This window comes from Malus sylvestris, chromosome 14, assembly GCF_916048215.2.
Source record: "Malus sylvestris chromosome 14, drMalSylv7.2, whole genome shotgun sequence".
Lineage (NCBI taxonomy): Eukaryota > Viridiplantae > Streptophyta > Magnoliopsida > Rosales > Rosaceae > Malus > Malus sylvestris.
In genome coordinates, this window is record NC_062273.1 from 24,080,864 (window position 1) to 24,202,066 (window position 121,203).

The 121,203-nt window shown below is 40.0% G+C and overlaps 1 protein-coding gene, 8 long non-coding RNA genes and 3 pseudogenes across 16 annotated transcripts; 8 read left to right on the forward strand and 4 right to left on the reverse strand.

Annotated features, from left to right (window-relative positions):
- Nucleotides 1-18,119: 18,119 nt before the first annotated feature.
- On the forward strand, nt 18,120-19,850 carry LOC126600957 (uncharacterized). Of its 6 annotated transcripts, XR_007615641.1 has the most exons (7): nt 18,120-18,205; nt 18,314-18,412; nt 18,604-18,661; nt 18,782-18,849; nt 18,968-19,052; nt 19,150-19,364; nt 19,784-19,850. It is a non-coding gene; the product is annotated as an uncharacterized LOC126600957 (long non-coding RNA). The 6 variants fall into 6 exon arrangements; XR_007615639.1 differs by having other exon boundaries at nt 18,120-18,412; nt 18,757-18,849; XR_007615640.1 differs by having other exon boundaries at nt 18,120-18,412; nt 18,939-19,052.
- Nucleotides 19,814-21,706, reverse strand: LOC126600943 (cytochrome P450 71AP13-like). Its single transcript, XM_050267645.1, has 2 exons — nt 20,758-21,706; nt 19,814-20,632 (listed from the first exon to the last, which is right to left on the reverse strand). Exons 1-2 carry the CDS (start codon nt 21,658-21,660, stop codon nt 20,021-20,023), a joined length of 1,515 nt encoding a protein of 504 aa, XP_050123602.1. The 5' UTR covers nt 21,661-21,706; the 3' UTR covers nt 19,814-20,020.
- On the forward strand, nt 21,559-22,286 carry LOC126600958 (uncharacterized). Its single transcript, XR_007615643.1, has 3 exons — nt 21,559-21,704; nt 21,887-21,923; nt 22,028-22,286. It is a non-coding gene; the product is annotated as an uncharacterized LOC126600958 (long non-coding RNA).
- Nucleotides 22,287-24,658: 2,372 nt separating this feature from the next.
- Nucleotides 24,659-90,864, forward strand: LOC126600960 (uncharacterized). The gene is made up of 2 exons (XR_007615645.1): nt 24,659-24,956; nt 90,344-90,864. It is a non-coding gene; the product is annotated as an uncharacterized LOC126600960 (long non-coding RNA).
- Nucleotides 38,458-38,793, reverse strand: LOC126600952 (uncharacterized). The gene is made up of 2 exons (XR_007615631.1): nt 38,656-38,793; nt 38,458-38,576 (listed from the first exon to the last, which is right to left on the reverse strand). It is a non-coding gene; the product is annotated as an uncharacterized LOC126600952 (long non-coding RNA).
- LOC126600949 (uncharacterized) lies at nt 38,801-48,257 on the forward strand (annotated as a pseudogene).
- LOC126600941 (cytochrome P450 736A117-like) lies at nt 49,132-51,084 on the reverse strand (annotated as a pseudogene).
- On the forward strand, nt 79,676-82,308 carry LOC126600955 (uncharacterized). Of its 3 annotated transcripts, none has more exons than XR_007615633.1 (4): nt 79,676-80,200; nt 80,583-80,834; nt 81,810-81,909; nt 82,209-82,308. It is a non-coding gene; the product is annotated as an uncharacterized LOC126600955 (long non-coding RNA). The 3 variants fall into 3 exon arrangements; XR_007615634.1 differs by lacking the exon at nt 82,209-82,308 and adding an exon at nt 81,954-82,091; XR_007615635.1 differs by lacking the exon at nt 81,810-81,909 and having other exon boundaries at nt 79,677-80,200.
- LOC126600950 (cytochrome P450 736A117-like) lies at nt 81,251-83,129 on the reverse strand (annotated as a pseudogene).
- LOC126600956 (uncharacterized) lies at nt 86,369-89,731 on the forward strand. The gene is made up of 3 exons (XR_007615636.1): nt 86,369-86,780; nt 87,435-87,498; nt 88,210-89,731. It is a non-coding gene; the product is annotated as an uncharacterized LOC126600956 (long non-coding RNA).
- Nucleotides 90,865-91,576: 712 nt separating the features above from the next.
- LOC126600959 (uncharacterized) lies at nt 91,577-93,538 on the forward strand. Its single transcript, XR_007615644.1, has 2 exons — nt 91,577-92,696; nt 92,807-93,538. It is a non-coding gene; the product is annotated as an uncharacterized LOC126600959 (long non-coding RNA).
- A 472-nt stretch (nt 93,539-94,010) lies between these two features.
- Nucleotides 94,011-95,075, forward strand: LOC126600953 (uncharacterized). Its single transcript, XR_007615632.1, has 3 exons — nt 94,011-94,511; nt 94,634-94,748; nt 94,934-95,075. It is a non-coding gene; the product is annotated as an uncharacterized LOC126600953 (long non-coding RNA).
- Nucleotides 95,076-121,203: the final 26,128 nt, after the last annotated feature.

Sequence of the window (121,203 nt, forward strand, 5' to 3'; positions counted from 1 at the left end):
CCTATGTTGGAGAGGGATGCCTGGTCAAAAAAGAGTGTATGAATAGTGGAAACCAGCTTGACAAAGCTGAAGTGAGTATGAATAAGTGTTTTTCCCACAGACAGTGCCAAATGTTGATGCATAAAATCAGTGAGGACTTTGGTACAACAAATAGTGTCAAGTTTGTGACCTTCATTAGATTACTTCGGTCACTAGTGTGGATAAGTATGTAAATGGATAGAGATAGGGAAGCAAACACAAGATGTACACCTAGATTGGCTACGTCCACGGAGTAGAGGAGTTCTCATTAATTATGAAGGGTTTACATAAGTACATAGGTTCAAGCTCTCATTTAATGAGTACTAGTGAATGATTTAGTACAAATGACCTTTGGAAACATTGTGGGAGAATGATCTCCTTTTATAGAAGAGAGTTTCTAGCTTTGTTCTGACATTGACACGTGTCGTGTTATGATTGGCTTCTGGTGTTGACACGTGTCGTGTTGTGATTGGCTTCTGATGTCGACACATGTCGCGCTGTGATTGGCCTCCTGGTTGGAAGGAAACTTTTCTGGGTCCTTGATGGTATAACGTTGACCGGTGCTTGGTAGTTTTGGGATTGGTTAAGTATGGTACAAACAACTATCATACTGCTTTTTTTTCTTTCCAAAAGTACTTTTACAAAAAGGTTTATCAAACACTCTGCTGCTTTATTTCATAGCTGCTTATGTTAGGATATATTTGTATTATGATATGTTAACACTTATCAATAGATTGTATACTTAGTTAGTCAGTTATAACAGTACATTCATCTCTCTCTCTCTCTCTCTCTCTCTATCATTGTAATTTCTCTCTCTAGTTCTTGATATTTCTCTCTGGTATATCTTCTTACATGTTAATCCATCACCGGATTGGCTCACGTTATTCTGTTCGATCCTTCTGTTGCTTCTACTTCTCCAATCTGCTTGTGATCGTCTTCTTCCTCTGTGTGATCGTCTTCTTCCTCTGTGCTATCGTCTTCTCTCTATATGTTGATATTTCTAGGGTTTACTGCACAATCGAGATACTTGATGTTGTGTTAAAGATTTGCTGCACACCAGGTGTTTGTATTTTTGTCTCAGTGACAATTTCTTTCCAAATTTGCAAATATGGTAACTGCATCGCAACTTTAGATTCTTCAATCTCCCATTACTTCTCTTATTACCACCATTTCTACTTCTGTGAATATTAAGCTTGATGATACGAATTACTTGAATTGGCAATTTCAAATGCAATTGTTGTTAGAAGGTCATGGAATTATGTCATTTGTTGATGGTACAAATCTATGTCCTCCTCGGTTCATTGTTAATTCGATTGTGTCTGATCGTGTCTCTGGTGATTTTTCTTCTCAAATTGATAATGATGCGTATATTGTTTGGAAAATGCATGATAGAGCTTTGATGCAACTCATTACTGCGACTTTATCACCTACTGCCATTTCTTGTGCTATTGGTAGTACGAGTGCATGTGATCTTTGGAATCGATTGAAAGAACAGTTCTCTACTGTTTCTCGAACTAGCATATTTCAGATGAAGTCCAATTTGCAAACTATCAAGAAAGGGTCCGATTCTATGTCAAAGTACTTGCAGCGCATTAAGGAGGCTAGAGATTACTTGTCTGTTGTTGGGGTTTATTTTGTTGATGAGGACATTATCATATTGGCACTCAATGATTTGCCTCATGAGTACAATACTTTCCGCTGTGTTATTCGCGACAGGGAAAATGTTATTTCTCTTAAGGACTTTAGGTCTCAGTTACTCGCTGAAGAATTGATTGTGGAGAGCAATGTTTCATCTCAGTTTTTGTCTGCTTTGGTTGCTAATAACAATACCAGTTCTGAACCTCCGTCTTCTACTTTTGGTCATTTGCCTTAAAGTTCATCTGCTGGATCATCTAATGGCAACAATGGTGGGTTTAGGCAGTTCAACTATAACAAGCAAAAACGTAAAGGAAAGTTCAATCAAGGGTATCAGTATTCTACACCAAGACAGCCGTTCTTCAATCAAGCTCATGTTCCTACTTCTGATGTTCTTAGTCCACCACTGAATGTGTCTTCTGCTCAGCCTTGTTAGTTATGCAATGCTTATGGTCATACTGCCCCATTCTACAATTCCAAGACAATGAATAAATCTGCTTGCCAGATTTGTGGGAAGTACAATCACACTACTTGGTTCTATTTTTACAATGATAAGGGACCTACATACATTGGTTCACATCAACCATCCATGGCTTCTTATTCTTATCCTCCTTCCGCACCTCAGTTTCCAGCTCAACCTACAATGCAAGCTATGCATGCTATGGCTCCATCTTATCCGTCACCATCTATACCAGGAGTGCATAATATTGTTTCATCTTCTTAGGCTTCTTCCTTTCAATCTTCTCCTCAGTTTTGGATTAATGATTCCGGAGCCACGAATCACATGACCACTGATCTCAGTAATCTGTCTTTAGCCTCTCCATATCCCATAAATAAGATAGTTCAAACTACTAATGGAAAAGGTTTGACAGTATCTCATATTGGCAATAGTGTTCTTAATACACCAATACAACCACTCAAATTGAATTCTGTCTTATATGTGCCCAAGTTGGCTCATAACTTATTATCCGTACATAGAATTTGTATTGATAACAACTGCTGGTTGAATTTTGATGCCTTATGTTTTTGGATTCAGGACAAGGACATATGGAGGATTCTATACAAAGGGCTTTGCATTAATGGACTTTATCTCATCCCATTTTATGCCAAACATTCCTCTCCTTGTTCACCAAGTAATATCAAGGTTTCTGCATATCTGGGACAACTTATTAGTTCATCTCTTTGGCATAGTAGGCTCGGTCATCCTACCAATAATGTTGTTTATACCATGCTTAGTAAAGCTAATATTAGGTGCTCCAAGGATGATGCACCAATTGTCTGTCATAGTTGCCTAGAAGAGAAATTTACTAAATTTCCTTTTCAATCTAGTACACATCAATCCCAAATCCATTTTGAAGTTGTACACAATGATCTTTGGGGTCCTGCACCATGTACTTCCCTTGATGGTTTCCGATTCTATGTAACTATCATTGATGAATGTACTAGATTCTGTTGGGTGTTCCCACTTATCAATAAATTAGACTTTTTTGATATCTTTGTCTCATTTTATGCATATGTTCAAGCTCAGTTTTCAGTAACCATTAAGACTTTGCAAACAGATGGTGGGGGGGAGTACATAAATCATAAACTTCAATCTTTTCTCAAATTTAAAAGGGTGTTACATCAAATCTCTTGCCCATATACTCCTAAGCAAAATGGCCTAGCTGAAAGGAAACATAGACACCTTATTGAAACAACTATTACCCTGCTGCAATATGCCAAGCTTCCCTCTCAGTTTTGGTCTTTTGCTTGTTAGACTGCTGCCTATTTGATTAACAGAATGCCTACCCCATTTTTAAAGCATAAGTCACCATTTGAGTTGCTCTATGGTACCTTTCCTATCATTGCCCATCTCCGAGTCTTCGGGTGTTTATGTTTTCCTTTACTCAAGCCCTATAACACTTCCAAATTACAACCTAAAACTACTGAGTGTGTTTTTATGGGATATGCCTCTAAATGTAAAGGATTCATTTGGTATGACGTCTTAAAGGGTAGAATATATGTATCTCGGCATGTTGTGTTTGTTGAATCTTCATTCCCTTATCCACACTTGCTCTCTCAGTCTAACAAGTGTTCCATATCATGTGCACCATTACCTGCATCTTTAGTTACACCAGTCCCTAATTTTACCAATACTATGGTTAACCATTCCATACCTTCAGCAGTGAGTTCATCACCATCTCTTATACCTGTATCCCCATCTCCTCAGTCTATTACTGTATCAGCAGGCTCTTCTTCCTCACTCCCTGTGGAACATAAGTTCAGTCCTACTCAACTGCATCCAATGTTACCTATTCCTCCTTTAAATATGCATCCAATGCAAACTCGGAGTAAGAATGGTATTTCCAAGAAGAAAGTATTTCTCAGCAATCTCTGTGATTCAAGTTATGTTGACTTATCCTTGTGTGAGCCTGCAACTTACAAATCTGCTCTTAAGGTCCCTGTTTGGTATAAAGCCATGCAAGAAGAGATTGAAGCACTCCATCATCAGGGAACTTAGACCTTGGTCCCATTACCTGTTCACAAAAACTTAGTAGGATGCAAATGGATTTTCAAGCTTAAGAAAAATTCTGATGGTTCTATTTCCAAGCATAAAGCTCGGTTGGTAGCTAAGGGTTTTAGTCAAGAACCTGGTTTGGATTATGGGGAAACTTTTAGTCCTGTCATCAAACCTACTATTGTCCGGTTAATTCTAGCTTTGGCTTCACATTTTCAATAGCCATTAAGGCAGCTTGATGTTAAAAATGCGTTCCTACATGGATTGTTACAAGAAGAGGTTTATATGGTTCAGCCTCCGGGGTTTGAAGATCCGAATCATCCTGAGTTAGTATGTAAATTGCATAAATCGTTATATGGGTTGAAACAGGCCCCACGACCATGGAATGAGAGGTTCACCACGTTTCTTCCTTCTCTTGGTTTTGCATTTACTTATGCTGATTCTTCTCTGTTTGTTAAGTATGTTGGCACTGAGATTGTAATACTGCTGCTATATGTTGATGATATAATCATCACACGTAGTGCTTCTTCTGTTATTCAACAAGTTATTGCCTCTCTTACAGTTGAATTTGATATTAAAGATCTGGGAGAGTTGCACTATTTTCTTGGCATCCAAGTCACTCGAACTGCAACAGGTCTTTTTTTGTCGCAGACCAAGTACATCTGTTGTTGATAATTGCAAGTGTACAATATCGTCCAAGTAATATAGTGATAAGTAAAGTGTCGTTCAAACAAGGATCGGATTAACCTAAATTTACTATTGAGATTAACTCCAAACTAAACGTAAATAAAAGAAGGATTACGATGACAAATTCAAATATGCAAGAAACCAAACGAAAGTGAAATAACAATTTATCGAACAAGAAGTAAAAGTGAATGAATTATGGAAGATTAATATATGGAAGCACTAGGACATCAGGTTCCTCATTCTCCATCCTATCTAATCCTGTTATTCATATTAAACTCAAATTTTTCCCATGTTGCTAGCAATTATCCCTTGATTCGTCAATATTTCCTTTCAGAATATACTAACCGTGTTTCTAACTATCTACCCATGCTATGTCTAGCCACAAATGTAGATAATCGAAACCCTTTACGCTAAATGGATAATTTCACAATGCTACACAAATCATAATCAGTATGTCTACTCAATTATGTAATTCATGGTAATTGTTAAGAGAAGCAATCTACTAAACTCAACCTGTCAGTCACAACTTAGTTCTTCACACAAATAATGGCCAGTTATTTGATAATGATAAAGCACAATAACAATTACTCAACATGGAAAACAACCGAGATCTATATGAAATAACAATAGCTAGATGTTCATGATAAGAGTACACCCTAGTCCTAGCAAAAGGACTTAGTTCATGATTAAACTAATGACAAACATGGATGAATTCGATGACATAAAGAAAACCGAAAACCCCAATTCTGGAACCGTGAGCGATAAACCCCAAAACTGCAACCTTCTGTCGAGAGTCCCCCACTGGAAGGCTGTGAGTATGCGTTATATCTCCCCCCTTCCTCCTCTTGCGGCTGCAGGATTCTTCCCTCTTTTAATGTGCCTTTTTTTTCCTTTAAAATCCCCCTCCTTTTTTATTTGTACTGCAACCTTCTTGATAAGGGGATTAAAAACCTTCTCCTCCTTGGAATAGTCCAACGCCAGTTTTTATGAAGCCCAAATTGGACTTAATTTGATAAAGCCCAAATTCCAGCACCACTCTCACATAGCATCAGTCCACTTCGTTATTCTTTCGTGCTTTCCTTGTAATTCTTCTAAAAAATCTAGTTTTCTCCGAAAAAATAACTTCTATAAAAATCACACAAAATACTTCAAATCCAACTGTTTTATATCAAACCATGACTAAATTAATAGGTAAAAGAGATACAAAATATACCTATTATATCAACCTAACAACATCCAAGATTTATTGCAGAAGGCTGAAATGGTTGATTGCAAGCCTTGTGATACACCATGCTTGCCATACAATCGATTACTCAAGGATGATAGTTCTCCTTTCAACAATCCTGCAGCCTATCGCAGTATAGTTGGTGCTTTGCAGTGTCTCACTTTTACCAGGCTAGATATTGCTTTTGCTGTGCATCAAGTGTGTCAGTTTATGCAAGCTCCTATGGTCTCCCACTACATTGCAGTCAAGAGGATCATGCGTTATTTAAAAGGTACAATGTCCTTTGGTATATCCTATTCTTCTCGTGACTTGCATTTAAAAGCTTTTAGTGATGCTGATTGGGCGGGCGATCCTCATGATCGACGGTCTACAACTGGTTTAGTTGTGTTTTTGGGTGGAAATCCCATTTCCTGGTCCTCCAAGAAGCAGAATACAGTGTCCCGATCCTCTACTGAGGTTGAATATAGGGCTATGTCTTCAACTTCTGCAGAACTTGATTGGATACAACAACTTCTTGATTTTCTGCACATTAAACTTCTTACAACTCTTGTGCTCTTCTGTGACAACTTGTCTACCATCGCATTGTCTTTTAATCCTGTTCAACATCAGCGCACAAAGTACATTGAGACCGATGTTCATTTTGTGGGAGAACGGGTTGCCAAACAATGACTCATGGTTCAGTTTGTCTCTTCCAGGGAGCAGTTCGCCGATATTTTAACTAAAGGGCTTAGTTCTCCTTTGTTTCAGTCTCATTGTAACAATCTCATGCTTGGTGGATCCCCACATGAGATTGAGGGGGGATGTTAGGGTATATTAGTATTATGAGATGTTAACACTTGTCAATAGATTGTATACTTAGTTAGTTAGTCAGTTACATGTATTGTGACTTCTATATAAACCTAAGCGTAATGACTTCCTAAGTAAGAAAATCAATATAACAGTACATTCATCTTTCTCTCTCTCATTGTAATTTCTCTCTCTAGTTCTTGATATTTCTCTCTGGTATATCTTCTTACATATTAACAGCTTATTCTCACAGCACAGCAGATGCAGTTTTTTTCAAAGCATAACAATACCAAACCAGCCCTTAATAGTTACGTTTTATGAAACGTTTATGAGTAAATTGGATTTACGCTTTATGATATTCATGCTTTATCGATTTTACGTTCTTCGTAGTATATATGATTGCTGACTATATACTACGAATAGGTTTTATGATATGAGGTTCTAGCTACTGAACTCCGATTAAGATTATATAGATATTAGAAATATTATGTTAATGTCTTTATGTACTTACTTAGTGGTTATTTGAATGTTACTGCCTACAGGCAAATGATACTTCTATATATGCCTTTGGGTGGGTGCTGTAGGAGCCTACGGACAAATGAAGGCCTTCGGGCAAATGAAGGGTTCTATATGCCTATGGGTGGAAGATATTTATATTGGCTATGGCTGGGCATTTGTAGATGGCTTCAGCTGGAAGATATTGATTTTGGCTTCGACCGGGAGATATAAGATATGGTTAAGGCTAGGCGTGGGTTGGTGGCTTCAACGGAGAGATACGTATATATGGATATGATCCGGTGTGGGTTGGTGACTTTGGCTGATTATGATAACATTATTAAGCACTATATATGATATATGTTTTATAAAGTTTTATGGCATGTTAGGGTTTTTGGAAAAACCTATTACTTATTATACTATATGAGTTTTGTAAACCTGGGAGTTAGTACGTTAAAGATTAACTGTTATATTACTACTTATATATCAACTTGGTCCACTCGTGTTTTGTTTTGCGCCCCATCAGGACTTAGATTCGAGACGTACAATCCTGGTGTCAAGGCACTCCCGCATCTGCATCTTCGAGTCCTCTCGATGTAGGACCCATCTCTTTGTTCATTCAATTTTATATTATTCCTTTTTAGTGTCCAGGATTAGTTGTAAGCTCTAAACACGTTCCATAATTTCATAATCATTGTATTTAAATTTATAAGTATTGTTTATATTTATTATTTCTCATGCATCCAAATATGGCTTCATCACCATTGGGTGTTGGCCAGCATGTGCCTATCTTGTGTTTGGAGAATATCAGGGTCGGATGTGTCAAAATTGCTATTGAACTCAGTTGCAAAGGGATAGGCTATCATAGGCAGATAGTGGTAGTCAACTTGCAAAAAGAATAGGCACAGATCCGTCTTTACTTATTTTCTGTGCTCAGTTCATATGCTCATAGATGGATAGATGGATAAGGGTGTGTGATGTATCTATTTTAAGTAATATGAAAAAATAAATCTGCTCTCTTCCGAGACAATTTGTTATACATTACCTTGCACACAACATTTGAGATTTGAGATTTGAAAGAACAAGAAAGCATCTTCAGCGGTCGACCATGCAATTCTGGTTTTGACTCCACCTTTGATGCCATTTTTGTAAGCACAAACAAAATAGGAATGTAGAAAATAAGGATATGAATAGTGCATAGAGTAAATGTGTGGGAAGTAAAGAATATGAATTGGTATTTACTATTTATAAAAAATATTTGGAAAGAGTCTTTAGAATTTTTTATTTTTCTATTTTTTTTCTTCTCTCTTTTAAACATTTTCCCATTTTCTTTCTATCTTTTTACAATTTTTTAATTTATTATCATTGAAAATATAAAAATTGTTGGATTAAAGTCGAGATCTAAATCAGACGATGCAATTGCGCCATGTGTAATAAAGTCTTTAAACTGGCCGTTGGGAGCCTAGTCGACTGTTGTGGCCTGCCCTACATGCAATTTCTTGTCGCACCACCCTCTCCGTCGGACGCATATAGCGACGCCCGACACAAAATGAATAAATAAATAAATAAAATTGTGGTTGACGTAGCATAGTAAATCTGGGCGTGAGGCCAAAATCGCCAAGGTTGCTGCCAAAGCTATACCAGCCATGGCTTGGAGGAGATAGGTGAAGGGAAATTTGGAATGGATTTAAAGTTTAAGCCATAGCAAATTTCCATGGGCGGAAATGCTGTTTACCCAAGCAATTACTTGGGTCTGGATCCCCTTGTTTCACACGCAAGCCTTTCACATGACATACTCATGATTGGTCCTGTTGCATGCATTCAATGTCGGACAAAGTTTAGCCATAACAAAATTCTTTGAGATACAAAGTTGCAATTTGTCCCCTCACCATATCAATCAATGCATGCATATGTGACGTTCTCTTTCTTCATCTTTTTTTGAAAGGATGATAATGGATTAGGAGCTGCGCATAAGGCTTGATTTTCGGACATAATAGTAAATGTTCGTGGCTGGAATTTCCGTCGGGGAAGTCTCCTAGCCGACGAGCACACAGCTCCCTGAGAGGTTGGCGCCGATTGATGCTTTCTGTCGGGCTTCTGCTTTACTGGTGGGCTTGTCGGGCAAGGCTGAAAGAGAATGACATAGTTAACTTTGAAAGGTGCCTTTGTGGGGCCTTAGGTATAGACATTGAGGCTCACAATCAAGATTAACTTTTAAGTGCTCAGGCGTGCCACTGCCATCTTTAGCATGGCAGATGTAAAATGGATGTTGAATTTTAGTTGTACATATACCCGAGAGGCTGTGTTAGTTATGACAGGTGCCTTTGTGGGGCTTTAGGTGTAGGTCTTGAGGCTTCCGATCAAAAACTAACCCAGTACTCGAATATACGATGTCTGTTTTATTGTTTGCAGAAGTGTTATAACCATTATACTCCTGATTATCCGAGCCCGCAGAGTAGAATGAACCCAAATAGGTGCCTTTGTAGGGCCTTAGATATAGGCCTTGAGGCTTCCCATCAGAATTCCTTCTATACTCAAACGTTCTACTATAATCATAATATAATAGAAATAAAACGAAGAGATAGGTCGATTACTTGCGCCCCAAGCAACTTCGGACTTCTTTTTATCAAAGCTTGTTGTGGATGGGTTAAGTCTACATAAGGTTCTTTTTTATGCCTTGAGGCCAAGGACTTTTGAATGATCAATCTTACATGCCCGAGAGCTTAGAACTTAGATCTGGTTTGAACTGTGAAGACATATTCAAATCGGATTCAAGAACTGAGAGAGTCTTTTAATCGTCATCTTACTAGAAATAACTTGAATACAACTGGAAGTATACAACATATTGCTAGGCTAATGAATGAAAAGACAAAAACAAAGAGGGTCGGGCAAGGCTGATCGTCTTGTAACTTCCTATCTTTGTGGTTTATCAAGGGGTTTGAGAGCTTTAGAAAGGGGGGTAGGGAGATGAGTTTACAGAAAGAAATCGATACTACAGCAAGCTTAGGACAAGGTAGCAGAGCTATTACAAAGGCTTTTGGTAAGGGTTTATCCCGAAATTGATGAAGGCTTGGGCTGACTACAGCTTTCGTTTGAAGGCAAATCTGGCTTTGAGCAGAGTTTGTACTTGTATTTGTTTGTTTGATTGAGTTTCCTTATCTTTGATTTCTCTTTCTTCTTTTATAGACACTTCGGCTTGGCCTCCTGTAGCAATAATCTTGCCTAAATGCAGCTTGAAGGGTAGTGACTTATCAGCTATTTACTTGTACTGCCACTGTAAAATGCTTTTGGGCTGATTAGCTGGCTGGTCTATACCACTTGGTCTCTAGGCAGGTGAGCAAGTGGTGCAAATGATTTGCACCTAGTCGGGAAAGGCCTTTTTCTGCCTTCTGGGCTTTGGCTGGGCTTCAGGCTTTTCCCTTTTCTAGACCTCCTTTTGGGCCAACTCTTTCTTGAGCCCAAAATTCAAGTTTTAACCCAAACAGTGCCCCCTTCAATCAATATTCAGGCTGGAATTCCAGGCGCTAATATTGATTGAATAGCTGCATGCGCCAGGACCCTTGTTCTTGGAACTTGTGTCTTCTGGTTGAGATTAACGCAACCTGGAGTCTCTTGATCTTCTCAAGACTCTTGAACTACCTTATGATATTCTATAAATTCTGGCTCAAATTATCTTCAACCTCATCTGTAATCAACTTTGAGCGTTTCTGCCTCCTTAGTTTTCTTCCCAAAACTGTGAAATGAGCTCTTCAAGATTCAAGTGGGGTTTTCTAAAACTTCCTTTTCGTAAGAAAAAGAGTTTTCATCAGATAACTACTATCTCCAACACCTTTGGTCAAACACCCCGTTATCCCCAACACCCTTGGTCAGGCGGTTTCCTTATGAAAGCTTGCCTTCTTCTCACTGCTATGATAAGTCAGGCTTTACCATCATGTATGGTGATGACTCTGCCTGAGGATCCTCTACCAAGCTCATTTTGGCCGCACAACCTGATCACCTGATCGGATTCTATCCATGAAGACATCGGAAAACCAACTGAGACACCATTGCATCCAGAAGGAATCGAACGTAGCACATCGGAATTGAATCTGTTGTAAATTTCACCAATTTGTCGAAATGAAATAAACATTATTTTAGCAGCTTTGTGTCTTTTTGTCTTCTTGAATGATTGATGAACATACACTGTACTTTGGTATCCCGAAGCCTGCTTTACTTTGCATCCTCTTCAATATAACAATCTCTAACATCCCATAATGTAGGACAATACTTTTTCAAGAATTTAACATTGATGGGATGTTTCTGCCAATTTCCTTCGAGGTCCGCCAAGTAGTATCCTCCTTTCTCTAATACTCAACTAATCATGAAAGGACCTTCCCATGTCGGGCTCCATTTTTCGAAACCTCTAAGCTGAGCTCCTAGAGGAAGGACTGTCTTCCACACCAAATCTCCTTCCTTGAAAGACTTTATCTTCACCTTTTTGTTATAAGCTCGGGCAACAACTTTCTTCCCTTCCTGAATCTGGTTCAAGGCTTCAATTCGGGCTACATCTAAGTCTTCAATCCCTTGACACATGGCTTCGATATACTCTTCACTGTGTAACCCAAACTGATTTTGAATTCTAACAGAACTTACATTGATCTCCATGGAAAGCACTGCATCTTGCTCGAAAGTTAAAGCATAAGGAGTTGTCCCTGTTCCTGCCCTCTTGGAAGGTCTGTATGCCCACAAAGTATTCCCCAGCTTTTCATGCCACCTTTCCGGACTATCTATCACCATTCTTTTGATAATGTTTACCAAAATCTTGTTGCTGGATTCTGCCTGGCCATTTGACTGTGGATAGTAAGAACTGGACTGGATCATCTTTATTTTGTATTTGCTTGCAAACTCTTCAACTTCTTTTGAAATAAAAGATGGCCCACGACCTGTTACTATGGTTTCGGGCACCCCAAATCTATACAAAATCTTGGTCTCAATAAAATTTTTGACTGCAGCCGAGGCCTTTACCCATTTGGTGAAGTAATCCATTGCTACAATTATGAAAGTGTGCCCCTTGCTAGAAGCTGGATAGATCTGCCCGATGAAGTCAATTGCCCATCCTCTGAAGGGCTAAGGCTTGACCACTGGATTTAAAGGTATTGAGGGTACATGTTGGAGAGGACCGTGCCTTTGACATTCTTCACAGCCTCGGACATATGACTTGCAATCTCTTTCCATATCGGGCCAGAAATAACCATACCTTCTAAGCAGCCACCTCATCTTCGTTTCAGCCTGATGTGCTCCGCAAACTCCTTCATGTACTTCGGCCATTACTCTCATAGATTCCTCTTGGCCTAAGCATTTCAATAATAACCTGTCTGGAGTTTTCCTTAGCAGGTCATTCGCCCATAAGACATACTTAGTTGCTTGCTGTCTATTCTTCTTGCTTGTAGGTGAATAGGGATATTTTAAATGATGGACGATGGGCGACCTCCAATCTTCTATCTCAGTTTCTAGAACCATTACATCCAGACTAAATCCTCTTTCCAAGATAGAAGGAAGGTTTCTTCTTTGAATCTCGACATCCAACCCATATTTTCTTTCCTGTATTGGCATGCCTGAGGCTAATTGTGTCATCTCATTGGCCGCTAGGTTGGATCCTCTGGGAACATGATTAACTGATATCTCAGAATCCCAATAACTCAGCAATTACGTGGCCGCCAAGTAATACCCCGCTATGGTAATATGTTTGCACTTGAACTCCCTATTTAGCTGGTTTATTATTAACTCTGAATCGCCAAAGACCTCTACCTCCATTGCCCCCAGATCCATCAAGATTTCCAAACCAATTATTAAGGCCTCATACTCTGCCCGATTATTGGTGTTCCCTTGGTAATTTAGGAGAAATGAGTAATAATGATACACCCCTTGAGGGTTGATAATTACAATCCCAGCTCCCGAAGCCTTCTGAGTGTAGGAATCATCAAAATATAGCTTCCAAGGAGTAATCCATAGACCAGTCACTCTTCTTATCTCTTGCTGGACTCACTCCTCTTTGCCCGAGATACCTTTGCTTAGCGGGATTGAAACACTAGTAACTTCCAGGGTTCCCGGGATATTGATTATCTCATCTTGAGACTCTTGATGCTCCGCCAAGAAGTCAGCAATTGCTTGGCCTTTAACTGCCATTTGGGGTACATACTGAAAGCTGAATTCTAATAATGCTAGAATCCACTTCCCAATCCTTCCTGTTAGCATTGGCTTTGACAACATGTACTTTATCACATCTGTCTTGGCAATGATGTGCACGTGACAAGGTAACATGTAATGCCTCAGCTTACTGGCAGTAAAATACAGAGCTAAGCACAATCTCTCTACTGGGGAATATCTTGTTTCTACCTCGGTCAAAATTCTACTGAGGTAGTACACCGCCTGCTCCTTCTTGCCTTCGTTGTTTTGAGCTAGCAAACTCCCGATTGATTTCTCTGAAGCAGAAATATACAGCTTTAAGGGTTTTCCCCTTTGAGGTGGCACCAATACTGGTGGAGAAGTCAAATAGGCTTTAATTCTGTCGAAAGCCTTTTGGTGTGGTGGTCCCCATTCGAAATTTTCTTTATCCTTCAGTCTTAGCAAAGGAGTCAGCGGCTGGATCTTGCCTGCTAAATTGGCAATGAATCTTCTCAAGAAATTAATTTTGCCTAGCAGCTTTTGAAGTTGCACTTTGTTGGTGGGTGAAGGTGACTCCATTATTGCTCGAGATTTGTTTTTGTCCACTTCTACACCTCTTTGATAAACCAGGAATCCCAAGAAGTTGCCTGCTCTTACTCCAAACGCGCATTTCTTTGGATTCATCTTCAATTTGTGGATCCTCATTCTTGTCAATGCTTGCCTGAGGTCTACCAGATGCTGCTCTTCTGTTTTGGATTTCACCACAATGTCATCAATATACACCTCAATGTTATGGCCAATCAGACCATGAAAGATGGCATTCATTGCCTTTTGGTAGGTCACACCAGCGTTCTTGAGCCCGAATGGCATGACCAGATATTCATATGCCCCCACATGCCCAGGACACCTAAAAGCTATTTTATGTATATCCTCTGGAGCCATCTTTATCTGATTATACCCGACATTTCCATCCATAAAAGATAAGACTTTGTGTTTTGCTACTGCATCTATGGATAGATCTGCCATGGGCATGGGATACTCATCTTTTGGTGTAGCGCCATTAATATTTCTGTAATCAACATAACATCGTACTGCTTTTGTTATGGCCTTTAAAACGGGTACAATGTTGGCTAACCACTCTACATATTTGGCTGGCCTGATAAATCCAGCTTTTACTAGCTTCTCAATTTCTTCTTTGACTTTCTCTTCTATCTCCTTTGACATCCTTCGCAGTGCTTGGTTAACAGGTTTATATCCCTCCTTGATGGGCATTCTGTGTTCCACCAAGGTTGAATCTAAACTTGGCATCTCAGTATAACGCCAAGCAAAACAATCTTTAAATTCTTGCAAAAGACATATAATCTTTACCCAATCATTAGTCTCTAATAAACCACTGATTTGTATTGGTCTTGGATCTTCCTTTGTCCCTAGATCAATAACTTCCAGAGGATCCTGAACTTCTGGTGGTGGCTTATCAGGTTCTGCACACAAAAATTCGACTAACTCTAGGCTCTCGGCCAAGCTGTCTGGCCCATCTAGGTCATAAATGCACTCGGCCATTTGGATGGCCTTCTCCAATTATTCTCTACAAGATTCCTCCATGCTTTCATCCTGGCTGGTTGAAGCTCATAGCTGCCATTCCTGCTCTTCTTTGTCTAAGAGCTCCCTTTCTTGCTTTCTTCCTTTCCCATACACCAATAGTCTTTTGATCAGGGACCTGACTGCCATTACTTGATCCTTCCTCTTTTGTTCTATCATTGATGGTGTAGGGGTGTTAGGACGATACAAGGTCTATCCCACTCTTCTCTAGTAAGGAGCATTCCTTGTTCTAGAAGCTTTTGGGCCGTCACCTTGGTAGGGCGACCGTTCTCATCTGCTCCTGAACATTTCAGAATTCCTACGTTGGGATTGTAGAAACTTGCTTCAGCAACATTGGCTGTGGGAAGAAATGGCCGTGCTTCGACCTCTACCATCTCCCAAAAGCCTGGTCCCTCCGTTCCTGCCTCATGATAAACAGCCACTTGCTGATGAAGAGTGGAGGGTATGGCAAGACTTTGGTGGATCCAATCCCTTCCAAGTAAGGCTCCATAGGTGGAAGTGCAATCTACCACAAAGAATGCCAGCATGATCTGTTTAGACCCCAAATCCACTTCTAAAGGCAATATCCCATGAGTCTTGGTGATGGCGCCCGAGAAGCTTGAAACCGTGAGGTCTGTAGGAATAAGATCTTCTGTGCCTCTCCCCAACTTTTTCATTTGCTTGGCCGGTAGTACATTAACAGCCTCTCCTCCATCAATTAAAATCCTTTTGAAGGGCACCCCTTCAAAATGAGCTGTAACATATATGGGCTTAAGATGATTGGCAAGCGAAATGTTCGGGCGGCTGAACACCATTTTGTCTGTATAGATCCTTAAAGGACCATCCTTGGATGCTTCAGATGATTCAGCTTTTCCTGATTCTCCCTCTTCAGCTATCTCCACATTGACATGGCCCATCATTGGCTCAGTTGTTATGTAGTCACCTTCCATAGTGGCGGGTTGATTAGGTTTGGCACCAAACATGGCGGATAGCACATACACCATGTTGATATGAAAATTGCTAGGCTCTGGCAGTTCTTCCTTCTTGCTCCCAATCTGATCCATGAACTCGTCTAACCAAGCCATCGCATATGCTGGAAGTAGTGGTTATGGTGCCCCCTCCTATTGATTCATGCCTGAACATGGTGTTTGCTTTGGAACTTCACCGAAAGGATCCACTAATGATAGAGAATGTGGTTTTCTTTTAGGCGAAACAATTCCAAAGCAACTAGGCTCTGTCTTCCATCCGGGAGTTGGCACCATGATCATATCTTCTTGAGCTCTCTTCAAGATCTTATATTTCCCAGGATGTAGGCTTTGTGGTACATGGTCTCCCTCGTCTTCTGTCTTGCTATTAGCCTTTTCCACCTCTTTTTTACTCCTCTAACGGAACTGACTACTTCCCTCAGATGACGTTTTTTTCTAACTTTTAATTCTTGGATGCTTCAGACGTCGCAGGGGTCTTTAAGGAGTTCATGTAGGCTTTGTGTTGCCTTTGGACCCTTCTGACCATGGAGGCTCCCATTTGTTTAACGGGCTGTCCATTTTTCCCAACCATGTACCATTTTCACTCGAGGCGGTCAGGGTTATCTTTTTTGACAGGATTTGTTATCATATCATTCCTCTTGACCTCTCTTCCCATATGACCGTACTGAGAACGCTCTATACCCTTCTCTTTCAGCTTTTTGGCATCTTTATCTTCTGCCTCCTCAGAAACTTCATGATTGTGAAATATCTCTGATAAAGCTCTAGGTTGAGAATCGCCTCCTAACCGCTGAAGAACACTTCGAGAGGTATCTCTTCCTACGGTCCGTCCGACTTTTTCACGAGCCTCATTTCTTTCTTCTTCTTCTTTCCTCCTGATTAGCTCATGATCCATGAGGACTCCTACGGGTAGTATTTCGAGCTCACACTCGCATTGGCATTTACTGCATAGAACCATCCCTTTGATTATGGCTGCTTTTGGATGTTCGGGCAATTTGATCACTCCTTTTATAGATCTGTCAGCCAGTCTTCCTTTTTTTACTTCCCTTGTGACCTTTTCTTTTCCCTTCTCAGCCCATGCAATACTGATCATATTTACTGGGGCCTCTGAGAAGGGATCCGCAAGTTTGTCCATCACTGCTTCCTCTGGCTGGTTGGTTTTAAATCTCCTTTTCTCCCTATCATCTTTTTCCCCAGGTTGAGGTAAAGATGTGGACATGTGTCGTGCTGTGATTGGCCTCCTGGTTGGAGGGAAACTCTTATGCTTCGGCAGGGGTGCCTCAGCATGAACCCTTCAGTGGATCCTTGAAGGTATGAAGTTGACCGGTACTTGGCAATTTCGGGATTTGTATGTAAAACTGCAACAATCTTGAGAAAATTTTAATACTCAAGATCAACACACAAATGCAAATGAACCCACCAGAAACAACGACAAGCCAGTAATTGCAGAAATCAACAGTCTTGTGAATACAAAACAAGAAACCCCCAAATCTTAGGGTTACAGATTTCAGAGAATCGTAAACAATGCACAGATCAAACACGTTGAGCAGAAAGAAATGAAAGAATCAACAAAACCTGATGCTTGAAGGTGATCAAGAACCCAACAATTCAATTGACGAAAAAACCATCAACAAATCACTGACAATCCAGTACGACCAGTAAGCAAAAAACCAATACGCAACCGAAGAAGACGAAAAACTAATGACCGGAGATGTCACCGACTACCGATCACAAACGGAGATGAGTAGTGAAAGCATGAAGGATCGTCAACCGAAGGCGTGAGCCACTCTCGGCGAAGATACCTGACAACAACAATGTAATTGAGAGCTAAGTAAACAAGAGAGAGAAAGTAGAGGGGGAAAGTTTGCTAAAACTAAATATTCTCTTTCATTCAACTTGTGTAGAATAATTACAACAGTTGGTATTTATACATTAGTAAAACACCTCTCTACTAACTAACTAAGACCACTACCAATAATACATAAACACTTGTCATAATCCTATGCAATCATAATCTCATCAACTCTATCCACACCCTCTTACAGAAGTTACCATTTTGTATGTAAATTCTCCACCTTTTTCATGTTCTAGTTGTTGGGTTTATTGTAATTCTTATAATGTGGGTTGTTCTTGTTGTTGATGTTAACTTACCATTTTGTATGTAAATTCTCCACTTTTTTTCATGTTGTAATTATTAGGTTTGTTTTATTTTAATGTTTTTAGTGTTTTCTAATGTGGATTGTTCTTGTTGTTGATGTTGATCAGCGGAGGAGTACTGCCACTCGGATGCAGGGTGACAATGAAGATTACGAGTTGAAGCAAATGAGGGATATGGCTGCTGCCAAAAAGAGATGGGAAGCTCTGGTATGTTGCTCGATTCCTACGAAATTCGAAGACAGAAAAACAAAACGACTTTTTGTGTAAATTGTGTTTAAGTGAGCTACTTAATGGGAATTTGAGAAAAGAAAGTAAAATTCTTTTAGTTCAACTATTTTGTTTTTAGAGGTTGTATAATTTGTTCTGCGCATGCTAAATTTGAAAATATTGTCTTATAGCAGGTATGTCAGAAAAACCTTTTCTGGGTTCAAGGAGGTAGAGGCTGCTGAAGAAGAGGTAGTCTTGGTTTTAGTGTTTAGATATTCTTTTTTGCATATTTTCTTTTTCGGTGCTTTTGTTGTGAACCAAACTGAAAAGGTCTGTTAATGTAGTGAGTCTCATCTTATGTGGGAGCAGGATCTTGCCAGAGAAGGCCCTCTGCCATTTAAGTTTGCTGGAATTGGTGGGCTTTTAGAATTCCTTGGGTAACTATCTGGTCTTGCTCACTTTTCGTTATAATTGGTAACTACGTCGTAGTGATGCACACTGAACTTTTATTTCTGATGCATATTAGAATACAATTTGGAGACATTTCTTATACAGATTTATCAGAAAGTACATTTATTTCTGCGCTGCTGCAGCTGCCAAAGAAGGTTGGAGTTACCGATTAGTGTTCTCTGCCCTGCTGGTACTTATTATCTTCAACATGTTTACAAAACGGCCTGCTTTTTAGTCACCTAACATTCAAGCATCTAATTTCAATTTGAACGATTTTTTTGGCACAGGTCAGAGTCATTCTCCTTGCCGATACCTTGTTTCTTGGTGCTCAGCAATTTGGACATTATCTTCAGGATACAAGGTCACTCTGAGGTTAAACACTTGTGCTTGAAGTACTTGATTGTATATCAAGATACAACATTTTGCAGTACTGATTCACCAGAAATAATAGATTTTTCAAGGATAACAATTTTGGAAGCCACAGTGCCTCAGAAAGAAGATTGTATCCTCCATATCAACCATATATCACTCCGTTCTCATTAGGGTTCCATGCTTTTCAATGAAGTGGATCTATTCATTGAAAAGCGTGACTGAGCCAGCAAATTTTGTAAGGCAGTTATGCCTTGTAAAACAAGTTCTAGTCTAGTAATGGTTTTATGGCCTAGCAATGTGTACGTCCTGTGAATTCTACTATTAATTATTTTCTTTTATGAATCAATATAGATTGCACAGAACTTGAATAAATTCTCATGCATGCCGCGGCAAGCAGGGAACCATCTTGTTCTTCCTTGCATTGCGTTTAAAGCTGTGCTCTCAACTGCATAAATTATGGAACCACTTACTATGTAGATTTTGATTTTACCCTTGTGAAGCTATGAAATTATAATTGTTCTTTGAAACCAACCTTGACATTGCATTTAGACACCAATCAGGGTAAAGGAGGGGAAAACGGGAAGGAAAATCATATCTCATAGAGAAAAAAGGTAAGTACAATTTATTCCATTTACTTTAGGAGTACAATTTATTCCATTTACTTTAGGAGTCTGCATCTGAGATATTGGCTAAAGACAATGCGTGAATCTTCTTGTCTCTTATATGAAATCAGAGGCAGTTGGATGATACATAGATTATCATGTTGTTTATTTATGACTTCTTGTCTCAGGGAAACCGTGGTCTGGCGACAACAAACAGATTGGCTATCCTGTGCATTGTGATACCAAAAACTTCTGCCAGGTCCAAATCTTTAGATGTAGTACCCGGAGGAAGCGCCCAATCAAAGCTATGCAGAAGTTGAGCTAGAGCAAGCTCAGTGGTTGCTGTTCCAAACGTAATAGCTGGACAAATTCTTCTACCAGCCCCAAAAGGTAAAAGCTCATAATGCTGCCCCTTGAAGTCTATAGTGCTACCTATGAATCTTTCTGGTTCAAACGTTTCTGGATTTTCCCAAGATTCTGGGTCCCTCCCTATTGCCCAGGCATTGACAAAAATTCTTGTTTTGGCTGGAATATCATACCCATCAATGCTTACATCTTCCATGGATTCTCTAGGGAGTAGTACTGGAGCAGGTGGATGCAATCTAAATATCTCTTTGATGACAGCTTTCAGGTAGTCCAGCTGAGGCAGATCACTCTCTAACACGACTCTTCTTTCTCCGACAACTCCTCGTACTTCTGCTTGCGCTCTTCCCAGTACTTTGGGGTTCATCAAAAGCTCTGCCATTCCCCAATCAAGGGTGATGAAAGTTGTGTCAGTTCCTGCAGCAAACATGTCCTGCAGCAGCAGCAGTTCCTATTGTTAGCTTCTTTGCAAACAGCTAAGTGGAATTCATATTTAAAGTAATAAGGGATATCTCGGCTATTGAATATATATTTAAGCAACCATGAGTCTACACCGACCAAGATAATAGCCTTGACATTATCCATGGTGAGAGGTATTTCAGCAGATTCACTTTTCTGTATGTCAAGTAAAACATCTACGAGATCCTTGTGCTTCTCTTTTTCTCTGTTGGGATTGAGATGATCAGTCACCATCTGGTCGAAAAGTTCATCAAAGCGCCGGAAGGTCTCTTGAAGTCTCGATTTCATTCCTGTTAAGCTGTGTATGAACTCCATGGAAGGGAAGAAATCTCCAATAGAAAATCCTCCAAGCAATTCCTGGTATTCCTCGAGCATCTTTTGGAACCCATGCCGATCATAGTCTCCACCTTCTGAAAAACCCCTTCCAAATGCTACTCGACAGAGAACATCATTTGCATACAATCCAAGTATCTTGCTCAGATTGGTGGTGCCGGGATAAGATTCTGCAACCCGACAAACCAGACGAGCAACTTCTTCTTCTCTAACATGGCTATAAGATTGCACACGTTTGGCACTTAGTAGCTCAAGTATACAAATCTTACGGATATGCCTCCAATAAGCGCTGTAAGGGGAGAAGGCAACATCTGTACAATTATAGAAGAGGTGTTTGGCAGAAAAGATTTGTGGACGGCTTGATAGCGCAAGGTCATGGGTTTTCAGTACTTCCTTGGCTACTCTAGCCGATGAAACCACCACAGTTGGGACCTCACCAAGTTGTAAGTAAATTAGTGGACCATACTTCTCTGCCAAGCCGCAAAGAGATATGTGAGGTTTGTTTCTGAGCTGGTGAAGGTTACCGATGACAGGCAGCTTCGGAGGGCTTGGTGGAAGTTTGAGTTTTCTTTTCCCTGACTTATCCTTAAAGAAAAACTTGAGCAACAATATGAGGAAACTGAATGCAAGAAGCAAAGAGGGTTCCTTTAGCAATTGAAGAAGAGCCATTGGAAACCAAAATTCAGTGCCTCGGAGTTTTTCTTTAGCTTCTGGTATGGCCCCCCTGTCGCAGTAATCAATTTAAATAGACGGACACTTGCTTTTGGTGGCACTAGCACCTAGTAGTCATCAATCGGCAAGGAAGCCACCTCAATTATTTTGTACCATTCATATTTTCCACCTTGTTTTCTAACAAATATGCCAAAAAAATCCTTATCTTCTTTTCTGTTTCCAGTGATAGTTACGGATGGTGATACAATGTGGTCCTGAAAGTAAGTGGCAGATAGAGATCTTTGATACTTCTTTGTTATGTCACATGGTTTCATAAGCATGCCTCTAGCAATGACGTAACAGTTAGTACTTATCATAATCTCAGTGCAGGCACATACTAATTACCACACACATATGGAATGGTAACGGGGAAACAAAGCATTCCACACGGCAACTTCTCTCAGGAAATACTGGCTTCTGTGATAGTGTGAGATTTGAATGATTTAGCGTTCATCGATATAGTCACATCAAAATAAATACATTTGGTGTGCAATAGTGTAACGACCCATCCCTAAATATTACGGTTTTATAATTTTAAAATGTGAATTTACAAAAATGCCATTCGAGGTAAAAACGTTGACTTTTGTTGACCGCTGTGTCGTGTCACGTAAAATCCGTTTTCTTGTCATATCCTTGTAGTACTTGTTGCTATGAGCGTGTGGACGCAAGCAAATCGGATTTGGAGTTACGGTGAATATTTTACAGAATTTCTAAGTCGAAGGGCAAAATAGTCAATTCACTGTCCTAGATTTTGGGGTGGGATATTTGTCTTATTTTATTATTTTCTGATGACCCATGGGGCCCACACCCCACGTCTTCCCTATGTCCTTCCCTCCCTCAAGCTCTGGGACACTCTTGAACTCTCCCTCACCTTTCTTTTCTGCAACTCTCTCCTTCTTCATTCTTGAGCACGACACACACACACACATGCAAACAAACAACAACAACAATGACCTCACCACCATCACTCTTTTTTCCCTCAAATTCACTCAGCTCCCTCTCTCTTCATCTAGCTTCTCTTTGTACAAGGGAGCACATCGACAACACCTCGCCATACTCCCGCAAGCTTCTTGAATCTTTGACCAAGGTAAACCCCTGGAACCCCATAGATTGTGTTTAGTATTGGATTAAGGTAGTTTAGGAGTTAATCATGCATGTGGATGCAGAAAACACTTCGGGAGAAACCTTCTCCAGTTTCCCGCGAGGACCCGTGCCTTCCAAGCCATTTTCCGGCAAACTCTTGCCACTATCGAGGAAACCAAAGGTATATTCCGACGCCTTGTTTCTCAGGTTTCAATTTGATATATTAGATTGCTATTTTTAGTTAAGATTTGAGGTTGATTGGAGCTTGAGAAGCTTCGGCTTTCTTCTTCATGGAATCCAACCTGAAATTGGGTCGACTCGACCCATAACCCAATATGCACTCAACCATTATCTAGGCCCAATCCCTTAACCTAGTAACCTAGGCCTTAAAACCCTTGGCCCATTAACCCTAACTTGGCCTAACCCAGCAAACCCGATCCAACCTTTCAAACCCAAGCCCAGATTCGACCGGATCCGACCCGACCCGAGCCTGAACCCAGTTTCTACGGTTGGCACGTGGGTCCGCTGCCGTCCGGCCAACTTTTCGATGACCCAACTCGGTGCGTGGCATGTGGGGTGGCACGTGACCACCGGGCCGCCGTCCCGTGATGGCGAGTGCGGCTGTGCGTGGGGGAACTCGAAGTCCTTCATTAGGTTTTTCGAAGTGCCGAATCCAAATCCGCTGACCGTTTTCCCAAATTCTATCGTTTTAGCAGAGTTTTACTAAATGGCCGTTATATGTGATTAGGTGCATCGATGGGAAGTGACTCTATCTTCGCTAACTCAAGCGACTCCCGGGCAACAAAATATCTGTGAGTGGACCCTTTCTTAATTGCATGTTTTTATAAAATATTAGGTTTGCATGCATTTCATATTTCATGATTCGAGTATGTTTCCTATTATGTTTTATGGATTTCTATATTTATGGTCTACGGAGAATTTATGATTTATTTTAATTGCTTTTACAAAATATTTATGATTTATCGAATTTACATTTTTCTAAAGGTTATGGAATATTGGGTTTTCGTTTATGAAATTCTATGGATTACAAATATGATTTATTTTATGGATTTATGAATATGAGTTATCATGGATTTATGAGATGAGGCTTTGAGCTTTTGAGCTCCGAAGTTGATATGAGATTTTTTAGGCATGTTTTCGGTGCTTATTTAGCGGGTTATCATACAACACATCCACACAACATGGGTATGTAAACGTCTATGGCCATAGGACACAATTGAGGATATTTATGATATACCCTCAGCTTCATTGGTGAAACTAGTGTCGTACAACTTCACCTTCACGTGATGGATAGGTATTGCCTTCGGGGGACTATGATACCCCTAGAGAGTACAACATTGGTGAGATCTATGGATTTGCCTTCGGGTGACGATAGCACCATTAATGAGCATTGTTTTACGAACGATTTCATGGCATGCTAGAGTTTTCAGAAAACTTACTATATGCAGTACTATATGTGTTTTCAAAACAGGGGGTTAGTATGTTCAGAAAGAAATCGGTTTTCGTATTATTAGTATTACTATAAATCTATGGTCCCCTCACCTTTTCTGTTTTTGCGCCCCCTCAGGAATTAGAATTGAGGCATATAGTACCGGCGTTAGGGCAATTCCGGATAGGGATCTTCAAGTCTTCTTAAGGTAGGACCCATTCCTTTGTTCATACCTTTTTATAATAATTCTTTCATAGTATTTTTTAGTAGTTGTATGTTCTGAACACGGTTCTGCATTAATGTATCTCTTCCTGATTACTTATTTTAGTTGTATGCATGTTTTAAATGGCTTTACCACCCTCGGGTGTCGGCCAGCACGTGCCTATCCTGATATTTAGGGATATTGGGATCGGGGGATGTCAACTAGCGCACGTTCTCTCTATATGATCTAAGACTTGGTTTACAATGCGAGTTCAAAGTTCTTAGTCCATTAATTGTCCTTTCTGGTAGAGACACTTGGCGTACACGAGATGACAATCAAGGTTCGGAATAATGAATACTGTGTGATGTTTGTCCCACCCTAGGTGCAGCCAATTTGTGTCAACAAGGGAGCTTTCCCTTTTACACATAAACTGTAAGTGGTTTCTTAAATTCTTTCTGTTACACCATTTTCAATTACAAATGCAACGCTTTCATTCAGTAAAAGGAAGATTGTGCAAGTGTTTCCCCCTCTTTAGTGTTTCTTTTATTGTTTCGTTTTTCAATCTATAGGGTATGAGAGATTTCAACTGGGGACTTCTTCCAACTTTAGTAAGAGAAATACCAATCGACCAAGAGCTAGGTGGTTTTGCTGGTTTTGGTTTTGAGTTTTACCCTCTCTAAAATTTAGGAAAGGTATACCATTGTTGTTACTGTAGGTACCCCGCAATCTTCTAATGAAAGCACTCAAAAACTAACCTTACGGTCCCTACCTAGATTATCTTCCCCACTCTACTCTAGTCAATGAGATAACAAAGCTGTCATTTTCCTGTTGTCATGTTCTCATGAACATATGATTGAACTTGACTTTTCAGCAAAATGTGTGGCCATGGATAACAAACCCTTCTAGGAAATACCCTGAGTTAAAATTCCCAAAGCAAAACACATAAAATTCCGAAAAAACCATTTCAATAAACCTACATTCACATTCATAATATTTGGCACTGCATGTTGTGCTATGTTATTTTGGCAATAGCGACAGACAATGCTAACATAATAGGCGACAATAGTAGGCGTTGAGCCTTAGACATGAAATATGAAGGCCATTACACGTACATAGACAATTATGAATATGGAATAGCTACAGCTTTGAGAGGATACACTGGATTCAGTCATGTCTAAACCCTCCCCACTTGCTCCACCGGGCAATGCCCAGTTGAACTTGTGCACGAGTAACAAATATTGCAAACTGAATTCCCAGGCAGAGGACCAGTTGTAAAAAGTCAGAGGTTTCATTTAGTCTAGCATTTGTAGGAGATATCTTAGCATCTTATTCTTCTTCCTGAATCTTTACTAGGAAACTTATAGAAATTGTGTCTGTGTTTGTTGTTCAAATAAACATCTAAATCCTAGGTACCGAGCGGATAGGATCATCACATAAGGAAACAACGTAAAGGAGGAAGAGTGAGTATGTTATCACAACCCTGTAAATGTGTAGGTTGTAGCTTTCATTGATTTTTCTTAACCACATCATTTCTAAGACAATAGGAACATCAAAACTTTTCAACTTGTTGGCGTTGCCTTGTAACTCCATTACTTGTGACAGAGATATTGGATTCATTTCACAAGATTGTAGAAAAATCAGACGTCGACAAATTTTATGAAACTTTGGACTTTTATTTTTGCTTGGATTTGTAAACATACAAAGATTTCAGATTTGGATACTCTTTAGATACTCGTAAGTAGGTTTCATATTTCATTATCTTACAAATCTCCGTATTTTGTCCTTCGAAGCAGATATCACTGACATCTCCACACGCCCAGCATTCCAAACTAAAAATAGAACGTCTACTAATCCTGTTGTTTGATCAGAGAGACTATTTGAAGGTGTACGTGGTTACACCGTCGAGAACTCGTATCTTAAAATCGACTGCAACTTCGTCCATAATAGGTGGAGCAGTTACACTACGATCTGTATAATGTTTAGATCAAAGTCTAGTTTCTGTTTCTCAGAAGACTGCTGGGAAAGCACCAAACCAATTGGAACCAAGTCGAGCTAACCCACAAGAAATATATCAAATGGAATGCAAGAACAAAATATAAAAGACACCAAGATTTTAACGAGGTTCCTCAACAGTCAGTGTAACTGGAGTACGTCCTCGGAGTAGTGGGAGCTCACCCAATAATCCACTATCAACCAAATGGGAGTTTACAAAGTGTTGGCAATCTCACAACCCAAAGCCCCAATACATCCAATAACTCACACTCACTAAAGAAACAAATAGAGAAGGAAATATTGTGAATAATTTCCTCTTTATACAAAGCTCAAAGCTAATACAACAAATACAACTTTGATGGAGTGATAGCTAACCAATGAGAGGAGCAACAACTCCTCATTCTCTGAAATGGGGCTGCGGCAGTGGCTCTTTTCTTCTCTGTGCTGTTCTTTGTTTTCTACTGCAACTAAAAGCAGTTGCTGCTGCCAATTAAACCCTAGGAGTCACCCCATGACTTCCACATGGGTCAAAGAAAAAAGGCCTTTTAAATGGGCTATTGGGTCAAATAGGTGGCCCTCTATTTCTAGTCATCTCCATGTCAAGGATCTTCTTCGCTTCACCAAGATCTTTCATCTCGAACCCATTCTTCATTTGTTTCTTCAATTTCTCAATCTCTTCGACATTCTTTGATGCAATCAACATATCATCAACATATATCAACAAATAAATAAAATACCCATATTGCAACTTCTTGATGCAATCAACATATCATCAACATATATCAACAAATAAATAAAAGACCCATATTGCAACTTCTTGAAGTACACACAATGATCATATTGACTTCTAGAATAATTTTGGTCTCTCATAAATTTATCAAACCTTAAATACCATTGTCTTGGAGATTGCTTTAAGCCATAAAGTGATTTCGTCAACTTGCAAAACAAATTCTCCTTCGCTTTCATTTTGTACCCATCAGGTTGACACATATAGATCTCTTCATTAAAATCACCATATAGGAAAGCCATCTTCACATCGAGTTGCACAAGCTCAAGATCATATAGTGTAACAAGAGCTAATAATATAATACGAATTGAGGAGTGCTTCACAACCGGAGAAAATATGTCATTGTAGTCAATGCCCTCCTTTTATGCATACCCTTTAGCAACTAATCTTGCTTTGAATCTCACATTGCTTTTCTCATCAACACCTTCCTTCTTGGTATATCCCATTTGCAACCGATAGCTTTCTTACCCTTAGGCAATTTAGCTAACTCCCAAGTCTTGTTCTTCAAGAGAGAATTCATCTCATCACCCATGACATTGCACCATTTCTCCTTTTCTTCACTCTCAATAGCTTCCTCAAAATTGGATGGAATCTCGTCAGTGATAATAGGAAGAGCAAAAGGAACATAGTCACTATACTAAGCTGGCTTGGTAATATTTCTCTTTCCTCTGTTCTTTGCAATAGACTCTTGAGGTGAAGCTTACTCTTCATCTAGAAAAGAGTCTTCAACTTCAACTTCTTCAACATCCTCTTCGTCTCCCACTTCTTCACTTGTAGTGGCTTCAACATCAGTGGAAATAGGATTTGAAGTACTAGAGTCAATTTTCTCAAGCTCCACCTGTTAGACATCTTTCACATTCTTCTCAGAGTCTTTGAACATACTTTCTTCATCAAATGTCACATCTCTACTGATGACAAGTTTCTTCATCTTTGGGCACCACAACCTGTAACCTTTGACACCACTACTAAAACTAAGAAAGATAGCATTTTTGGCTCCAGGATCAAGTTTATTTTCAGTTACATGAAAATAAGCAGGTGAACCAAAAATATAAATATAATCATAATCAGTAGAAGGTTTTTCAGTCCATACCTCCATTGGTGTCTTACCCTAAACAGTAGCTGAGGGTAACTGGTTGATGATGTGACATGCATAAGTAACTGCCTCTGCCCAAAATGACTTGCTTAAACCCGACTGAGACAATAGACATCTAACCTTCTCAAGCAAGGTTCGATTCAATTTTTCTGCAACTCCATTTTGTTGTGGAGTTCCCCGAACATTGATATGCCTCACAATCCTTTCCTCTTTGCAAACTTTAAAGAAAGGGTCGGATGTGTATTTACCACCATTATCCGATCTCAAAATCTTAATCTTTCTCCCAGTCTAGTTCTCAACCATTTTCTTCCAACTTAAGAAAATGCTCAACACCTCACTCTTGTGCTTCATAGTGTAGAACCAAGACCTTCTAGAATAATCATCAACAAAGGTCACGAACCAATGTTTACCATTTAAAGAGGGAGTCTTTGTAGGACCCCAAAGATCTGAATGCACATAATCAAGAATGCCATTCGTTTGATATACTGCAGTACCAAACTTCACTCTAATTTGCTTCCTCAAGACACAATGCTCGTAGAAATCAAGCTTACAAGTCGTGACACCTTTTAGAAGATCTTGTTTAACAAGCCCTTGTAGAGCTCTTTCACCGGCATGGCCTAATCTCATATGCCACAGTCTAGTAGTATCTGAATCAGATGTGCCCATATTTTCTGAGACTACAAACGCTTCACCTGTCACGGTGCTTCCTTGCAATTGATACAAATGACCACATCGAGGAGCTTTCATCACAACAAGTGCACCATAAGTAACTTTCAATGTCTGTTTATCTGAATGAAACCTGAAGCCCTTAAATTCTAAAGTGCCCAAAGAAATAAGATTTTTCTTCAAATTCGGTACATACCGAACGCCAATCAACTCTTTAACCATGCCATCATGCACCTTCAAACGAACTGTACCGATCCCTTTTGTTGTACAAGGATTGTCATCTCCCATGAAAACAACACCACCATCAAACTCTTTCAAGCTTGAAAACCAATCCTTGTGAGAAGTCATATGATGAGTACAACCTGTATTCAATACACACTTAGTAGCACAATCAAATGATGAGGAAACGGTTAAAGCAAAATCAGAAAAATCATTTTCAAGCTCAGCAACATTAGCTTCAGAACTCACTTTACCTTTGGTTCTCAACCTAGGACAATCTTTCTTCCAATGGCCTTTATTATGACAAAAAGTTCATTCATCCATTTCCAAACTTTTTCTACCTTTAGAAGTTCCCATAGGTCGAGAAAGTGATTTTTTCTTACTAGAGAAAGATCTCCTTTCTGATGATCTACCTCTAACAAATAAAGATTCAGAGATACTATCATGATTCTTATCTCTACGTCTCATTTCATAATTCATCAAGGCATTTGACACATTTTCAAATTTCACAGTTTCTTTATCATGCATAATAATGGTAATAAAATGCTCATAAGAGTCCGGCAAGGAATTCAACAATATTAAGACCTTATCTTCATCCTTAATATCCTCATCTAAATTCATTAAATCGGCAATCAACTTATTAAAAACATCAAGGTGTCTAATCATTTTTGTACCTTTTTTGTATTGGAAGCGGTAGAGCTTTTTCTTCAAGTGTAGCTGGTTTTCCGCACTCTTCGTCATGTTCTTGTTTTCTAATTTTTGCCACAACACATTTGCCAATGTCTCTCGCATCACAAAATATTTCTGAGTTTTTGCAAGGCACAACCGAATTGTGGAGCAAATCCACAAATTTAATTTCTCTCATTCCGAATTCGACATAGCTTCCGGCTTATCTCCAAAAGCGGCAAGTAGATCTTGTTGAGCTAACATATTCTTGACCTCACATTGCTACATCCCGAAGTTGTTTTTGCCATCAAACTTTTCCACTTTGAACTTTGCATTTTGCACCGTAGTTCTTGCAAACTCGGAGCTGCTTCCAAAAGGATTCTCATCTTACCCGTCTGATATCTTTAGCAACTAGACCGTACCCAAGAGCAACCAGTGCTCTGATACCAATTGTTGTGCTAGGAAAGCACCAAACCAATTGGAACCAAGTCAAGCTAACCCACAAGAAATATATCAAATGGAATGCAAGAACAAAATATAAAAGACACCAAGATTTTAACGAGGTTTCTCAACAGTCAGTGTAACTGGAGTAAGTCCTTGGAGCAGTAGGAGCTCACCCAATAATCCACTATCAATCAAATGAGAGTTTACAAAGTGTTGGCAATCTCACAACCCAAAGCCCCAATACACCCAATAACTCTCACTCACTAAAGAAACAAATAGAGAAGGAAATATTGTGAATAATTTCTTCTCTATACAAAGCTCAAAGCTAATACAACAAATACAACTTTGATGGAGTGATAGATAACCAATGAGAGGAGCAACAACTCCTCCTTCTCTAAAATAGGGCTGCGGCAGTGGCTCTTTTCTTCTCTATGCTGCTTTTTGTTTTCTACTGCAACTAAAGGCAGCTGCTGCTGCCAATTAAACCCTAGGAGTCAACCTATGACTTCCACATGGGTAAAAGAAAAAATGCCCTTTAAATGGGCTATTGGGTCAAATAGGTGGCCCACTATAATTCGGCCATTAATCCAACATCTTCCTCTGCCAATGAAAGTCCTTAAGTTGTTAGACAAAACTTTTGTGCCAAATAGTTCACTCATGTTCGGTAGAAAGGCGTTGAACAATTGCCTACCTTTCGGTTAATCATTTCTGAATACTGATGTTTTGTTTTGAGTTTTCTACCTCTTTGGCAAACATCTGCCGATAGTTCAAAAGTTCGGTTGGATAGTATAGAACTATTCATATATCTCCTTTTGTAGCTGCAGGGCGAATAAAGTCAGAAAGATAACATTATCATCTACGTGTGCATGCATAACCTCAACCCACAAGAAAACAAAAAATTACCGACTACTTTTTGCTATATTCTTTGAATAGTTGGGCAAATTTGGATCCATCAAGTCATGAGTCAATTTTGTTTTATTTCCAACACGTCAATTTAAAGAAATTTGGGAACATCAACAAAAATCTTCCTAGTTCACCATAGTCAAGATCAGGCCTGCAGATTCTTGTTAGCTAAAGAAACAAACACTAATTTAACGTTTTATTTAATCTTCCTAGTTCACCATAGTCAAGATCAGTCCTGCAGATTCTTGTCAGCTAAAGAAACAAACACTAATTTAACGTTTTATTTTCTTCAAGAGATAAGTTAGCTAGTTCACCAGTTTTAATCTTTTTGGGGAGAAGACAACAAAAAATTGGAGCTTGTATGGATGCTTGGTGGTTCTTCACAAGTGTGGCAAAGAATGCAGATAACCTTTTAAATCTTGTAAGTGTTTGGGAATTTGAGAGTTTGGGAGCTTTAGCATCTGAGTGTGAGAATGATTTTTTGGCTCCTTTCTTTGTCTTGGAGATTAGATAGAGATCTCAACCATAGAATACAAGCTGGATGGATGAAGTGGAAGAGTGCATATGGCGTGTTGTGTGACTGCCGTATGCCACGGAAGCTCAAGGGAAAATTTTATAGGACGACAATAAGGCCGGCGATGCTGTATGGCACAGAATGTTGGGCGGTGAAGCATCAACACGTACACAAAATGGGTGTAGCGGAGATGAGGATGCTTCGTTGGATGTGTGGGCACACGAGAAAGGATAAGATTAGGAATGAGGATATCCGAGGTAAAGTAGGAGTAGCCGAAATTGTAGGAAAGCTAAGAGAAAATCGGTTACGGTGGTTTGGACATGTGCAAAGAAGGCCTACTGACGCTCCGGTTATAAGATGCGACTACGGGATAGAGGTTCAAGGCCGAAGGGGTAGAGGAAGACCTAGGAAAACTTTGGAAGAGACGCTAAGAAAAGACTTAGAGTACTTGGATCTAACGGAGGACATGACACAGGACCGAGCACAATGGCGTTCTAAGATTCATATAGCCGACCCTACTCAATGACTTGGATTTTTCAAGTCTCCAACTGAGAAGTTTTCCTCACTCGAGAAATTAAGGGAACACTACCTCAACCTACATGCTTGACTCACAAAGCTTCAACATACAAGCTTCAACAAAAGAAAAATTCAAAGAACTTAGTGAAGAAGGCTTTGGTGTATTTAACACAATACCTTGAAATGAAACAAAGCTTATTTATTGATATCTTCGATAAGTTACAAATATGTACATATACATGAGTCAAAATAAACAAACAAGAGGGGGCCTTCACAAAGGCTGCTTAGGAGAAGTCTCAGCAGTCGGTAGAGCCCCAGAAAGAGAAGGCACCAGAGGGTGATCACTTGGAGCCTCAGTACTGGATAGAACCCTAAAAGGAAGAGGCATCGGAGGCTGATCATTTGGAGCTTCATTACACAGTACAGCCCTAGAAGACGAAGGCAATAAATGCCTTTGGAACAACCCCACAAACCTTTGATGATCAAGTAAAATATGACCATCAGATTCCTTCACCTGGTCAAGCTTCATCTTCATGTTTGTAGCATAGTCATGTGCGAGCCTGTGCAACTGTTTATTCTCATGCTTGAGCCCTCTAATCTCCTGCTTGAGACTCATCACTTTAGCCGCCAATGATTCAACTTGGCGGGTTCGAGCAAATAGGCGTTGGGCCATATTCGACACAGAACCTGCACATTGAACACTGAGAGCCAGAGAATCCTTAACAGCCAACTCATTAGACCGTTTGGAAAGAAGTCTGTTGTCTTTAGGAGTGAGAATGTTCCTGGCCACCACCGCAGCGCTCATATCATTCTTCATAACGGAATCCCCAACGGTAAGAGGACCAGTAAGGGATAAGAAGGATGGGCGCCATATATTGTCTGGAGAAGGCGCGGCTGCCTCTTCACCAAGGTTCAAGTCAAAACGACGGTGGGAAGGGCCAGACATTTTCAAAGGTGTTGAAGAGAGAAGAGGTCGGACAAATCAAAATCTTAGAAGTGCAAGAAGGGAGCTTCTACTGGTGAAGATTCAAGTGTGATTTGGAACTTAATGCTAGCCTCTATAAAAATCTGCACTCGACGGAGCTTCAGAAATCGAAGAGGCGCCTGCTCAGAAATTGAAGAGGCGTTTGCTTTCTCAAAAGCTGGGCTGCTCAGAGACCACGAGGGCCGATCTCAGAGATCGATGAGGCGTTTACTTTCTCAAAAGTTGGGCTGCTCAAAGACCACAAGGGCCGATCTCAAAAATCGAAGAGGCGCTTGCTTTCTCAAAAGTTGGGCTGCTCAGAGACCACGATGGCCGATCTCAGAAATCGAAGAGGCACCTGCTTTCTCAGCCTTGTCAGCACCTGTTACATGCACACTCAGCTTTGCGGAAATTACGAGCAATCTATCGAAGATTTCTGGTGAAGTAGAAAGCACGTGAATCTTACTGTTCAATCATCCACTTTCCACACGCAACATCAGCTCATGGGTACCACAGATAACTTTGCCAAAGATCTCTGACAAAGTTTAGACACGTGAACCTTGCAGCTCCCACTACATCGCTATGACCAAGAAGGGTAAAAGAATAGCAAAGAAACAGCACTAACAAAGTTTAGACACATAAATTTTGAAGGTTTAGCTACCATATTATTACCCACAAAGGTAAAGAAACAGCACCACTGCTGGATAATTGAAAAGTCGTTGTGTGTCAACCTCTGTACTCCGTGACAATGTAGACTAGCAAAAATGCCCAACCTTTACTCACATTCGAGAAAACACTCCCAACAAGATTGCTTGCTCCAAATTCGAAAAGGCACCGCCCTCCGAATCTCAAGAGCCAGACTCCCAACAGGATTACTTTCTCAAAAATCGAAGAGACATCGCTTTCTGAATTTCAAGAGCCAGACTCCCAGCAGGATTGCTTTCTCAAAAATCGAAGAGGCACCGTTCTCCGAATCTCGAGAGCCAGATCCCTGACAGGATCGCTTGTTTGAAAACCGAAGAGGCATCGCTTTCTTCGAGAGCCAGATCTCCTTGGATAAAACTTGTCTGTAATCTTCACACGCAACATTAGCTTTCCAAATACCACAGACCACTTTTTCAAAGTGCTCTGACAGAGTTAAAACACGTGAAGCTGTCAGCTCCCACTACAGTGTTATGACCAAGAAAGGTAAAGGAATAGCACTACTACTTGTTGTTAGGGAAACTCCTATATATGTCGATCTCCACCCTTAACAGACAGGTAGACCTGCAAAAATGCTCAACCCTTCCTCATATCTGAGAGGGCATTCCCAACGAAGCCTCTCGAAATACTCAGCTTTCTTTCCCCCCGATAATACCTCTGCAAATAAGCTACACCAGAGCAAGAATATCTCATATCATCAAGGTTAAAAGCAAGAGTATCCCATATTATGCTTTTTCCCTGTCTTTTCCTTTGGCCTTCTTTTTACCTGCAAGACAAGGAGAAAGAGAGCAATCAGTCAGCACTTGGAATCAAGCTTCCAGTCAGGAACTGACTGCCTGGAACCCCTTACCTGATTACTTACCTGGCATGTCTATCGAGTACTCATCTTCAACATCTTATGCTTCCAGAGAAGATACCACATCTTCCTGAGGAACAGATAAGGCAAGTGAGAAGGATACAAGGAAGCATGTGGAGACAAGCGTAACAGAACACATGCCGATACTTTCACTACTTTGTCAACAGCAAAAGTAACCCATATCAGCAGGGTCGAACGTACTCTAGATTTGATGGACTTGTTTTGACCCTCAAATTCTTCAGTCGGCCTTATACTCTAGAGGTAACCAGAAAACCCTTCAGCCCAGTTCAAGAATAAGCCTGTGGAAAGTTACTTATTCAAAAGCAAAAGTATCTCATATCATCTATTTTCCTTTTCTTCTCTTTATCCTTCATGCTGCCTGCAAGATAAGGAGAATGAGAACAATAAGCCGAAACTCGAAATCAAACTTCTGATCTGGGACTGATTGCTTGGAGCTCTGATTGCTTACCTTGTCTGTCACCTCTTTCAGCAGATCCCCTAACTCAGCGACTTGGGGGACTCCTACTACATGGTTTGTATCGCACTTGACCACGCCTGAAACTACAAGTAAGCTTCAAGTGAAATTGATACATTACCTTGTGTATCTCTACCAGTTAAAGATACCACCATTGGACGGAGGAAGAGTACTTCCAGAGAAGATGCCACATCTACCTATGAGACAGATAAGGCAAGTGAAGACGATACCACACTTCGGTACTTAGAAATTTCGTGATTACTCAGCGGCTTGGATCTTGCAAGTCCCCAACCGAGGAGCTTCCCCTCCAACCAGGAGGCCAATCACAGACCGACACGTGTCGACATCAGAAGCCAATCATAGCGCGACACGTGTCAACATCGGAAGCCAATCACAACACGACACGTGTCAATGTCAGAACAAGGCTAGACACTATCTTCTATAAAAGGAGATCATTCTCCCAAAATATTTCGTAATGCCATTTGTACTAAATCATTCATTTGTACCCACTAAAGGAGAGCTTGAACCTATGTACTTGTGTAAACCCTTCACAATTAATGAGAACTCCTCTACTTTGTGGACGTAGCCAATCTAGGTGAACCACGTACATCTTGTGTTTGCTCTCCTGTCTCTATCCTTTTACATACTTATCCACACTAATGACCGGAGCAATCTAGCGAAGGTCACAAACTTAATATTTTCTGTTGTACCAAAGTCCTCACTGATTTTGTGCATCAACAATCCTTAAGTCCTCACCTTTTTCCATTGGTAATGGATGAGTTAACATGACATATTCAAGATGTTATTCCTCGGTGTATGCTTTACGCAGACGATATAGGGTTGATAGATAAAACTCAGGAAGGGGTAAATGCAAAGCTTAACCTTTGGAGAGAAGTGTTGGAATCTAAAGGTCTTCGCCTAAGCCGATCAAAGACAGAATATAAGGAATACAAGCAGGATGGATGAAGTGGAAGAGTGCATCTGGCGTGTTGTGTGACCGTCGTATGCCACTGAAACTCAAGGGAAAAATTTTATAGGACGGCAATAAGGTCGGCGATGCTGTATGGTACAGAATGTTGGGCGGTGAAGCATCAACACGTACACAAAATGGGTGTAGCGGAGATGAGGATGCTTCGTTGGAGGTGTGGGCTCACGAGAAAGGATAAGATTAGGAATGAGTGGGTTGGACATGTGCAAAGAAAGCCTACTGACGCTCCAGTTCGAAGATGTGACTACGGGACAGAGGGTCTGGGCCGAAGGGGTAGGGGAAGACCTAGGAAAACTTTGGAAGAGACCCTAAGAAAAGACTTAGAGTACTTGGATCTAACGGAGGACATGACACAAAACCGAGTGCAATGGCGTTCTAGGATTCATATAACCGGCCCCACTTAGTGGGAAAAGGCTTTGTTGTTGTTGTTGTTGTTTCTTTGTCTTGGAGCCTCGTATTTATAGGCTCTCCAAACCTTGCCTACGGATGAATTTGGTCTTGATTGCGGGCTTGATTAATTGATGGAAGAATCAAGACTTGATTTGTGGCTTGATTCGTGATTTAATGTGTTGGTAAACATTTATTTTCATCGAAATTTCGCTGTCTACCATAATATTGCAGCTGTCTTTTTCCAATGGTACATCTACGGCAGCAGCATTAGACAAATAAGTTGATCAATTGTTTCAATACAGCATATGGGCTATAGCCTTAATCTTTCAACATAAATATGGAATAGCAACAGCTCTGAGAGGATCTTTTTTATGTGTGGTTAAACCAGTAGATTCAGTCGTGTCGAAATCCTCCCCGCTTGCTCCACCAGGCCTAGTCAAACTTGTGCACGATATTTGCCAAGGCAATCATATTGACTGCTATGGCAAATTGGATTCCCGGACAAACCTCCTACCAGCACCAATGGAATTAACTGAAAGTCATTCTCTTTATAATCTATCTCACTATTCAAGAACCTTTCTGGCTCAAACTCCTCTAGTTGTTCATATAGTTTGGGATCTCTTCCAATTTGCCATTCATTGATCATAACGTGTATCTTGACTTTAATTTTGTAACACCTATTTCCACATCTTGGGCCGCAATCCTGGGCACTAGTAATGGAACTGGTGGCTGATTTGTGTGTTTATATAAACCTACTTAGTAGGGTAGGTGGCGTTTCCTTAGCAGATGTGCCATAGTTATCCCAACGCAAATTTCATTTTCCTTACCTTGCTTCTGTTTTCTTTTCCTTTGACTTACATTTTTTGTTTGTTGAGAGAAACGATAGTAGACAGATATACTTCAAAGGGTTACAAAAGCCAATTAAGGCAGAACAGAATCCTCGACAAGTAAATCAACGATTACAATTGGAGGGGGAAACCAACCATTCACTAGCATGACTAGATGTAATATCGACACGAGCAAGCCTCCATTGGATTGGCGTCGAGCGAGGGTGGATAAAGCTCCATGATTGAGGAGATGAGGGCGTTGATGTCCTCGACATTAAGGACAGATTGGGGGAAGGATCCTTCAAAGCCTCCACAATTTGGAGGGAATCTGACTCAAATAAAATATCTTGAAAACATCTTTTATTTTCTTTGAAATAATCATAACAAAAAGAATACAAAGCGATGTATACGACATCTGTAAGACATCTAAAACTTTATAGTTCTTCGTTTAAAATATGTCATCCGTAAAAGGAAATAAGAGTCACGTAATAACAACTTTGGTTGAATTGTTGCAGCCAATTTAGACTATGCACTACAAAAGCTTACGTTCATATTTGTATATTCCAACGCAAATTCCTTTTCCTTAGCAGGTGTGCCATAGATTGCTCCATTTGTATATTCCAACGCAAATTTCATTTTCCTTGCCTTGTTTCTATTTTCTTTTCCTTTGACTTGCTTAAGTTATTGATTTCTTTGTCATCTTTTATTTTCTGTGAAATAATCATAACAAAAAGAATACAAGACGATGTATAGGACATATAAGTTTTCAAATTGTTGATGGTCATGGATAGATATAGGACTAGTTTGATATTACTGTGCTTTTAAAAAAAAATTATTTCTGTTGTGCTGTAAAAAAAATCAACTGTAAAATAAAGCAGTTAAGTGTTTGATAAACTTTTATTGTAAAAGTGTTTTTAACAAAAAAAAAAAATAATGTTCAAGTGTTTGGTAAACTTTATGTAAAACTGTGATTATGTTAAATGACTAAAATGGTATAATATTAAATGGGATAAACTAATTTATTTTATTTTTTATTTATAATTTCAACTACAATCTTCATCATTTTTGGGTCACAGCTCAGGATCCAATTCCCTCCCCTCCAACCCTCTGTTCTCTCCCCTTCCCAATCACCAAAATCTCCGGCGGATTTCACAGCTCAAGATCCAAATCCCTCCCCTCCAACCATCTGTTCTCTCCCCTTCCCAATCACCAAAACCGCCAACCCTCGAGAGAGAGAGAGCAAGAAATTCTGAGCTTCCGAATCTCTCCAACTCCATGATCAGATTCCAATAAGCCAATCCATCCAATCAATTTTGAAAAAACCCAGAAAAAAGAAAAAGAAAAAAGGGGATGTGAAAGAAATGGCGGAAGCATCATCGGCGTCTGCGACAAAGTCGGATGAAGAGAAAGTAGAGATGATGGACCGATTGCTAACTCGGCTAGCTCTCTGCGATGACTCCAACCTCCAACCCTTACTCTCCAAGCTTCTCCCCTTCACCATTTCCTCCCGTTCTTCTCAATCATCCGCCGTACGCAACAAGGTCAGAGTCAAACTCTTTCTCTCTCTCTTTCTCTCTCCATTCGCTTTGCTACTTTTTTCTATCGGCGGTGGTCTTTAATTTCTGAAAAATAATTGCCACAAATATTGGTTTACTTTTATGTTTAGCTGAATTTGGTAATTGGGTTTTGAATCTATGGAAATTTTAATCTTAAATTGGATTTTGTTGTTTGGGGGGGGGCAGGTTCTTGAGATATTGAGTTTCAGTTCAAAGTATACAGCCACAGAGAAGGAGAAAGAGGGTATAACTGGGTTTAAGAAAGTTTCATTAAACTTTACTGGTCATCCGTCTACTTTGAAAAAAAGCTGGTTTTGAGAAGCAGCAAAATGCTGCTTCTATTTTTCTGCTTATTTTGACTGGAACTTTGAAAAGAAGCACTTATTTTTACATTTACCAAACACATTTTACACCCCACTTTTTTTCATAGCTACTTTTTTTTTTATAATTTCAGCTGTGCCAAAATGGGGCATAATGAACTAAAACTTTACAGTTCTTCGTCTAAAATACGCCGTCTGTAACAGGAACTAAGAGTCACGTAATACGTAACTTTGGTTGAATTGTTGCAGCCAATTTAGAATACTGCACTACAAAAGCTTACGTTTGTATTTGTAGGTTTTCAAATTGCTATCGAACTCAGTTGGAAATGGATAGGCAGATAGTTATAGACAAAAGGCTCAGTTGACCAAAGGCTTGCTAAAGGCGTGGCGTGTGCAGCTGCGTTCCAAGCTTGTGTTGGTATACCATGGGTCCAGCCCATGATGAAGGACATTAAAGCTCCAGCTCATTATAAAGGATGGATGCTAGAAAATTCTAGCTTGCAAAGTAGGATGGTTAGTCTAGAATTATCTAAGCTAGAGGTTTGTAGAAAGAACTAGAAACTAGTAGAATGCCAAGCCCTCATCTATAAATATGGGTGTGATGTTATAGTGATGTAACCAATCAAGAAAGAAGTGAGTAGCAAAGGATCAAGTCCAAAGCTAGAGTTCCACTCCAAGAGTGAGAGTGAGAGTGTTCCACTACACATTGTATGAGTGAAGTTTAGAGTGATAGAAAGTGTGTGTTATACTTTCTTGTATCCAACAAGCCTTGTCTTTGGCTTGGTAAGACTACTCTTGTTGTACCCATTATTTTCATATAGTGAAGATTGATCGTTGATCCGTGACTGTAGGCATAAATTGCTGAACCATGTAAATTCTTGGTGTCCGTTTTCTATTTTACTTTGTGCATTCTCTATCTTGACATCCATTTTTTGAAATTCAATTGTTATGGTAGAGTTTTATTAATTGGACCCTTTATGTGCTTAGGTGCGATTATTAGAGGCGTTTCCATCCCTCCTATTTCACGGCTTTTCAACGACGGAGTATCTGTGAGTGAACCCCTTCTAAAATGCATATTTTACTATTAGAAATGCATACGTGAAAGGCATGATTTAGCTCTGGTTTGGTATTAAAGTGATTTTTAAAAAAATGGGTATCAAAGAAAGTTGGAAGAGTTTTTGGTGTTTAGTAAATACTCTAAATCAACTTTATTTGACATATTTTAGATGAAAAAAAAAAGCTAAAAACCTGAAGCTGCAAAAAGCAGCTTGAAAAAACAGCTTATTGTAAAAAACATGGGTGAACAGTAATTCATTAATGAATTTTTCAATTTGCCAACATTGCCCTCCTTTCTCCTGCTTTCCTCACACTTTCAGATTCTCTCTTGCACACCCTTTTCAAGCTTCCACCAAAAACCCTAGCGATTCTCGTTCCTTTTCGACAAACCCGAATCGAAATCAGGATCTGTTAAGCCCTAATTGCAGCAATCTCACGGCATCGCGAGCTTCGTCCACTGAAACTGTGAGTGTATTTCTTGCTCTTCGCGTTAAATTTAACAGATATGTTAGCTTACTGCTGAGTTGTGCCCCGAGTTGATCAAATGCTTGTTCGTCTGGGTTCTTACTGTCAAGGGTCGGTTTTAACATAGGAATTGGATTAGAAAAGATAAATATTGGGGGCTTTTCTGTGGAATTTTCTGTTCTTGAAATGTTGGTATGGTAAATTTTCCCGGATTTTTTAATCGGTTGAATTTGGTTTGCTTGTCCTTGATTTGAATCTGTTGTTTGAGGAATGAAGAGCTGGTTTTGTGCTCCTAAAAACAGTGAACGTCGACCAAACTTATCAAGTTGAAGGATCACATGAAATAGAAGCATTAAGAAATAGAATAGCGGCAAGTTTGATGAATGCATCTAAACAATATTGTACTAATGAATCTTAGATATTCAGTCTAAAATATTTCAATTGAAGTAGTTTGTCATACTAATTAATATTTAATATAATGTTCATAAATATTTTTCTTTTAAAAATAAAGTATATTTAGTAATTCACCTTTATTTGTTAAGAAAATTAAATTAATAGCACATCTAGTATTATACCCTTTTTGGTCATTTTACACAGTCACAGTTGTTTTACATAAAAGTTTACCAAACACTATTATACTGTTTTTTTTCTTTTTCAAAAGCACTTTTACAAAAAGATTTACCATACACTTTTCTGCTTATTCTCACAGCATAACAGAATCAGTTTTTTTTTTTCAAAGTACAGCAATACCAAACCAGCCTTTAATGGTTACGTTTTATGAAACGTTTATGAGTAAATTGGATTTACGCTTTATGATATTCATGCTTTATTTATTTTATGTTCTTCGTAGTATATATGATTGCTGACTATATACTACAAATAGGTTTTACGATATGAGGAACTCCGATTAAGATAGATATATATAGATATTAGAAATATTATGTTAATGTCTTTATGTACTTAGTGGCTATTCGAATGTACTTACTTAGTGGATCTTCGAGTCCTCTCAGTGTAGGATGCATCTCTTTGTTCATTCAATTTTATATTATTCCTTTTTAGTGTCTAGGATTAGTTGTAAGCTCTAAACACGTTCCATAATTGCATAATCATTGTATTTAAATTTATAAGTATTGTTTATATTTATTATTTCTCATGCATCCTAGTATGGCTTCTTCACCTTCGGGTGTCAGCCAGCACGTGCCTACCCTCTGTTTGGAGAATATCAGGGTCGAATGTGTCAAAATTGCTATTGAACTCAGTTGCAAAGGGATAGGCAGATGGTTACAGTCAACTTGCAAAAGGAATAGGCACAGATCCGTCTTTACATATTTTCTGCGCTCAGTTCATATGCTCATAGATGGATAAGGGTGTGTGATGTATCTATTTTAAGTAAAATGAAAAAATAAATCTGCTCTCTTCTGAGACAATTTGTTATACATGACCTTGCACACAACATTTGAGATTTGAGATTTGAAAGAACAAGAATGCATCTCAGCGGTCGACGATGCAATTCTGGTTTTGACTCCACCTTTGATGCCATTTTTGTAAGCACAAACAAAATAGGAATGTAGAAAATAAGGATATGAATAGTGCATAGAGTAAATGTGTGGGAAGTAAAGAATATGAATTGGTATTTACTATTTATAAAAAATATTTGGAAAGAGTCTTTGGAATTTTTTATTTTTCTATTTTTTCTTCTCCTTTTTAAACATTTTCCCATTTTCTTTCTATCTTTTTACAATTTTTTTATTTATTATCGTTGAAAATATAAAAATTGTTGGATTAAAGTTGAGATCTAAATTAGACGATGCAATTGCGCCATCTGTAATAAATTCTTTAAACTAGCCGTTGGGAGCCTAGTCGACTGTTGTGGCTTGCCCCACATGCAATTTCTTGTCGCACCACCCTCTTTGTTGGACGCATATAGCGCACACGCCCGACACAAAATGAATAAATAAATAAATAAAATTGTGGTTGACGTAACATGGTAAATCTGGGCCTGGGGCCAAAATCGCCAAGGTTGCTGCCAAAGCTCTACCAACCATGGCTTGGAGGAGATAGGTGAAGGGAATTTTGGAGTGGATTTAAAGTTTAAGCCATAGTAATCCATGGGCGGAAATGCTGTTTACCCAAGCAATTGCTCCGGTTGCATGCGTTCGATGTCGGACAAAGTTTAGCCATAACAAAATTCTTTGAGATACAAAGTTGCAATTTGCCCCCTCACCATATCAATCACCGCATGCATATGTGACGTTCTCTTTCTTCCCCTTTTTTTGAAAGGATGATAATGGATTAGGAGCCGCGCATAAGGCTTGATTTTCGGACATAATAGTAAAAACTTTATTCTCTAAACCAGCACAATGCGGCAAGAAAAAATCAAGATTCGAGAATTAGCCGTCAACTACAAGTAGGCTACTTTCTTCCCAAACAGACCGTGTTTAAACCTTGCTTTTAAACATTTTCAGACCATGTTTGGTTCTAAAATTATGTTGTATTGAATAAAATGATCATTAAATTTGTTTATACCATACTTAGGGTCTCCGTATTTAGATCTCGTATAAATACTCAGGGGACTCAAATGTAATTATGTAATAAAGGAATGGGCAAATATGTAATAAGTGAGGAGCGCTTATTCTATAAAAAGACCCATCACCCTCACAATTAGGGAGGGCCTCACTCTCACCCTCAGAGGCCATTTCTAAGGCCACACCCTCACCCTCTCAAAGCTCTCATTCTCATAGAGAAGCTCACTCTCTCCCTCAGAAATACAATATCAGTGTGGACGTAGCCCAAACCTTGGGGTAAACCACGATACATCTTATGTTATTTACATTTCTTGCAGATTCACGGTCGGATTTACGTTGATACTTGCTGGAGCCCAAAAAGATTTCGGGGATACTTGCTGATGCTGCTCCAGCACAGGTACCCGCATGATGGTTGCTTTCCATCCACAGTTCACAAGAACATCAAATTATCCAATATTTTTTTACATCGATCTCAATCCTTGTCTTTGCAATCATGGCTTGGCAACATTTCACCAGCGGACTAGCCAAAACCTATGGATGGGATACAACGCTCCAGAATGCACCAAGCCATCAGCGTTTGGGCAGCCTGACCCGTCTGACCCGTCTGACCCGTGCACCTACCCTCTCAGGTAGGCATGGGGTAGTTTGGACGCGCTGATCAGACGCCTTCATGCTGCCTACAAGGACTGTGGATGGTCCCCGGAGACAAACCCTTTTGGGAATGGAGCTATTCGGGTTTCCTTACGTGAAGTGAATGAGTGTCAGGCTAAAGCAAATAAAAAAAAAAAAAAAAAACCAAAAGTAAGAAAAAGAAAAACGGGGAGGATAGGACTTGTCCAGATCCACCATGGCAAGGGTAATGGGAGGAAGAAATAATTAAGGGGACAACTGTGCTGATTTTATTGGCCCATTTGATCAGTAAATTGGGTACTCTCCCGTGAACCCAAGTATTATCCATTTGACTAAATCAGGGGTTAAGCATCAATCCACGAGCTCACTGCTTTGATGCTTTGAGTTGTCATCCGGAGCTTGACCCAACAACCATGTGATAAGTTAAGTATACTCAACAACATTTTGACTAGGGGTGGGTTCAAAAAACCGAAAACCGAAAAAAACCGAAAACCAAACCGAACCGAAACCGAAAAAACCGAACCGAACGAAAAAACCGAACCGAACCGAATTCTTTTGGTTCGGTTCGGTTTTAGTGATCTAGAAACCGAACTAAACCGAACCGAACCGAATTAATTAAATTAATTTTTTTATTTAATTATTTGTTTTGGGTATTATTTTCTAAACCCAATTTGTAAGTTAAAATGTGCTAAACCCAATGTGTTGCCAAACTTTAAGCTCAAAATATTTAAAAAAGGCCTATAAAAACTCTAAACCCTAACCTATTATTTATCCCCCATATAAGGTTACGGAACCAAACCTCCTCCAGAAGTACCTACATCCATCTCCATAGCACTGCCTACTTCTGCCCTAGCTTTCTTTTCCAAATCTACTCTCATATAACATGTAACAGAATCCATAAACATTTATTTCGGGTAGATTACTTGGGTAATTTGTGATGGAAAAGAATCTAACACACACTAAATAAATCCACCCACGCATTATTTTTACTAATCAAGTTGTCAACATGCAAATACAAGCAAACAACCTTGATCTTTGAACAACATCATACAATTTAACTTTTCTAAGTCATTTGTACAATTTTTGTGTTGTGAGGTTGTTAGTTTGGACTTTGGAAGACTTGATTGATGATTTTAGTTCAATTTTAAATGTTTATTTTCATTGTCTTTGATTCTAGTTAGAATGCTTATGTTATGATTGTGTTGGATATGTTAAAATTTAAATTTTCAATGTTTTTCATTTTTTTGAAAAAAAAAAAAACAAAAAACCGAAACCGAACCGAAACCGAACCGGAAAAAACCGAACCGAAAAAAAACCGAACCGAAAAAAACCGAAAAAAAAATGAACCGAACCGAACCGAACCGAAATTTCGGTTTGGTTTCGGTTTTGGCAAAAAACCGAACCGATTTAAACCGAACCCACCCCTAATTTTGACCATACTTTCTTGATCTCTGGGATTGTTGTTGGTGCAATCATGTGAGATGAATATGCTACGCACCAACGAGCAACTGTCGACCACCCACATGGAAAAAGATAAGATGCTCTTCTTTAATATCCTATTTCTCAATATCATTGTTTATTTAATATATTATTATTTTATTTGTATCATGATGATTAATTATAAAATAATAATTATTTTTGTCATAATGATTTAGTACTAGTGAATATTTTATTATAATCATTTTATTATTTTAACACAAAAAAAAAGAACGTTACATTATATGTTGAAGAAAGCAACAAACCATATATTATGGCACCAAAAGCATTAGTTAGTAGTGACTCAGCAACACATCTTTCGAAATCCACATTTTCTCAGCATTTGATTACACAATGGCCAAACTTTCATCATATACAACCATCATTTCCACTAATTACTGATCAACAATCAAGGGTAAACTATGTTACCTTTCCCATTTCATTTTCTTCTATCATTAGAGGAAAAGAGTAAGATTCGATTTATAGTTGGCTTGCACAAGTTGTATTAGGGGACCCTACCAGTAGTAGCCTTTCATGACTAAGGTGTTGCTTGCAAAGCTGCCTACCATATGATTAACAATTTAACACATTCTTTTGTTTATTAATTGTGATCATTAATTAGACAAGTGGATCCAAGATCCTCCTTGTTATTTGGTATGGTTTCATTATTCAGAGATATACGAAGATACGTATTATTTAAGTAACATCTTATTATTTTATTTGTGTCATGATGACTAATTATAAAATAATAATTTTATTATTTTTATGTCATGGTGACTTATGATTAAATAATATAATTATTATTTCTGATATCACATGATTACTACCACGTTATTGATTTATGCAACATGTCATTTATCACACGACAGATTAAATCATTTATTCACAAAAGGCACATAAAACATTATTTTGCCTTGACAAACTTTGTCAATTTGATTCATTTATTATACGGTCGTACTTATACTATCATTTATTGTCAGGAATTATTGAGCAACTAGATCCACTAATCAACATTGTTGCTGATTAAAGAAGTCTACCAACTTATAGAGTGATAAGCCACGTGCTCATGGTGATCTCTTGTCTAACCGGACACCCACTTGCTTATCAGCAACCAGATGATCAAAAGTACGTTCAGTACTCCAAAAATTATTTGACAGTCTGCCGCTATTATTACCAACCAGGTGACCAAAAGTACACCCAGTACTACAAAAAAGTATTCGGCACCCTGCCGCTATTATCGACAACCAGGTGACCAAAAGTACGCCCAGTACTACAAAAAATTATTTGGCACCCCGCCACTATTATTGCCAACCAGGTGATCAAAAATACGCCCAGTACTTCAAATTATACATGAGCATTACTCATATCAATCATACATAAACATTCATAAGCATCACTCATGTCAACATTCATGAGCATCACCCATGTCAACATCCATGAGCATCACTTATATCAATTAACATAAACATTTATGAGCATCACTTATGTCAATCAGCTTCAAAAGCTTCATTTACAAAAGCTCTAACTTCAAAAGCTTCATTTACAGAGCTCCAGCTTCAAAGCTTCACTTGCAAAGCTTCACCTACAAAGCTTCAGTGCAGGGTATACAAATACCGCCTTCGAACAACCGCCGTTTCGGCCCATACATGGATTCAATTTTGAAGCTTCATTTACAAAAGCTCTAGCTTCAAAAGCTTCATTTACAGAGCTCCAGCTTCAAAGCTTCACTTGCAAAGCTTCACCTACAAAACTTCAGTGCAGGGTATACAAATACCGCCTCCGAACAACCGCCGTTTCGGCCCATACATGGATTCAATTTGAAGTTTCCAGCCAACAGACTCTATTGACCGAAGACTTGGGGGACTACATTATGTACCATATATTAGGCCTTAATTGGGGCCTCATAAAAAATACTTGGGGGATTTAGCCCATTATTTATGTACTGAGGAGCGAGCCCTTATTCTATAAAAGGGACTCTCTCACTTTCATTAGAGAGCACCCATTATTCATGTACTGAGGAGCGAGCCTTTATTTTATAAAATGGACTCCCTCACCTTCATTAGAGAGCAACGCCGCCAGCTAAGCAACCGTCTCACCGCGAGCATCACTCCTAGCCCATCACTTATGTATTGAGGAGCGAGCCCTTATTTTATAAAAGGGACTCCCTTACCTTCATTAGAGAGCAACGCCGCCAGCTGAGCAACCGCCTCGCCGTGAGCATCAACTCTAGCCCATCATTTATGTATTGAGGAGCGATCCCTTATTTTATAAAAGGGACCCCCTCACCTTCAACGCCACAAGCCGAGCTAACCAAGGCAACATAAGCTACAAGCAGAGCAGCCTCACAACATGTGCTACTTCTAGTTGAGCATCATTTCAGATTGGGCACCGCTTCACATCGAGTATCAGTTCTAGACGACATCTAGTTACTTCGGCCCACACATGGACTGAATTTCAAGTTTCCAGCCAAAAGACTCTTTTGACTGGAGACTTGGGGGACTACTGTTTATACCATACTTATGGCCTCCGTATTTAGATCTCGTATAAATACTCAAGGGACTCAAATGTAATTATGTAATAAATGAAGGGGCAAATATGTAAGTAGTGAGGAGCCCTTATTCTATAAAAGGACCCCTCACACTCATAATTAGGGAAGGCCTCACTCTCACCGTCAGAGGCCATTTTTGAGGCCACACCCTCACCCTCTCAAAGCTCTCACTCTCATAGAGAAGCTCCCTATCTCCCTCAGAAATACAATATCAGTGTGGACCATTGGGGTGAACCACGATACATCTTGTGTTACTTACATTTCTTGTAGATTCACGGTCGGATTTACGTTGGTTCAAGACCTCCGGTTTTGTGCATCAACAAAATTTAACCGTTTTCGATATGTTTTCTTTATTTTTTGCTAGTGTATGGTTTATTGAGACACATTTTAAAAAAAAAAAGATATTATCTACGCTAAGGAGAAGGGGGTGAGCCTAACCTCATAATGAGCTAACAATAATGTGGTTCAAATTTTCCTTTGGTGAGAATTGAACCTAAGAAAAACCAGATATTGGACCAAAAGAAACAGGAAAAAAAAATGGGTAAAGACTCTTTCAACCAAACAATTCAACATAAGAGAAAAACAGTTCCTACAGACACAAATGCTCCAATATGGGTCTTGTTGTGGTTGTAGCGGAGGAGGATCATGAAAATGGCCAGTAATGTGAAGGTGAAAGGTTACATTATGGAGGGGTTTTTCTTCTCAAACTAATGTGCATTTTGGCATACAAGTTTGCCTTGCTTTTTTTTTTTTCTTCTTTCTTTTCTTAACCTTGTGATGTTTTTTCTGCTTTAGAGGGGTTAGGTTTCATATCTCCCTCTTTTCCTTTTATCTTTGTTGTTTTTGTTTCTAGAGGAGTAAGGTTTATGTCCCCCATTTTTTTCATGTATTTTAACTTATCTGTTTTTTCTTTATTATGAGGGGTTATGTTTATGTCCCCTATCTAAGTGTACCATTTTTCTGATATCAATAAAATCTCCCTGGTAGAGTCGAAGTTTCCTAAAAATAAAAAAATAAAAAAAGTTTGCGAAAACGTTTCATTCACCAGCATTATAGTTTTAAAGAAGAAAATTAAACCCTTTTTTGCCAGGTTATATATATATATATATATATATATATATGGAATAGCAACGGCTGTTATTTTATATATAGAAATAACGCGTGTACGGTTATAGCAGTTGCTATTCCATATAGCCTCAATCTTTCAACATGAAAATGGAATAGCAACAGCTCTAAGAGCAATTTTTCTGCATATGGTTATACCAGTAGATTCAGTCATGTCTAAATCCTCCCCACTTGCTCCACCAGGCAACGTCCAGTCGAACTTGTGCACGATATTTGCCAACGCAATCTCATTGACAGCCATGGCAAACTGAATTCCCGGACAGACCCTCCTACCAGCACCAAACGGAATTAACTGAAAGTCATTCCCTTTATAATCTATCTCACTATTCAAGAACCTTTCTGGCTCAAACTCCTCTGGTTTTTCATATAGTTTGGGATCTCTTCCAATTTGCCATGCATTGATCATAACGTGTGTCTTGGCCTTAATTTTGTAACCACCTATTTCCACGTCTTGGGCCGCAATCCTGGGCACTAGTAATGGAAGTGGTGGATGTAGGCGAAGAGTCTCCTTGATCACCGCCTTCAAGTAGTGCGTTCCAATCAAATCATCTTCTGTTATGTGTTCTCCCTTTCGACCAATTTCTCGTACCTCATTCTGCAACTTTTTCATGACCCTAGGATGCCTTAAAAGCTCAGTCATTGTCCACTCCAGGACCGTATGTGGTATCAGTGCCACCAGCAAACATATCCTGCAACAGTTAATATTATTGATTAAGGTATTTGAAATACATATAATTACATAGAGGAAGAATTGTGTTAGTTTTAAAGGAAAATAAGCAGCAGGAAGCAAGACAACTTATCGGATTTGATTTACTACTTGTAACAGTATGTGATTTAACACCGAAGTATTGGATTTTCAGGTGTTTAATATCTAATATATGTACGAATCAGTTTAGTTAATAGCTTTCTAACGGAAACACAGAGAGAGAGAGAGAGAGAGGGAGAGAGAGAGAGAGAGAGAGAGAGAGAGAGAGAGAGATGATTACCAAGATGAGAGCCTTAATACTAACTGTCTCAAGAGGAAAACCTGCCAAGTTTTCTTTCTGAAATGCAAGCAAAACATCGACAAAATCCAGTTGGTCATCATCTCCACTCCCTGAACTCTGACCCATATGCTCTTGGACCACTTTATCTAAAAAGTCATCAAACTTCTTAGCCACCTTGTCGAACCTGGCTTCCAAACCGTTGACACGGCTCAACCAAGAAAGCCATGGGATATAGTCCCCAATGTTAGTAGTTCCCAATAACTCATTGAACTCCCCCAAAAGTCCCGCAAACTTCATCCCACCTTCACCACTGTACTTCCTCCCCAGGGCGACTCTACATACAACATCATTAGTAAGCCTCACAAACATTTCGCTTAAATTCAAAACTGATGGTGATGACTTCATTATGTTGCTGATCATGGTTTTGGTTTCCTCTTCTCTGACAAAGCGAAAAGAGCGAACCCTTTTGTTGCTCAAAAGATTTATAACACATATGCTTTTGACCTGCCTCCAATACTCACCATAAGGAGCAGATGCAACGTCTTTGAAGTTGTAGAGAAGCTTCTCAAAGTTGGTGGACTTGGGTCGATCAGAAAATGTGAGATCATGGGTTTTCATTATCTCCCGAGCTTCCTGAGCTGAAGAGACAACAAGGACTGGGACATGTCCGAAGTGAAGAAGCATGAGAGGGCCATGGCGTTGAGATAATTTTTGCAGTGAGCGATGTGGGTACAAGTCTATTTGGTGAAAGTTTCCGATGATAGGGAGCTTCGGCGGAGAAGGCGGTGATGAGGTTTTGTTGGAGGTTGTGGTGGAGGAGTACCATCTGTATATGAGAATGGTGAAAATGGCCAGAAGTGTGAAGGCCAAAGGTTGCAAAAAGGAGGTGGTTTCATTCACCAGCATCATTGTCCGACCTGGGAAAAGAAAATGTGTTTTTGTGTATGTATTCTCTGCGCTTGTGTATTTATAGTCCTACTTTGTGGGGTAGGTGGCTTTCTTTTTCTAGCAGATTTGCCATAGATTGCTCCATTTGTATCTTCCAACGCAAATTTCATTTTCATTACCTTGCTTTCTATCTTCTTTTCCTTTGACTCACTTAGTTATTGGTTTCTATGTCATCTTACATTTTCTTTGAAATAATCATAACAAAAAAAAAAAAAAAAAAACACAAGAATAGTATACAAGGTAGTGTATAGGACATCTTTAAGACAAAAGTTTTCAAATTGTTGTCGACCACTAGGTATGATGAGCTAAAACTTCGTAATATTCACATAATCTGCAGCTTTGGTATGATGAGCTAGAACTTGGTAAGATTCACATAATCTGCAGCTTTGGTATGATGAGCTAAAACTTGGTAAGATTTACATTGTAACGACCCATCCCCAGTTATTACGATTTTTATAATTCTAAAGTGTGAATTTACGAAAATGCCATTCGAGGCAAAAACGTTGACTTTTGTTGACCACCTTGTCGTGTCACGTAAGATTCGTCTCCTTGGCGTATCCTTGTAGTATTCGTCGCTATGAACGTGTGGACGCAAGTGGAATCAAATTTGGAGCTAGGATGAAGATTTTACGGGACTTGGAACGGTAAGGGCATTTTGGTAATTTTACAATTGGAGATATTCTCCATCATGGACCATTAGGGTGGCGACATGTGGCAGGTTACCCCATTTTCTGGGGTGTTCCTTTTTCCCGTGATCTCTCTCTGTAGAATTCTCTCTCTCTTTTCCCTCTTCTTTTTCTCGGATTTTTCTTCTTCTCCTCGTGAGCTTCTCTCTCCCTTCACTCTCTCTAGAACTCTTTCCCCCTCATTTTCTTAGTCACTCCCCCTTTCTGAGCAACTCCCATACATACGCACACTACCAATCTTCTCTCTCATTGTTCTCCCTTAATTCTTTCCCTCTAACTCTCTCATTGTCCTCTATCTTCTCTGTCAACCACTTCAATTCTCCCTTTCTTCTCAACTCTCACCTCTCTCTCTGAGCACAATGCAACAGAGAAATCCCCAACATTCATCATCGATAGCTGACATGCCTAACCCTGATATCCTCCAAATACCAAGGTAGACACGTGCTGGCCAACACTTGAAGATGACGAAGCCATATTAGGATGCATGAGAACTAAAAACAATTAACTGACATAAATAAAACTTGTAAATATAATTATAATGAATATGCAATTGTGGAACGGGTTCGGAGCATACAACTAATCTGAGACACTAAAAAGGAATAATATTGAATTGAATGAACAATGGGATGGGTCCTACACCGAGAGGACTCAAAGATGCCGATGTGGAAGTGGATTGACGTCGGGATTGTACACCAGCATCATTGTCCTACCTGGGAAAAGAAAATGTGTTTTTGTGTATGTATGCTCTGCGCTTGTGTATTTATATAGTCCTACTTTGTGGGGTAGGTGGCTTTCTTTTTCTAGCAGATTTGCCATAGATTGCTCCATTTGTATCTTCCAACGTAAATTTCATTTTCATTACCTTGCTTTCTATCTTCTTTTCCTTTGACTCACTTAGTTATTGGTTTCTATGTCATCTTATATTTTCTTTGAAATAATCATAACAAGAAAAAAAAAAAAAAACAAGAATAGTATACAAGGTAGTGTATAGGACATCTTTAAGACAAAAATTTTCAAATTGTTGTTGACCACTAGGTATGATGATGACACGCCCCAATCCCAATATTTCCTCGAATACCAGGATAGGCACGTGCTGGCCAACACCCGAGGGTGACGAAAGCCATTTATTGAGTGCAATTGCTGAAAACAAGGAATAGATAAGGTATATAAATATAAAAGAATAAAGAATATGCATTTAAGGAACGTGTTCAGAGCATACGACTAACTAGAATACTAAAAGAAATAATATAAAATTGAATGAATAAAAGAATGGGTCCCACACCAAGAGGACTCGAAGATGCCGATGCGGAAGTGCCTTGATGCCGGAATTGTATGCCTCGATTCTAAGTCCTGAAGGGGGCGCAAAACAAACATGAGTGGACCAAGTTGATATATACATAATAAAACAGTTATCAACGTACTAACCCCCAGGTTTTATGAAAACACATATATAATGTTAAACATAGGTTTTCCGAAACCTAGCATGCCGTGCAATGTCTCAAATCATAACTCATATATAATAATCACTAGTGAATTGTCCGATAACCCCCAAGCCCCATGCCGGCTCGCCGTCTCTGAGCAGACAATCAGAGGAAAATACACTTCAAGCCCCATGCTGGCTTCCCATCCCTGTGCTAAATAGCCAGAGGAAACACACTCCAGGCTTTATGCCAACACCAAACCGTCGCCCGGGACGGACCAGAATCTATCCCTACGTCCCGTAGTGGAAAGGACCACTAGGTAAGTACAAAACAATTGAACATATATATATTGAAAAACAACTTCATAGTATAAAGTCATCCATCATCTTCGATGGCATTTACAGTACAATTTACCGTAGCGCATAAGTTGCCAACTAAATCCAATTCCTTTTAAATATCTGTAAAGGATTCTATTCTAGGTCTAATCATCGAAAGATGAAGGCATAGGCTACGACTGGTAAATCGTTAAGACGTAAAGGCACGCCTTTTCCTAAATAGTCTGATTTCAACGGCCCCTGTACGAGCCTTTTTTTTTTATTAATCCATCAGATATTCTATAAGAACATGGGTTATAGGAAAAATAGTAATAATTCAAAGTAGCCTCAGTAAGCATGTTATCTCACAAAACGTTTCATAAAATGTAATCATCAAATCATGCTTTTCATGTATGCATTTCTACTATAAAACATGTATTTTAGAAGGGGTCCACTCATAGTACTTAGCCGCCGAAGAGCCACGCAAACTAACGAACAAGAAAACGTCACCAATAATTGCCCCTAAGCACATAAAGGGTCCAATTAATAAAACTCTATTTTAACAATTGAATTTGGGAAAACAGACGTTGGAAACAGATTCAGAATGTTGAATTACCCTAAGAAGGGTCCCGGACGAAAACCCAAAAAGTCAACCCTAAAGTCAACGTTGACCGGGGGTCAACGGTCAAATTAGGTCTAACGGGTTTTAGGCTTGAAGTCTGGATTAAGGTTTAGGTTTAGGTTAAATAGGATTAAGATCTATTGGGTTTTGGAATTCTAAGGTTTTTGGGTTAAAAGGGTTTAGGGTGAAGAAATGTGGTTTGGGCCTAAACCCAAACACACACACGCATCACAACTACACACACACACACACGACATGCATACACACACACACACACACAACCACGGCACATGCATAACACACTCACACACACCACACAACCCACACACACACACCTAGCCCAAAACACACACAACTAAAAGAGTTGGGCTCGGCAGGGAAGGCCTAAAGGGCTTGGGTTTGGTGGGTCGCCGGACCCAATGGGAGAGAAAGCCGAAAAATTGGCCGGAAAACCACCTCACTTTAAACAGTCATAACTTTATCACTACTCAACGAAATTAAGCGAGACAAAAACGAAAGTTGTATCCCTTGAAGAGACGAAGAGAATGGTACCTCACACGATGTCTAACTCACCGTGGTTTGGCTGGAAAATGCCTCGAAAGCTGTTGGGCTCGCCGGAAACTGGGTAAGATTCAAATGGATATAACTTCTTCAATACTCAACGAAATTGAGTGACACAAAAAGGAAAGTTGTAGTTCTCAGCGAGACGAAGAGATTGATACCTTGCACAGTGGTTTGGTAGGAAATTGCCTCGAAAGTGATGGGTTCCTCGCCGAAAATTTGGGGAAGTCTCCCCGACGTATTTTCGTGTCCAAACCTTCATCAAAATCACATTTTAACAACCACTAAGCCTTCTAGACTACTAGGAAGGAAGATTGAAGGGTGTTTTCGACTTACCTCGTCGGAATTCAAGTGCACCGTGACTGTGCACAGTGTGAAGATGAGAGAGAGTGAGCTCGGAGAGGGGCAAGAGAGAAGGGAGGATCTGAGTGATGGTGATGGGTGCTGTCGTCTTCATTGATGTGGTGTGGAAGTGAGGGTTTGCAGGGAGGAAGGACACGGGTGAAAGGGAGAGAGATGTGCCGAGAGGAAGAGAAGAGGGGAGAGAGCTAAAGGAGAGAAAGAGATACCGGGGGACAAAATAAAAGGGGTGGGCCACTTGGGCTCACCAATTTAGGTCCAAAAACCATTTTTAAATAACAAAAATGGGGTTGGGGTGTTTCAGATGAGCTAGAACTTGGTAAGATTCACATAATCTGCAGCTTTGGTATGATGAGCTAAAACTTGGTAAGATTTACATTGTAATGACCCGTCCCCAGTTATTACAGTTTTTATAATTTTAAAGTGTGAATTTACGAAAATGCCATTCGAGGCAAAAACGTTGACTTTTGTTGACCGCCTTGTCGTGTCACATAAGATCCGTCTCCTTGGTGTATCTTTGTAGTATTCATCGTTACGAACGCGTGGAAGCAAGTGGAATCAAATTTGGAGCTAGGACGATGATTTTACAGGACTCGGAACGATAAGTGCATTTTGGTAATTTTACAATTGGAGATATTCTCCATCATGGACCATTAGGGTAGCGACAAGTGGCATGTTACCCCATTTTGCTAGGGTGTTCCTTTTGGCCGTGATCTCTCTCTGTAGAATTCTCTCTCTCTTTTTCCTCTTCTTTTTCTCGGATTTTTCTTCTTCTCCTCGTGAGCTTCTTTCTCCCTTCACTCTCTCTAGAACTCTTTCCCCTTCATTTTCTTAGTCACTCCCCATTTCTAAGCAACTCCCATACATGCGCACACTACCAATCTTCTCTCTCATTGTTCTCCCTTAATTCTCTCCCTTTAACTCTTTCATTGTCCCCTCTCTTCTCTGTCAACCACTTCAATTCTCCCTTCCTTCTCAACTCTCACCTCTCTTTCTGAGCACAGTGCAATAGAGAAATCCCCAACATTCATCATCGATAGCTGACACGCCTGACCCTGATATCTTCCAAACACCAAGGTAGGCACGTGCTGGCCAACACTCGAAGATGACGAAGCCATATTAGGATGCATGAGAATTAAAAACAATTAACCGACATAAATAAAACTTGTAAATATAATTATAATGAATATGCAATGGTGAAACGAGTTCAGAGCATAGAACTAATCTGAGACATTAAAAAGGAATAAGATTAAATTGAATGAACAAAGGGATGGGTCCTACACCGAGATGACTTGAAGATGCCGATGTGGAAGTGCCTTGACGTCGGGATTGTATGCCAGCATCATTGTCCTACTTGGGAAAAGAAAATGAGTTTTTGTGTATGTATTCTCTGCGCTTGTGTATTTATATAGTCCTACTTTGTGGGGTAGGTGGTTTTCTTTTTCTAGCAGATTTGCCATAGATTGCTCCATTTGTATCTTCCAACGCAAATGTCATTTTCATTACCTTGCTTTTTATCTTTTTTTCCTTTGACTCACTTAAGACAAAAGTTTGGGCTTGGGCTTGGGCAATTGGGTTTGGGCTTGTTTCTGGGATGGCCTTGGGCTTTGGCAATAGTGTTTGGGCTTGTTTCTGGGTTGGGCAGAATAGTGACTTGGGTTTGGGGTAACTGGTTTTGGGCCTAGGGTTTCGATCGGGTTCCTTGGCTTAAAGATTTGGGCTGATTATTCAAATGGGGTTGGATCCGATTTAGGGTTATCGGGTCGGGTCGACCTGGTTTCAGGCCATGGTTTGGCCAGTTTCTAGGCAAGGTTTCAAATGCTCATAACTTCTTCGATACTCAACCAAATCGAGTGATTCAAAAATGAAAGTTGTAGTACTCAACAAGATGAAGAGAATAGTACCTTGCACAATGGCTAACTCACCGTGATTTGGTTGGAAAACACCTTGAAAGTGGCAGTGCTCGCTGGAAAACTAGGAAAAGCTACTCTGAGCTATTTTCTGCATTAACTCATATGTACAACTTAAAGCAAGCTTCGATCTAACCTTAAAACACATCTTAAGTGAGGGGGAAAGAGAGAGATAAGGTGCATAAGAAGGAGGGGAGAGAGAAAAAGTTTGGGCCAGGGAATAAAAACAAAGGGTGGGCCCCCCTTGGGCACACCAATTATGACCCAAAAGCAAACCATTTCAAAATATCTTCCAAACCAAGTGAACTTACAAAACCACCATTCCGTTCGATAAATTCCGGGACAGGTCATCACAACCTACCCTAGTTATTTCAAATTTCGTGACGAAATTTGAAATAACATACTATACATAAATACTCGAAGATAGGAAAGAATATATGTATAAAGAAGAAATCAAGTTAGAGTGGTTACATAAAAGAGAATATGCCACACCGTCGCGATTGGGTTGCAAAATCCTCTTTTATGCCTCCAAGCTCATACTTTCTTCCCCCATCAGTATAATAGTAGTAACATACTATGAAGAGATATAAAGTTGTAATATACAATAATTTAAGGTCAAAAGTACGTACATATAATATGATAACGTTAAAATAGATGGATATTAACATAGAGGTCGAAAACTCGTGCTGAACTTAAAATTGAAAGTGGAGATGACTTATCTACACTTTGGTAACGTCAAAAATACAATTGTATAACTATAATAAGTTAAATTAAAATACTTGTATAGAAAATCAAAACTGAAAATGGAAGTGGATCTCGCCCAAGCATTCGTAACATCACGTACTCCGAGAACATATATGTCTTTGGGTCGAGCCCCAACAATAACTAAACAATAACAACTATCGTAGACGGGTCGACTTGTCCACTTGCTTAACGAATCCAATGAATAAGCCATCAATATCACAGTCGGCCGCCCGCGATATCGACAACGTATTGTTGTCTCGATAAGCAAGTAGTAATTTCCTATGGGTGCAAACATACCAATTTTTCCAAACTCTAAGGTGACAACAACATAAGCACACAGTTTCTCAAATCATAAAATCAAAATCCGAAATCAATTCGCAAAACTCTACTGTCTAACTAGTGTTGCCAATAGAATCTATCATACCAAGTTTCAAATAGTGTCATACTTAAATTGAAAATAAAAATTATCTTCGTAACTACTTCAAAAGAGATCAGTGCAAAATCTAATCATTCAAAAACCACAAATTATAAGAACGTAACACGTCTTTCAAGATCTAGATAGTTCGTTCAAGACTGTCCAACAGTTTGCAAATAAAAATATGATACAGGAAAACAACTTAGTACTCAAGCCCTTAAAAAAAACTTCACAAACATAGAAATGAAACACGCAACATGATAAGCTACAAAAGTGACGACACACTGTAAACTAGAACAATGCGATTCACAACACTTGAGCGAGCTGATTCATTGAAAATTTCTCTCGAATTTAGTGAACATCTATATCGAGAAGGCTAAGTGAAAACTCAAGAATGTAAAGGTAAAAACAAATCCATCAAAGCTAGGAAAACAGATAACTGGAGTGAATACATAGCTTTGATGCAAGAATACATGTAAGTACATAACTTGATTCTGTGGTGGTAAGTCGAGATGATTGAATGCGGACCCGACTCGAGTGGTAGTCGAAAGTAATATGATAGACGAGAACTCAAACTTTTTCAACAACTTGTTACAACGATAATCTTAGGGATATTCAAACACCAGCGGTAATGATTCGCTCAATAGGATGTTAATGGGTGGTTGAACGATTGATGGTTCCAACTAAAACTTTCGAATCTTAGTAGTTTTCTAGAACAATTTGTCTGCTTTAGAAATGATACGAATGAAAAGATACGAACTGTCATAAGGTAAGCTTGAACTCGAAGTTGACTAGAATGCTTCCTAGTACCAGGAGGTGAATCAGGGATTTTAGTCGAAACTGATGTTTATAGAGACGTTAGTTAAACTAAGTCTAGAATGAAGAATTCTGCTAAATGGTCAAAAGCATAGTCCTCGTGGATTGGTAGATAATACGATGAGTGAGTTGACTAACAAGTATCGAAATGTCATCACAATTTCCACGTGTACAAGGTGGTTTGTACAGGAAAACTATGGTGTCATTCATTCGCCTCCATTAGCATCCCCGGTGGGTTCTCGACAACCCAAGAAGGATAACCATGGGAATTTCTTCCCATCACTAAACAGGAATCGAAAGAAATTGAGATAAGCATGATGGTTTCCATCTTTTCGCTTCCATTTACCAGTAAAACAGACGTTTACTCACATATTCAACGATATCCCATTCATACAAAACCAGTAATAAAATGGATGAAAATAGTGGTACAATTTAATACTGCCAGCATGCATGACATATGTTGAGAGGTAGGCCTTACCAAAAATTTTCCTTTGTCCAGCTTCATCACCCTTAGGCAAAAGTAAGTTGTTTCCTAACAATAGAGTTCCTAATCCATTAAGAGAAACCGATAGTGGGACATGGATAGCTCGGATGAAGGTACATGGAGCCTTTAACTAAGAGCATCAGCTAGACAGTTGCCTAACGATGATGGCACTCAAAGGTGCAATCAACTCACCGATGAGTTCCATCCACCTGTTTTGTCTCAAACTCAGCCATTTCTGTGTGAAAACACACTATAACATCTTCGATAAAAAAAGATGCAACATTTCTCATTGTAGAGAAAACGTCACCAGATTTTACAGCAAGGAAGATCGTTACCAGCTCTAGGTCAAGGATAGGATAGTCGGTTCTAATCGTCAAAAGGCACACGTGTGACTAGATCCCACTGCATCCGTGTGTAGCCAAACATTTAATAATGCACCATAGCAGAATTCGAAAACTGTAAGAATCCTGTTGTCAAAAACTTCATTCATTGTCTGTATCGCAATAAAGTTGACTGGCTTCTTAGCCAAAAAGGAAATGGGCCTAAGCTCAAAGAATAATTAAGAACTGTTGATAGGATTTGACAAGGCCAACGACATTTCGTATTTCACAACATCTTGTGAGGATTTTCAATTTCCAACGGTCGCAACACTTTTTGGAAATTGATGATGATAACGTCTGTTACCAAAGAAACTCCTAAGAAAAGTATCTACTTTAAACAAAAACAACGTTTGAAGAATTTGACGTACAACTGACAATCGATGATTAGTGAACTTGACCTCGTTGTTAGAGTAAGCAAGAAGATTATTGATAGATCAATCATCGAGAATTGTTCTAAGGATTCATACGAATTTCCTCAGTGGGAACGAGTTAGAGGACATTGATTCCATCCCACCAACTAACACTTACTAAACTTCAAGACAACTAGCACTTACTTTCCAACACGAACTTCGGATGTTTCAAGAAATTTCCATATAGATATAACTATGCCCGCCATTCCTAAAGAACACATGTTGTAAAGTAACATCACCATTTTGAGATCTCCAAACTCAAACCACTTAGATTTTTCGTTTCACTACACTCCTAGGGAACGCATATCGCAAAGTTGCATCACTAATTCGAATCTTCAGTTGGTCTTAACCAGAGCTCCTCTTACTGAGATTTCTAAATTCAAGTCACTTCAATGTAAAACTAACTATGCCCGTAATTCCTAGGGAACGCATGTTGCAGAGTATCAATTTAATGTTGAAAGTCATTTAACAATCCATTTCTTCACGGATGAGGCACAATCCCGACACGAATTCTTGTATTTCAACCAGAAGGTGACAATTCAAACATAGGAAGGTTTGCACAACTGTGCCAGATGGCACAAAAATCTGGATTTCGTGACATCCAAATGATGTCATGACCAACACACTACTAAAGTAACAGAAGATCCTAATTATGCTCTGAACAAACCACGCTCTGATACCAAATTGACATGCCCAGCCCTGATATCCTCCAAATACCAAGGTAGGGATGTGTTGGCCGATATCCGAATATGACGAAGCCATATTAGGATGCATGAGAACTAAAAACAATTAACCGACATAAATAAAACTTGTAAATATAATTATAATGAATATGAAATTGTGGAACATGTTTAGAGCATACAACTAATCTGAGACACTAAAAAGGAATAATATTAAATTGAATAAACGACAGGATGGGTCATACACCGAGAGGACTCGAAGATGTCGATGCAGGAGTGCCCTGACGTTGGGATTGTACTCCTCGATTCTAAGTCCTGAGGGGGTGTAAAACAAAACATGAGTGGACCAAGTTGATATATAAGTAATACTGAAATAGTTATTCATCAACGTACTAGCCCCCAAAGTTTATAAAAACTCAATAGTATAATATGTAATAGGTTTTCCGAAAACCCTAGTATGCCATAAAACCTTTCGTTAAACATATAATGTATATAGTGTGCTTAGTAATGGTATTACAATCGCCAGTAGGTACTACATCTCCCAGCCGAAGCCAATATAAATCTTCCGGCCAAAGCCACCTACACACACCCGACCGAAGCCAATATAAGTATCATTCTCCCATAGGCAGTATCATTCACCCGTAGGCAGTAACATTCGCCTGTATGCAGTATCGTATGAGTAACCACCAAATAAGCACATAAAAACATGAACATAATATTTCTAATATATATATATATATATATATCTTAAACGGAGCTCAGTAGCTAAGACATTATATTGTAAAACCATTTTCATAAGTATGTATATAACCATCAATCATATATACCATAAAGAACGTAAAGTCGATAAAGCATGATAATTCATAAAGTGTGAAACCAATTTACTCATAAACGTTTCATAAAACATATCCATAAAATCATGCTTTTCATTTATGCATTTCTAATAGTAAAATCATGCATTTTGGAAGGGGTCTACTCACAGATTCTTCGCCGTCGAAGAGCCGTGCAAACTAGAGAGGACGGAAATGCCATAAACAATTGCACCTAAGCACATAAAGGTACCAATTAATAAAACTATACTAAAATGGTTGAATTTGGGAAAACGGACGTCGAAAACGAATTCAGGACGTCGAAAAACCTAAATAGGGATATCGGATACCCCCATGCGCCGATTTGGGTCGTCGGAAAGTTGGCCGGAAAAGTCGTCGTCGTCGCCATGGACGGCGACGGAGCACAATACCTCAGGTGGAGGTGCGTGTGCTCCACGCGCAAGCCTATGTGCCACCCATGTGCTGGCCAGGGTTTTTGGATGACATTGGGTTCGGGCTTAGGCTTGGGCAATTGGGTTTGGGCTTATTTCTGGGTTAGGCTGAATAGTGACTTGGGTTTGGGGTAATTGGGTATGGGCCTAGAGTTTGGGTCTGGTTCCTTAGCCCAAAGATTTAGGCCGGTTATTCAAATGGGTTTGGATCTAGTTTAAGGTTATCAGTTCGGGTCGACTTGATTTCAGGCCATGGTTTGGTTGGTTTCTGGGCTAGGTTTCAAACACTCATAACTTTTTTGATGAAGAGAATGGTACTATGAATGACGACTGTGATTTGGCTGAAAAATGCCTCAAAAGTGGCGGTGCTCGTCGAAAAACTGGGAAAAGCTACTTTGAGCTATTTTCTGCGTTTAACACGTATCTACAACTTAAAGCAAGCTTCGGTCTAACCCCAAAATCTAACCATTTCAAAATATCTTCCAAACTAAGTGAACTTACAAAACCATTCTTACGTTCCATAAGTTCCAAGACAGGTCGTTATAATAGCTACCTCTACAATAAGCTAAAATAACCCAAACCTAGACCCTTTAACCTCTCATTCTCTCGTCGCTCATCTTTGCAAACTCAAAAGTGCAGATGATGAAAGTTGCCATCCTTCTACGAATCCAACAAAACCTTTGTTCTCCGACGTAGGGTAAGCCTCGGAAACCCTATATCTCTTAATTTTATGTCATTTAGCATAAAGTTTAGGTGTAATGAGTGATGTTTGAATGCAAAAACACGTCGAGGGAGAACTTCCCAAGTTTTCCATCGAGTTTGACGACTTTCGAGCCTATTTCTGGCAACTTTCGACCACGATCAAGGGACCAAAGGTATATTCTGACTCCTTGTTCTTTAGGCTTCAATTTGATGTATAGAATGACTAGGTTTAGTTGAGTTTCAAGGATGACCCAAGCTCTGGCTTTCTTCTTAGTGGAGATTGGCTGACCCACGACCTGAAACCGGGTCGACCCGACCCGTGCACCAAAAACCCGATCTATGTAACCAGCCTGGCCCAACCCAGTAACTCTAGCCTAAAACCATTGGCCCATTAACCTTAACTTGGCCCAACCCAGCAAACCCAGCCCAACCCCTTAAACCCAATCCTAGATCTAACCCAAATTTGACCAGACCAGAGCCTGAACCCAGTTTCCACGATCGGTGCATGGGTCTGTGCGTGGGCGCATGTGGAAGACTACCATGGCCAGTGCGTGAAGCACACGTGCCTCCACCAAACTTTTCTGGCGACCTAACTCGGCACATAGCGGCGCGTACGGTGACGTGTGGGGGAACCTGAGGTCCCTTCCTAGGTTTTTCGACGTGCCTAATCCGAATCCGCCATCCATTTTCCCAAATTCTGACATTTTAGTAGAGTTTTACTAAATGGCCTCTATATGTGTTTAGGTGCATTGGTGGGAAGTGACTCCATCATCACTAGCTCGAGTGACTTCTGGGCAGCAAAATATATGTGAGTGCTATTCTTAATTGCATGTTTTTATAAAATATTAGGTTTGCATGCATTTTATATTTCATGAATGGATTCCGTTTTATGATATGATTTACGGATTTTTGGATTTACATTTTACAAAGAATTTATGATTTATTAAAATTGGTTCTATGCATATTTATGATTTATCGAATTTATGTTTTACGAGAGGTTATGAATTATGGGATTTTCGTATATGAAATTCTATGGGTTATGAATATGTTTTATTTTACGGATTTATGAATATGATTTAACATGGATTTATGAGATGAGGCTTTGAGTTTTTGAGCTCCGGATTTGTTATGAATTTTGAGGTATGTTTTTGGTACTTATCTATTGGATTATCATACAGCACATACACACAACTGGGTATGTAGACATCTATGGCCATAGGACACTGTAACGACTCGTCCCGAATTATTATGGTTTTTATAAATTTAAAGTGTGAATTTACTAAAATGTAACACTCGTTGTCATGTCATGTAATACTCGTTTCCTTGGCGTAGCTTTGTAGTACTCGTCAATACGAATACGTAGGCGCGAGCGGTTTTGAATTCGAAACTAAAATGAAGCTTCTACGAATTTTTAAATGAAAGGGTATTGTGGTAATTTCATAAGTGGAGATTTTTACATCATTGGACCACTCGCGTGCTGCCACGTGGCAAATTTTCCCCCCATTTTCTGGAGGATTCCATTTTGGCCCGTGACCTTTATTCTCTACCTATTTCTTCTTTCTGTCACTTAACATACACACACACATCTCACCTTTTCTCCCTCTTGGTCGACAATCACTTCACCACCTTCCCTCTCATCTTCCTTTGCCTTTCCCATCACCCCGGTTCTTATTCCTCCTTCTCTTTGCAGCCCAAACAAACACATAAAACCACCATCTCAGCTCTCATTTCTCTATCTCTATGCAACCATTAACCACCACCACAACCACCTTATCACGTCAGCGAGCACACCCTCAAGCAACCTATTTGCACCCAAAATATACCCATTTTTACTTATTTGGGCAATTTGGGTAAAATATGGCATTTGGAGGATTAATGTGCAAGAAAACTAACTTGGCAAGATATTTGGCTGCAAGTGGAGGGGTTTGGCACTATAATATTGTTTTTCCCATTTGTTTGGGTGGTGGAGGTTTGTCAAGCCTTTGTTTAATCAAGATACATGCATGTATTGCAAGTGGATGGGAAAGCTTTCGGATAAGGATAATATGAAAGAAACCAACTTGCTTCTTTTAATTGTTAGTTTATTACAAGTGGAGGAGACATGTGCTAAAAACATGTGGTGGAGATGCAAGTTCCATTTTTAATATTGTTTCTACATGCAAGTTGGCAATGAAATGCAAGTTGCCCAAGCTTCTTTCGGGCAAGTGCAATGTCCTCAGCAGGGGGTTTCTTCCAGACCTCTATATAAAAGATCACAAGCACAAGGATTATGGACACTCAATCAAACAAAAAAAATACACAAACTCTGCTCAAGCCAGATTTGCATACGAAGCTGTAGTCAGCACCAAGCCTTCATCCTTTTCAGGATCAACCTTCACCAAAAGCCTTTTTTTTATCTAGTTTATTAGCTCTGCTGCTCACTTGCAGTATCGATCTCCTTTGTAGTTTTCATGTACAACTCATCTTCAGTCATTTAATTTACAAGCAATCTACAATATTAGTCATTCACTTTCCTTTGTCATTTACATATTGTTGTACCTCTCCATATACGTAAAGTCCTTATTTTTAAGGCAAACAAAGAACCTTGATTTGAGTCACTCCCACTCAATGGCACAATCTCTTGGTCAGAAGTCGAACTCAGGTGCAACCTCAATCATTCAAAATCCGTCTACTAGCGGTATCTAGTAGTGGCAAGCCTGCACCCCACCAATCTAGTGTTTGAATAAATTCTCGGCATGCACGCAAGGCCCATGGAGAATTTAGGGAGCGAACACAACCATCATTCTAGGTCCTAAAATAAGCAAGGAAAACTCTTCTTCTCCTTCACATAGCACGACACAGTTACTCTGCATCCATTTCAGACGATTTATTGTCGTCTCCGATGAAGGTGAGCTTCGAAACTCCTATCTTCCTTTCCCATAGGCTAGATCACTTTATTGACGATTAAAAGTGACTTTGGTGAAGGTTTTAACACAAAAATCAACTCAAGGAGCAATTTCCAGAAATTTCGAAATTCAAAAAGTGACTGTTTTGCCATATTTTATACACTTTTCCGGCCAACCCTGTATTTCGTCGAGCCATCCAAAGGAATGAATATCTTCTCCACATTCCTAACTACATTTCAAATTTTGAATCATTCGATTTGAGCTTGTATGAAGTTCAGAATGAGCTCTCAAAGTTGGATAAAAAATCTGGAAAATTTCCAAAAAATTTGAAGGTGGCGAGTACCACAATACTCGCGCGTGTGGGTGCGCGTGGGGGAACCCAAGGTCACTCGTTAGGTTTTTGACGTGCCGAATACGAATCCATCATCCGTTTTTCCAAATTCCAACATTTTCGTAGAGTTTTATTAAATGGCCTTTAATTATGTTTAGGTGCATCGATGGAAGTGATCATATTCCCAATAATTCGAGCAACTTGTAGGCAATGGAAAACTTGTGAGTGGACCTCTTCATAACTTATATATTTTTATAAATATTAGCCTAGCATGCATTGCATATTTTATGAATGGAGCATGATTTATATTATGTTTTACGGATTTTCATACTTATGATTTATTTAAATCACTTTTATGGAATAATTACGAATTATCGAATTTATATATTACTAAAGGTTATGGATCATTGGATTTTCATTTGTGGAATTCTATGAATTCATGTACGTGTTTATTATGAATTTATGAATATGATTTGCCATGGATTTATGAGACGAGGTTTTAGCTTTTGAGTTCCGATGTTTGATACGAGTTTTGAGATATGTTTTTGATACTGATCTAATGGGTTATCATACGACACATCCGCACACCACGGGTATAGATGTCTATGGCCATAGGACACAGATGATTGAGGAGTGTGTTATGATATATATTATACCCTCAACTTCCCCGCCAAAAGCGGTGTCGGACAGCTACACTAGCCACGGCTAGTGTCGATGTGGATGTTATGCTATTTGATTCAACTTCATCTACGGGTAATAGACAGGTTATTCAGCTTCACCTTCGAGTGATGGATAGGTTATTCAGCTTCACCTTTGGGTGATGGACAGGTTATACAGCTTCACCTTTGGGCGATGGACAGGTATTGCCTTCGGGCAACTATGATACCCCTAGTTGAGTACTTCACTGATGAGATTTACAGATTTACCTTTGGGCGATATTTTCAGCATTTTTTAGCATGGTTTTACACGTATCAATTTTACGAACATTTTTCATTGCATGCTAGGGTTTTCATAAAACCTACTATGTAGTATTATATATATATTTCCAAAACAAGGGGTTATTATGTTCATATTGTTAGTATTATTAATATAAACTTTGGTCCACTCACCTTTTTGGTTTTTACGCCCCCTCAAGAGTTAGGATCGAGGCACACGATCCCCGCGTCAAGACTCTACAACATAGGTATTTATCGAGTCTTCTCAATATAGTTGTCATTTCTTTATTCATATCTTTTCTTATTAATTCTTCCATATTATTCTTAGTAGTTGTATGCTCTGAACGTGTTCTTGCTATGGTACTTTACGTTCTTATTGCATATCTTTTAGTTGCATGCATGTTTAAAATGGCTTCGTCACCCTTGGGTGTCGGCCAGCACGTGCCTACCCTGGTATGTGGAAATATCGAGGTTGGGGGCATGTCAGTTTGGTATCACAACGTGGTTTGTTTAGAGCATACTTAGGATCTCCTCATACTCTGGTAGTGTGTCGGCGTTGAAATCATTCGGATGTCATGGCTTCTGTTTATTGTGTCACTCGGCACAGTTGTGCAATCTTCATTCTGCCTGAATAGTTACATCCTATTGAAGAGTAAGAAACTCGTGTCAGGATTGTGCCTCAAGTTGACGAAATTGATTGATGAACGACTTTCAGCATCGAACCGATCCCCTACGACATGTGTTCCCTAGGAATGGCGGGCAGAGTCGGTTCTACATTGATGTGACGTGAATTAGAGGAAATCTTTGTGAGATGAAGTCTAGTTGGGAGATTACTTAAAATATCCAAAGTCTGTATTAGAGAAAATCAGGAAAGCACCAGCTGTAGACGAAGTTAGCCTGTGTTTGTGGGGTAGATCGAATTAGTCTTTTCGAGCTTCTTATTTCCGCTGAGGGAATTTACGTAGACCTTCAGGAAAAACATTTCTAAGTGATTATTTTATTGGGAACATTCTTGCCTACTCCACTACTCTACCCACGAGGTCAGTCTAATAATCAGCTACAGCCAACTTGATATCTAATTCCTCAAATGTCGACCCTGCTTAGACTCGTATCTTTCTTGTGAGGTATGAGCATAACAGAGGTTGTTTTATAAAATTCAATATTGTGATTGTTGGAAATTAAGAATCCTCTCGAGTGTCAAGAATTACGAAATATCTTGATCTTGTTGATTTTATCGATATTTGTTAATGATTCTCTGCCCATAGCGTTACTTCCGTTTTTCTTGGCTAGGAAAAAAGTCAGTTTTGTTCGAGGTGTTGCCTCACCCTATCATTGTTCTTAAATTCTTCGATGACATCTGTTTGTACCATACTTGACCAATCCCGAAACTACTGAGCACCGGTCAATGTTATACCGTCAAGGACCCATAAGAGTTTCCCTCCAACCAAGAGGCCAATCACAGCACGACACGTGTCAACATCAGAAGCCAATCATAGCGCGACACGTGTCAACATCAGAAGCCAATCACAACACGACACGTGTTAATGTCATAATGAAACTAGAAACTCTGCTCTATAAATAGAGATCATTCTCTCACAATATTTCCTAATGTCATTTGTACTAAATCACTCACTAGTACTCATTAAAGGAGAGCTTGAACCTATGTACTTATGTAAACCCTTCACAATTAATGAGAACTCCTCTATTCCGGGGACGTAGCCAATCTGGGTGAACCACGTACATATTGTGTTTGCTTCCCTATCTCTATCATTTACATACTTATCCACACTAGTAATCGAAGCAATCTAGCGAAGGTCACAAACTTAACACTTTTTGCTGTACCAAAGTCCTCACTGATTTTGTGCATCAACATTTGACGCTGTCTATGGGAACGACACTTATTCCCATTCTCTTCAACTTTGCCAAGCTGTTTTCCACCATTTGTACACTCTCTTTTGACCAGGCATCCCTCTCCAACATGGGGAGCAAAGGAAGCCATATCACACAAAATGACACCCTTTTTGCACCTAGTGCGAAGCAACGAAAGAAGGAAGGAAAAAGGGTTGCTCTTCAAGCTAAAGTCGATAAGCTAGAAGCTCAGAACAACATGATAGAAATGAAGAATGAGGTCCTCCAGGAGCAGTATGAGAAGCTCTTTGAGATGCTCCATGAAACTAGGCGTACTCAAACACGCGAGCTTGTTGCCTCTGTAGACATCAACTATCATCTGGGTACCCCCCAACATGGAGGGTCGCCTCCCTTTGACATGGGTATCCCTGATGAGGAGCGAGCTAATCATCAAAACATTGATCAACATGAGACTTCTCTCAACCCAGAAGCTTCGACCCAAAGCAGGAGAAGTGGATGAAGATATCTTCTTGCAGAAGGGTTGGAAGGATCGAAAGGCGTTTATCGTGACTACCGAGACTTCCTAAAGCAACATCGAGAGAATCCCCTCCACATATGCTCGAAGATAAATGACCCAAAGGTTTCTGAAAGACTCGGTCCCCTCCCACGACCCAGGCCTGTTGCTAATCTAGGGAAGGAACAATAGGTCCCAGAAGAACATGAAATTATAGGGGACTCTGAGGTATTCCGACATACTTGCCCTGGAAGTCAGTACGGCGAGTCCAAGAAAAAACCACACGCGACGGAGACTTACGAAAGAAAATTCAAGTGGTACATGGCTCCACTCAGGACCTCCTTGTCGTACAGCTTCTTGAAGAAGTAAACAAATTAAAGGCCGAACGTCAGGCCGAGGAACCTGACTGGAACTAACCCAAGCCTGGTCCTCTCACAAGGAGGATCCTCGACACCCCCTTCAAGCGAAGACAAAACAAAAGCTTGGTTTACAACTATATACTGGAAGGGAGGACCCAATTGAACACCTTAACCTTTTTTAGTCCACCATGGCATATCGGATACACACCGACGAAGAGTGATGTCTTCTCTTCCCCTCCACCCTCTCTGGCGGAGCTCTAAACTGGTATTGCCGTCTTCCACCTGAGACAGTAGACTCATTTGAGGAACTGAGGAAACTATTTGTTTCTCAACACTTCTTCTAGATCGATCACTTGTATTCTACAGATGACTTGTACACTATTCGACAGAAGCCGGACGAGTCACTACGAGAGTATGTCGGTTGCTTCAGCCATGAGTATTCTTGCTGCGCTGAGGTAGATGACAAGACCGCCCTCAAGGCCTTCACGGCAGGCCTACGTGATTGTTTCTTCAAGTACATGATCAATGCCAACACTTAGAAGACTTACTCTGAGGTGATGGCACGGGCTTACAACCACGCTTCCGCAGAAGCAAGGACATGCCAAGGGAACCCCCATATGGTTAACCCCTATCAACAAATGGGAAGTGGAAGTCAAGTTTTACCAAGTGAGGAGATCTTGGCCATTCAGACGCCCATTGCATCATCTCCTGCCTCATTTAGCTACTCGCTAAGTCACCAAACATATTTGTCTCTTGGTAAGAGGAATGATTTTTACTCTCAGCAAGCCTATTACAACAAGAGGGATAAAAGTTCGTATCAAGACAACCAGGGGTGAACGTGCCGTCAACTATTATGACTATGAGGCCAAGCCTCACTCTTTCAAAGTGGAGGACTAGGTACTGAAGGAAATGCTATTATAAGAAGACATACACATTGCAAATGTTTTGACCCTCAACCACTTGAGATCTTTTGTCACACAAACCATTCGACAAATATTTAAAAAAGAAGGAATTCAGACAACTTCTTCTGAGTCTTTTGCATTCCTAGCATTGGAACACTTGGTCTACGCTAACCTACCTCTATACTCCAACTCAGAGCTTCAACATGCATACTTTGACATAAAGTATGTGATACTAAGTGTTACAACTAACATGGTTCACATATCAAAAGCATGGATCCCTTCATGCATAGTAAAACATTCATAAGCATCACTCATATCAATCAACATAAACATCATACATTCCAACACATTCATACATAACATTATACATTCCAACACATTCATACATAAACATTATACATTCCAACACATTCATGCATAAACATCATACATTCTAACACATCCATACATAAGCCAATTGTGCTTCGAAAGGGTTCAACATACTTTGTGTCTTCGACACTTGTTACAACGTGCCTCGACACCTTGCCTTTATTCTCACCAACCAGGTGATGAAATGTGAAGAAGGAACTCATCTTTATGCCACCAACCAGGTAATGAAATGTATAACCCGTACTCTTCTTCATGCCACCAACCAGGTGATGAAATATACAACCCGTACTCTAATATCATTTGGCAACTTACCACTCATGCCACCAACCAGGTGAAGAAGGAACTCCTCTTTATGCCACCAACCAGGTGATGAAATGTACAACCCGTACTCTCCTTCATGCCACCAACCAAGTGATGAAATGTACAACCTGTACTCTAATATCATTTGGCAACTTGCCACTCATGCCACCAACCAGGTGAAGAAGGAACCCATCTTCGTGCCACCAACTAGGTGATGAAATGTACAACCCGTACTTTCCTTCATGCCACCAACCAGGTGATGAAATGTACAACCCGTACTCTAATATCATTTGGCAACTTGCCACTCATGCCACCAACCAGGTGAAGAAGGAACTCATCTTCGTGCCACCAACCAGGTGATAAAATGTACAACCCGTACTCTCCTTCATGCCACCAACTAGATGATGAAATGTACAACCCGTACTCTCCTTCATGTCACCAACCAGGTGATGAAATGTACAACCCGTACTCTAATATCATTTGGCAACTTGCCACTCATGCCACCAACCAAGTGAAGAAGGAACTCATCTTCGTGCCATCAACCAGGTGATAAAATGTACAACCCGTACTCTCCTTCATGCCACCAACTAGGTGAAGAAGGAACTCATCTTCGTACCACCAACCAAGTGATGAAAGCAACTCACCATTCATTCTACCTACCAGATGACAAATGGTACAACTTGTACATGTGAACTCCTAGCATTCACAAATAATCAAAAACCCTCAAGCTTGACAACTCAACTAGGGGAGCATTTATGCCCAACAAGAGTTATAGTCACCAACAAAGTCTTATTGCAAGCCAACAACAACTTCAGTGCATGACATACGAAGATCAAGCTATTCAGCCCTCTTGCATCTGCTTCAGACATTTCCTCTCTGTAACAATGCAAACACTATAACTCGTAGAAAGCTTCACATTCTCTTGATCAAGACAGTGTAAAGCAAAACCAATTTATGGTGCCAACAAAAGCTTCATTAATGGAGAGCAACTACAATTCTCAAAAGCTTCACACACTCTTGATCAAGACAGTGTGAAGTAAAACCAATTTATGGTGCCAACAAGAGCTTCATCAAAGGAGTTCAACCACAATTCTCAAAAGCTCACACACTATTGATCAAGACAGTGTGAAGCAAAACCAATTTATGGTGCCAACAAGAGCTTTATCAATGGACGGCAACCACAATTCTCAAAAGCTTCACACACTCTTGATTAAGACAGTGTGAAGCAAAACCAATTTATGGTGCCAATAAAAGCTTCATCAAAGGAGTTCAACCACAATTCTCAAAAGCTTCACATTATCTTAATCAAGATAGTATGAAGCAAAATCAATTCGTGGTACCAACAAAGCTTCACCACAAAAGATTCACCAACAAATGCTTCATCAATGGAGGACAACTACAAATTCTCAAAAGCTTCACATTATCTTAATCAAGGTAATGTGAAGCAAAATCAATTCATGGTACCCAACAAAAACTTTAACTCCAAAGCTTCACCAACAAAAGCTTCATCAATGGAGGACAACTACAAATTCTCAAAAGCTTCACACTATCTTGATCAAGATAGTGTGAAGCAAAATCAATTCATGGTACCCAACACAAGCTTCAACTCCAAAGCTTCACCTACAAAGCTTCAACTCCAAAGCTTCACCTACAAAAGTTTCACCCACAATAGCTTCACCTACAAAAGCTTCACCCATAAAAGCTTCACCAACAAAAGCTTCACTCACAAAAGCTTCACCCACCACAAAAGTTTAACCTACAAAAGCTTCACCCATAAAAGCTTCACCCACCAAAAAAGCTTCACCAACAAAAGCTTCACCCACAAAAGCTTCACCCACCACAAAAGCTTCACCCACAAAAGCTTCACCCACCACAAAAGCTTCACCCACCACAAAAGCTTCACCCACAAAAGCTTCACCCACCACAAAAGCTTCACCTACAAAAGCTTCACCTACAAAAGCTTCACCCATAAAAGCTTCACCCACAAAAGCTTCCCCCACCATAAAAGCTTCACCCACTTAGAATGGAAATGCCTCATTCGTCAACTCCCTCGACCGGAGACTTGGGGGACTCTTACCATATGATACTGCACCTTGATACTCGGAAGTCTCACGACCACTCAGTGACTTGGATTTTTCAAGTCTCCAAATGAGAAGGTTTCCTCACTTAGGAAATTAAGGGAGCACTATCTCAACCTACATGCTTCACTCACAAAGCTTCAACATACAAGCTTCAACAAAACGAAAAATTCAAAGAACTTAGTGAAGAAAGCCTTGGTGTATTTAACACAATACGTTGAAATGAAGCAAAGCTTGTTTATTGATATCTCCGATAAGTTACAAATATGTACATATACATGAATCAAAATAAACAAACAAGAGGGAGTATTCAGAAAGGTTACTCAGAAGAAGTCTCAGCAGTCGGCAGAGCACCAAAAAGAGAAGGCACCAAAGGGTGATTATTCGGAGCCTCAATACTAGGCAGAATCCTAGAAGGAGGAGGCACTGAAGGTTGATCATTTGGAGCTTCATTACGTGGTACAGCCCCAGAAGACGAAGGTAATAGATGCCTTTAGAACAAACCCACAAACCTCTGATGATCAAGTAAAATCTGACCATCAGATTCCTGCAGCTGGTCGAGCTTCCTTTTCATGTTTGTAGCATAGTCATGTGCGAGCCTGTACAACTGTTTATTCTTATGCTTGAGCCCTCTGATCTCCTGTTTGAGACTTATCACTTCAGCCGCCAATGATTCAACTTGGCGGGTTCGAGCAAATAGGTGTTGGGCCATATTAGACACAGAACCTGCACACTGAACACTGAGAGCCAGAGAATCCTTAACAGCCAACTCATCAGATCGTTTGGAAAGTAGTCTGTTATCTTTGGGAGTAAGAAGGTTCCTGGCCATCACCGCAGCGGTCATATCATTCTTTATCACAGAGTCCCCAACGATAAGAGGACTAGTAGGGGATAAGAATGATGTGACCCATATGTTGTCTTGAGAAGGCATGGCTGCCTCTTCACCAAAGTTTAAGTCAAAACAATGGTCAGATAGGCCAGACATTCTTAGAAATGATGAAGAAGAAATGAGGTGCAATAAATCTCTGAAGTAAGGGAAAAATTCCTACAAGCAATGAATGTACTTCTTGCACACAATTGGTGCCCTTATAAAAGAAAGAGCAACAGGGCCGTTGGTTAAAAAATCGAAGAGGCACCACTCTCCAGATTACGAAGAGGCATCACTTTCCACACGGAACATCAGCTCCTCGTGTACCACATATAACTTTGCCAAAGATCTCTGACAAAGGTTAGACACATAAATTTTGAAGGTCCAGCTACCCTACTATTACCCACAAGGGTAAAGGAACAACACTACTGCTTGGTAACTAGAAAGTCCCAATGTGTGTCAACCTCCTTGCTCCGTGGCAAGGCAGACTGGCAAAAATGCCCAACCTTTACTCACATTCCAGAAAACACTCCCAACAAGATTGCTTGCTCAAAAATCGAAGAGGCATCGCTCTCGAATCTCGAGAGCCAGACTCCTAATAGGATTACGTGCTCAAAAATCGAAGAGGCACCGCCCTCCGAATCTCGAGAGCCAAACTCCCAACAGGATTACTTTCTCAAAAATCGAAGAGACACTGCTCTCCGAACCTCAAGAGTTAGACTCCCAACAAGATTGCTTTCTCAAAAATCGAAAAGGCACCGCTTTCCGAATCTCGAGAGCCAGACTCTCAACAGGATTACGTGCTTAAAAATCGAAGAGGCACCGCCTTCCGAATCTCGAGAGCCAGACTTCTAACAGGATTACTTTCTCAAAAATCGAAGAGACACTGCTCTCCGAATCTCAAGAGTCAGACTCCCAACAGGATCGCTTTCTCAAAAATTGAAAAGGCACCATTCTCTGAATCTCGAGAACCAGATCCCCGACAAGATTGCTTGTTCGAAAATCGAAGAGACACCACTCTCCGAACTTAAAGAGCCAGATTTCCTTTGATAAAGCTTGTCTGCAATCTTCACACGCAACATCAGCTTTCCAGATACCACCGACCACTTTTTCAAAGTGCTCTGACAAAGTTAAAACACGTGAAACTTGCAGCTCCCACTACATTGCTATGACCAAGAAGGGTAAAGGAATATCACTACTACTTGTTATTAGGGAAACTCCTATATACGTCAACCTCCATCCTCCACAGCCAGGCAGACCTGCAAATAAAAAAAATGCTCAACTTTTCTTCACATCCGAGAGGGCACTCTCAGCAGAGTCTCTAGAAATACTCAGTTCTTTTCCTCTCGATAACACCTCTGCAAACAAGCCACACCAGAGCAAGAGTATTTCATATCATCATGGTTAAAAGCAAGAGTATCCCATATCATGATTTTTCCCTGTCTTTTCCTTTGACCTTGTTCTTACTTACAAGACAAGGAGAAAGAGAACAATCAGTCAGCACTTGGAATCAAGCTTCCTGTTAGGAACTGGCTGCTTGGAACCCCTTGCCTGATTACTTGCCTGGCATTACTCTCGAGTACTCATCTTCAACATCTTATGCTTCCAGAAAAGATACCATATCTGTCTGAGGAATATATAGGGCAAGTAAGAAGGATACAAGGAAGCATGTGGAGACAAGCGTAACAGAACACGTGCCGATACATCCACTACTTTGTCAATAGAAAAAGTATCCCATATCATCAGGATCGAACGTACTCTAGATTTGATGGACTTGTTTTGACCCTCAAATTCTTGAGTCAGCCTTATACTCTGGAGGAAACCAGAAAACCCTCAAGCCCAGTTCAAGAATAAGCTTGTGGAAAGATCCCATATCATCTCTTATCCATTTGCTTCTCCTTATAATTGTTGCTGTTTACGACACAAGGTGAAGGAAAACAATCAACCGGAAGCTGAAGTCGAACCTCCGATCCAGGTTGCTTGCTTGGAAGTTTAATTGCTTACCTTGTCTGTTACCTCCTTCAGCAAATCTCCTAGCTCGGCGACTTGGGGGGACTCTTACTATAGGGTTTTGTATCACACCTGACCAAGCCCGAAACTACAAGTAAGCTTCAAGTGAAATTGATACATTACCTTGTTCATCTTCATCGGTTAAAGATACCACCCCTGGATTGAGGAAAAGTACTTCCAGAGAAGATGCCACATCTACGTATGAGACAGATAAGGCAAGTGAAAATGATACCACACTTCGGTACTTATAAGTTTTGTGATTACTTAATGGCTTGGATCTTGCAAGTCCCCAACGGAGGAGCTTCCTTCACTTGGGAACTTAGGGGAGCACTGTTTGTACCATACTTGACCAATCCCAAAACTACTGAGCACCGGTCAATGTTATACCGTCAAGGACCCAGAAGAGTTTCCCTCAAACCGGGAGGCCAATCACAGCGTGACATGTGTTAACATTAGAAGCCAATCATAGCGCGACATGTGTCAACATCACAAGCTAATCACAACACGACACGTGTCAATGTCAGAATGAAACTAGAAACTCTCTTCTATAAATAGAGATCATTCTCTCACAATATTTCCTAATGTCATTTGTACTAAATCACTCACTAGTACTCATTAAAGGAGAGCTTGAACCTATGTACTTATGTAAACCCTTCACAATTAATTAGAACTCCTCTACTCTGTAGACGTAGCCAATCTGGGTGAACCACGTACATCTTGTGTTTGCTTCCCTGTCTTTATCATTTACATACTTATCCACACTAGTGACCGGAGCAATCTAACGAATGTCACAAACTTAACATTTTCTGTTGTACCAAAGTCCTCACTGATTTTGTGCATCAACAACATCAATTAAGTTTTTCATCCTTTGGTGATGTGTTATCGAATATGTAGCCGTATGCTAATGCAAAATATCAGGTGACACGTTTACATTTTGACGGTTGGGACCACATGATGTGACACGTTTACCTTTTGACGGTTGGGACCACATGATGTGTTATCAAAGATATTTCAGAACATCAACAAAATCTTCCTGGTTCACCATGGTCAAGATTAGGCCTGCAGATTCTTGTCAGATAAAGAAACAAACACTAATTTAACTTTTTATTTTTGTTTTCATCAAGAGATTAGTTAGCTACTCTAACAGTTTTACCTTCTCGGGATAAAAAGATGGTAACTATAGCATTACTCTTCAAAGATCAAAGTAATGCTAATACCGTAGTTTGATGAACAAAAAACCATTCGAAGGTGTATATGGTTACACCAATGCGAACTCATACCTTTCATAGTAGTTCAAGTAGTAGGTACCTTTGGTTCTAATTTAAGAACAAACATGTTGATGCACAAAATCAGTGGGGACTTTGGTACGACAGAAAGTGTGAAGTTTGTGACCTTCACTAGATTGCTCCGGTCACTAGAGTGGATAAGTATGTAAATGGATAGAGACAGGGAAGCAAACACAAGATGTACGTGGTTCACCCAGATTGGCTACGTCCACGGAGTAGAGGAGTTCTCATTAATTGTGAAGGGTTTACACAAGTACATAGGTTCAAGCTCTCCTTTAGTGAGTACTAGTGAATGATTTAGTACAAATGACATTAGAAATATTGTGGGAGAATGATCTCCTTTTATAAAAGAGAGTTTCTAGCTTTGTTCTGACATTGACACGTGTCGTGTTGTGATTGGCTTCTGATGTTGACACACGTCGCGCTATGATTGGCTTCTGATGTCAACACGTGTCGTGCTGTGATTGGCCTCCTGGTTGGAGGGAAACTATTTTGGGTCCTTGACGGTATAACGTTGACCGGTGCTTGGTAGTTTCGGGATTGGTCAAGTATGGTACAAACAAAACACATAACACAAAATATTCTGTGGTTAAGTGAATTTTAGAAACTTTCCTTGTCCAACATCGGAAAGTTGATAGATATTACATGTGCTTATAAGAAGTTGAAATACGTAATCTTCATATCACCAATTGCTTTTATGGTCAATCATCAACTTCCATTATCTACAAGTTTTAAGCATAGTTAACTAAGCATAAGCATTGATTTCTTCTTCTTTACTTTTTATTTTTGGACCTATGTTTCTTTGACTTTTACGGTACACGAAATCAAATCCTAACCATGTCTAAATTATCTTCCTTATGTGATCGTAAACACGAATTTTCTGCAAGCAATAACACAAGAATATGTGTACAAAGTAATAAATTAGATTTATGAATTTGTAAGTTTAGGGTCACAATATCTGTTTACAAAACTTGAATCCTCTAATTCGATCTCCGAAGATGTAAAGCATGTGTGTTGTTGATCCAAGAGTTGCGATGACTTGATCTTGAATGAATGGATGTCGCGAGGTTTTGGCTCTTGGCAATGGAGGAACCGGCACGTGGAGGGATGTTTGGTGGTTCTTCACAAGTGTGGCAAAGAATAGAGAGCTTTCTGAAGCTTCAAAGTGTTTGGGAATTTGGGGGTTTGGTAGATTCAGAGCTTCAGCGTCTGGGTGTGAGATTTCTGGCCCCTTCTTTATTTTGGAGCCTCGTATTTATAGGCACTCCAAATCTTGCCAACGGATGGATTTGGCTTTGTTTACGAGCTTGATTAATTGACTAAAGAACCAAGACTTGATTTGTGGCTTGGTTTGTGATTTGACTCCACCAATTAATATTTGATTTAATTTAAATTAAAATCAAATAACTCTGTTTCGCCAAGCTTTGACATGTGTCCCTCTTGATGACTCATTCGGTTTTAATGAGTCACATGTCACGTCTAAAATTTGTGAGACACATGGTTCATGCCACATAAGCCCGACATGTCAAATTTAATATGTTCACCAAAATTTCAATTTTTACAATGATGATGCAGCTATCTTTTCCAAGTGGTACATCTATGGCAGCAGTTTTAGACAAATTGTAACGACCCGTCCCCAAAAATTATGATTTTTATAATTTTAATACGTGAAATTATGAAAAATGCACTTCGAGGCATATACGTTGACTTATGTTGACCGCCTTGTCGCTACAAACGCATGGGCGCGAACTGACCGTAATTTAGAGTTATAACAAATGAGATATTAACGTTTAAGTCAGGGGCATTTTAGTAAATTAATTATTTTCTAGAAAGCTCTAGATTTTTGGAGCAAAATCTGGAAAGCCACATGTGTGGCCTAAATTAAAGGAAAAAAAAAGATAAGCGGTGGAGATGGAAGATAAAGGAGAGAAAGGAGGGAGAAGTGAAGGCCAATCGAGAGAGGAGAGAGAAGGGAGTGACCTATGGGAGGGGAGAGAAATGAGGGAAAGGAGAGAAGGGGAAGGGGAGAAGAACCGGATCGCTCTCTTTGACCCGGTTTATCCTTACGACCTGATCCTATTCTTATGCATAATTTCGACGAAAATTCATCGATTTTTCCGACAATTCGCAGCCACCCACCACTTGGGAACAAATCCCCGACCTCCCCTCTCCCATATTCACCTAAAAATCAAAGTTATTGGTGAGGCAATCCGTCAATCCACCACGAATAGACTCCCCTCAACCTCATAAACAAAGCCAATGCATTGGTTGAGGCGTCGGAGCTTGTTTGGAGTTGAATAAAAAACCACCCATTTATAGGGTTCCGACGGGTTTTAGTGAATTTGGGTTTTTTCCTGGTCAAATTGGCCTTGGTTGCAGGTATGAAAGTTGTTCCTCTCATCGAGATCTTCTTTCCTATAAAATTTGAGAATTTTTGGAGTTGTTGATTTTTCCGGCGAGTCGGGGTGGCCGATCGCCACGCGCAGTGGGGCATGAGGAAAAAACCCGAGGTTCCTTGACGTGCTGAATCTAAATCCGTCATCCGCCATCTGCTTTCCAAAATCATAACATTTTAGTAGAGTTTTACTAAAAGGTTCCTAATTGTTTTTAGGCGCGTTGGCGGGAAATGATCACATTCTCGATAGTTCAAGCGGCTTTCGGGCAATGGAAAACTTGTGAGTGGACCCCTTCTTAACCTATATATTTTTATAAATATTTACCTAGCATGCATGGCATATTTCATGATTTGAATATGATTTATATTATGCCTTTATAGATTTCTATATTTATGATTTAAGAGAAATTAAGAATTAATTAAATTACTTTTACGAACATTTATGATTTTATCAAAATTACATTTACGAATGGTTATGAATTATTGAATTTGCATATATGGACCTCTATGGTTTTTGAATACAAATTATATTACGCGTTTACGAATATGAGATTTCATGGATTTATGAATATGGTTTGTCATGGATTTATGAGATGAGGTTTAAGCATTTGAGCTTCGATGTTTGATACGAGTTTTGAGATATGTTTTCGGTACTTACCTAGTGGATTATCATACTGCACATCCGCACACCACGGGTGCTGTCTATGGCCATAGAACACAAATGATGGAGGAGTGAGATATGATATATTATATACCCCAGCTTCACGGGGCCGCAAGCGGTGTCGAATAGCTTCACTAGCGACGGCTAGTGTAGGTGTGGATGTTAGCTTCACCTACGAGTGATGGACATGTTATTCAGCTTCACATACGGATGATGGACAAGTTATTCAGCTTCACCTTCGGGTAATGGACAGGTATTGCCTTCGGGTGACTATGATACCCCTAGTTGAGAACTTCACATATACGATTTACAGATGTTTTACGAATGTTTTACTGGGCATGCTAGGGTTTTTCAATAAACCTATATGTAGTATATTATATATGTTTTCAAAATAGGCGGTTATTATGTTCATAACGAAAATGGTTTTCCTATTAGTAGTATTATTATAAACTTTGGTCCATTCACCTTTATTTGGTTTTGCTCCCCCTTAGGAGTTAGGATTGATGCACATGATCCCGGCGTCAGGACACTTCTGCATATGTATTTTCGAGTTTTAAAATGGCTTCGTCACCCTCGGATGTCGGCCAACACGTGCCTTCCCTGATATTTGGGGATATCGGGGTTGGGGCGTGTCACAAATGATTTGATCAACTGTTTCAATACAGGATATAGGCTATAGCCTCAATCTTTCAAAATAAATATGGAATAGCAACAGATCTGAGAGGATCTTTTTTATGTGCGGTTACACCAGTAGATTCAGTCATGTCTAAATCCTCCCCACTTGCTCCACCAGGCAACGCCCAGTCGAACTTGTGCACTATATTTGCCAAGGCTATCTCATTGACAGCCATGGCAAACTGAATTCCCGGACAGACCCTCCTACCAGCACCAAATGGAATTAACTGAAAGGCATTCCCTTTATAATCTATCTCACTATTCAAGAACCTTGCTGGCTCAAACTCATCTGGTTTTTCATATAGTTTGGGATCTCTTCCAATCTGCCATGCATTGATCATAACGTGTGTCTTGGCATTAATTTTGTAACCACCTATTTCCACATCTTGGGCTGCAATCCTGGGCACTAGTAATGGAACTGGTGGATGTAAGCGAAGAGTCTCCTTCATCACCGCCTTCAAGTAGTGCATTTCAATCAAATCATCTTCTGTTATGTGTTCTCCCTTTCGAACTATTTCTCTTAACTCTTTCTGCTACTTTTTCATGACCCTAGGATGCCTTAAAAGCTCAGTCATTGCCCACTCTAGGACTGTATATGTGGTATCAGTGCCAGCAGCAAACATATCCGGCAACAGTTAATATTATTGATTAAGGTATTTGAAAAACATATTCTTACATAGCGGACGAATTGTGTTAGTTTTAATGGAAAAATAGCAGCGGGAGCATGACAGCTTATCCGATTTGATTTACTATTTATCTTGTAACACTGATTTAACACTGATGCTTTGGCTTTTCAGCTGTTTATTTATCTAATATATGTACTAATCAGTCTATTTAATAGCTTTCTAACAGAAACACAGAGAGAGAGAGAGAGAGATGATTACCAAGATGAGAGCCTTAATAGTAACTGTCTCAATAGGAAAACCTGCCAAGTTTTCTTTCTGAATTGCAGGCAAAACATCGACAAAATCATGTTGGTCATCATCTCCACTCTTTGAACTTTGATCCATATGCTCTTGGACCACTTTATCTAAAAAGTCATCAAACTTCTTAGCCACCTTGTCAAACTTGGCTTCCAAACTGTTGACACGGCTCAACCAAGAAAGCCATGGGATATAGTCCCCAATGCTAGTAGTTCCCAATAACTCAGTGAACTCCCTCAAAAGTCCCTCAAACTTCATCCCACCTTCACCACTGTACTTCCTCCCCAGAGCGACTCTACATACAACATCATTAGTAAGCCTTGCAAACATTTCGCTTAAATTCAAAACTGATGGTGATGACTTCATTATGTTGCTGATCATGGTTTTGGTTTCCTCTTCTCTGACAAAGTGAAAAGAGCGAACCCTTTTGTTGCTCAAAAGATTTATGACACATATGCTTTTGACCTGCCTCCAATACTCACCATAAGGAGCAGATGCAACGTCTTTGTAGTTGTAGAGAAGATTCTCAAGGTTGGTGGACTTGGGTCGGTCAGAAAATGCGAGGTCATGGGTTTTCATGATCTCGTGGGCAGCCTCAGCCGAAGAGACAACAAGAACTGGGACACTTCCAAAGTGGAGGAGCATGAGAGGGCCATGACGTTGAGATAAGGCTTGAAGCGAGCGATGAGGGATCAAGCCTAGTTGGTGAAAGTTTCCAATGACAGGGATCTTCGGTGGAGAAGGTGGTGTTGGGGTTTTGTTGGTGGTTATAGCGGAGGAGTATCGTCTGTATAGGAAGATAAGGGAAATGGCCAGTAGTGTGATGGCCAAAGGTTGCAAAAAGGAGGTTTCATTCTCCAGCATCATAGTCTTATTATTTAGGATAAGAAAATTTATGGCCAGCGCTGTGGGTGTGTTTGCTGCGCTTGTGTGTTTATATAAAGGTATAGATCATCCATGATTTCTCAAGCTTACATATGCATCAAAGAGTGCTGAAGTAACATAACGACCACACAAAACTTATTATTTTTACAACAAAATGTAAAAAAACTAATCAATCCAGCTAATTGCTCGAAACTTATATATTTGCAAGTTTCCAAATTGGTAAAACTAAAAAGCTCTTTGGTTCATGGGTGGCCATGAGTTTTTTTCTTGTGCGGTTGTTTTTCTGTTTTGGCCTGTAAGCATAGTTATTGTCCAACTCCAAAGCGACTGCAAACCCTTGCTCAAAATATTGCCAGAAGGAGGATGTAACCACTACATAAATAATCACACCTGCTACTTAGTATTACGGTTTAGTGGTACGTATTCCTCTTACTTGTAAGTGAAATGTTTTAGGTTTGATTCTCGCCAAAGACGAACTTGAACCACATTATTATGGGCGACCACATTATTATGGCTAGCCCAGTGTGAGATTTAACTCACTCCCCCCACTCTCTTAGTGTAGATACTATTTCATGTAAATACAAATTGTTGTCTGTTAGCGCATCCGTTTTCTTGCTTGCTAGTGCTTTCTGTAAAGACGGAAAATATGTGAAGGGCACGTTATAATGATGGTCCATTATAAGAGGAGCAGACCCAAAAGTTTTAGGAAAACTAACAAAAAGTCCAAAAAAAAAAACCTTTAGTTTTAATGAAAAATGACAAATAAAGGTGTAGTGAATAGTACCAAGAAAAGGTAAAAATGTGGTTTTTCGTTAAAAATAAACAGTACCAGAAGTGTTTCGTTAAAACTTTCTAAATTTTTTGGAGCTTTATTTGAATTTTGAATAGATAATTAGAGCCAATAGGAGCTACATAAGAGTTGGTGGACTCTGAGTTTGTTTCTTTTGTTTATCCTAGCAAAGATCATACCCTCTATGTGTGAGAAATATAATTTTTTTTTTCTCAAATATATTTATTTTATTTTTTTTATGATAGGAGTTCTAGCAGACATCAAGAAAAAAAAGTGTCGGCAATTAAGGAGAGAGGGAGAGAGAGGGAGAGAGAATGAGTTTAGAAGGTAGTGATAGAGAGACATGGATGTGAAGTTTTTTTTTTTTTAAAAAAAAAACAAAAACGTTGTTTGTACGAAATTACTTTAATGCCCTTTTTTTCTTTTCTAACATTTTTTTAGTTATGTATTAAAAGTTATAATTGTAATTTCATTGGTTTTTAGTTGACAAATTGAGTTCTATTAAAGTTTAGATTTATATGTGTTAGAACATCTCCAAATGATATGTCAAAATATCCACATAAGTTATAACAGTAAAAAAAAAAAAAAAAACCACTAATAATTTCCAATTGAAATGTCAAATCATACGTGGCATGACATAAATTAACAGCAAAAGTTTGCTGTTAAATTTGACAACAGCTTCAAATGTTTTGTAATTAATTATTAAACAGTTCTATTGATTTTTTATTAGTTTAATCATTTATTATAATAAATGTTGATTGTTGAACGTGCAATCTGTTCATATCCCGCTTTCTTTTTTGTTAATCAACAATGGAGTTGCGATATTGAACGAAGGGCTCCTGGGATTGCTTCTGAAGCTATGGAGAGGCAAAACAGAGATCTGAAATTTGGAAACAAAAATGAAATGAAAAAAGATTTAATTAATTGGTAAAGAAAATTGATGAATGTTTATGGAATATGTGTGTACAGAAATGGATGAGAAACCTTGGAGTGGAGACAATTCATCTCTGATCACACAGGAATAAAAAGGATAAATCTTCTTTCCATCTTAGAAAGAAAGAGAGCTCAGTGTTCGAACTGACGATATTTTGTTGTGTTTGGGTTTATATAGACGTTTGCTTGGTGAAAGAAAAAGGGATCCCAAACACAACAGAAACTAAGAAAATAAATAATGTAATAAAATAATAATTTAATATAATATATCGGGTGGAGAACATAACATTAAAATATATCAAACTGTCACGTAGGCTGCTTTTGCTCCGCCGGGAAATGTTCAGTCAAATTTGTGCAAAAGATTTGCGAACACAAACTCTTTGGGGCCATGGCAAACAAGGATCCAGAACAACCCCTTCTTCTAGCTCCAAAAGGATTAATTCAAAGTCATGCCCCTTGAAATCCACCGAAGAATTCAGAAACCTCTATAGTTTAAACTCCTCTAGCTCATCCCACAATGAGGGGTCTCTTCCAATTGTACAAGCATTGATTATGACCATCGTTCTTGCTGCTATTGTTAGAATATGAGTATGATTGTTAGTGCTAGAAATCGGCTATAATGTTTCAAATTGGTATGAAAATGTCTTGTTGAAGACTTTAAAGTTGTTCTAATCAGCCTGGGACTGAAACTTTAAGTAAATGCTAATACTTAGAACTAATAGTTGGATTGGAATTGTATGTCAATTTCCTACATTATTTTCAATATGAAAATCACAAGGTTTGTTTCCATATAAACAGTGATCTTTGCTCTCACAAAACATATGCTCAATATCAAAATAAGACCGGTTGTTAGTTTGAGTATTTTTGGTTTTGCGCGAGAGGATGAGGTGAGCACTATTTTGTAATTTTTGCTATTGCTACCAAACGAATGATGGCTACATGTTGAATTCAATTTGATAGAATTGAACTATTGAGTTTGTATGACTACTAATTTTTCTCCTGTGCGTTTGATTTTTAAGTACGTGAGCTATTGTTGTTGCCAATTACCCGTGGCTTTATGTGGGTCTGATCGGTGAAATCTATGTGAAGACATTAATAAGATGAGTGTTTGTCTAAGAGATATTAACGTTCGTAATTTTTCTTTTTGGGAATTTGTGTCGATAACTGTATCCATGATTTTGGTTTGACAAGTCTGTAATAATGACGATTTACATCGATGAATCTACAATGATGGATGGTCCATGGGAATTTGGAGTGATGGCAATCTGCATTGACATTTGATGGTGATCTTTCTGTTTCAACTCATGGAATTTGTTGTAGCCACTGAAATTTTTATCTTGAGACTAGTTGGATTTAGTATAGAAAGTTAAAGGCCTTTCCATTTGAAATCTTTAACTGTAACAACCCGTCCCAGAATTTACGGAACGGAAAGTCTTTCTGGTAATTTCACACTCAAGGGAGATATTTTTCGTATTGTTTTGTCTTTTATGGAATTGGGTGGTGAGCGACGTGGGGCCTACCCTTGAGTTTTTGTCCCCCGGTCTCTTTCTTTTCTCCTCTCCCTTCCCCGTGACTCACCCTCTCACTCTCGGACCTCTTTCCCTCAACTCTCACCCTTTATCTTTGCAACCCCCTTCCTCGAGCCACCTACTCCGGCGAGTTCCTCTGGCAACTCCCACCACCATCTGGACCTCCCCACCACGACATCTGACAACTGAGGCTCATCCTTCTCTTTCTTCCTCACTACACAGTGGCATTGCCACTATTCAAGAGTTCTCCAGTGAATCCTCGCCTTCTTTGACAACGGTGAGTTTTGAAAACCCTCCCAAACTTCCTAGAGTTTTTATTAGAGCATGATTAAGATGTTTTTAAGTGGTTTGAGTGATGTGGAACGCAACTATACTCGGGAAAACTACTACCCAGATTCCTGTAAAGATCGAAGGTTTGCAAGTGTTTCCCAACCATCTTTTGGCCAAGGTTGGCCACGATATAGGTATATTTCGATTCCTTATTTTCTAGGCTTCAATTGGGTATTTTGGATTGCATGATTTGGTTACATTTTGAGCTCGATCAGAGTTCGAGAAATTCCTGCTGAAATCTGGCCTTCTTCTTCGCTAGGGTTCAGTGACCCACGAGTGTAACGAGCCAGACCCAACCTGAGGTAGCCCAGCCCTAACTAAACCGGGCCAAACCTTTGGGCCTTATTATCTGATCCAATAAAAAAAAACTAAGCCCAAGCTCTAAACCCACTACCCAGCCCAAACCTTGGGCCTTTGTGACCAAGCCCAAATTAGTATCAAACCCAACCCAGGTTCAACCCAATAACCTAACCCTTAGGCCATGTAATCAGGCCAAACCCAAAGCCCAATCTACTACCTATTAACTATAACTCTTTGGCCCAATAACCTTAACCCAAATCCATAACCCAATAATTGGCCCGACCCAATAACCCATATTCAACCCGACCTGCTAACCCGTTGACTTCTGGTTAACTTTGACCGTTGACCAATCAACGTTGACTTTTTTAGGTTTCGGTCGGGACCCTTCCTAGGCTAATTTCAACGTCTTGAATCCGTTTATGACGTCCATTTTTTGAAATTCAATCGTTATGGTAGAGTTTTATTAATTGGTACCTTTATGTGTTTAGGTGCAATTGTTTATGACGTTTCTGTCCTCTCTTGTTTGCATAGCTCTTCAACGGTGAAGTACCTGTTAGTGGACCCCTTCTAAATTACATATTCTACTATTAGAAATGCATACATGAAAAACATGATTTAATGGTTATGTTTTATGAAATGTTTATGAGTGAAATAGATTTACACTTTATGAGATATCATGCTTCACTGATAATATTTTGGAATACCATACTTTATCAATTTTTACGTTTAGTATATATGATGGATGATTATATACTATGAAGATGTTTTAAGATATGATGTTTAAGCTATTAAGCTCCATAGAGATATATACATATACTTTGGAAGATTATGTTCAATGATTTTTGTGCTTATCTAGTGGTCACTGTTTTGCCTACGAGCGATGATACTTATATATGGCTTCGGCCGTGCATAGGTTGGTGGCTTTGGCTGGAAGATACTTATATTGGCTTCAGCACGGGAGATGTAGTGCCCACGGGCGGAAGGTCTTGCCTATGGGCGTATGTTCTGCCCACTGGCGTATGATCTACCTACGGGCGAATGACCTGCCTTTGGGCGATACGGATACTACTATTTAGCACACTATATACGATATATGTTTGATTGAAAGGTTTTATGACATGCTAGGGTTCTCGGAAAACCTATTACATACTATACTATGGAGTTTTTATAAACTTTGGAGGTTAGTATGTTGTTGAATAACTGTTTTAGTATTACTTATATATCAACTTGGCTCACTCATGTTTTGTTTTGCGCCTCCTCAAGACTTAGATTCGAGGTGTACAATCTCGGCGTCAAGGCACTCCAGCATCAGCATCTTCGAGTCCTCTTGGTGTAGGACCCATTCCTTTATTCTTTCAATTTTATATTATTTCCTTTCTAGTCTCTCGGTTTAGTTGTATGCTCTGAACACGTTCCTTAATTGCATATTCATTCTCTTTAAATTTATAATATTTTATTTATATTCATTGTTCTCATGCATCTTATTATGCATTCGTCACCTTCAGGTGTCAGCCAGCACATACCTACCCTGGTGTTTTGAAGATATCAGGGTCGGGCGTGTCATTAACCATAGCTTATTAAACATTTAATCTTTTCATCTTCAAATCCCCAAGTAAGTAAACACATTCATGTATCCAATTTGCAGCCAAAATTGTAATTTAACTATTATGCTAGAAATAAGAACAGATTTTTGGTTCAACCATCGTATCAGCTGGTCTCTAAAGTTTTAAGAAAAAAAATACATTAACTAACTAGCACTTTAATTGAAATTATCATTCACAATTTAGCCAAATCCATGAGATAACGTGCAGCTGCCTTTAGAATTTGACAAACACACCACCATGGATCGAAACAATGAGTTATGTTGATGCACAAAATCAGTAAAGACTTTGGAACAACGTAAAGTGTCAAGTTTGTAACCTTTGCTCAGTTACTCTGGTCACCAGTGAGGATAAATATGTAAAGAGATAGAGATAGTGAAAGGTTTACAAAAATACTTAGGTTCAAGGATAATGATCATTAGTGAGTTTTAATGACTACTTTAAGTACAATAATGATATTAGAGATTCATTGTAGGAGAATGGTCTTCTTTTATAGTTGAGGAGAGTCTCCAGCTTTTATCCGCAGTCGATGTGGGACTCTATGAGCTTTATTTTGACATTAACATGTGTCGTGCTGTGATTGGCCTCCTGGTTGGAGGGAAACTCTTATGCTTCAGCAGGGGTGCCTTAGCATGAACCCCTCAGTAGATCCTTGAAGGTATGAAGTTGACCAGTACTTGGCAATTTTGGGATTTGGATGTAAAACTGCAACAATCTTGAGACAATTTTAATACTCAAGATCAACACACAAATGCAATTGAACCCACCAGCAACAACGACAAGCTAGTAATTGCAGAAATCAACAGTCTTGTGAATACGAAACAAGAAACCCCCAAATCTTAGGGTTACAGATTTCAGAGAATTGTAAATATTGCACAGATCAAACACGTTGAGCAGAAAGAAACGAAAGAGTCAACAAAACCTGATGCTTGAAGGTGATCAAGAACCCAGCAATTCAACCGACGAAAAAACCATCAACAAATCACTGACAATCCAATACGACTAGTAAGCAAAAAACCAATACGCAACCGAAGAAGACGAAAAACTAATGACCGGAGATGTCACCGACTACCGATCACAAACGGAGATGAGTAGTGAAAGCATGAAGGATCGTCAACCGAAGGCGTGAGCCACTCTCGGCGAAGATACCTGACAATAATGTAATTGAGAGCTAAGTAAACAAGAGAGAGAAAGTAGAGAGGGAAAGTTTGCTAAAACTAAAATTCTCTTTCATTCAACTTGTGTAGAATAATTACAATAGTTGGTATTTATACATTAGTAAAACACCTCTCTACTAACTAACTAAGACCACTACCAATAATATATAAACACTTGTCATAATCCTATGCAGTCATAATCTCATCAACTCTATCAACACCCTTTTATAGAAGTTACCATTTTGTATGTAAATTCTCCACCTTTTTCATGTTCTAGTTGTTGGGTTTATTGTAATTTTTATAATGTGGGTTGTTCTTGTTGTTGATATTAACTTACCATTTTGTATGTAAATTCTCCACTTTTTTTTCATGTTGTAATTATTAGGTTTGTTTTATTGTACTGTGATAACCAATTAGCAATTTGCTTGGCGGAAATTCCAGTATTTCATGCAAGAACTAAGCATGTGGAGGTACACTACCATTTCATTAGAGAGAAGGTCTTGCAAGAAGAGATTAAGATGAGACAGATCAATACAGATGATCAAATTGCAGACTTGTTCACTAAAGGTTTGAGTACCTGCAGGTTTGAAAAGTTTCGTCGTCAACTCAGCATGGAGAAAAGAATGAGCTGGTGTTGAGGGGGAGTGTTGAAAGTACAACACCAGCCCAATAATTAAGGTCCAGCCCATTTGGAATCATGAATGAGAAAATGCTAGAAAACTCTAGCAAAGAAGGTAGCAAGTTGGAAAAGCCTAAGTCCACCGCCTTAGGCTTAAGAAAATCTAGAAAAATGGTTTGTATGTAGAAAAGCCTAGAACCATCTCAAATGTATGGCTATTATGATATGCCCATGTCGGTGGGGAATTGGATTCGGCAAAACACCACCTATAAATAGGTGTGTGATGTTGTGAAAGCAATCAACAATTAAGAAGTAATCAAGCAAGTAGGCAACCAAGTGAGAGTGAGAAGCAAGAGTAGTCTTGTAGGAGTGTGAGTGATCTAGAGTGTGTCTCTAGAAAGTGAGTGAGTGTCATTGCTTCTAAAGTTGTGTCCTTGTAAGTGTTGTAATATTTTGTGTGTGTAATACAAGTAATTTGTTTACTTGTGTTGTCTCTACAATGCTTTTGTTAGAGTTGTGTACTCTAAGTTTTTCCTCAACATTTCCCCCTCTTTAGTGTTTCTTTTATTGTTTTGCTTTTCAATCTACGGGGTATTAGAGATTCCAACTGGGGACTTCTTCCAACGTTGGGAAGAGAAATACCAATCGACCAAGAGCTAGGCGGTTCTGCTGGCTTTGGTTTTGAGTTTTACCCTCTAAAATTTAAAAAAGGTATACCATTATTGTTACTGCAGGTACCGCGCAATCATCTGCACTCAAAACCTAACCCTACGATCCCTACCTAGATTACCTTCCCCACTCTACTCCAATCCATGAGATAACAAAGCTGTCATTTTCCTGTTGTCATGTTCTCATGAACATATGATTAAACTTGACTTTTCGGCAAAATGCGCGGGCCATGGATAACAAACCCTTCTAGGAAATACCCTGAGTTAAAATTCCCAAAGCAAAACACATAAAATTCCGAAAAAAAACCAATTCAAGAAACTTACATTCACATCCATAATATTTAGCACTGCATGTTGTGCTATGTTATTTTGGCAATAGCAAAAGACAACGCTAACATGATAGGCAACGGTAGTAGGCTTAGAGCCTTAGACATGAAATACGAAGGCCATTACACTTACATAGACAATTATGAATATGGAATAGCTATAGCTTTGAGAGGATACACTGGATTCAGTCATGTCTAAACCCTGCCCGCTTGCTCCACCGGGCAATGCCCAATTGAACTTGTGCACGATATTGGCCGATGCAATCTCAGTAACAGATATTGCAAACTGAATTCCCGGGCAGAGGACCATTTGTATATTAGGAATAGGAAAATGGTCACAAGCGTGAAGGAAAAAGGTTGTAAAAAGTCAGAGGTTTCATTTAGTCTAGCATTTGTAGGAGATATCTTAGTATCTTATTCTTCTTCCTGTATCTCTACTAGGAAACTTACAGAAATTGTCTGTGTTTGTTGTTCGAATAAAGTAAAGGTGGTAGAGTGCGTATGTTATCACAGCCTTGTAAATGTGTAGGTTGTAGCTTTCATTGATTTTCTTGACCACATTACTTTAGTCTAAAGTAGGAGGAGAAATTGCACTGTACAAATGTGCAGTGTTTGGGTCCGAATTTCACTTTATTTACGAGACTACCACTAGCCTGACTTCACTTTATTTACAAAAGTGCCACTGAGTCTCTCTGCCATTGCTTTGGCGGTTGGGTTAGTTCATTTGGGCTATGTTTGCTGCGTTACCTTAATTGTTGATGAGACCGGCCCTTTGGGTGTTCAAATGATGGGAATGCCCATCTAGGGTTAAGATCGGACGACCTGGATTAAAAGTTTGGAGGGTACTTTTGTCATCTTAATTGTTGGGACTGATTGGGATTGATGGTGAGGGGATTGTAAGGCAGACAAGAGGCCATGCTATCTTTGAGATAGAGATAGAGATAGGGATGGGCAAAATATCCATGGGTTTGTGTAACCGCGGTTACCTGTCCATTTAAAGTTCACGGTTACGGTTTTGGGTAACCGTTTAGATGAATAAATGATTATGGGTATAACCGTTTATCCGTAAAATTTAAAAGGGCGTTATGGGTATTACCCTTGGTTATAACGGTATCCATCGGTTATGGGTATTACCTGCAATTATAACGGATATCCATTTACCCATTTAATTTAATATATGTAAAAATTAAAAAAAAAATTAAAAACCCTAAATTTTAAATATTTCCACCAGGCTTAAAGTCTCAAATGTCTCGTCCCCCGCTCATCTCTCCTTCATGGCTGCCCTCTCTCTCATCTCAACCGCTTATCTATCTCTCCTCGCCGCCCTCTCTCTCATCTCTGCCGCCCTCTCTCTCATCTCTCTCTCCTCGGCCCTCAAGGTGCGTTTTACCCTTCTGATTTCATACTTATCTGATTAATTATTGATTTATTTGTTTATGAATGCTTATAAGATGGGATACTAATTCAATTTATACATTTTGTTTTGTAGGCCTCTTTTGGTGACAACGAGTCGATGAGACTTTGTGATTGAACGTGCTAAAGCATTAGTGTTCGAAAGTGTTTAGTTTCGGAATATTTTGGAGCTTTGAATCATCTAGTATTCAAGATAATGACTACCTTTTGTTTTTAGAAGCTTTATTTTGTAAGCATATGGATTATAATTAAAGACTTGCTTGAGTGTAGCCAAGGTTCTAAAAATCGCTAGGCGCTAGTCGGGCGGTGGGCAGGGGCCTAGCGCCTAGGCAGCTAGGCGGGCGCCTAGGTGATCTAGGCGGATTTATGTAAATTTATTATATATGTTGTAAATAAGTGTCTTTTTACACCAATAAAAAATTATACTTGTATGTATAATAAAAGAATGATAAAATGCAAAAATAGAAGTAGAAGAATACAGGAATTATATACATCCAAAAAGTTCAATATTTAAAAAACAGTAAGCATATAATCATAATGAGGAGGATTTGGATGATAAACTAAATTCTTCTTGTTCATGATCCTTGTATTGGATTAGACATAGACTAAATTATTTAACCTTATTGTATCTAGTTTATTTCTTTTCTTTGTATGTATCCCCTAAAAATGCTTCAATTCGTTTCACTATTGGATGAACTTGTAGTAAATCCATCATTTGCAAATTAGATACACCATTTCCATAACTATACCACCATGAAACCAAAAAAGAAAAAATCACACAATTAATAAAAAATATATTAAAAAAAAACCGCCTAGCTCTTTGCCTAGGAGCCGCCTAGGGCCGCCTAGCTTCCAGCTGATTTTTTCAAACGCCTTGCCCAAAATTGGGGTGGGGCTCCACCGCCCAACGCCTAGGCGCCGCCTAGGCCGATTTTTAGAACAGTGGGTGCAGTAGAAAAATATCATTCATAAACTATTATTTCAATTATTGGAATTGTACGAGGACTTAAATGATTAAAATAGGGAAATGCATGCTAAAATGTACCTATAAAGATGTTTAATTGTCAGAAAACGAAAATTATGACGAATTTTTCCTTTGTAATTTTCAAGTTGTTAAAAAAAAAACATATAAACGGGTGAAAAAAAAGGTAAATGGGTAAAAAAAAGGATATACGGGTTCAAAAACCGGTAAACGGGTAAACGGTTGTGGTTAAATGAGTACACGTTTATGGTTAAATGAGTACACATTTATAGGTATAATTAACCGTTTATAAACGATTAGAGGTATAGATATAACTATTTATGCAAGGACTCAACGATAAACGGTTATAACTAAATAACCGTGGTTAGCTCTCTGCCACAACCGTTACATAACCGTTGCCCATCCCATAGAGAGAGCGAGGGAGAGAGAGACGAAAACAGAGCGAGGGAGAGAAAGCGATTTCAGGGATTTGCAAATCATTTCCTTTCACACAGAAGCTCTGCAAATTAGTCGGCCCCAGCTCCTCAACACTCATCTCGACTCCCTTCATACTGCGAATCAATTCCTTCGACTTTAGTGGCTTCACACTGCGATGGCAACTGCAACATAGCTCTCGAATTCTCCCTTTCTCTCTCTCTCTCTCTCTCTCTCTCTCTCTCTCTCTCTCTCTCTCTCTCTCGCAGTTGCTCCGCTTCTTCTTATCAAGCTTCAATTCGTCATAAGTTTGCCATACAACAATGAAATCGAGCAAGGTTTCGTCGATTTCGGTCAACTTGGGCTACCCCCAACGTCCGGTAAGGTATCAATCTCTTCCTATCCTCACGAATGTAGCTTCTCTGGTTTTCGCTTTGATTTTTATGGAAGGTATGAGATTTCTTTAATTTTTTGCTTGCTTTATGATTTTTTTGTGGATTGGACCAGCTGGGGGCTATGGGTTTCTTGAAGCTCAAAAGCTTCGGATTTTATGGAACAAATGGGTCTCAGAGAAGCAGATTACACTGCAGTGGCAGCGTAGGACCTGGTGGGCCCGGATTTGGTATTGTTCTTACCTCTGTTTCTTCAAAATTTTAATTTCTTTTATATGTAATTTCTGTGCTTGCTGTTGAAATGAATATTCTGGTGGAAACTGTTGTTTTATATGAATTGGGGTTTTCACTAAATTAATAAAGATCAAATCTTTGTGGTTCTTTGTTGTTTATCTCAACCTTGCTTCACCCGCAGCCGGTTGAAGATGATGTGGTCCTGATCGTCGGTCACTTCCGCGACAGTTCCGAACGACGGATTCGGTTCCCAAGCTCTGACGATTCTGTCTTTGGCAAGGAGAATTCAGGAAGAGTGGAAGATCCTGGAGAAAGATTTGCCAGGCAAGTTCTTCCGTTTTTTATTTTGAATTTCCTTTTAAATAACTGTTTTGAATTAATTGTAGTGAAGTTTTCCCATACTTAGCCTATTCATTTTTATCAAATATTTTGCACTGACTATTTCATGATACTGACTGCTGTAATTAATTTGGTTTTGTACTGAAAGTTGGAGTTGAGAATATATGGAATATAGTTGTTGGATTGGTGTTTGTACTATAGAAACTTAGATGTGCTTACCCCTTTTTCATTGACATCCACGGATACAATATTTGTTAGAGCTTATGAGACAAGAATGGATTGTGTGAGAGCTGTAATTATTGTGGCGGAGGGTACTCCTTACCATGATGGTCTCTTCTTCTTTGATGTTTGTTTCCCCAGTGGCTATCCCAATGTACCACCAGTATGTGATAATTTTGAACGCCTAGAATTGATTTATATATGTTTACATCTTTGGCCTAACTGGGAACTCCGTTATGCGGAATGTCTACTACCACTCTGGTGGCCTTCGATTTAATCCAAATTTGTACAACTGTGGAAAAGTATGCCTTATTCTTGGTTCTGGACAAACCAAATTGCCTGTGTATTTGGTGGTTTTCTGCATTTTTTGCATCTTCATTTTCCTACTTTTGTGGTCTTTGCTTTCATTTTACTGGAACTACCCTGCTTCTTTCTCATGGTCCTTAAACATGTGCAAGTTTGTATTTTTCTGATGGATTATACTATTGGGAACTTAGTTACTTTTATTTTTTATATTTATTTGTTGGGTTTGTTGTTTTCAGAAAATTATTGAAACTCTGTAATTTGTTTGTAGAGTCTTAAATGAGTATATGATTAATGGGTTGAATTTTGTTTTCGAAAGGACTGTTGCATGTTTAAGTCAATTTGGCTGCGATAGTAAGATTACTTCATGTAACAGTGTAATTGTTGTGGCATGTGAATGTCAAATTTTTTCTTAATTTAATTTCAGAAAGAAATGTGTTTTAACTGTAGTGCTATATGATGAAGTTAGCATCCTTATAGGTTGGGAACTCAATTAGTCCACCATTAGTTGTGCAAATGTCTGAATATTGGTGCTTTTTCAGGAAACGGTGCTTTTTGTTTTCTGGAACCGTTTGGAGAGCGCATGGCTTGAGGATCTCAGACCCAAGGTAAAAGGTAAAAGGTAAAAATCTCTGGCTTCCTTTACTGATGTATGCTTGCATGAAAGAGAAACAATAACCAAAAATTTATCTGAACAGAATCAAGAATTTTGAAGCCAATTACATTGGATTAAGAATTCCTTAGGAGACAACTTGCACTCGATCGACATTTTATTTATTTACCTCTGTTTTCTTGCTTGGAAAATATTATTTCCAGCCCTCTTAACCAATTGAAATTTCTATTCGGGCAACAACCAACACATAATTCCAAAAAAAAAGAAGTAGCAAGAAGAAGAATGTAACACAGAGACACATAAATGTGAAACTTCATAGCTAGATTTTATTATTTATCATAACTCAGTACAGAAAAATCACAGACGCTGCCTTGATAGGTTTAGGGTTTTACCTGAGATAAATTACAATGCACTCTCTGTGCTAAAAGTTTTGGATCCAAAGCGGTCAGGATGCTAAGTTATAAAGATTTTTCCTTTAAATTTATGGGTTCTTTTGTGATTTCATTTTATCTGAATTATTCATTTAATGTTTGAGATGCACTACATTGCAGACTATTATTCTCTTTTGGCTATAACAAGAAACTTGATTGTGCAGATTGTATTTGTTTTGGGATCTATAAAAGGATATTACATGGAACATATCTTGGCTGTTGATACCATACTTGGATTCTAAACTCTCCAAAGCTGCCTTCATCTGGGTTATTTTGTCAACATTCTCTTTTTCGTTTACGGTTGGTTTCGTATACCATTGCAAGTGTTAAATTTGTAATTTGTTGTTTATGTAGTGAAAAAATAGGATGGTTTTATTTTTTTGTGAGACTTAAAGAGGTTACCTTCTGCAAACGCATAAATGGACTTTTGAAGAAGGCTTTTGACCTCTCTATCCTCTACGATGCTGAAGTTGCCCTCATGATCATCTTCTCTCCCTCTGGCATGGCCTGCCTGACACGCCCCGATCCCGATGTCCTAGGGACATCGGGATGGTCACGTGCTGGCCTATATCCGAAGGGCGACGAAAGCTATTTAATTTAAGCAATTGCTGAGGAACATGCTAAACATGCATATAAATTGGGACTAATCATGCAATAGGGACGAATAACACAACACTAAAGTTCAACTGCTCAACAACAACAATAACAACAAAGCCTTTTCCCACTAAGTGGGGTCGGCTATATGAATCCTAGAACGCCATTGCGCTCGGTTTTGTGTCATGTCCTCCGTTAGATCCAAGTACTCTAAGTCTTTTCTTAGAGTCTCTTCCAAAGTTTTCCTAGGTCTTCCTCTACCCCTTCGGCCCTGAACCTCTGTCCAGTAGTGACATCTTCGAACCGGAGCGTCAGTAGGCCTTCTTTGCACATGTCCAAATCACCGGAACCGATTTTCTCTCATTTTTCCTTCAATTTCGGCTACTCCTCCTTTACCTCGGATATCCTCATTCCCAATCTTATCCTTTCTCGTGTGCCCACACATCCCACGAAGCATCCTCATCTCCGCCACACCCATTTTTTGTACGTGTTGATGCTTCACCGCCCAATATTCTGTGTCATACAACATCGCTGGCCTTATTGCCGTCCTATAAAATTTTCCCTTGAGCTTCAGTGACCTATGACGGTCACACAACACGCCGGATGCACTCTTACACTTCATCCATCCAGCTTGTATTCTATGGTTGAGATCTCCATCTAATTCTCCGTTCTCTTGCACGATAAATCTTAGGTAGCGAAAACGGTCGCTTTTTGTGATCTTCGCTAGATTGCTCCTGTCATTAGTATGGATAAGTATATAAATGGATAGAGATAGGAAAGCGAACACAAGATGTACGTGGTTCACCCAGATTGGCTACGTCCACGGAATAGAGGAGTTCTCATTAATTGTGAAGGGTTTACACAAGTACATAGGTTCAAGCTCTCCTTTAGTGAGTACAAGTGAATGATTTAGTACAAATGACATTAGGAAATATTGTGGGAGAATGATCTCGTAATCACGAAACTTCTAAGTATCGGAGTGTGGTATCGTCTTGACGTGCCTTATCTGTCTCATAGGTAGATGGGGCATCTTCTCTTGAAGTACTCTTCCTCCATCCAGGGGTGGTATCTTTAACTGGTGGAGATGCACAAGGTAATGTATCAATTTCACTTGAAGCTTACTTGTAGTTTCAGGCTTGGTCAAGCGCGATACAAACCATGTAGTAGGAGTCCCCCAAGTCGTCGAGCTAGGGGATATGCTGAAAGAGGTGACAGACAAGGTAAGCAATCATAGCTCCGGTTGATTGTTCACAGTCTCCCTATCTTGCAGGCAGCATGAAGGATAAAGAGAAGAAAATGAGAAGAGATGATATGGGATACTTTTGCTTTTGAAGAAGTAACTTTCCACATGCTTATTCTTGAACTGAGCTGGAGGGTTTTCTGGTTTCCTCCAGAGTATAAGGCCGACTGAAGAATTTGAGGGTCAAAACAAGTCCATCAAATCTAGAGTACGTTCGACCCTGCTGATATGGGATACTTTTGCTTTGACAGAGTAATGGATGTATCGGCACTTGTGCTGTTACGCTTGTCTCCACATGCTTCCTTGTATCTTTCTCCCTTGCCCTATCTGTTCCTCAGGCAGATGCGGTATCTTCCCTGGAGGCATAAGATGTTGAAGATGAGTACTCGAGAGCAATGTCAGGTAAGTAATCAGGTAAGGGGTTCCAGGCAGTCAGTTCCTGGCTGGAAGCTTGATTCCAAGTACTGACTGAGTGCTCTCTTTCTCCTTGTCTTGCAGGTAAGAACAAGGTCAAAGGAAAAGACAGGGAAAAAGCATGATATGGGATACTCTTGCTTTTAACCCTGATGATATGAGATATTCTTGCTCTAGTATAACTTGTTTGCAGAGGTATTATCGCGGGGAAAGAAAGCTGAATATTTCGAAAGGCTTCGTTGGGAGTGCCCTCTCAGATATGAGGAAGGATTGAGCATTTTTGCAAGTCTGCCTGTCCGTTGGAGATGGAGGTCGACATATATAGGAGTCTCCTTAACAACAAGTAGTAATGCTATTCCTTTACCCTACTTGGTCATAGCACAGTAGTGGGAGCTGCCAGCTTCACATGTTTTAACGTTGTCAGAGCACTTTGAAAAAGTGGTTTGTGGTATCTGGAAAGCTGATGTTGCGTGTGAAGATTACAGACAGCTTTATCCAAGGAGATCCGGCTCTTGAAGTTGGGAAAGTGTTGCCTCTTCGGTTTTCGAACAAGCAATCCTATCGGGGATCTGGCTCTCGAGATTCGGAGAACGATGCCTCTTCGATTTTTGAGAAAGCAATCATGCTGGGGGTCTGGCTCTCGAGATTCGGAGAGCGGTGGCTCTTCGATTTTTGGAAAAGTAATCATGTTGGGAGTCTGGCTCTCGAGATTCGGAGGGCGGTGCCTCTTCGATTTTGGAGCAAGCAATCTTGTTGGGAGTGTTTTCTCGAATGTGAGTGAAGGTTGGGCATGTTTGCTAGTCTACCTTGCCACGAAGCACAGAGGTTGACACACAGGGACTTTCCAATTATCCAGCAATGGTACTGTTCCTTTACCCTCTTCGATTTTTTAGAAAGTAGGCATGTTGGGAGTCTGGCTCTCGAGATTCGGAGGACGGTGCCTCTTCGATTTTGGAGCAAGCAATCTTGTTGGGAGTGTTTTCTTGAATGTGATTAAAGGTTGGGCATGTTTGCTAGTCTACCTTGCCACGAAGCACAGAGGTTGACACACAGGGACTTTCCAATTATCCAGTGGTGATACTGTTCCTTTACCCTTGTGGGTAATAATATGGTAGCTAGACCTTCAAAATTTATGTGTCTAAACTTTGTTAGTGTTGTTTCTTTGCTATTCTTTTACCCTTCTTGGTCAGAGCGATGTAGTGGGAGCTGCAAGCTTCACGTGTTCAACTTTGGCAGAGAACTTTGGCAAAGTTATCTGTGGTACCCATGAGCTACTGTTGCGTGTGGGAAGTGGGTGATTGAACAGTAAGACTCATGTGCTTTCTACTTCACCAGAAGTCTTCGACCGAATGCCCATAATTTCCGCAAAGCTGAGTGTGCGTGTGACAGGTGCTGACAAGGCTGGAAAAGTAGGTGCCTATTCGATTTCTGAGATCGGCCCTCGTGGTCTCTGAGCAGCCCAGCTTTTGAGAAAGCAAGCGCCTCTTCGATTTCTGAGATCGGCCTTCGTGGTCTTTGCGCAGCCCAGCTTTTGAGAAAGCAAACGCCTCTTCGATTTCTGAGATCGACCCTCGTGGTATCTGAGCAGCCTTGCTTTTGAGAAAGCAAACGCCTCTTCGATTTCTGAAGCTCCGTCGAGTGCAGATTTTTATAGAGGCTGACATTAAGTTCCAAAGCACATTTGAATCTCCACCAGTAGAAGCTCCATTCTTGCAGTTCTAAGATCTTGATTTGTTCGACCTCTTCTCTCTTCAACATCTTTGAAAATGTCTGGCCCCTCCGACCGTCGTTTTGACTTGAACCTTGTTGAAGAGGCAGCCCCGCTTTCTCCTGACAACATATGGCGTCCATCCTTCGTTTCCCCTACTGGTCCTCTTACCGTTGGGGATTCCGTGATAAAGAATGATATGACCGCTGCGGTGGTGGCCAGGAACCTTCTCACTCCCAAAGATAACAGACTACTTTCCAAACGGTCTGATGAGTTAGCTGTTAAGGATTCTCTGGCTCTCAGTGTTCAGTGTGCAGGTTCTGTGTCTAATATGGCCCAACGCCTATTTGCTCGAACCCGCCAAGTTGAATCATTAGCGGCTGAAGTGATGAGTCTCAAACAGGAGATTAGAGGGCTCAAGCATGAGAATAAACAGTTGCACCGGCTCGCACATGACTATGCTACAAACATGAAGAGGAAGCTTGACCAGATGAAGGAATCTGATGGTCAGGTTTTACTTGATCATCAGAGATTTGTGGGTTTATTCCAAAGGCATTTATTGCCTTCATCTTCTGGGGCTGTACCGCGTAATGAAGCTCCAAATGATCAACCTCTGATGCCTCCTCCTTCTAGGGTTCTGTCCAGTACTGAGGCTCCAAATGATCCCCCTCCGGTGCCTTCTCTTTCTGGGGCTCTACCGACTGCTGAGACTTCTCCTAAGCAACCTTTGTGAAGGCTCCCTCTTGTTTGTTTATTTTGACTTATGTATATGTACATATTTGTAGCTTATCGGGGATATCAATAAATAAGCTCTCCTTCATTTCAACGTATTGTGTTAAATACACCAAAGCCTTCTTCGCTAAGTTCTTTGAATTTTTTTTTGTTGAAGCTTTGTGAGTGGAGCATGTAGGTTTAGGTAGTGTTCCCTTAATTTCCTGAGTGAGGAAAACTTCTCGGTTGGAGACTTGGAAAATCCAAGTCACTGAGTGGGATCGGCTATATGAATCTTAGAACGCCATTGTGCTCGGTCCTGTGTCATGTCCTTCGTTAGATCCAAGTACTCTAAGTCTTTTCTTAGAGTCTTTTCCAAAGTTTTCCTAGGTCTTCCTCTACCCCTTCGGCCCTGAACCTCTGTCCCATAGTCGCATCTTCTAATCGGAGCGTCAGTAGGCCTTCTTTGCACATGTCCAAACCACCGTAACCGATTTTCTCTCATCTTTCCTTCAATTTCGGCTACTCCTACTTTACCCCGGATATCCTCATTCCTAATCTTATCCTTTCTCGTGTGCCCACACATCCAACGAAGCATCCTCATCTCCGCTACACCCATTTTGTGTACGTGTTGATGCTTCACCGCCCAACATTCTGTGCCGTACAGCATCGCCGGCCTTATTGCCGTCCTATAAAATTTTCCCTTGAGCTTCAGTGGCATACGGCGGTCACACAACACGCCGGATGCACTCTTCCACTTCATCCATCCAGCTTGTATTCTATGGTTGAGATCTCCATCTAATTCTCCGTTCTTTTGCAAGATAGATCCTAGGTAACGAAAACGGTCGCTCTTTGGTATTTCTTGATCTCTGATCCTCACCCCTAACTCGTTTTGGCCTCCATTTGCACTGAACTTGCACTCCATATATTCTGTCTTTGATCGGCTTAGGCGAAGACCTTTAGATTCCAACTCTTCTCTCCAAAGGTTAAGCTTTGCATTTACCCCTTCCTGAGTTTCATCTATCAACACTATATCGTCTGCGAAAAGCATACACCAAGGAATATCATCTTGAATATGTCATGTTAACTCATCCATTACCAACGCAAAAAGGTAAGGACTTAAGGATGAGCCTTGATGTAATCCTACAGTTATGGGAAAGCTTTCAGTTTGTCCTTCATGAGTTCTTACGGCAGTCTTTGCTCCTTCATACATATCCTTTATAGCTTGGATATATGCTACTCGTACTCCTTTCTTCTCTAAAATCCTCCAAAGAATGTCTCTTGGGACCCTATCATACGCTTTCTCCAAATCTATAAAGACCATGTGTAAATCCTTGTTCCCATCTCTATATCTTTCCATCAATCTTCGTAAGAGATAGATTGCCTCCATGGTTGAGCGCCCTGGCATGAACCCGAATTGGTTGTCCGAAACCCGTGTCTCTTGCCTCAATCTATGCTCAATGACTCTCTCCCAGAGCTTCATTGTATGACTCATTAGCTTAATACCTCTATAGTTCATGCAATTTTGTACGTCGCCCTTATTCTTGTAGATAAGCACCAAAGTGCTCGTTCGCCACTCATTTGGCATCTTCTTCGTTTTCAAAATCCTATTGAAAAGGTCAGTGAGCCATGTTATACCTGTCTCTCCCAAAACTTTCCACACTTCGATTGGTATATCGTCTGGGCCTATTGCTTTTCTATGCTTCATCTTCTTCAAACCTACACCCACTTCTTCCTTCCGGATTCGACGATAAAAAGAGTAGTTTCTACACTCTTCTGAGTTACTCAACTCCCCTAAAGAAGCACTCCTTTCATGTCCTTCATTGAAAAGATTATGAAAATAACCTCTCCATCTGTCTTTAACCGCGTTCTCTGTAGCAAGAACCTTTCCATCCTCATCCTTGATGCACCTCACTTGGTTTAGGTCCATTGTCTTCTTTTCCCTTGCTCTAGCTAGTTTATAGATATCTAACTCTCCTTCTTTGGTATCTAGTCATTTATACATATCGTCGTAAGCCGCTAACTTAGCTTCTCTCACAGCTTTCTTCGCCTCTTGCTTCGCTTTTCTATACCTTTCACCATTTTCATCAGTCCTATCCTTGTATAAGGCTTTACAACATTCCTTCTTAGCCTTCACCTTTGTTTGTACCTCCTCATTCCACCACCAAGATTCCTTTTGGTGTGGGGCAAAGCCCTTGGACTCTCCTAATACCTCTTTTGCTACTTTTCGGATACAACTAGCCATGGAATCCCACATTTGGCTAGCTTCCCCATCTTTATCCCACACACACTGGGTGATTACTTTCTCTTTGAAAATGACTTGTTTTTCTTCTTTTAGATTCCACCATCTAGTCCTTGGGCACTTCCAAGTCTTGTTCTTTTGTCTCACTCTTTTGATATGTACATCCATCACCAACAAGCGATGTTGATTAGCCACGCTCTCTCCTGGTATAACTTTGCAATCCTTACAAGTTATACGATCCCCTTTCCTCATTAGAAGAAAATCTATTTGTGTTTTTGACGACCCACTCTTGTAGGTGATCACATGTTCTTCTCTCTTCTTAAAGAAGGTGTTGGCTAAGAAGAGATCATATGCCATTGCAAAATCCAAGATAGCTTCCCCATCCTCGTTTCTCTCCCCAAAACCATGGCCACCATGAAAACCTCCATAGTTGCCTGTCTCCCTGCCCACGTGTCCATTTAAATCTCCTCCTATAAATAACTTCTCCGTCTGAGCAATTCCTTGCACCAAGTCTCCAAGGTCTTCCCAAAATTTCTCCTTCGAACTCGTATCCAACCCTACTTGAGGTGCGTACGCACTAATCACATTGATAAGTTCTTGTCCTATTACAATCTTGATTGCCATGATTCTATCTCCTATCCTCTTGACATCTACAACATCTTGTGTCAAGGTCTTGTCCACAATGATGCCAACACCGTTTCTCGTTCTATTTGTGCCCGAATACCAAAGTTTAAACCCTGAGTTTTCTAGATCCTTTGTCTTACTACCAACCCACTTAGTTTCTTGTAGGCACATAATATTTATCCTTCTCCTCACCATAACTTCCACTACTTCCATAGATTTTCCCGTTAAGGTTCCTATATTCCACGTTCCTAAACGCATTTTGCTCTCTTGAACTCTACCCTTCTGTCCTAGCTTCTTCACCCTCCCCCGTCTAATAGGATCAAAGTACTTCTTTTGTGTGTCCCGTGTATAGTTGATAGGAGCATATGCTCCCAAACAACTTTGAGTGGAGTCGTTCGAAAAGAAGTTTCTATGGTCCCCTTGCTCATTTAACACTGCATCCGGGTGCCGATGGAGATACAGCGACCCTTGCTCACTTATCACTATGCTCGGGCCACACAGCGCGCCACTTACGGGTGACGCCCTAGCTTTAGTGCAATTTTGTTCTGAATTCATTTTCATAAGGATTCGACGTGATCATGGAGTGCCGGCTGTCGACTACCTGACGCCCTCCCCCTCCTCCTTTATCCGGGTTTGGGACCGGCAATGTAAGTACATAGGCGGAGTTACTAAAGTTCAACTGCTAATAATTTAATATTAAGACAAAGCATGATATGTTCAAAGTGTACGTCTAATACAGAGTACAAGCAAAAATTTAAGATAGAAAAGTGCTATTACAATAGATGCCAAAGCAAAGAGAATATAGCAAGATATCACTGGTAGGGGAATGTCTCATAGCTTAGATCGTAATCCTCGTTCTTAGGTCCTGAAGGGGGTGCAAAACAAACATGAGTGGACCAAGTTGATATATATACGTATATACAGACACTAAAATAGTTATCAACGTACTAATCCCCAGATTTTATGAAAACACATATAACATGATAAAAATAGGTTTTTCGAAACCTAGCATGTCGTGCAATGTTTCAAATCATAACTTGTATATCTAATAATCACTAGTGAATGTCCGATAACCCCTAGGCCCCATGCCGGCTCCCCATCTCTGAGAAAACAGTTAGAGGAAAATTACCCCCAGGCCCCGTACCAGCTCCCCGTCTATGTGGTAATAGGCAGAGGAAAAACACTTCAGGCCCTATGCCAACACCATAACCGTCGCTCTGGACGGACAGAAATCTATCCCTCATCTTGTAGCGAAATAGGGATCACTAGGTAAGTACCAAACTATTGAACATATATACATTTGAAAAACAACTTCATAGTATAAAGTCATCCATCATCTATACTATAAAGAGGTGTTCTAAACATGTTATAAATATCATATCGTCATCCATCAGATATTCTATAAGAACACGGGTTATAGGAAAAATAGTAATAATTCAAAATAGCCTTAGTAAGCATGTTATCTCAAAGCGTTCCATAGAACATAATTGCTAAATCATGTTTTTCCATGTATGCATTTCTACTATTAAAACATGTATTTTAGAAGGGGTCCACTCACCGTACATCGTTGGTGCAAAGCCGTACAAAAAAGGAATAACGGAAACGCCACTAAAAAGTACCTATGCACATAAAGGGTACATTTAGTCAAACTCTACTCAAATGATTGAATTTGGGAAAACGGACTTCAAAAATGGGTCCAGGACGTTGAAATTAGCTTAGGAAAGATCTAGGATGAAAACCCAAAAAGTCAACGATCAAAGTCAACGTTGACCATTGACCGGTCAAAGTTAAGTCAACACTGACCGTTGACAAGGTCAAAGTCAACCGGTCACGAGTCCGAGTTTGGGCTTAGGGTTGGACTGGGTTTAGGATTAGGGTTGGGCCAAATAGGCCCTAAGGGTTTAGGGTTTTAGGTTAGGGAAATGGGTTTAAGGAATTGGGTTTAGGGTTTGGGCATCAAGCCCCCAACAGATACAGCCCAAAGGCCTTTTAAAACTAAAAGGAAATAAAAAAAATAAAACAAAACAAAATAAAAAGGAAATAAAAAGGAAAGGGGCTTGGACTTAACGGGCTTGAGGCCTGAGTTCCTCCCGACCCTGAGGCTTGAAAGCCTGGTTTGGGCTTGGGTGTCACGGCCCTAAGGCCTTGGGTTCTTCAACACGGCCTGAAAGGCTTGGGCTTGATGGAGGTGAACGCCGGAGCTTTCCCAGCTCCGGCCGACTGTAAACAAGGACCCTAGGCCCCAATCTAAGCACCAAACTAAAGCACAAGGTGAGATGAGTGACTTGATACCTTTGGTTCGCTATGAAACGGCCGATGGTGGTCGGAAAACCTCTTGACACACACACGGGCTCACCGGAGATGGTTTGTGCTTCCCGAGCTGATCTCGTTTAAAACCTTGACAACAACGAGTACAACACTCAATAATCTCGTCCATGCATCAATCTAAAACGGATAAAGAAAAACCCGAGGCTTACATAGCCGAAAAGATGAGAAAATTTGTCGGAGAGTTCCTGGGTTTCGTTGTCCTCGTAGTGACGGGAGAGAGAGAGAGAAAGAGAAAGAGCTGATGAGGGTTGATGGTGGTGGTGTTGTCCACTTCGAGCAGGTGGTGCGGTTGTGTGAGGGTGGTCACGGTGAAAGAGAGGGAGCGTGAGGGTTTCGCGAGAGAGAAGGGAGTGAGTGCAGAGAAATAGAGCTAAAAGAGAGAGAGAGAGAGAGAAGAAGAAAAAAATGGGTCACGGGGTGGGGGAAAGAAAGAGAGAAGTGGGAAGTGCTGGGGTGCTGCCACGTGGAAGTTTGAGGGTGGAGAAAATCCCACTTTTAGATCCTGATTGGGTGAAGAGCGAAGGATTAAATTGATAACTCCATTAACTTTTGGGGAAAATACGGAATTATACATAAAGGTAAAGGTGGGGTGTAACACTGCCAATTTATAGGCCACGAGTATGTTTAATTAACAAATAATTCAACTAGCTAGCTAGGTATATGGTTTTGCTAACGTGTGATACAACATAAATAGGACCATTTCCATGTATAAAGATGAAGTAGGGTTGCCTGAAATCAAACTGTTGAAAAACTGCCCACTAGACCTTATTCTTTAATGTAACCAACGGCAATAGACTAAAACTTAGCAAAAATAGAGAAAACTAGAAAACACACAAGACTTATACTTGTTCAGCAGAACTTTTGCCTACGTCCAGTTGTGATTTCTCTACGTAGAGAAATCACTGCTGTGGAGCCAAAAATAATCACAAAGCGACACGTGGATTTTTAGGTGAAGATGACAAATTTACCCTCGAGGCATACCGGGTCTCCTACACGCGAGCAGTGGAGAATCATCCATCAACCAAATCAGGAGTACCCAAAATAGGTAACAAGTTCAAATTTGTCTCATCCATCCTCATTCCATAACTTCCAAAAACCTCCCAAAACATTTCTTTTAGGGTTAAACTCTGTTTACTACCCTCATGTTTCGTGATTTTCAACATTTAGTACATCAAGTTTTTTTCGTCCCAGAGTCATACCTAAAGTGTTAATTTTGGGACAGTCTCATACATCCGTTAATCAAACTGTTAACTCTGCCGTTAATTGATGATGTGGTACATATGTGGACAATGACTGGAAACCACGTGTCATTAAGGGGTTCACGTGGAAATTAAAATTTCAAAAAAATAATTATTTAAAGAAAAGTTAAAAATAAAAAATAAAAACAAACCCAGGTTGTCTTCCCCAATCCCCCCGTGCCCACCCTCCCAACCACACCCAGATCTTCCCGTCGACCCGTGTCCCCCCCAACCCAAACTTTCGTTCACCACCCCACCCATACCCAGATCTTCCCCATCGATCGTTCCCCCCCCCTTTCTCTCTTCCACTCTCCTTTGTCCTCCGCCGAAGCTCACCCCCTTGTCCTCCATTGTCTATTTACCTTGTGTCCTCCTCCAACTTCTCTTCTCCGTCAGCCCCACCCCCGTTCCTTTGTCAACCTCACCGTCGTTCCTCTATCGACCCTACTTCCGTCTCCTCCAACATCTCTCATTCGTAGTTCCGTATCAGGCTGTGCTTTGATTGAGGCTGGAGTCGGATGTGAAATCGGGGCCTGGATCTTAAATCGAGGCATCTGGAGTACGGACTTATGGATCCAAAGCTTGAAGAAGCTCATGAGCCGAAAAGTTGCAGCACTGAGGTGGAGTCGGAGAGATTCAGTGAAGAAAAGAAGGGCGTTGTGTCTGCCGTTGTCCCTTTTCCAAAGCGGGTCGAGTTGTCGATCTCCTCCATGAAGCACCTGACGTCAATCCATTGCAATTCCTCCTCCTTTGTAATTTCCAATTTCCTCTACAATATCTCAAATATTTATCAGAAAACTTTGTTTTTAAGCTCCAATTATCCTCTAAAGAAAAAATAATTGGAATTGGGGTGTTAATTAAAGCTTAATTTTGAGTTTTGAGGCTCAAATTTGTTTATGGTATTTGCTTTGCCAATTTTTTTATTGATCCCGATTCGAGAGGGAGGAGATGAATCGACAGGAGAGAGAGAGAGGGGGAGTCCCGACCCTCTGCGTCACTTGCAACTGCGAGAGTGGGGTGGTGAAAGAAGGTTTGGGTTGGGGGGGCACGGGTCGACGGGAAGATCTGGGTGCGGGTGGGAGGGTGGGTACGGGGGATTTGGGAAGACGACCTGGGTTTGCTTTTTTATTTTTTATTTTTATAACTTTTATTTAAATAATTATTTTTTTGAATTTTTAATTTTCATGTGGACTCTTAATGACACGTGGCATCTAGTCATTGTCCACATAGGCGCCACATCATCAGTTAACGGCAGAGTTAACAGTTTGACTAACGGATGTATGAGACTGTCCCAAAATTAACACTTTAGGTATGACTCTGGGACAAAAAAAACTTGATGTACCAAATGTTGAAAACCACAAAACATGAGGGTAGTAAACAGAGTTTAACCCTTTCTTTTATTATGATAATTAGCCAATTAATATATTTATACCTAATTAATATATTAATTGCTAATTGAATCACCAAATAACTCCTAAATTCAACCTAAATCAAGAACCCTATACCTATAAATAGGCTCCCATTCTCACCAAAAACCTAAGTCCTCACTCTTGCTAAAATTCTCCAAAGCTCTCAAACACTTTTCTCTCAAAATTCTAACTTTGGCATTGGAGATTCTTCGGCCAAAGCCCCCCATTCATCATGGGCGCATGAGGCTCTTGGCCTTGACCTAAGGTGTTATTTGTTTTGTAGGTGCAATTTTGTCCAAGATCAAGGAGGAAGAAATTTTCATCCACAAATTGGTGCTTTCATTGAGAGTTGAAATTCATACTCGTAGAAGACTTTCGCACAAAAAGGTTTTTTCTTTATTTTCTAGTCCATTTGAATATTTTTCATACGTTCTTATTATTAGAATTTTTTACTTGCAAAGGTTCTTTGATAAAACGTATAAGCAAAATATAATGGCTAGAAATTTAGAAAATTCCACAAGTGAAAATTCTAATGTTCAAGAAATGGGATTGCGGAGATCCGTGAGGCTAAATACGATAATAAGTGAAGCAGCACCACCACCACAAGTTTCCACCATGGTGGCTACCTCGGTAGCCACCCATGGCGAGGTCCATGGTGCCTTCACCACGGACCAAGCTATGCCATCCAAGTTTGCACGGGCCCGGGCCCAAGCCTCTCATTCACATGCATCACATACTAAGTAGCTTGCTCTCGCGGCCCAGCCTGCTCTTACCGAGCAGCCTGCTCTCGTGACCCAGCCTGCTCCCGACGAGCAGCTCACTCCCATGGTCCAGCCTTGTTCCGTCGAGCAGCCCACTCCCGTGGCCCAGCCTGCTCCCGTCGAGCAGCCCACTCTCACGGCCCAGCTTGCTCTCGTGGCCCAGCTTACTCTCGTGGCTTTCCAAGCATCCTAAGTCACCCCAAGACTATCTCAACCATCCGGACCTACCATCGAGTTGGGGGGCATTCTCACCACATCTTTTCACGGATTTGACATTTCTAAACTCAAATCTCGCGCTCGGAGTCTACCACCCTTCCACTGCCCAAGGAGGCGCATTCCTTCCAAGCTCTTCCAATCCAAATGGTGAACAACACTTGTCTCGACAAGTCATAGAGTTGACGAGCGCCCTTGCACAACAGACAACCTTTTTTAATCAACTTTTGCAACGCATCGGGATCCAACGTGCCACAGACGAGGTATCCCGAAATAGAACAAGGGCAGACGAACCTTTCCAGTAGCGTCCCAGCAAACAGCCACTCGACCAGCCACGAGCCGAACATTCGGGCGGTGTACATTATTGATTGGGCCCCCGAGAAAGTGTATACTCTCGTCTTAGTGCGCGGAGGAGCGTGCACTATCGACTAGGCCCACAGATGAGCATACATTCACGGTTGGGGTCACACTCTGATAGTCAACATGAGCAACCTTTCGGGCAAAATGTCCATTCGCGGCTAAGCCTACAAGGAGCATCCTCCACCTCACATCAGAGTAGGCAGTATGACGGACAGACCAGCTTGCGAAGAACTCGCTCGCCTGTTAAGAACACACCACATGCACTGCATCCGCGGCATAGACGAGCCAAACACATGGAAGAGCAGCCTAGACCAGCAAGTCATGGCTGGGGGCAGCCGAGAGCTCCGCTACCCCAACAAAGGCAAATTCAGGAAGAAGTAGAGAGACTCTTGACCAAGCGATTGCATGATTTCCAAAGCAACGAGGTCACCGACGAGGCACTACGACGGAACATGACCAACATAAGCAGGTCACCCTTCACGGACGAGATCGAGCAGGCAGAGCCTCCACATGAGTTCAGCATGCCACATTTCACATCTTTCAAAAGGGATGAAGACCCGGAGAGGCCTTAAAGCGCTACCGAAGCGCAATGATCATTTATCGAAACAACGATGATCTCATGTGCAAGATATTCGCCACCACTCTACAAGGCGAGACGCAAGATTGGTTCTACACTATGCCGCCACAATCCATCCGAAATTTCTACGAACTTTCTTTGGTTTTTACCAAAGAATATTCATCATATCGCTCGATCAAAAAGAAGTCTGACCATTTGTTCGACGTAAAAAAAAACCCAAAGGAGTCCCTTCGCGACTATGTGAGGAGGTTCAAAGTAGAGAAGGCAAAAATAGTGGGATGCAACGACTCGATAGCTAGAGCAGCCTTCCAAAAAGAACTTCCAGCAGACCACCCACTGTTCGGAAAATTGATAATGAAAGAAGATCTAACTCTGGCAGACTCTTTCGCTCTGGCAAAGAAGCATGCATTTTGGGACGAAGTTCGTCGATGCCCATTTAAGGCAAATCCAAGTGATCTTGAATATGAAGTTCCCCACTACTCTGAAGGAGATTCAAAGTCTGACTGACGAGTAGTCGCATCTGAAGCAAAAATAAGCTCTACCATCATACAAGAAGAGCTGGGGGCCCGACTACTTGTATTCCACAGTTTAAAAGCTCTCCTCGATACTATCAATTGTATTCCACAGTTTAAAATCTCTCATTGATGTTATCAGAAATTCAAAAGCTAACTTCGGCGATAGTTGTTATAACCTAAAAGCTCAAGTTTTACCTTCAAACGCACACAGTCATCATCATGATGCATTATTCCACCGAATCCTGACGAACACAACAACTAGGCCCAAAAGACATGCCAAGGGTAGACGAACACTGGAAGGAACACTCAAAAGCAAGTTTTGTCCTCATCGCCCCAGAAGATTCTACATAAAAGCAACATGTACCGGCAATTGAGCACTACCTCCTGCTGCGCATCACACGGCCCTAGCCAACCTTTGCTCCATTATTCAGCTCTAGAGTGGCCCAATACCAGAAATTGAGCATTTCCTGCTACATGTAACATGCCCCCAGCCCCAAGGCTCCCTACCGCGCCTTCACACCTAGCCTTGACAATGCAACAGAGCGACCCAATAGCTCCTCGAAGGCAGCCAAGCACACTTTAGCTGCACCTGCTCCCTCAATGAAGATTTCTGGCATTTGCATATCGATGACGTAGTACCTAGAGAAAGTACGCAAGCAGCTTGAGGCATTTCAAACTTAAACTCTCACTTAAGTTCCCCGGGCAGACAACACCCATGCAGACGTACTAGCCGGCCTAGGCTCCGCACTTAATCACCAACTCAAAACGCTATATTCCAGTGGAATATCTTGACAAACCAAGCATAGAGATGGAGCCAGCAGCCTAAGTGTCATAGCATTCTCATCCAAATATTTAGTCCTAAGAAAAGTCTTCATCACTGCCCACAGAGAAGGCTTCAAAAAGATGGATCCCATCTAGGAAGATCCGTACAAGATCAGCAGAGTAGGTGGCAAGAGTAATTACACCCTCGCCACCATGAAACGGCAAAAAGATTGAAAAGCAGTGGATGACCTACAATCTAAAGAAGTACCATGTGTGACCTTCCGCTACAGCAAAACCGGAAGACTCAAGAAGCTCGACGGGCACCACCTCACAAGTCGAGGACTATCCAGTTGTTATGCAGTTCCTATCTTACTGTTAAGTTCTCGTTCGTTTTACTCGTTTTTTTTAATGAGGAATTCAGAAGTAATCACAACTTGGCTCGGCTGCATGCTTACAACAACTGATCACTCTTGCACGTCAAAAGAAGACTGTGCCCTACTTAGGGACTCATCGCAGGAATTGCGCCCCCCGATGGACCAACCATGCTTTCTAGTGCGAGAGGGTAAACTAATTGATCTCCATTGCGAGAGGGTAAACACCCATATGGGTCAGCTCTCCAAGACGGGAGGATAAAATTTACACTCTGAATATCCAGACATGGATGAGCCTGGCTGCCCTAGTATAACTAGATGCATGATGGCTTGCGCCAAGATTCCTAGAAGTAGCCATAATGGTTTTTTTCAAGGCTTAGCTAACTAAAGGATTTTGGGTGTCTTGACCTAATCCATGGGGAACTGGACCCCAGAGACGGAGGGGGCACATTATGCAGTACGCCCTAAGATGGCTGCCCTGGAACCCTAAAGCTGCTACTGAGTGCACTAAGGTAGCCTACGGATTCTGGAAGACTGCCTACGACTTGCCCTTCGAGCAGTAAAGCCGCGCTAGACTTATACAACCGCACATTCTTATGAAAGGTTAAACAAGCTAGTACGCATATACGAAGTTTTATCCACTACTGACATGCTACGTAGTCGATAAGCTTCACCTCTGCCAAGCGCGGAACAACCTACACCAAGTCCTAAAGTGTTATGATACTTGCTACGCAACCTACGCAATTGGAGAAAGCCAAGGTTAACAGCCTAGTGGTTACGCGGACTTGTCTACTTCTGTAAGTAAGGCATCCGGCTGCCAACCCTATGGCTAACAACTTTGCAAAGTTCTACACCAACACCTATGGCTACATAGGCTACACGAGCTTGTCTGCTTATAAAAAAGTAGCATGCCTGCCACTGGTCTATCAAGTCTAAAGGTTAGGGCATGAACAAAAGAAGTGAAGATGAAGAAAAGCGAATGAAGCATGTTTATAAACAATTAGAAAAGGCCGAAGGAGTTCAAGCAAAACAAGAGCTACAAGGAAAAACAAATAAAATCTTAAAGGCTACCTAGAAGACTATAGCAGCTTGGACATCCCACGACTACTCTGTCGCCACACCTTCAGCAGCCGCGACACTCTTAGCAGTGGTATCATCCGGCGCTTCACCCTTGGCTGCCCTAGCCTGGACACTAACTTCTCCAACTACTTCACCAATGAAAGCTTCAAAAGTAAAATCAAGCAAGTCTTCCGGAGAAATAGAGAAGGTATCGAAACCCCAAGCCCAGCCTTTTCACCTTTCAGTTGCTCATCCTTCTCGAGTAGACCAACATGGATGCTTTGCAGCTCATCCACTTCCTTCTTCAGACTTTCGTTGATCTTTAGTACGCCTTGAAGTTCCAACACTTGGGGTTTAAGCCTATCGACGATTCTCTTGAAGTGGATCACTTGATTATAATCAGCAATCAACTTTTCATCCTTTGCATAAGTAGCAAAACAAAGCTTAGAAACTGCAAACTCAAGATCTTGAATCTGAGGTATGTAACATCCAATCTCCTTCTCTGCACTTTCATGCTTAACTTAGATCGCGTCAAGCCTAGTCTTCAAGTCAACGATCTTTTGGCGAGCGGTCTCAAGCTGCAAAGAAGTAGGGGCAGAAATATTAGACCCCTTCAAAGCAACGAGCTTAGAATCTGCCATAGTATTTGCCGTCTCCTTAGCAGCCTTGCTATATCTGCACCATAGCAAGGAGAGCAGTCCTTCTATATTGGGTCGTATGCTTCGCAAACGAGCTTGGGCAAACACCTTTCTGACGCCATCAACAAACTTGGCACAAGCGTCCATGTTTTTAAGAGATCTGGTTTCAAAAGCACATAGATCTCAGCAGCCTTCCCAGAAGCAAGCTTAGTGGATTTCTCACAGCTGCCTACACGAGCAGTCTCCTTATTCCCAGCAAGCGAATCAGTCTCAAGAGCATAAGGAATGGGCCTTGGCGCCACTTTAGTAGCAGAGTCCACCTTATCGCTCTTCATAATAGCAAGCCTATCCAAAGGTGAACCGGACTTAGCTCCCAACAAACATCTTGGTACAAAATTCGGCACTAGGGGCATGACAGGACCTTTATGCCGAACAATCCTATCAGCAATCGTACTAGCCATTCTTGACATGGCAGGCGCCACATGCTCAGATCTAGCAACCTCATTTTTCATCCCCTTGGAAAAAGTCAAGTCAATCACAAGCCTGGAGGCAGTCGACGAACCCGCGCGAGCGAAAGAAGTATTTGGTTTTTTCTCAATCGGCATCTCTTGAGCAGGCAGGGAAGATCCCTTTTCCCACCTTCACTTGCCGCAGGTTCCATAAATGTGATTGGACGAGCCAATGCATCCGCCTTGATCCTATTCACCTCCTCTTTTGGGAGCAGCCCACGTTACTCCTGATAAAAAGAGTTAAAGTAGCCAATGCCATTCATGGTACCTAGTAGGGGAGTTCAACCCAACATTCCAGCAGCTCATGAGGCCCCAACCTCTTCATTTCTCTCAATCACCAGCCTAGCTCGAGTCGTGTCCAAAAGCCTAAAAGGACATGAGCCATATGACTCGCCTAGTACTGCGCTCCAACGCCACAATCCGCGGCCCCAGCCACACAAGTTGCCCTTAGTTCTAGCCAAGTAGAGCAGCTTAAAGCAGTGGTCTCTGCCACAATACCTCATCGACCCATGCCGAGCCGACTCCTGGCCTATGCCAGCCGACGTGCCGCACCACCCCAACGGCTGCCTCGCGGTAGCACCATCCAAGAAGAAGACAAGGAAAATTAATTTTTTTCTTACCTCAGTGCGGCACGAAGAAGACGAAGAAAGCAACGAAAGACGGTCCTTTGCACGGGCAAGATGTAGAAGATTGCTAAAGGAGGGGGAACAAATATCCTCTAAGCTATCTCTCTCTTGTAGGGTAGAATAAATCGCTCTCCAAAGTTGATTTAATAACCCACTTAAGGTGGACTTAAATAGGCTTTGAGAGAAATTTATTTCCCTTTCCTAGAAGGATCTAATTTCCTATTAAAGAGAGAATCTACATCAAAATAGGAAGCAATCCTAAGTTTCCTAAAGCAAGAAGATCTATACACCTGCTACCCTTTTCTGCGATCAGCCCAACAGGTGTGGGGGCATTTGTGGAGCCAAAAATAATCACAAAGTGACACGTGGATTTTTGGGTGAAGATGACAAATTTACCCTCGAGGCATACCGGGTCTCCTACACGCGAGCAATGGAGAATCATCCATTAACCAAATCAAGAGTACCCAAAATAGGTAACAAGTTCAAATTTGTCTCATCCATCCTCATTCCATAACCTCCAAAAACCTCCCAAAACATTTCTTTTATTATGATAATTAGCCAATTAATATTTTTATACCTAATTAACATATTAATTGCTAATTGAATCACCAAATAACTCCTAAATTCAACCTAAAGCAAGAACCCTATCCCTATAAATAGGCTCCCATTCTCACCAAAAACCTAAGTCCTCACTCTTGCTAAAATTCTCCAAAGCTCTCAAACACTTTTCTCTCAAAATTCTAACTTTGGCATCGGAGATTCTTCGGCCAAAGCCCCCCATTCATCGTGGGCACGTGAGGCTCTTGGCCTTGACCTAAGGGGTTATTTGTTTTGTAGCTGCAATTTTGTCCAAGATCAAGGAGGAAGAAATTTGCATCCATAACTGCTCCTTTGATTAATAATAGAGATTACAGAACTTTTGCAAACCCTAGAACTAATCTCTCTCACTTGTCTCGGTTGTCATAGTTTTTCTCTCTCTAAAATTTAAGCCTTGCCGCACCCTATTTATAGGCATAGGGTACAGTTTACATGTCCTTTACAGATTCTAATTCCTATTCTAAGTGGAATAGGAAATTAGACTTCCTTTCCAATTCCAAATAGACTTCTAGGATTTCTAATTTAAATTGAATTAGGAAATTAAGATTCTTTCCTAGCCCTTATAGGAGAAGAATCGGTGCACCCTTTTTTTCTCTAAAACAATCCTAAACAAAAAAGGACACTAATTAACGAGCCAAATCCTAACACAAACAACTTAATTTTGTGTTCCAATATCACAAAGAATGGTGCAGGAATTTTGATATTTGGGTAGATTTTTATGAATTGTTCTAGAGCTAGAGGTTGAAATGATCTTATTCACTTTGACCTTTTCTAGAAGCTATTTGTTAATGGTTATTATTTGGCAAAATGAGTTTTTCTTGCTGCCATTTTGTTTAAATGTAGAAACAAAAACTAATATCCATGAAAAGAAAGATGAGTTACAGGGAAAGATGGGATATCAGTTTAAGCTTGACTGAAGGTTAGAGTGTAATGCTTGGTGATCGTCTATTACTACAAGAGGAAATTAAAAAAACTTTGTTATTTGATTCTTTGCATTTTCATTGCTGATTCGTCTATGAACATTTAAATTTTGGTTTGCCTTTATTAATCTTGGGTTCACTCTTTTCTATTTTTATTATATATTGTTTTCAACTATATAATTGCAGCTTTCAAAAGAGGAAGATGGGTATTTTTGTTTGGTGAGAGAGGGGGAGAAGATAGTCAGAGAGGTGAATTATGTTGACAAATGGGATGGTGGATTATAATGTTGTATGAATTAGTGTTAGGATTTTGCATCATGTTGTGTGAGTTAATGTTTTCTGTTATGTGTTGTGAATGATTTTGCATTCGTTGGTTTTTGTCCCAGTGTGTATACAATACTTTGTAATATTTAAATGTAATTAATTTCAAATTCTTACAGAAATTGGTATAATGTAGACATAATTATGTGAATTACTGAGTTTTCGAAAGAAAGTAATTTCGATTTTTTGATATTTGGGCAGGCAAAAGAAGTGGAGTTGAACAGTAGAAAGCTTCAGGTAATAATGGTGGATGTATTTTTGTGTAGAATTTGGGTAAATTTTTTTGTTTTGTCAAATTACATTTTGCTGTGCTGCATGATGTAGAATCTTCCTAGAATCAATGCCTGAGATGACTGATAAAGGATAAGGTGTTATTTGATGGTTTTATCTGTTTTTAATTGTTGGTGCAGAGCTTGACAAAATTGTAACTGCACTGATGTTCTCCCCCAATGAAACCGTCAATTGCCTCCTCTCTCAAGGTTCTCCCCACCACCCCTCTCTCTCTCTCTCTCTTTATCCCCCTCTTCTCAGTTTGTCACTCTAAAATATTTACCCTTTTTAAATTTATTTGTCTAACTTTTGAATATGAAGTTTTGGGTTTTTTTATTTTAGGCCAAATAAAAAAATTAATGTTGGACCGACGCATAGCTGTAGTATGTGACAATATAGTGGATTCTATGAATTATTGAAGAAAAAATATTTATTGGGTTGAAGTAAGGCATTTATTGTGTGTTTTTTATTTTTTTATTCTGGTTCAGCTTTAGTTTCTTGGTTCGGAAGCTAAAGATTGAAATCTTGCGTTTCAGATTTGATAGCTTATGCTTGCTTAGGTTTTTCTGATTGAATTGAGAAGCGACGGGGTTCCGGTTGAATGGAAGTTCTCAAATGCCTTAGCAGTCAGAGTCATTGCCTCGGTTGCATGGATAGTGCATGAAGTATGGTTTTATTGGTCAATATACAAATGTGTGAAAATTGGTATTAATTTAATGTGGATCTGAATATCTTAAATCTTATATGCTTGGGTATTGTGTTGTTGATCTCTGGAAAACGACCAGCATTTTCTTAAGGGAAAAAAGTTCTTTACTTTTTTTGGTTTTCTTGGCCACCAAATGAGGAATATTTCATTTTCTTTATTTGTGTATGTAATGATGTAATTCAGGTTCTGTTTATTGTGATTTTAAATTAAATGCCTTACTTCGTCTAAATCTTTTTGTGCCCTTGATTTGTTTACCAAAATCTCAGGAACTCATGATTTGAATGGGTTTGAGGGTTAGTTTCTAGGAATGTTCCATTGGTGTTCTTTTTCTTCTACACAGTACCAAAATCTCAAGTCCCCATTTGATCCTCAAGTACAACCCAATCATATTTGCTGTAATACAATCATATTCTTGAGGTTTGGATTTTTTTACTCTCATGCTCATGTTTTAGTTGTTAGAAAGTACATGCATGTTCTCTAAACTAAAATACACTTCTCAGATTGATGTGATTATTAGATTGGATTTTCCTTATTTGCCTTCATATAATGGTGGGTTTAACTTTTCAGGTGAAAGTTTTTACTCAACCTCATTACTTGCAAAATTTTGTTCAGTCAACATTCAATGCCCTGCCATCAGATCAAGTTAAAGGTACGAATTACTAAATCATACTATTTTCGTCACTTTTTATTCCTTTCTAAACACAATGGAGTGAATTGTCTTCATTTGCATTCTTGCATTTGAACTTAAGTATGTTCTTACCTGACATTTGTAAGCTTTTGATTAGTCATGAAATATGATACATTTTCTCCGTGTTTACAAACTTATGACATGCAATCGGTTTCTTTTTGGTTGGGTTGAAATGATATTGATTGTGCTGTTATAAAGCTTCTTTTTATAGTTAGGTTAAAAATCATGTTAATAGATTCTATTTTTGGTTGGTCCGATATGTAACAGATGAGATTGTTTTGTTTGAATCAAAATTTGATTTTTTTGTGTGAAATTATAATGGAATTGCAAATTTTTCAGGTATATCTTAGATTCTTTGTTTGCTATAGTGCGAAAGATGTTCACCCGATGAAAAAATGAATGACCGCAGTCTCCGTTATCAGCTGCTACAAAGGTGCTCTCCATGTTTTTGGCTTTGAACATATGATCTTCAAAACTTACTTGTTGAAACGACAATAGAACAGTTTTTATGTTTTTTGTTAACTGCTGAAACTGGTGCCTAGACTGCAGGACATATATTTGACCACCTTAACTGCAGGGGCAAAATATGTGTGGACTGCATCTTGCTTTTGTTTCTTCTCTGTCTTATGCTGCATCTTTTTTGCTTTGAACATTAGTGCTTGAAAGCTTAGCTACTGAAACAAGAACGAAAAACTTTTTATGTTTTTTTGTTTAACTACTAAAATAGGTGGCTGGCCTGTAGGACATATATTTTGTCATCTTAACTTCAAGGGCAATATATGTGTAAATGCATGTTGCTTCTGTTTCTCAGGGAAACAGAGCATTTTTTGCAACCACATCTTTTGTAATCAACTTGGTTGAATGTATATAAAAGTCAAGCTGCTTATCTTACCGACACCGTTCACTCATCGAAATAGAAGCATTTTTTTGCAACCACATCTTTTGTAATCAACTTGGTTGAATGTATATAAAAGTCAAGCTGCTTATCTTACCGACACTGTTCACTCATCTATCCCTTTTGTTCGTTCATGATTATGTTGAATTTTTTTCAGGTTAATTGTGTCTTATCATGTAGTTAGGACTGGAGCATTCAAGTCCCGCAACAATGTGCGAGCATATTTACTAGTCATTTCTAAGCCAATAGGAACATCAAAAGTTTTCCAACTTGTTGGCATTGCCTTGTAACTCCATTACTTGTGACAGAGATCTTGGATTCATTTCACAAGATTGTAGAAAAATCAGACGTTGACGAATTTTATGAAACTTAGGACTTTTACTTTTGCTTGGATTTGTAAACATACAAAGATTTCAGATTTGGATACTTGTGAGCAGGTTTCAGTTTTCATGATCTTACAAATCCCCATATTTTGGCCTCCGATGCAAATATCACCGACATCTCCACACGTCCAGCCTTCCAAACTAAAAATCGAACGTCTACTAATCTTGTTGTTTGATCAGAGAAACTATTTGAAGGTGTACATGGTTACACCGTTGAGAACTTGTATCTTAAAACCGACTGTAACTTCGTCCATAATAGGTGGAGCAGTTTCACTATGATCCTTCTAATGTTACATCAAAGTCTAATTTCTGTTTCTCAGAAGACTACTGGTTTAGACCTCATACAGAATTGCGATCTTCCTCTGCCAATGAAAGTCCTTACGTTGTCGGACAAATTTTTTGTGCCGAAATAGGTTCTCATGTTCGGTAGAACGCCTTTGAACTATTGCCCTCTAGTTCGGTTAATCATTTCCGAAAACTGATCTTTTGGTTTAGAGTTTTCTACCTCTTCGACAAACATCTGCCGATAGTTCAAAAGTTTGGTTGGATAGTATCGAACTATTTGCATATCTCCTATTTACAGTCAAGGTTCTAAAAGATGTTAGGCGCTAATAAGACGGTTGGCTGGGGCCTAGCGCCTAGACGGCCAGGCGGGGTCTAGGCGGATTTAAGTAGATCCATTATATTTTGTGTAAATAAATGTCGGTTTATACTTAAAATATATATAATTTCGTCATAAACTACAAAATAAAATGACATTTATATTATGAAGTATTGGAACATAATGAATACATGGGGAACAAGCATACAATGTGTGTTCATTGAAGTATTCAACAAGTCTCTTACAATTTATTTAAAAAAATAAAA

Coding starts and splice junctions, on each gene's coding strand:
- LOC126600943 (XM_050267645.1), bottom strand. CDS start 21,660: ATGGCTCTTCTTCAATTGCTAAAGGAACCCTCTTTGCTTCTTGCATTC. Junction 20,633..20,757: donor ATGTCAAGGCTATTATCTTG/GTCGGTGTAGAC, acceptor CTGCTGCTGCAG/GACATGTTTGCTGCAGGAAC.